The sequence below is a fragment of the Microcaecilia unicolor genome, chromosome 2 (genome assembly GCF_901765095.1).
Source record: "Microcaecilia unicolor chromosome 2, aMicUni1.1, whole genome shotgun sequence".
NCBI classification, from domain to species: Eukaryota; Metazoa; Chordata; class Amphibia; order Gymnophiona; family Siphonopidae; genus Microcaecilia; species Microcaecilia unicolor.
The window spans coordinates 250,800,935-250,929,118 of NC_044032.1; the positions used below are offsets into that span (position 1 = coordinate 250,800,935).

The window sequence follows — 128,184 nt, forward strand, 5'->3', positions numbered from 1 at the left end:
CTTTCACAAAGAGCGAGTTTGAAGTGAGGCGCTATGATTTGAATTCAGGGGGGCCCGCCCGGTGGTTGGCGGAGGGGGGTGGGTAGAGGGGGGGCCCGAGGGCGGCCTTGCCTCGGGCCCGGCCCAGTCTCTCAGTGGCCTTGGTTTTTAGTAGGTAATACCCCCAAGGTGTGGAGCTTGTACTCCAAATACAGTGCATTGATGAGTTCTGGGAGTATTTGTGGGAAGGAAGCATACATACTTGTCAGACCATGTAAGTCTCGCAGCTGCCTCTTGTCCTCCGCAGCGAGTTAGTTCACAAAAATCTATTTCTACTGTACTGGTCTGACCCACATAAAAGGTAATGTTCTTAGGGGGTTCAGGAAGCCCCGTATGTGCCCATTCTGTGGGTTCAGTTCTTTTGAGTAGTGCTTGAGCCGCACCAACTTGGCGTCTTCCTTGAATGAATTCCCCCTGCATCTGATTGAAGTGGTCTTGGGAATTATTCCTTTCCTGGTCTCCAGGATTTGGTGTCCTTTTGACTGTGTGCATAACTTGGAACAGGAGGATGATAAGAGCTATACCACAGATGGTTCCTAGGATCAACCTGATTGTTATCTGTCTGTCGGTCAAGGTTCTGATTGCTCTCCTCTTTTCCAGTTGTCCGAAGGGACTCCACACTGTTGTCTCAGTCAATTGTTCACGTGGGTCGTCTGGATCAGATGTTAAGGCCTCCATTTCGACAATAAATTCTAGCTTGGTTTGTTGTTTTCTTCACTGGGTTTGAGATGAGGGTTCCTATTGAAGCACCTCCCCTTTGCAGCCGGGCTTACCCTTGCGAGAAGTTGGTCTACTGTGGTTGCCTAATCTCAGTTCCTGGTTCTGCTACCTTCTTGCAGTGCGATAGGTGTACCAGATACTTCGTTCAGCTTTTTTTACAGTTGTGGGGGTACTCAGGAGTACTTGGTATGGACCTTCCCAGCGGGGTGAAGCTCAGTTTTTTCTCTCGATAACATTAATTAGGACCCAGTCTCCTGCTTGAACCTTTCCAAGCCCAGTATGTTCAGGATCTTCAAACTGATCTGGAATGACATTAGACAGAAAAACTTCTTTCTTAGTTAACATTTTCTTCATATATGTTGCCAGTGATTCCTCAGCTTCCTCATGACTCTTTTCCAATGAGGGAAATTGAGGGATCATATACTGCCTTCCAAACAAAATTTCAAAGGGAGTCAATCCTGTCATTCCTGCTGGTGTTATTTGCATAGGCAGTATATCCAATTCTTTCCGGTTTCTGCCATTATCTTTCTCAATCTGCTTTTGAAGATTCCATTGTGTCTTTCCACCAGTCCTGCTGACTGGGGGTGGTAGGCACAATGGTTCCTCAGGTCAATGGCCAATTGTTTCCCTAATAGAGAACTGATGGAGTTTACAAAATGGGGGCCATTGTCACTATAAATTATCTCTGGAATGCCATACCTTTGTATGACTTCTTTTACCAAGGCCTTAGCCACTGTTAGGGTGACAGCTGTTTTACTTGGGAACGTTTCTATCCATTTGGGAAACATATCAATGATTATTAAGCAATATTCCTTGTTTTCACATTTAATTTAATAAAATCCATACATAAGTACTGAAATTGGTACTTTGGGTGAGGGAAGGTGCCCACTCGGGTTCTGAGTCTTCCCTGAAAATTGTGCTTAGCACAGAGCATAGGCGTTCGATGGCCCAATTGTTTGGGGAGGCTAAAGGGAACGGGGTTAGGGGTGGGGCTATGGGTGGAGCTTAAATCCATAATTGTCTGATAACACACAGAAAAAATAAATAAATAAAAATAAAAGTCACAATTAATACCTTTTATTAAATTTAGATATTAGATATTATCATATGTCAAAGAATAAAGTGGTTGCTCAAAGCATATACTAACCACAATCACTCAACTGCAAAACACTATGCACAACTTTATGCAAAACCACACTCAGAACCTTACTGTGCCATAAATATTACACTGGGCAGAACCTAATACACCAATATACTACCCACTTGGAAAATGCAGACCGTCAACAATATGAAACAGGCTCCGCCCTTTCTGCCTCGCTTCACCCCATGCTTGGAATAAACTCCCTGAGCCCATACGCCAGGCCCCCTCCCTGCCCATCTTCAAATCTTGCTCAAAGCCCACCTCTTCAATGTTGCCTTCGGCACCTAACCACTACACCTCTATTCAGGAAATTTTGACTGCCCCAACTTGACATTTCGTCCTTTAGATTGTAAGCTCCTTCGAGCAGGGACTGTCCTTCTTTATTAAACTGTACAGCGCTGCATAACCCTAGTAGCGCTCTAGAAATGTTAAGTAGTAGTAGTAGTAGAATCATAATATCACAATTCTCATGTAGAGCCACAAAACACCCTAATTCATGTTTAATGTGGGATAAAATGCCATAAATAAGTAAATAAATATAAACTTTTAATTTTGAGCACCTGATTCTCAAAGTGGACATATTCCAAACACTATAATGAAAATAAAATGATCTTTTCTACCTTTGTTGTCTGGTGACTTTGTTTTTCTGATCATGCTGGCCCAGTATCTGATTCTGCTGCTATCTGTCCTCTTAACTCCGCTTCCAGGGCTTCCTTTCCATTTATTTCTTTACTTTCCGCCTTTCTTTTTCATTTCTTGTCCTACATCCGTAAGTAAAAGCTGGGCCTTCCGCAGACTTGACTGTCCAGTGGATCCAGCTTCTGCCTATTTTCTTCATCCATGTGCAGTTTTTCTACTCTCTTCCAATTCCCTCATCTCATCTGCTTCCTCACTCCTCCCTCACCGCCATCCATGTCCAGCATTTCTTCTCTCTACCTTCCCTCTCCTACATCCAACCCTCCTCTCCATCCACCCACCCACGTACAGCAACCCTCCCCTCCCCTCCATCCACCCACCCATGTCCAGCAACCCTCCTCTCCCCCTGCCCTCCCCCTCCATCCACCCATGTCCAGCAACTCTCCTCTCCCCTCCCTCCTTCCATCCATCCATACTGTGATTCTCTCCCCTGCTCCCCTCCATCCACCCATGTCCAGCAACCCCTGCCCTCCCCTCCATCCACCCATGTCCAACAACCCTCCTCTCCCCTCCATCCACCCATGTCCAGCAGCCCTCCCCTCCCCTCCCCTCCATCCACCCATGTCCAGCAACCCTCCTCTCCCCTCCATCCACCCATGTCCAGCAGCCCTCCTCTCCCCCTGCCCTCCCTGCCCACCAGCGACTCTCCTCTCCCCTCCCCCAGCCATCCATCCATCTGTAGCTTTTGCTCCCCCCCCCCCGGGGGTCCTGTCTCTTCCGTTCCGCCCGCTCTCACCCATCCACTCATTTTAAAAGCCTGAGGCTTCTCCCACCGATGCCGATTCACATAGGCAGCCTTAATCTGCCTGCGTCGGAGCCTCTCCCTCAGACGCGCCCCGCCTCCTCTAATGCAACTTCCTGTGTTACGCAGAGGTGGGACGCGTCTGAGGGAGAGGCTCCAATGCAGGCAGAAATAGGCTGCCTATGTGAATGCATGGCGCAGCGTCAGAGGGAGAACGCGGATGGGTGAGAGCGGGGGGGGGGGGGAGGTGTAAGACTCGTGCGGGAGGGGGGAGGAGGCAAAGACCGCCAGTCAGCATTTGGCGCTTAGGCACCATGATACCATCTCTTTTAAAGATCTTTGAGGGAGCGACTACTCCCCCTGCGCTCCACCTGGCTGGGGAGGCTTAGCCTCCCCAAGCCTCTTATATAGGGCGCCTATGGCACAGAGCATACATTGTGAACAGAAAATTTTAGAGTATTGTGAAAACCCGTATGCTGTGAATATTCTGTATGCTGTGAATATTCTTGTTACCATCCCTCTTGTTGAGATATGGCTTAGCCCATGGCTCACTATTGCAGCATTATATATATATATATATATATATATATATTTTTTTTTTTTTTTTTCAGTAGATAGGTAGATGTCATGTACAAGGGTGGCTCCTTTACCTATCCAAGATTGTTTTTTCTTTTTCTGGGGATGCCTGCTGTATCTAGCATAACATTGCCAGATCCAGGAAGGTTGCTTCTCTATCTATCTGGAAAAGAATGTCATGTAAAGGAGCAGATAGTGCAGCTTCTCTTGCTGTTTTGTCTGCAAAGGCATTTCCTAAAGAAATGGGATCTGTACATCTAGTGTGATAACTATATAAAATTCTAAAATAGTACTAAAATAATAGTAAAATGCAAACTAGTTATACAAATGAAAAAATGCAAGCATTGCAGTAAATACATTTAACTAGCACAAAACAATCAAAACAGTCTAAACTCCCTGTTACCCAGAGAAAGCGTTACCAAACAACAAAGTCTTCAACTACTTCCTAAACAAAGGCAAGGAAGAAATTTGATTCAAAAATAACAGAAGAGCATTCCACACAGGGGCATAGCTACAGGTAGGCCTAGGCCCACCCAATCTCAGCTCAGGCCCACCCGGTTTAAGTGCCGAAAAGTACATGCAGCCATAGCCTTTCTGGGTGCCGTCATGGCGGCAACCCGCTCAGCCACCTCCCACCTGCTTTTTGGCAGTCTTGGGTGGCACTGGCAGCTCTTCTGACTTCTGGTCCTGAATCAGCCAGTGCTGCCCTGCCATCCCGCGCCACTCTCGCTTCTCGTGCTAAAGTCTCAGCTGCTGCGCATGTGCCGCTTTGTTGGTATGTAAGAAGTAAGCAAGCTCAGTTGCACGTGCCACGCTGTGTGGTTTGCTCCCCGCAGTGCACTTGAACAATGGCGTCGCACGCAGTGCCACATGAGAAAGGCTGCTCGGCTGGCCCGGCTGTGTCACGGGCATGGCTTCTCCATAGTACAGTCAACACTATGCCTGCCTGCCGGCTGGGTCTTAGTCTTGGTGTTGGTTCTCAAATCGATCACAATCATCATCACAGCAGCAGTAGAACTCCTCCGTGGCCCCACACAAAACAGGTATAGGAGCCAGGGTGCTCTGCACCACGTGCAACTGCAAGCAGCTGCCCAGCTGGTAACACATATTTAAAAAAATTTTTTTAACTTGTCATGTAATTTTGTACTTCAAATGCTGGCTGGTGATGGTGGGCTTCTGGGTGGAGTAAGTGCTTCACTACCTAAGGCAAAAAAGGTACATTTAAATTTTAATGATTAAATATACCTTTTTTTGCCCTAGGCAGTGAAGAGCCCAAGCCGGGTCAAGTTTGATATGGCATAATGTAGCTATATTTTAAAACATTGTTTTTTTTCCCCATTAAGTATGTGTGTGGTTTATGTTGATGCAGGGCAGCTGTTGGGCAGACTGCTTAGAAATCCATCATCAAGTGCATTGTAAGGCATTATTTTGTAGTATCCCAAGAAACACTACTCATACGTAGTGCCCACCCATATTAGCTCTGGGCCCACCCAAAATGTCAGGTCTGGCTACCCTACTGATTCCACAATGTGGGGCCAACAACCCAGGCTTCTAATTCCCTCCACTCCCCAGCAAGCTTCAATGCACCTTGTTCTAGCTAATTCCCCTCCCATACAGACTTGCAAGCCCACCATTCGATGCTTCCTTTTTCTCGCTTTCTTCTGCAGGTGAGATTTCTTTTCATTGGCAGTCTTAACTCATCTGTCAATTTATGACTCCCTGTTTCCCACAGGCTTGGATCATTTTCCTTTTCTGTTCTCCCTAGCCCATCCCTGTTTTCTTTTTAAAAATTATTTATTTATATTATTTCAAAATATATTGCAAGTTAACCACTTGTTACAGCAAATTGGAGAACTATAAATCAATTAGGTAATACATCAAGAAAACTAAACTATGCTTCTTAGACCACAAAGGGGGGTAGTCTGTACAAGACCAGGAGGTCTATAAAATAGGAACATAATAATGAAAGGGCCATTAACGTAAAATAACCCCCATCTACGTAATTCTTTTCTCTGAAATCTAACTAGGCGGCACAGTCACAATGTTCTTTAAATCTAAAAAGGCCCTCAACAGCTCTGGTTGAAAATAGACATACTTAACACCTAAATATTTTGTCAAGCATTTGCAAGGGTAGGCTAATAAGAAGGAAGCTCCCAAAGCTAACACCTCTTGTCTTAATGCCAAAAAGACTTTCCTACATTTTTGCGTCTGCTTTGTAACATCCAGATAAACTCAGACTGTTTTGCCACAGAAAAGGGCTAGAGAATTATGAAAATACAATTTCATAATAGCACTGTAATCTTGTTCAAAACCAAATGATGCTATTAGTATTGCTCTCCCAGAGTTTTCATTTAAAGATGTTTCCAAAATAGCAGATATATTTAATTCTCCTTGTTCTATTCCTTGAACCCAAGTTTCCGGGCTCCCCCTGATAATTTCACTGAAGGTATATAATACATTCCCACTGCAAAATTGCTTTCCTTATTATCTTTAATGGACCTAAATAATCCGAATGAACTGAATAATTCAGAGCTGGAAGACACACTAAATTGTTCAGGGTGAATGGCCTGAAGAACTGAGCTTTTTAAGTATAATACAGGAGTTAGCCTTTTATGTATAATGTGAAACTGTACCTTTTCTGCTATCATCTGTTCATATACAGTAGGATATTAATCTGCTGTGAAGAAATCATCCTGGTTATTGGTTAACCATTGATATTCTCTAAGATGATGGAAAGTGAGTGTGTTAAAGTCAAAGCACAGACAGCAACATCTGTCTTCTAGTGTTATGGGTGTTTTTAACTGAAGCCTAGAGGTTTTGACCATTGCACTCCTAAGATGTTATTAATTTATTTAATCTAAAAACAAACACACAGAGACATAATTTTAAAAATGTGGTCTGACTGCAGAGGAATTGTCAGGAAAGTGTCACTGCCTTCCTATTATCCAAGGAGCGGAAAGAGGAGAAATATGGCAAGAGAGACAAAAGTGGAGGGGGGTGGAGAAAGACAGGAGCAGGGCTTAGGATGGGAGCGAGGAGGCACCAATTCATGTGTCTGTCCTTAGTGCTAAAATCCCTAGTTGTCTTCATGAAATAGAAGTCCTTAGGTTTCATGTGCTGTTTCTGGAAGCTGCAATCAGCTCCTTCCCTCCAGGTGTGGGGCCCTTTCCCAACATGATACAGAAATGATATCACAGACAGTGTACATACTAATCAGAGCCCCATTGTGTCTGAGAGGATTCTGTGATATCATTCTCCCTGAAGTCTCGGGGTAAATATATCAAGATGAAGAAGAAACGTTGTCAAGGTTAATATTGTTATTTTACACAAGACATTGGCATGTGAACTTTTCCTACCTCCCAAAGTGCATTGTGGGTGCAGGCCTCTGCTCGGTGACTGGCCAATTAGACTTCTGGGGCTGGGTGCAGGGGCCAATCAGGCTGTGACAGATCAGAGCTAAAGGGCAGATGGGAAAGTGTCTTGATTCTGCCATATACCTTGACTTGAGAAGAACAGCCACAAAGGTTAACAAGATCTATGTATGGTAATTCCTGGTGTAGCATTTGTCAGAGTGGTACTTCATTCAGGCTACTTTGAAGCAGCTTAGTTCTCTTATTGGATCTAGGCCTTGTGGGTGGAGATTCAGGTGTATTTGTGTGCCTGTCAAAGAGGGTTATAAAGAAGGCTTCAGAGTGCATAGTTCTCCCCCTTGATCTGGTTATGCAGAGAACTATAACCAGGGACACAAAAGACAAGAGTGAAGGCTTTGCAGTTACTTATTTACCTGGTCAGGTGAGCTTTGCTCTCAGGGGAAGGGCTGTAAGGGAGCAGGGAACAATGAGGAAATCAGGCAAGAAAATTTTGATCTGGATATGAAAAGAAGTGCAAGTGAAATTGGGGAAAAGAGTAACAGATTTCTCAATTGTATGTATTTTTCCCTGCTCTCCTCCTTTTCTGTTTCTCACTTTGTCTCTTCCCTCCTTTCTCACTCTTTCTGCAGTACCTAGATGGGTAGAGACTATGGTATTAGATATTGATAGCTGCATATTGTAAATATACAAGAGATAGATACTTTAAAGAAAAATGGCCTAATCCCATAGACACAGATGTATATATTGCAGATAACTCAAAGCTCTATGGAAAAGTACTGTTGATAAATAGATGAATTGATAGACGATAGATGTATACATTTTAATTTATTTCAGAATTTATAGAGTAATTTTCATCAAAGTGCTTTACAACAAATTATTCCAATTATAAGTCCTTGATACAAAGCAGGTACCAGAAGCAATGGAGTTAAAGCAGATAATTTTATACCAGGGAGCCTGTGTGGCAGAAACATATACAATAACTTATTTGTATTTTATCAAGGATATTTGTGTATATATCTGCCTTTCTAAATCATCCCTGTGAGGCGTGCATGCACAGTTATATCTGTTTTGTGGCTCATGCAAATGTGCTGTACATTTTTACATACTTCTGTACATAGTTTATAACACATGTGCATGAGTCACAGCTCCACTAAGAGGCTTTGCTGGCACATGCTTTTAGATGTGCATAGCCCAGGCAATTATATAAACACCTATTTCTGCTTATAAAATGCTATTTTAACACTCAGAAATGTGTCTTAGGCAGGTTCATAAGCAATGACAGAGGGAGAAGCAGGATCTGAATCCATGCTTTTCAGTTCTCAACCCATTTCTCTAATCACTCTCTCTTCATATGGGCGCTCCCAGGTTTTGAACTGAAAACCTTTGGACCTCTAGGCAGTACCTCTTCCACAGATTAATTGGTACATGACGGATATAGGGAAGGGTAAATTCAGATGATGAATGTACGGAAGGATGATTGATGAATGGATTGTTAGATGATGGATTTATAAATGGTAGCAGAATAAGTGGGATTGCTGGATGTATAAATGATGCACTAATATATTTATGGATGGATGGATGAATGAATGATAAATTGTTTGGTAGACTGATTAAGGGTAAGCCAGCTCTAAGGGTAAGCCAGCTCAGATTTGTAGAAGATTATTAGTTAATGGACAAAATAATAAATGATGGATGGATGGATAAATTACTGTTTTGATTTTGTTTTGAGTGCAGGAGTAGCTTAATGGTTAGTGCAGTGGGCTGAGAATCTGGTGGAACTGGGTTTGATTCCCACTGTGACTCCTTGTGGTCCTGGGTAAGCCACTTAACCCTACATTGCCCCAGGTACAAAACTTAGATTGTGAGGTTACTAGGAACAGAGAAAGTACCTGCATATAATAATAATTAAAAAAGGAAACTGCTTTGATCATACCATTAAAAGGCAGTATATAAAATCCATTATCCTTTAAACACTACAGTATTCAATCTGGTTAGTTTTCAGTGGTGGCAGTGATTGATTTATTTTTAATATCTTTATTTTTTATTTTCATATATAACCCAACACCATAACACACAATTCCATATTTCCATAATTGTCTGGGTACTGCATAGACAATGCTAAAATAAAGGACTATCTATAGATCATAGGATCAGCAAATACTCCTTTTCAGTACAGGGCTATCTATAGGTCATAGGGTCAGCAAATACTTCTTTTCTATATCAGTACTAGTACCTGGTGGTCTCCCTTACTCAGCTCTGGCAACCCCAAGGCTAGTCTCAGAGTGTTGGACGACCTCAGGAGGGACTGTTGCTTTTTTGTTCAACACATCTTGTATAATAAAAGATTTGGCTTGGGAAGAGATAGGGAAAGATTTCAGTGGATGAGAGAAAATGGGCTGCTTAAGATTAGGGACTTTATAAAGAATGGCAGAATACTAACCAGGAATGAAATAGATAATCAGTGCCACCCACCTTCAAGAGTCTTTTCAGTACTTCAGGTGATCTATTACATATCATCTAGGAAAGGACAATATGCCAGAGAGCTAGCTACAGTAGAAGACTATATATACACTTGGCAGGGGGGAAGGGGGGTGATAGCGGGGTTATACAAGATACTTATAGAAACACAAATCAAACAAGGGGGTGAACAAAGTGGAAAACAGAGTCAGGCTTAGTAGTGTCACAGCAGGGGTGACAAGAGATTTAGTCTACCCAATCCATGAGCTCACACTGAGGCTTATTTTCAAAGCACTTAGCCTCCCAAAGTTCCATAGAAACATATGGAACTTAGCCTCCCAAAGTGCTTTGAAAATATGCCTCACTGTCTACTACATTTAGATACACAATATGTTACCCTGACTGTTATACATGCATGCAATAACAATATGAATGATTTTTTTTTTTAAACACTGGCCACAGCTTTTAAAAAAGTATGTATAAACAGTGTGTCTATATATATGGATAGGTGATGGTGTGCTCTCTCTCTCTCTCTCTTTATATATATATATATATATATATATATATATATATGTGTGTGTGTGTGTGTGTGTGTTTGTATGTGTATATATATATATAGATAGATAGATATAAATTGAGCCACAGGACGGGCAGCCAAGCAGGACTAGTCAAGAGCAAAGAAGGGAAATGCCTGAGAGATTTTTAGGAGTGACCAAAAATGGGGATAAGATTGCTTGGAATGGAATTCGGGTGGGAGGGTATTCCAGAGAGAAGAAGCCACTGCAAAGAAAACCGAGTGATGGGTCAATTGTAAATGAGAGCAGAGGACGGGGGTATGGGTAGTTGATAGGCTAAGGTGGTATGGTAATTCAATAAGGAGCCAGTGAGCATTAGAGGGCAAGAAGATGAATAAATAGCAGCATTCTAGTCATTTTCTTGGGTACATGTGTAAATGACCTCTCCTAGAATTCCAACTAGTGGAAAAGTGTGCACAGTGCTCTGCCGCGGGCATGCACATGGGCAGAGTGTAAATGCACATGCGTGCTTTATATAATACTATCATTTACACATGTTCATGTGTACATCTAGGTGCATTTACACTGGCTATAGAGCTGGTAAAGTGGTCGCACTTAGATGCCTATGCGTTCTCTGCTTCTTTCACTAGAATTTTATAAAGAAAAGTAGGTGCCTACTTGTCATTATAGAATAGGCTTAAAATAGGCCCCATAACCAGCACCTATAGTGATTGCCTGTAATAGAATTACAACTTTTATGCAGGCCTGAATTAAACAGGGCTTTTTTTGAGGGGGTACTTGGAGGTACTGAGTACCGGCACCTTTTCTGTTGTCTACTAAAATTGACCCATGGTCCTCAAGTTTTATTGAAAAAGCTCAGGCTCTACACACCAATTTTGCCTTGTCATAGATTCTGTGACTGGTTGCAGGGGCCTTAGCTATTGTGGGGTGGGTCCCTCAGTGATCACCGCACCCCTGAAGGGTGGCCTAGCATTTGAGTACTGGCACCTTTTTTGCTAGAAAAAACACACTGGAATTAAACCACTTAGCTGTATGGATGTGATTGAACATGATCACTATGCATTTCGGTAGTCATTCAGCCCTTGCTTCAACCTAATTCCACCCTGGCACAATCCATTAGGGCCAAGGTGATTAGAGGGATTGTTGCCAGCATTGTGTGGATAGTTCTGTTGAAAATCCATAGATAGTGACTGCTAAACATACACGTCCTTTTGAATATTGGGCCCAATGTGTTTTGGATTTCCCAAAACGTCTCACACAAAAGGAGATGCAGATGCTCTTAACACCAGCAGCAAAAACAAAAGGGAACAGCACCAAGAATCTGGAGAACTAGAGGTAACTTGAACAAAGTTTATTCACTTTAGTAATTGTGCCTGACATAGCTACGACAGGTGCAATTTTTTAGTTCAACAAACATTGTTTAAGTTACTTCTAATTCTCCATATTCTTCATGCTGTTCCCCTTTGTTGTTGTTTTTTTCTCTCTAAAGTTGCCTCTGTCTTGGTACAGCTTGGATAATATGTAAACTCATCTTACCAAAATCTCTCATCTCTGTTGAATCTCTGATTACTGTTTCTTCCTCCTGTCCATCAGTCTAGAATATGTACCAGCCCACTAGCTGTTCACGCTGTTTGACTGATGCCCAAAGGTATAATGCAAGCAGTTTTCCAGTGTTGGATTAAAAAAAATCTGATGATGAAGCACATGCAACTTTGTGAACAGAAAAGATTTCAAAGTCCTTTTAGATTTTGCTTTAAATTTTGTGCTTTTCCTCATAATTGCTATTGTTTGATCTTTCCTATGTTAGTCAATGGAAACATATGGCTTGATGATTGTTGTGGTTGTCTGGGTCTTGCCGCGTCTGAGTGAGTGGAACCGATGTTTCACCCATCGTGCTGTGACTTTCTTCAGGGTATGCTGTGGGATCTGCAGTTTGTTTATAATAGTACTACTACTACTTATCATTTCTATAGCGCTACTAGACGAACACAGTGCTGTACAGTGGACATAAAGAGACAGTCCCTGCTCGACAGAGCTTACAATCTAATTAGGACAGACAAACAGGACAAATAAGAGATAAGGGAATTACTAAGGTGGGAAAGATAAAAATGGGTACTGAACAAGTGAGAAAGGGTTAGGAGTTAAAAGCAGGTTCTCAAACCTGATTAGTTGGCGTTTGAGGTGCGGTTTCCTGCCAAAATTCAAATTTGTGACAAATGGACTTCCACTCACCTAAAACCCCAATCAAGTTTGAGAATCCGCTATGTAAAGACAAACTGTAGACCTCAGAATACCCTGTAGAAAGCCACAGCAGGATGGCTGAAATGTCAGCTCCACTTACTCGGTCATGGCAAGCCCCAGACAATTGCAACAATCATGATGCCGCTATGGAAGCCTAAGAGAACATGAAACTTATTGTATCTGTATTGCTTGTGATGTTGTGTCATGTCCTTAGCCACCATCATGAGAAAACCTGGCATGCCTTTGATCTTGCTTCTTGTGGGAGTCTCCTGTATCCTTGCTAGTGACTCTGTCCAAACAAATTCTTCAGAAAAAGAAGACAAGTTCCCCCTCACCCTTTCCAGAGGTAAGACAAACGTTTGTTTGGAAACCCAACACTAAAATGTGCATGGATAACTCTGGCTCCTGATGACAGCTAAATAGGAGGAATAGGTCTGTGCATAATAGCATCTTTATAAAAATGGGAGGGGAAGGGGTAGGGAGAGGGGCTATGCATGGTGGATCCTTGAGATAGCTAGATAGGGAAAGCATAAGAAGAGGCTGTGTAGGAGAAAGGTTGGATTTCAAATAGAAGATGCTTACACTCGATGCACTGCTGGTCTTTAGTCAACACAACCAATTCTAAGCTATAGAGCTGAATATAGCACTTTTATTGTATTATTTCCTATTATGCTAACTAATTTTTCACTTTTCCCTTTAGGATGGGGAGATGACCTATACTGGATCCAAACATATGAAGAAGCCTTATATAGGTCAAAAACCACGTAAGCATCCATTCCTGTTACCTCTGATCTAAGGTGCAAATGATGACCTTCTGAAAAATGTTGAGGAGGATAGTGCCAGGGCCCAAGTAGCACCATCTATAGCAAATTTTAGGGTCATTCAAAGGGGATACATGGATTACTGTTCTAAAGTAAGAAATACTTATCCCAGAATAAATTTCTCTTAAATCTGTACATGCAGCTGTATATATGTATAATTAGCACCTTTTTGAAAAAACTATTTCTCTGTTTAGCCAATGTACACAGGTAAATCCATGTGCAAATGGCACTCAAACCTTGTAAAACTGCCTCCTAGGTACTTTCAGTAAATGTAACTCTCATAGACTTTCAGCAACCCACTACCGGCTTTCACATCATGACTGGTTTCAGGAATCTCTGGTGCTTTAGAAGGAAACGATTCACATGCGTGTCTCTCATCTCTTTTCCTAGTAACAAGCCACTGATGATTATTCACCACCTGGAAGACTGCCCGCACAGCCAGGGTAAGAGGGTGTCCCTTGTAGAACCTACAAAATAGGTATTTTAAATGTGAGGAGCACAGACTTTGATGAAGGAACCAAGGTGCATTAAACCTGAGACACAGGAGTTAATGTACTAAAGATTTAGATGGTCAGTTTTTAGCTGAGTAAATCTAACCAATTAAATACCTGGCCTTTCTGTCTACTTTTGTGCAGTTAAAATTGCAAACTACACAAATTTAGCTGTGCAAAAAGAGGCTGTCCAGAGGTGTTCACAGGTCAGGATTTTCATATTTATAGTTACGTGATATTAAGTGCTAATCCTATATAATAATTCTCACCTCCAACGTTCTGACCTGCCTGGGACCGTGGCTCCCTCGGAGTTGGTCAGGAAGGCTCCGTAGATCAGACTGACGTCACTGGCCGCATTATGACGTGACTCTAGCAGACCAACTCCAAGGGAGCCACGGTCCCAGGCAAGAAAGCACGTTGGAGGTGAGAATTACTGGTAGTGCTGCTGAAGGAGCTCCGTCGACGATAATGGTGCCGCAAACACCCGCCCCTCCCCCTTTCTGTCGTTTCAGGACCCCCCTCCCACTCCACCCATCTCTGGCCCTCCCCTTCTTAAGAGCTGGCTGCTTAAAAGTTTTTACCTCCTGCACGCAGGGACGCCGCTTCCGTCAGCCTTTTCTTTCGCTTCTGTTTCAGCTGTTCCTGTGGTCCCGGACCACAGGAACAGCTGAAACACAAGCGAAAGAAAAAGCTGTCAGAAGCGGCATCCCTGCGTGCAGGAGGTAAAAACTTTTAAGCAGACAGCTCTTACAAAGAGGAGGGCCAGACAGGTGGAGAGTGGGAGGGGGGTCCTGAAACAAAAGGGGGGGGTCAAGAATGACATGGGGGGGGTCCTGAAACAACAGAGGGGGGAAGGGGGTCCTGAAACAACATGGGGGGAGGGGATTACTGGAAATCCACTGGAAGGGGAGGGGCGGGTCCTGGAACTGGAAGGGGGGGGGTCCTGGATCAGTGGGTAGCGGGGGGAAGGGGGGTCCTGGAACTCGGAGGGGGGGGGGAGAGGCAGAGCGGGAAGGGAAGAGGGGGGATGGGAAGAAGTGGAAGGGGGGTCCTGGAACTCGGATGGGAAGAAGTGGGAGGGGGTTCTGGAACTCGGACAGGGGGGGAAGGGGGGAAGGGGAGGGGAAGAAGAGGGGGAGGGGGTTCTGCAAACTCTCGGTCTCATACACTCTCGGTCTCACAAAGAGTCTGTGTATCGCACACATACTCTCACACTCGCTCTCTCTCACACACATTCTCTCTCTCACACACACTGTATCTGTGTGAAACACACTCTCTCTCTCTCACACTCACTGTCTCACATACGCACTTTCACACACTGTCATTCTCACACACACACACTCTCTCTCACAGACATACTCACACCCAGTCTCACTCTATCTCTGTCACACACACACACACTCTCTCTCACAGACATACTCACACCTAGTCTCTCTCTGTGTCACACACACACACACTCACACAGTCGCTCTCTCTCACACAGCCACTGTCAAACACACACTCTCTAAAACATACACACTCCGAGGAAAACCTTGCTAGCGCCCGTTTCATTTGTGTCAGAAACGGGCCTTTTTTACTAGTTAGTTATAGTTACCCATATAAGCTCAGCTATAAAATGGCTGCTTTTCCTAGAGGAGCAATGGGAGTTCAACCTGTCCTATATGACCTGGAACGCTGGTAAATTTGATAATACGCTTCATACTGATGTAATCCCAGTCACTTGAATAATAGCTTCTCCGATTAACTGGATAGGTTGCTGTCATTACTGGCTTGCTCAGATTTGGTGAGATTGTGATCCAACAGGGTAATTTTGGAACCGAGTTTGATGTCCTGCAGGCATTTTTCATTTTCCTGTATCTTACCACAAATAATTAACTCAATATGCGTGATGTGAAGAAAAGTTGAACTTCTTGAATCATAGACCAGGGCTTCCTGCACCTGTCCTGGGACCACAGATCCAATCAGGTTTTTAGACTATCCACAGTGACTATGCAGGAGATAAATCTGCATGCACTGGGGACTCAGCACTTCCAAATTTACCTCATGCATAGTCGTTGTGGATATCCTGAAAAACCAGTTGGCCATGGAATCTCCAGCACAAGTTTGGGAAGTCCTGACCAACTATGCCAGTAGATTAAGACCTCCAGACCATAGGTCCCTGTCCTTTTTCTCTACTGCAGTACTCCAGACCTTTTAGATCTCTTGCTTTGGCCCTTACTTTGCCATCATTCAGGTTCTTCTGTACCTGTTCCATGCTATACTCCTCACTCCCCCTATTACTGAGGATTCTCCACACCTAACTCATGACTAACCCCTCCCTCCTCTACCATTAAGGGTCCTCACTGGCTGTTCCGTGATTTAAAACAAATCAGAGAAAATATTTCTTCACTCAGTGTGCAATTAAACTCTGGAATTCGTTGCCAGATAATGTGGTAAAAGCGGTTAACTTAGCGGGGTTTAAAAAAAGGTTTGGATAGCTTCCTAAAAGAAAAGACCATAAGCCATTATTAAAATGGACAGGAAAATTCACTGCTTATTTCTAGGATAAGCAGCATAAAATGTATTGTACTGTTTTGGGATCTTGCCAGGTATTTGTGACCTGGATTGGCCACTGTTGGAAACAGGATTCTGGGCTTGATGGCCCTTTGATCTGTCCCAGTATGGCAATACTTATGTACTTTGTATTCTGCTACTGCTGAGAATCCTCATCCCTTGCTTCTCCACCACAGAGCAATATGGTATCTGTATCTGCCAAGGCTTTACTCCTTGCTGTTTCACTGCTGAGGATCCTTATGCAATTCTATAGTGTTCTTGAATTCTGATACCACCTTTCCTTCAGCATCTGCACTGATATCTGTTCCATTACCAATTTAGTGAACGTAGGAAGCATTTAATCCATATACACAGCATGAGAGACACCCATTCATCACATTTTACCCTGTGTGATTTTGGCGTTAATATATTAAACTACATTTGAAAATGATATATCTCCTGATATTTTTTATTTCAGCTTTGAAGAAGGTATTTTCTGAAAACAATGAAATCCAGAAACTGGCAGAACAGTTTGTAATGATCAATTTTATAGTAAGTAGATCAGTATTAAATGCTTCCAACAGCTGAAATGTTGCTTCCAAAGACTCTGAATATAACTTCTTTCTCTTTTTGATTGTTGTGTGTTCCCCTCTACTGTAGGTAGATCTTTTGAATTAATGTTAAATTGTATGGGTTGCTCTATGAATTCTAATTTGTATTCGTTGTTACTTTGCTTTGAGCAGATGGGAAATAGAATGATTGATTTGTATATGGATAGATGGAGAGCTAGATGGACTGGGTAGAGATTTAGATATTTGGATATAATTATTCACCTTACTAATTCCAAGTTCAAAGTGAGTTACAAATTCAGGTATAATTGTTAGATCCATGTCCTGGGAGAAGTGGCTTACAATTTGCTAAGTTGCATTATAACAGTAGAACACGTTATTTGCTAATAAGACAGCTTAACATACAAATTTAGACCTTAATGTATGTTAAATAATAATGACCAGTGGAGAATGCAACTCATTTATTTATTTTCTACACTTTTAACCCACCTACAATTAAGTGGGAAACAATAAAAATCCTAATAAAAATATAGAAAATATACATCACTTACACACTACTGCACAGTATCATCAATAACGCTACCTTTGTATAAGGTATCATCAACCACCAGCAAAAGCCTGTACAAAAAAATGTCTTCAGAATCATTTATTTGCTCAGCAGAGTGAATTTTTTCACCTCCTGTGCCATGCTTCCTCTAAGGAGTGTCCTGGTGTGTGCAATTGTTTTTTCATGTGAGCAACAAGTTTTAAAAAAACAACAATTTTAGAGCACCAGTATTAGCAATGCATGTCTGTGTATAGCACAAAGAAAAGTTTTTGTGAGCAACCATGTAAAATCTGTGAACAACACTCCTAAAATGTATGAGCAATTGCTAATGTTCTCCGTTTAGAGGGAACATTACTCCTGTGGGGTTTATCCAGCTATTTGCTAGCTAGATCCTGCTGAAAACTGGCTGGATGGATGCTAGAAAATGGATGGAAAACTGGAAGCAAATTTATGGATAGATGAGTAGAGGGATAAATAGATAAATAATGGAAGGATGGATGGATAGGTGGAGAAATAGATGAATTGATGTATAGATGGACAGATTGATGCTGAATACATGAATGGATTGAAAGATGAATTGAAATTCAAGGACTAGTAGATGCCTGGATTGGTAGATAGTGGTTTCCTGAATGGATGGATCCTGTAAAATGTATTTATTATTCTGTAATTTACATTATTCAAGATTTGCATTGCCTGTCTTTGACTTATTGTTTTAAACTTGCATTTCTAGAGAAAACTCAGGAGCTCCTTCTCATGTAAAACCCAGGAAGTCAATAAATTGAGCAACCTGGTTAGCACACGTACTCTGACTGCTTCTTCAGTGCACACTATGGCTTACTGAGGATTGAATTATTGTGTAGTTACTGTTGGTGTGAAACACTGGTCACGTTGACATATTCTGCATGGTTTGCTGCTTTTGGTTCTCACATCAGATGAACTCATTGTTTTCCAGACAATGGTGGGTTCAGGCTTTGAAAGGCACTTAAGCTTGCTGTCAGTCAGCTCCCCTCACCTGCCTTCCCCAGATCCCTGATTCTGAAGAACATGAAACTGTAATGGAAAGCTTTCTTTCCTTTCTGCAAAGCCAGGTTGAGACATTTTAGTTAACAGAGTTAATGTCTTGCTTGTGCATGATCCCCAGGACACTCAGGGGGAGATGCATCAACCAAACGTAAAAGAATCTAAAACGTAAAAGTCCTTAACGAATTTGAAAAAACGAAGAATGCACTAAAAAAACAAGTCACACATGTTCGGTGCGGAATTGTAAAGTAGAGTGCATTAAAGAATCATTAAACTGGTATAATCCCCGTCGATAATCAGCCCCTAAAGCATGCGCAGAGCACAAGCATTATGCTGTCTGCTGTGCGCATGCCACAAACGTCAAAACAACAACAAAAAAAAACCAACACAAACACATTGCATTAAAATAAAAGGATTAAAAAAAAGGATCGGGAGGGGGCAAAGGCGCTCATCAGGAGCGTCCTGTATGGACGGCCTTGCCCCCCCCCCCCGCCCGAGGTCCCCGCTGCTCCCCGCTTCCCCCTGCATGAAAAATCAAAATTTAAACAGCCCTGGCCCCCCTCCCTTCCTCTCTTCCTTTCTCTCTACTCTTTCTCCCACAGCCCCGCCCCCCCGAGGTCGTCGCCGCCGCTCACCCCCTCCACCGGGGCCCCCTCCGTCTTACCGGGCCCACGCAGCGCCTCTCACCTCTGTGTGAAGGCGCTGCACGGACAAGAAGAACAGCTGATGCCTCTTCGCCGAGTCTTCGCGTCTCTCCTTTCCTCCTGGGCCCGTCCCCGTCTGACGCGTTAGTTGATTTGTATTTTAGTACTTTGCAGCTTGGGTATTGCAGATTTAGGTACGTTCGTGTTGATTCGGATGTGTTTCTAGTTGGTAGGTCATGTATCCTGGAGCTTCACCGTAGATAATTTTGTGAACCAGAGTGCAGATTTTGAAAGCAATGCGTTCTTTGATTAGGAGCCAGTGTAGTTTTTCGCGAAGGGGTTTTACACTTTCAAATTGAGTTTTTCCGAAGATAAGCCTAGCTGCCGTGTTTTGAGCAGTCTGAAGTTTCTTTAAGGTTTGTTCTTTGCATCCCACATAAATTCCATTGCAGTAGTCTACATGGCTTAGTACCATTGATTGTATCAGGTTGCGAAATGTTCACCTTGGGAAGAATTGTTTCACGTGTTTGAGTTTTCACATTGAGTGGAACATTTTCTTTGTTGTGGATGTCACTTGGCTCTCTAGTGTTAAGTTGCGGTCCATTGTAACGCCGAGGATTTTCAGGCTGTCTGAAATAGGGAGGGTGTAATCTGGGGTGTTGATAATTGTGGGGTTATTAACTATTAGTTATTAACTGTAGTTAACAACTATAATTAACTATAACTATAGTTGTTAACTATAGTTATTAGTTATTAACTATAGTTATTAATCGTTATTAACTATTCCTGTGTCTATTTGAACCCTTTGAATGTCTGTACTCTTTGCTGAAATAGCTTACTAATATAGACACTTTTGTTCTAGTATGAAACACCAGACAAGCACCTTTATCCTGATGGGCAGTATGTGCCAAGGATCCTGTTTGTGGGTGAGTGATTGGCCACTTTCAAGATTTACAGTAGGGAATCACCTCTGGGTCACTGATTTCAACAATTGAATTAGCTCATTGGATCAACACAGGGATACAGCACTTCTCACCACTGGGCTACTGGTTTCATGAGGCTGGAGACTGCACAAGGACACCCAGCCTTTCACCCTGAGGTAACTAGTTTTAGGGGGATGGATGGTTCAGGGGACTGACAGAGGGATGCCAGTCTTGACGGGGTTGATTATTCAAAGTGATTTAAATAGCCAGGAGAGGCTCCCAGCCATTTAAATCATTTGTTTGGGGCTAACCAGTATATTCAGTGACACTTAACCAGATAGTTCTGCTAACCACGGGTAGCGCCTAAGATGAAACTGGCTATTTTGTGGGCGATACAGAAGCAGAGTTGGCACTTATTTAGTTAAATGCCGACATTCAGCAGTTAACCAGATAAATAGGACCGCATGTGACACAGTCCTATCTTTATTCGGGTAATTTCTGAACACCGCACTTAACTGGATGTGTTTATCCAGTTATGTATAACTGCATATTCCATGTCTGTACCCAGACGTGGCTCTGTATTGACTATCCAGGGATACTGCCAGCGGCCAAAAAAACGCTGACCGCCACTCACTGAATGTTGACCCCGACACATCCAAGTAACTGATTTCTGTTGCACCTGAAAGGAAACACAAACTGTGTCTGTCCTGCTAATAGTACTACTACCATGGCTTTTAATTTCTAAAGCACTACTAGAGGGGCACAGCACTGTGCAGAGAGAGAGAGAGAGCCCAGTCATATGGAGCTTACAGTCTAGTTTATAGTTTTATTAAACTTGATATACCGCTCTAACTGATGAGCAGAGCAAAGCGGTGTACAGACTAGATAAAAAACAATAAAAGGAACTATGATACCAATAGGACAGCACACCAAGGGAAAGAAGCAAGGTTAGGATAGGTGGGTCAAACCTTATAAAAGGAGGAGAGCTGGACTGTTATTGAGACCCTAGTCTACCATCATCATAGGCCTGACTAAAGAGCCAGGCCTTTTATTCACTCTTAAACTTTATAAAAGAAGGATTACTACAGAGCGATAGGGGGAGCCCTTTCCAAACAAAAGGTGCAAGAAAAAAGAAAGCCGAGCGGCTGGTAGATTCGAGCTGAGCTGATCTAGGACTGGGGAGGAACCAAGCAATAGTCATTCAGTGTCCACAGAAGCCTAAATGGCAAATAGGGGATGGCGAGGCAAGATAAGTATTCGAGAGTGCCTAGCTGAAATGCTTTAAATGTGAGGGTTGCTAGCTTATGGGTTATTCATTGATTGACCGATAACCAATGATGGACTTTTATTTGTTATATCTGTTGTCCTACAGACCCCTCTTTGACAGTGAGAGCTGATATTACTGGAAGATACTCCAACCGTCTCTACGCCTATGAGCCATCTGATATCAATCTGTGTAAGTATGATAGAGCCTCCACTTCTTCTCTTTCACTGCACACACAGCCCCTGGATATCTGTTCCCAGAGCAAACACTGGAAGGGGGGAGGGGGCAATGGAGAACAAGTTATGTATTAAAAGGAAGTAAGCCAAAGTGATGCTTCTATACATCATGCACCCCCTAGAGCCCAGATCTGGGTTCCTTATAAAGTAGGTGCAACATTTCCAAAGGTCAGTATTCAGAAGCACTTTTGGGGTCACCATCAGGTGAAGATTAAATAAGCGTTTGCTTTTTCTTTTTAAATACATGCCTGAAACTGCATACATTTTGGGCAAACAAGTCAATGTCCATCTAAAATTTATCTATTTAGTAAAAACAGGAACAGGACCAAACTTTATCTCAATCAGGTAGTTTTAGAAAGCATTTTCACACATAAAACGGCATTTTCCATTCAGAAATGGCTATTTTAAAAAACAAATTCTCTAGTAACTTGTAAATTAATTTGACTAGGAGGAGGTGTTCCCAGAAGTGAGTTAGGAGTGGGATTTGATCTTACGTGTGCAATTTTATGTGCATAATATAAAAAATAAAATTTGCACATTCCAAAAAAATGTGTTCATGAATTTTCTGTGGGGCAATATTCACAGAGTGTAAGTATACTTTCCCTGTGAAACGTGGTGTAACTTATGCACATACCCGCTGCACTATTAGGTGGCCTGGAATACAATTATCCTATCTACGGTGCTATTCAACTGCTATCCAGACAAGTTTATCTGGCAGGGAAACCAAGTAAATAACCGGTGCGTTTTTTTCTTGTGAAAAAGGTGCCGGTACTCAAATGACAGGCCACCTTTCAGGGGTGGGGTGATCACTGAGAGACCCACCCCACAATTGCTAGGCCTCCTGCAACCAGTCGCAGAATCTATGACGAGGCAGAATTGGTGTGTAGAGCCTGAGCTCTTTCAGTAAATTTTGGGAACCATGGTCAATTTTAGTAGACAATGGAAAAGGTGCCGGTACTCAGTACCTCCAAATACCTCCTCAAAAAAAGCCCTGCAAACAACAGCTCTAAGTTTAAACAGGTTGAACTTACACTGCATATTAGGGACCAATGTGATCCCTGCATTTTAAGCCATGCACATAGAAATAGATTAGAGCTCATGCTGTAATCAAACATTTGCTCAAAAATGTATGCTAACATGGGAGAGCATTCTTGAAGCATACACACATAGACTTATGCTAGCAGCAATATCAATATACTGCCTAAACCTAAGTGGTTTTCTTATCAAGTACTGGCACTGTGCCTAATGGGCTCACAATCTAGTATTATAATGTACCCAGGGCAATGGAAGGCTAAGTGACTTACAGAGGGAATTGAACCTGGTTCCCCAGGCCCACAACCTGCTGCACTAACATAGTAAATGATGACGGATAAAGACCTGAACGGTCCATCGAGTCCGTCCAACAGTCACACTCATTATCAAGTCATGATTAAACCAACAATGAATGTGATGTAAAATACTTGATCATGGTCTCTCTTTGGCTTTTCTGGGACATAAACCGAAGAAGTCCGCCCAGCACTGTCCTTAGGTTCCAACCACTGAAGCCCACTCCAGCCTATCCAAATCTGTCTTGTCATTTGTGGGACACAGACCATAAAAGTCTGCCTGGCACTGCCCTCACGTTCTAATTTAATGGAGTTGCTGTCAAAGTCCTCTCCAGCCCACCCTAAGCCGGACCCAGACCGTACAAGCTTGCCCAGTACGGCCTTGGTTATTCACAGCCAAAAATTGTATTGGCACACAGAATTGTATGCACATGCATCATGCATACTGTATGTGCTGGAATCCTATTATATGCATGAATATTATTTTATCGGACTATATTATTTGAATGTTGGCAGTCCATCACTTTATTCAGCCTCTTGTCTTGCTATTTTGTTTCCTTTTGATCCATCCCTTTCAACAAATCCAGAAAAAAAGTTGCAGATTCTTCATACTTGCAGTAAAGAGAAGAAACGGGTGTAAAATCCTCACTAACACCAGCCACAGAAGAATGAGCTAACCTTTTATTGTTTATTGTTCATTGTATGTGATAGACCACTTTGTCTGACAGTGTACAATAACAGATTTCATTTAAGGAAAGGAATGCCAGTGTAGAAATAGGAAAAATCACAGGCACACAAGAGCAATTGTGGCTTCAAACAACATCCTCGTCAACTGATCAGACATTTAGGTGATCTTTCTCCGACTTGGCAGGACAGAGGTTGCCAGACTGGAGGAGAGATTCTCTGCTATGTTCAATGCAAATACTCTTCACACCGATAATACTGTAATGTGAAAAATAAACTTATATCAACATATGAACCAATGTTTTAAATAATACTCATCAATTTAACACATGGAAAAACCTTAGAGCCCTGTCCTGTGCATTTTAAAAACATATAGCAATGGACTTCAGGGCAGTTACTTCATAGTCTTAACACCAATGCTTCTAATAATACTCATCAATTTAACAAATGGAAGAAAAAAGCCTCAGAGCCCAGTCCTCAACATTTTAAAAACATATAGCAATGAATATGCCCTGAAGTCCATTGCTATATGTTTTTAAAATGTTGCTGACTGGGCTCTGAGGTTTTTTCCTTCCATTTGTTAAATTGATTATTATTTGAAGTATAGGTTAAGTTTATTTTCCACATTACAGTGTTATTGATGTGAAGATTATTTGGATTGTGCTGTATTTTCCTTTGACCTTTAGCTGTGCTCTACACTGATGCAAAGGAAAACTCTTACAACAATACCTTGAAAAGCTAATCTATGAAACTGTAGCAGAGATTTTAAATGCTAAACTATTCCCTAAACTACCATTGCTAAATCAACAGAGTAACAATATAAATGCACTAAGATTAACTATCAGGTACCGCATACAGTTCAAGCTTCTCCTACTAACCTACAAATGCACTCAATCTGCAGCCCCTCATTACCTCTCTACCCTCATCTCCCCTTACGCTCCTACCCGTAACCTCCACTCACAGGACAAATCCCTCCTCTCAGTACCCTTCTCCACCACCGCCAACTCCAGACTCTGCCCTTTCTGCCTTGCCTCATCCTATGCTTGGAATAAACTCCCTGAGCCCATACGCCAAGCCCCCTCCCTGCCCATCTTCAAATCCTTGCTCAAAGCCCAGCTCTTCAATGTCGCTTTCGGCACCTAACCACTACACCTCTATTCAGGAAATCTTGACTGCCCCCAATTTGATTGACTGCACTGTTTTGTCCTTTAGATTGTAAGCTCCTTTGAGCAGGGACTGTCCTTCTTTGTTAGATTGTACAGCGCTGCGTAACCCTGGTAGCGCTTTAGAAATGTTAAATAGTAGTAGTAGTAGTATTTAACTCTAAGTTGCTCATTTTCAAAGCAGATGGAGACCTCAAAACGTCCCCCCCAAAACACCCAACCATCTGCTAAAAATGTCCAAATCCTGATTTTGGAAAGTCAGTTTGGAAGTTTGGGGCCTGTTTTGGGCAGGACTAGGGAGGACCCAAAAGTAGGACATCCAACAGCAATTTTCGAATGGGAAGAAGTGTCCATGTCTAAAAAGAAGGAATTTTTTTAAAATCTAGACCTGTTTCAGTAACGTCCAAGTTACGAAAAAGGTGCTGTGATTGAGCGGTTGACCACTAGATCGATTAAGGCATGACCCTTCCTTAATCTCCCAGTGGTTGCTGTCCCTCTCCCTCTCTCCTTAGAGCCTGGTTTTCCTTTCTGGTTTCACTTTATGTGGGCTGCAGGTATGATGGCCATTTTGAACAAAACAGCTAGCAGGTCAGAGGAGTAGCCTAAGGGTTAGTGCAGTGGAATGCAGATTCAAATACCACTGTAACTCTGTTAATGTTTTTTTCTGGGGCTCCCTCTAGAAACAGAAAATTACTTACTGTTACTTGAAAATACAAGACACCTGCAAGCCTGAAGGCTATTGAAGTGGTGTACATTCAGTTATTGTAGGTGTTTTTCTGTTCCTGGAGGGATTACATTCACAAAAACAAGGGTTACAGTGGAATTTGAACAGTGTCCCTTGGTTTACAGTCCACTGCACTAACCACTAGGCTATTTCTCAATTCTTCAAGGATGCCAGTGTGGCCATTTTAATAAGAATGCTATCACAGACATCCCTGTGCTTTGTTTTCCCTGTTTATAATTTAAATATTTCAGTTTGTAAAATGGTTGTTCAGGATAAATGTGTCCAGCGTAAGGACGTCCGTCTCAAGTATTTTCAAACAGTTAATTTGAATGTCTTTTCTGTTAGAAAATTGCTGTGAGATAGATGTTTTTATGTTTCAAACGGTATCAAAAACCCCTTGCAGAATACTGGATGTAAATCAAAATATAGAACTGCAAGTAACCTTCCACATGTGTTGAAAGAATACCTTACTTGATAATCTAGTTTCTTTTGTTTAAGGAGGAAAAGGTCTCAAAAAACCCAGATGCCAAGACACATTGATAAGTCATAGGGCACACTGTAGGCTGAGCTCATCATAGACCTAAAAAACCTCCTGTTGTACTCCGATTATGGTAACATTATAGGCATGTTCCAAATGCACTCCAATTATGAATATACAAATTTTTAAATATAACAACGCATAAACATCCACATACATTTTTAAATCACACACATATTTTGCAGGGCTCCCATGTACCCATAGTTCAACCCTTATTACACCAATTCATTAACGATGGCTCACAGTCATTCAGCATGACCTGTTCAGTCGTTAATTATACCCAGCTGGTCTAATAATTGTCCGCAAGTTCAATCCACGGCGGGCCTTAACCCGCTACGTGATGATGTCCCAACTTGCAGAGACACTTGTGCTCAGTTTTTGTTGACTCAGATATTATTTGTCCTTTTACCGTCCAACTCGTATGAGTCGCAGGTCACTTTGGCGGGTACTGGAGTGCCACAAAACCAACAATCCGTGCTAAAGAGCAAGGATTTATTCAGTGCCGTTCCTCAATGCGAGACCACATTTCGGATATTCCTTCATCAGGAGAAACTATTTCTCCGAATCTAAAAATGAATGAAAGCATGTCCATATTCAACTCATTGTTATTACAACTTCAATTTCCATACACTTTACTTGTAATACGGCTTATGGCTGCTTACCTTCGAGAGTAGCGTCTAAGTCGGGTGTCCTTAGCACCGCCCTCTAACGTCACTACCACGTAACGTGCTTACACAGTTTAAATCCCCCACTCAGTTAATGATTCCACCAATCGCATCTTAGATCCATTCTACCTCAAGATTAAGCTCGGAGGAGAGGGGGGCATGGAACTCGGACGGCAGTTGAAGGAGGGAGAGGGGCATGGAACTTGGGGCGGTGGAACTTGGAGGAGAGGGTGGGCCGTGGGACGGGAGTGGAAGGAGGGAGGGAGGTAGGGGGTCATGGAACTCGGGGCCTGATTCTGTAATCACTTCCGGTGGCTGGTTCTGGCTTCCCTCCCCACTCACTTCCCATTGGTCCGCCCTGTGACGTCATCCCCAGGGCGGACCAATGAGAACTGTGTTACGAACCCAGGCATCCAGATGGAGGTGCAAATTATTATATAGGATTGTACACCTCCTTGAAAGGCCTCTCATTAGGCAGTATATTACGATTTTAATAAACTTGGAAATGTATTATACTGATCAGTAGGTGGTATGGCAGGCTGCATATTTATTTATTTATTTGCTACATTTGTACCCCACATTTTCCCACCTATTTGCAGGCTCAATGTGGCTTACATTATATTGCAAAAGATATAGTTATGAACAGAGTAAGAGGTGTGTTCTAAATTAACATATTACTATGTAAGAATTAAGGAAGCTATGTCTGTGGAATAATTTACATAACACATAATAAAAAAGAAAAAATATGATAATATGGCTAATATAATCAGTTTAGAGGGATTAGTAGGTGGTTGGTTTAGATACAGAATAATCAAGTTTTAAGGAGGATTCTTATTATAAGTTTTTTTTTTCAAACAAGTGTGTTTTCAGTAATTTCCTGAAGTTTGTTAAGTTAGTGTTATTTTTATAGTGTTTGGTGTTTGCATATAATATAGCTGTCATGCTGACACATTGACTAAGGTGTCCAGGGCACTGAGGTTGTGACCGTAAGAGTAATCTTTTCTCCACTCTGTCAGTCACTCAAGCCCTTTTAGTACAATGATTTCCTCTTGACTTTCTTACTCAGATTTATTCCTGATGTAGTGAAAAGTATCAGCACAGGAAATCAACATAAAACTACTGTGCTAAAGGGTTGTACAGTGGGCATGGAAAATGTATGCAAATTGCCAATTAAGAAATTGCTCCTGTTGCTTAAAAAAACATGTTAAAATCTAGCATGGTTTTTAAATTCTTTTTCTAATGCTGAATATTTACTTCAAAATTGCCCAAGATTCCTAGTGGCCCAAGTGGGCCCTGGACTTTCCACTCCCTCCTTTCCCCCCACCAATGGAATCTCCGCCAAAATAATCCATGGGATTGTAGTGTAATCCCCCTCCTTGGACATCCTGGACTCCTCCCCCCACACACCTTTAAATGCTGGAAGGGATGGAGTGATACCCACTTAATCCTACCTCCAGTGCTGCTATCTTCCAGTGTGGTGGCACCTGACCTTTACTGGTGCATTGCTTTACTAAATAAGGAAACACTTGTACTAAAACCACTAGGGATTATTTTTAGTAGTGAGGGTTGTCAGGGTGCTTGGTCCTACTAGACCACAAGGAGAATTTTGTGGATTTATGTAGGGATGAGGCAGGGAGTGCAGTCTGGCAGACTGTTTGTTTTTTCTTCTTCTTTATGTCTCCCTTCCTGTAATTACGAGTCAATCCCTGCTTTCATACTGACAAGAAGAGAGACATTTACTGTCACTGCAGCAAAGGGATACATATTACAGATGCAGTGTGTGTTGTTTCTTCTGCGAGTGCACGCTTTTTAATGCCAATGTAGTTTGCTTAATATTAGTTTACTGCATCAGGAGTAATAACAGTGTTCTAATATTACCCTTACTACATGGAGGCCTAAGGCTGTTATAGATCATGTTCTATCTAGGTAACTCCACTCCAGACTTATTAGTCCCCTTCTCAGCTCACAATTTCTCTCTCTCTTTTTTCTTCAGTGATCAGCAATATGAAGAAAGCTCTGAAGATGCTAAAGCCCGAACTGTAACCTCAGATACCCTCTGCTACCCGTTTTCCAAGAAACCCTTTTATCTTTTTTGTCTGGGAAACAGCTATATTTAAGAACTTTTGAAAATACTTAGAATTAGCTCAGTTGGCATTAGGTTGTAAATGTATTACCCAAATTTACTGTGTCTTCACCCGCTCCATCTGTGTGTTGCCGTTGGTGCTGTGGTCAACGATTTTTGCCATTTAGTTCCAGTGAATGTTGTTGTTGCTGCTGCTGCAGTTAGGACTCCTTTCTCTTCAGTCCCACTAAGTATTATTGCAGCTGGAGTTCTTGCCTATTTAGTCTGAGTTTTTAGCCGTTTAGTTCCAGTGGGTATTACTGCACCTGGGGTTGTTTCCTGTTTGATCCCTCTGAGTGTTGCTATAGTTTATTTAGTTCCTCTACAGTCAGTACTGTGCGAAAATTGCTCCCAGCCCATCATCTCTTCTCATTGGCGGTGGTAAATAAGGCTGGGCAAGGTGAGTTACACAGGGTACAACAATACAGTAGCTCAGTGAGGTCCTGTATACAGTGCTATTTTCTTGATTAAATTACATGCTGTGTAGCTAATAAAATGACACTATCTCTGCACAGCTATCATGAAGGAATCATTATTGCAAAGACCTTTGTCATCAGAGGGAGCCAAATACCAGTACCAACACATTACGAGCCTTTTCATCCATTTCTCCTCTACAGTATCTTAGTGAGAAATTGATATATAATCAATAAATTTAGTTAGATTGAGCGTGGAGTTAGAGATTAAACACACACACATACACAGAAGCATCACCTGAAGGGACCATTGTTATTAAGTGGACAACTGAAGCTGCCTCAGCTCTTATCTACCCTCCACTTCCTTCATTATGGATCTTATTAGCTGTTTAATGATTGTTTCTACGGAACAGTTTACTGTGTTTTATTTTGTGAGGTAAGAGCAGGCAAACTCATCAGATAGTGGCTGGTAGAGACCAGAAATGCAAAAAAGACAATGCAATGATATAAATCCATTAGGTAGTGCAAAGGTCCTATCACAATTTCTTATTGGCCCTGGGGAACTTCTCATTTAATATTCTCACACTGCCAAATTCTCGTTTTAGCAGAATGATGTAACACTTGGGCAGGAATATACAGGCTAGGACACCAGTGCTGGACGATAGAATGGCAAATATCTCCACAGCGACCATTTGTTTCCCATGAGTACTCAGGTAGGCTGGGAGGAAGGAGGTCCAGACACTAAGGAATACCATCATGCTGAAGACAATCCACTTGGACTCATTGTAACGATCTGGAAGCTTCCGGGCTTGGAATGCCACCAGGAAACTGATTCCAGCCAGCAGGGTCAGGAATCCCAGCATACAGTAGAAAGCAGTCCGTGAGTTCTCATTACACTCAAGGAGGATTTTGGTTGGTGAGTGTTTCCAGTTGAACTCTGGGAAAGGGGGATACATACTCACCCAGGAAATACAAATAATGGTTTGAACTGACACACAACTCACAATGATGATGGCTGGAGTTCTATGACCCAACCATCTGCGATATATGCTGTCTGGGGATAAGGCTCTGAAGGCCACCAAAACCACAGTGGTCTTGGTGAGAATACAGGCTACACAAAATGAAAAGACTAGGCCAAAGGCCGTTTGGCGCAGGATACAGCGGAGCTCAGTGGGCTTCCCGATGAAAATAAGGGAGCAGAGGTAACAGAGAATGAGGGAAATTAGGAGGATGTAGCTAAGGCCTCGATTGTTGGCCTTTACAATGGGGCTGTGCCTGTAATAGAAAAATATTACAAGGACTACAGAAACAGTCACTGAAAGGAAAATAGCAGCAGCTCCCATCCAGGCCCCCAAAGTGTCATCAAAAGAAAGGAACTCCACAACTCTTCTGATGCATTGATCTCGTCTCTGATTGCTCCAGTGATCCTGTGGACACTTGATACATGAGATGGCATCTGTAACATTATAAACATATTTAGTGTAGTTTCAAACAATGGTTTACTAAAATGCATTCAGGGATAGAAAAGGCCAAAAGCTGGAATAATCTTTTATAATAATTCTATTCCAATAAGTAGAGAGATGTGGTAGCCGTGTTAGTCCACTTCTAAAGGCAATCAATAGAAATAGAATAAAATAAAACATAGAAAAGAAAATAAGATGATACCTATTTTATTGGACTAACTTAATACATTTTTTGATTAGCTTTCGAAGGTAACCCTTCTTCGTCATATCAGAAATATGCTAATTTTGATAAGTAACAGCATATATAAGTGAAATATCAAAGTATTTCAGGGACAGTCTGAAAGGATGAGGGAGGGGTGGACTAGGTGAGAAACAGAGAGGGCTGAGAGGATGAGGGACGGGGAGGTATGCATGGTGATCAGAGGGTGACAAAGCAGTGAAATTTCATGGTTTATAATGGGCTAGAAACCCCAGATTTTTGTTAAGTCCTGTCTGGTGGGTTTTCTAGTCCATTATAAACCATGAAATTTCACTGCTTTGTCACCCTCTGATCACCATGCATATCTCCTGTCCCTCATCCTCTCAGCCCTTTCTGTTTCTCACCTAGCCCACCCCTCCCTCATCCTTTCAGACTGTCACTGAAATACTTTGATGTTTCACTTATATATGCTGTTACTTATCAAAATTAGCTTTTTTTCTGATCTGACGAAGAAGGGCTACCTTCGAAAGCTAATCAAAAAATGTATTGTTAGTCCAATAAAAAAGGTATCATCTTATTTTCTTTTCTATGTTTTATTTTATTCTATTTTTATTGATTCCAATAAGTGAAATCTGGTGGACCAATATTCAAAAAAAAGCTGAACTCCAAAATTTATGCTTCTAAATTTGTGCCCTATTTTAAGCCAAATTTAGGAGTATAAATTGCTGAAATTTCATTGAGTCCGATATTCAAAGTGATTTAAGCAGATAGGAGAGCTTTCTGCCCCATTAAGGGGGTCATTTTACGAAGCTGCAGCAAAAGGGGGACTGCGCTGGCATCGGCGCATGTTTTGACTCGTGCCGAGGCCCCCTTTTACCACAACGAGTAAAAAGGAGGTCTTTGGGTTTTTGTCAAGAAATGGCCGTGCTGCAAGTGAAACACTTGTTGTGCGGCCATTTCAGGGGGAGAACTTACCGCCACCCAATGAGGTGGCGGTAAGGGCTCCCATGCTAACCTGGTGCTACAAAAATTGAAATATTTTTGCAGCTCCAGAAATGGCGCATGCTGGGGGAGGGAACTACCGCCGGGCTGCTGCGGTAGCCTGGCGGTACTTCCCTTTTAGTGAGCAGTAAGCCTACAGGCTTACCGCCGCTTCGTAAAAAGGGCCCCTAAATCACTTGTGACTGCCTATCTACCAATATTTAGTAGCACTTAACCAGTACTGCTGAATATTATTTATTTATGTATTAGGATTTATTTACTGCCTTTTTTTAAAGGAATTTACTCAAGGTGGTGTTAGTACTAATTACCCCATTCTGTCCAGCTAGTGTTGGGGAAATCTGTGGACGGAGCTTGTATGGAGTCAGTGTTTAACCGGTTAGTGGCCATATTCAGACTGCCAACCTATTTAGCAAACAGCTAAAGTTAGAACAGCGAAAAGGCTGTCAGCTTACACAGCAAGCTAGTCTGAATATCGGCTGGTGCCTGAGGGTTTCCTGGTGCTCCCTTTCTCTCCTGTTCCCAATCCTCTCTCCTCTGACCAGGCCCCCCCACCCTCCCACCCATTGTAGGTTCCCCAAAGCCTTTTTTTTTTTTTTTTTTTTTAGCTCTGGTGGTCTGTAGCTTCCTAAGGGTAGGAGTGGTGGCCACTTGATCTTGTTCTTCCAGATAATGGCCACCATAACCTCTAGTGGCTGTCAAGCAGTACTCGTTATTATCATGAGGATGCTGCTAGAGGTCTTGGTAGCTATTTTGAGGTCAGTGCAGGGACTGGCAGGAGTAAGTGGGCCTCACTTCTGCCCTTAGAACACACTAGACCACCAGCACTACCAAAGGGGGTGATGGGTTGGGGGCCTGATTAATGGCTTCTTGTCCGAATGAAGGAGAAAGGGAGATCAGAATTATTTTTTTGGGAGGGGTGCGGGAGGGGGTGGGGGGTGGGGGGGGGGGAGAGTCAGTGGGTCAGAGGGCACCTTCTTCCCCTTATGAAGTATGTACCTACTTTCCTTTACAGAATAGGTGCCACATAGGCTCCCTCTAGGTGCTTAAACATTGGCACATTGTGATAGAATAACTCCCTTAAAGGGCAATTCTATAACTGAGCACCTTACATAAATACATAAGAAATGCCATACTGGGAAAAGACCAAAGGCCCATCGAGCCCAGCATCCTGTCCCTGACAGCAGCCAATCCAGGTCAAGGGCACCTGACAAGCTTCCCAAACGTACAAACATTCTATACATGTTATTCTCGAAATTGTGGATTTTTCCCAAGTCCATTTAGTAGCAGTCTGTGGACTTGTTCTTTAGGAAACCGTCCAACCCCTTTTTAAACTCTGCCAAGCTTACCGCCTTCACCACGTTCTCCGGCAACGAATTCCAGAGTTTAATTATGCGTTGGGTGAAGTAAAAATTTCTCCGATTTGTTTTAAATTTACTACACTGTAGTTTCATCACATGCTCCCTAGTCCTAGTATTTTTGGAAAGCGTGAACAGATGCTTCACATCCACCTGTTCCACTCCACTCATTATTGTATATACCTCTATCTTCTCCGAGGACAAGCAGGCTGCTTGTTCTCACTGATGGGGTGACGTCCACGGCAGCCCCTCCAATCGGAAACTTCACTAGCAAAGTCCTTTGCTAGTCCTCGCGCGCCCGCGCGCACCGCGCATGCGCGGCCGTCTTCCCGCCCGAAACCGGCTTGAGCCGGCCAGTCTTCTTTTGTCCGCACTCGGTACGGTCGTTTTTTCGCCGTGTCGAGCCCCGGAAAGTCGACCTCGCGCGTCCAAAGTTTTTTTTGAGCGTGTTTTTTCTTCGGAAAAGCTTTGTTCTAGTGCGGGAAGTGCTCCGGAAACCCTCCCCGGGTTTCGTGTCAATCCTCCCCGTACTTCCAGCTTTTTGCCCCGCTAAGTTTTCTTTCGTCGTCGGGGTAGGCCTCTTTCGGCCTCGGTCGAGATTTTTTCTCCCTCTAAATTTTGGTGCTTCAATTTTCGCCATTTCGGCTTTTGATTTCGCCGGCGTGATTTTTCCGCCCATGACATCGAAGCCTTCCAGCGGCTTCAAGAAGTGCACCCAGTGCGCCCGGGTTATCTCGCTCACTGATCGACACTCGTCGTGTCTTCAGTGTCTGGGGGCTGAGCACCGCCCTCAGAACTGCAGTCTGTGTTCCCTGCTTCAAAGGCGGACTCAGGTAGCGAGACTAGCCCAGTGGAACGTGTTGTTCTCGGGCTCTTCGTCGGCATCGGCACCGGGATCTTCGAGTGCATCGACGTCGTCAGCGTCCAGACCATCTTCCTCGGCCGCCCTTGCATCGAGTGCATCGAGGCATCGGGCCTCTGCATCGGCGCCGAGACATCGGATAGCTGCATCGACGTCGGTGGTACCGGGACCTCGTCTCCTGATGTCGTCGGACGGTGGTGCATCGAGTGGAGTGCAGGTGAGGGCTGTCCATTCCCCTGCTGGTGGCGGTGAGTCCTCGGGTGGGTCTCCTCCTACCCTGAGGGCTCCTGCGGTACAGCCCCCCCGAGATCGACCCCCTTCGGTCTCGGCCCCGAGGAAGCGACGGATGGATTCTACGTCCTCCTCGTCGGTGCCGGGGAGCTCCGGTGACATGCTTCGGAAGAAATCGAAGAAGCATCGACACCGGTCTCCTCCCCGTGTCGGCACCGAGAGCTCTGGGTCGCCGAGGGATTCGGCACCCAGCAGGCATCGGCACCGAGAGGACCACTCACCCTCTGTTCAAGAGGTGTCGATACGCTCCACTCTGGAAAGCCCGGAACAGCCTCCTCGCCCGGAACAGGTTCTGACGTCGACGCCTGCATCGACCTCTCAGCCTTTTTCTGCAGCCACTCTGAACGAGAGCCTCCGGGCCGTTCTCCCAGAGATTCTGGGAGAGCTGTTGCGCCCTACCCCTCCGGTACCGGCGGTGCTTGCGCCTCCGGTACCGTCGAGCGTGGCGCCGGCTGGCCCATCACCCAGGTTGAGGTCCCCGACGTCGGTACCGCGTGCGGTGCCGACCGCGGCCACCTCCCAGGAGGGCTCCCCGACTACGTCGGCGGAGGGAGCTTCGCCGATGCGGGCGAGGGAGTCTACCTCTCGACGCCCCCATCGTGGACGTGGTTCCACGGAGTCGAGCAGGGCGAGGTTGCAGACACAGGTTCGTGAACTTGTGTCTGACACCGAGGGTGAGGCCTCGTGGGAGGAAGAGGAAGACCCCAGATATTTCTCTGACGAGGAGTCTGAGGGTCTTCCGTCTGATCCCACTCCCTCTCCTGAAAGGCAGCTTTCTCCTCCTGAGAGCCTGTCTTTCGCTTCCTTTGTCCGGGAGATGTCTACGGCCATCCCCTTCCCGGTGGTTGTGGAGGACGAGCCCAGGGCTGAAATGTTTGAGCTCCTGGACTATCCTTCTCCACCTAAGGAAGCGTCCACTGTTCCCTTGCACCATGTCCTAAAAAAGACATTGCTTGCGAACTGGACAAAACCCTTAACTAATCCCCACATTCCCAAGAAGATCGAGTCCCAGTACCGGATCCATGGGGACCCAGAGCTGATGCGCACTCAGTTGCCTCATGACTCTGGAGTTGTGGATTTGGCCCTAAAGAAGGCTAAGAGTTCTAGGGAACATGCTTCGGCGCCCCCGGGCAAGGACGCTAGAACCTTAGACTCCTTTGGGAGGAAGGCCTACCATTCCTCTATGCTCGTGTCCAAGATCCAGTCTTACCAGCTCTACACGAGCAAACACATGCGGAACAATGTGCGGCAGTTGGCGGGCTTGGTTGATGCTCTTCCCCCCGAGCAAGCCAAGCCTTTTCAGGAGGTGGTCAGGCAGCTGAAGGCGTGCAGAAAATTCCTGGCCAGAGGAGTTTATGACACTTTTGATGTTGCGTCCAGGGCCGCTGCTCAGGGTGTGGTGATGCGCAGGCTCTCATGGCTGCGTGCCGCCGACCTGGAGAATAGACTCCAGCAGCGGATTGCGGACTCGCCTTGCCGTGCGGACAACATTTTTGGCGAAAAAGTTGAACAGGTGGTAGAGTCTCTCCACCAGCGGGACACCGCATTCGACAAATTCGCCCGCCGGCAGCCTTCAGCCTCTACCTCTACAGGTAGATGATTTTTCGGGGGAAGGAAGGCTGTTCCCTACTCTTCTGGCAAGCGTAGGTACAATCCTCCTTCCCGACAGCCTGCGGCCCAGGCTAAGCCCCAGCGCGCTCGCTCTCGTCAGCAGCGTGCGACTCAGCAAGGCCCCGCGGCTCCCCAGCAAAAGCAAGGGGCGAGCTTTTGACTGGCTCCAGCAGAGCATAGCCGACATCCAAGTGTCCGTGCCGGGTGACCTGCCAGTCGGAGGGAGGTTGAAAGCTTTTCACCAAAGGTGGCCTCTCATAACCTCCGATCAGTGGGTTCTGCAAATAGTCCGGCAGGGATACACCCTCAATTTGACATCAAAACCTCCAAATTGTCCACCGGGAGCTCAGTCTTACAGCTTCCAACACAAGAAGGTACTTGCAGAGGAACTCTCCGCCCTTCTCAGCGCCAATGCGGTCGAGCCCGTGTCATCCGGGCAAGAAGGGCTGGGATTCTATTCCAGGTACTTCCTTGTGGAAAAGAAAACAGGGGGGATGCGTCCCATCCTAGACCTAAGGGCCCTGAACAAATATCTCAAAAAAGAAAAGTTCAGGATGCTTTCCCTGGGCACCCTTCTCCCCATGATTCAGCAAAACGATTGGCTATGCTCTCTGGACTTGAAGGATGCCTACACACACATCCCGATACTGCCAGCTCACAGACAGTATCTGCGATTTCAGTTGGGCACACGTCACTTCCAGTACTGTGTGCTACCCTTTGGGCTCGCCTCTGCGCCCAGGGTGTTCACAAAGTGCCTAGCTGTGGTAGCAGCGGCACTCCGCAGGCTGGGGGTGCACGTGTTCCCATATCTCGACGATTGGCTGGTAAAGAACACATCAGAGGCAGGAGCCCTGCAGTCCATGCAGATGACTATTCGCCTACTGGAGCTACTGGGGTTTGTGATAAATTATCCAAAGTCCCACCTTCTCCCAGCGCAGAGACTCGAATTCATAGGAGCTCTGCTGGATTCTCGGACGGCTCGCGCCTATCTCCCAGAGACGAGAGCCAACAACTTGTTGTCCCTCGTCTCGCGGGTGCGAGCGTCCCAGCAGATCACAGCTCGGCAGATGTTGAGATTGCTGGGCCACATGGCCTCCACAGTTCATGTGACTCCCATGGCCCGCCTTCACATGAGATCTGCTCAATGGACCCTGGCCTCTCAGTGGTATCAGGTCGCCGGAGGTCTAGAGGACGTGATCCACCTGTCCACGAGTTTTCTCAACTCCCTGTATTGGTGGACGATTTGCTCCAATTTGACTCTGGGACGTCCCTTCCAAATTCCTCAGCCACAAAAAGTGCTGACCACGGATGCGTCCCTCCTGGGATGGGGAGCTCATGTCGATGGGCTCCATACCCAAGGAAGCTGGTCCCTCCAGGAACGCGATCTGCAGATCAATCTTCTGGAGTTACGAGCGATCTGGAACGCTCTGAAGGCTTTCAGAGATCGGCTGTCCCACCAAATTATCCAAATTCAGACAGACAACCAGGTTGCCATGTACTATGTCAACAAGCAGGGGGGCACCGGATCTCGCCCCCTGTGTCAGGAAGCCGTCAGCATGTGGCTCTGGGCTCGCCGTCAAGGCATGGTGCTCCAAGCCACATATCTGGCAGGCGTAAACAACAGTCTGGCCGACAGGTTGAGCAGGATTATGCAACCTCACGAGTGGTCGCTCAACTCCCGAGTGGTGCGCCAGATCTTCCAAGCGTGGGGCACCCCCTTGGTAGATCTCTTCGCATCTCGAGTGAACCACAAAGTCCCTCAGTTCTGTTCCAGGCTTCAGGCCCACGGCAGACTGGCATCGGATGCCTTCCTCCTGGATTGGGGGGAGGGTCTGCTGTATGCTTATCCTCCCATACCTCTGGTGGGGAAGACTTTGTTGAAACTCAAGCAAGACCGAGGCACCATGATTCTGATTGCTCCCTTTTGGCCGCGTCAGATCTGGTTCCCTCTTCTTCTGGAGTTGTCCTCCGAAGAACCGTGGAGATTGGAGTGTTTTCCGACCCTCATCACACAGGACGAAGGGGCGCTTCTGCATCCCAACCTCCAGTCGCTGGCTCTTACGGCCTGGATGTTGAGGGCGTAGACTTTGCCTCTTTGGGTCTGTCAGAGGGTGTCTCCCGCATCTTGCTTGCTTCCAGGAAAGATTCCACTAAGAGGAGTTACTTCTTCCATTGGAGGAGGTTTGCCGTCTGGTGTGACAGCAAGGCCTTAGATCCTCGCTCTTGTCCTACACAGACCCTGCTTGATTACCTTCTGCACTTGTCTGAGTCTGGTCTCAAGACCAACTCCGTAAGGGTTCACCTTAGTGCGATTAGTGCATACCATTACCGTGTGGAAGATAAGCCGATCTCAGGACAGCCTTTAGTTGTTCGCTTCATGAGAGGTTTGCTTTTGTCAAAGCCCCCTGTCAAGCCTCCTACAGTGTCATGGGATCTCAATGTCGTTCTCACCCAGCTGATGAAACCTCCTTTTGAGCCACTGAATTCCTGCCATCTGAAGTACTTGACCTGGAAGGTCATTTTCTTGGTGGCAGTTACTTCAGCTCGTAGAGTCAGTGAGCTTCAGGCCCTGGTAGCCCAGGCCCCTTACACCAAATTTCATCACAACAGAGTAGTCCTCCGCACTCACCCTAAGTTTCTGCCAAAGGTCGTGTCGGAGTTCCATCTGAACCAGTCAATTGTCTTGCCAACATTCTTTCCCCGTCCTCATTCCTGCCCTGCTGAACGTCAGCTGCACACATTGGACTGCAAGAGAGCATTGGCCTTCTATCTGGAGCGGACACAGCCCCACAGACAGTCCGCCCAATTGTTTGTTTCTTTTGATCCCAATAAGAGGGGAGTGGCTGTAGGAAAACGCACCATATCCAATTGGCTAGCAGATTGCATTTCCTTCACTTATGCCCAGGCGGGGCTGACTCTTGAGGGTCATGTCACGGCTCATAATGTTAGAGCCATGGCTGCGTCGGTAGCCCACTTGAAGTCAGCCTCTATTGAAGAAATTTGCAAAGCTGTGACGTGGTCATCTGTCCACACATTCACATCTCATTACTGCCTGCAGCAGGATACCCGACGCGACAGTCGGTTCGGGCAGTCAGTTCTTCAGAACCTGTTTGGGCTTTAGGATCCAACTCCACCCCCCGAGGGCCCTGTTTGTTCTGTTCCAGGCTACACTCTCAGTTAGTTGGTAAATTTTTTAGGTCAATCTCAGTTATGTCCTCGCCGTTGCGAGGCCCAATTGACCATGGTTGTTGTTTTGAGTGAGCCTGGGGGCTAGGGATACCCCATCAGTGAGAACAAGCAGCCTGCTTGTCCTCGGAGAAAGCGAATGCTACATACCTGTAGAAGGTATTCTCCGAGGACAGCAGGCTGATTGTTCTCACAAACCCGCCCGCCTCCCCTTTGGAGTTGTGTCTTCCCTTGAAGTGTATTGTCTTGCTACATACTGGACTGGCCGGCTCGAGCCGGTTTCGGGCGGGAAGACGGCCGCGCATGCGCGGTGCGCACGGGCGCGCGAGGACTAGCAAAGGACTTTGCTAGTGAAGTTTCCGATTGGAGGGGCTGCCGTGGACGTCACCCCATCAGTGAGAACAATCAGCCTGCTGTCCTCGGAGAATACCTTCTACAGGTATGTAGCATTCGCTATGTCTCCCCTCGGCCGTCTCTTCTCCAAGCTGAAAAGCCCTAGCCTCCTTAGTCTTTCTTCATAGGGAAGTCGTCTCATCCCCGCTATCATTTTCGTTGCCCTTCGCTGCACCTTTTCCAATTCCACTATATCTTTCTTGAGATGCGGCGACCAGAATTGGACACAATACTCAAGGTGCGGTCGCACCATGGAGCGATACAACGGCATTATAACATCCTCACACCTGTTTTCTATACCTTTCCTAATAATACCCAACATTCTATTCACTTTCCTAGCCGCAGCAGCACACTGAGCAGAAGCTTTCAGAGTATTATCAACGACGACACCCAGATCCCTTTCTTGGTCCGTAACTCCTAACGTGGAACCTTGCATGACGTAGCTATAATTCGGGTTCTTTGTTCCCACATGCATCACCTTGCACTTGCTCACATTAAACGTCATCTGCCATTTAGCCGCCCAGTCTCCCAGTCTCGTAAGTTCCACTTCATTTAGGCACCTCAAAACCACAGGTTATAAGGCTAATCTATAATGGAACTGGCTGGTTTGCCTAACATTTAGGCACCCACAGTTACACCAGCCATAGACGTGCCTCAATATGACAAGAGATGTGCATAATGTAAATTATTCAGTAAGCTGTGCATAAAAGTGGGAGCTCCGCCTATGTCCTGCCCATATGTTTTCTCCGCTTGCAAATATATGATATGATACTTAAGTGGGTATTTGCAGAGCAACACTTAGTCCTGCTAGTACTTATGCAAGTAAGTATACACATACATATGTAAGTGCTAGTTTCCATCCATTTATGCATTATGTGACTGACTGAGGCAGTCAGCTGCCCTGGACAGGGAGGAAAAACGAGAGCATGCCTAAAGGTACCATTTTAAACCTGGTCTTAGAGAAGATAGTAAGACTGGGAACAAAGGAAAGCCTGGAGGCAGGAACCCTACATTTCCCCACTGCAAAGCCTACTAGGATAGGGTTTGTATATGCTGGGGAAAGGATGAAAGGAATCTTCAGTCAACTCAAGGGTCTCAGACCTAAGAGGGGAACCTGGGAGTTCAGAATACAAGAGATGTTAGAAAATGCAAAAGGTTGGACCAGGGTTTAGTAGCTGCTACTGACCAGTTGGATTAGACCAATAATGAAGTAGGTAAACTGATGATGAAGGCCAGGATATCAGCGCAGATAAGGCTTGTCTCTGAAAAGAGCTGGCAAGAAAGGTGTGAAGCTGCAGCTGAAGAGATAAAAAGGGACCAGGATAGGGCTTATTGCCAGAAAGAAGTGAGTGATCAGCTCCTTAAGTCTTTGAGGGCTGAGTTAGTGGAGGAACAAGCCCTTATAAGAAAAAAGGAGGAAGAAGTGACCCTGTTAAACCAAACCATTGAAAAGCTGGAGCACATGCAGGAGGAACAGGTCCAGGAACTGGGACTGGGGCAGATGACCCATGCTGGGGGGGAGGGGGGGGATAACCTTTTTGGAGAAAAGGTTGAGAAGGTCACTGACCAAATCAAGAAACACACTGATACCATCTCTCTCTCACCAGATGACTTCATCAGCCTCCTCATCTAGGAGGTCTTTTTTCAAGTCGAGGAGGGGTGTCTACTACTCCCAGAGATGTAGGTGCACCACCTCATCTCCCCAGCCTGCTCAGGCCCAACCCCAGCACACTTGTTCTCGTCAACAATGTGCGCCTAAGGCCCCTGATGTTCCCCAGTCAAAACAAAGGATGAGCTTTTGACTGGTTCCAGCAGAGCTCAACCCCAGCACACTTGTTCTCGTCAACAACATGCGCCTAAGGCCCCTGATGCTCCCCAGTCAAAGCAAAGGATGAGCTTTTGACTGGCTCCAGCAGAGCATAGCTGTATCAAAGTGTCCATCCTGGACGACTTGCTGGTCAGGGGGAGGCTGAAGTTTTTCCACGAAAGGTGGCCCCTTATAACCTCCGACTGGTGAGTTCTCCAAGTAGTCCATCTTGGATACGCCCTAAATTAGCTTCAGAAACCTCCAAATTGCCCAGCTAAATCTCATTTATACAGCTCTCAGCATGAGCAAGTACTTGCAGAAGAACTCTCTGCTCTTCTAATGAAACATGTGGTCGAGCCTCTTCCACCATGGGAAGAAGGGCAGGGATTCTATTCCAGTACTTCCTCATGCAAAAGAAGAGGGAGGGATGCATCCCATCCTAGACCTAAGAACTCTGAACAAATTCCTGGTCAAAGAAAAGATCAGGATGGTTTCCCTGGACACCCTTCTCTCTATGATTCAGGAAAATGATTGGCTATGGTCTTTGGACTTAAAGGATGCATATAAAAATCACATCCCGATTCTTCCAGCCCACCAGAAGTATCTTCAGTTTCGAATGGGAACACACCACTTCCAGTAATGCGTGCTGCCTTTTGGCCTCGTGTCAGCTCCCAGGGTCTATACCAAATACAGTGGTGGAAATAAGTATTTGATCCCTTGCTGATTTTGTAAGTGTGCCCACTGACAAAGACATGAGCAGCCCATAATTGAAGGGTAGGTTATTGGTAACAGTGAGAGATAGCACATCACAAATTAAATCCGGAAAATCACATTGTGGAAAGTATATGAATTTATTTGCATTCTGCAGAGGGAAATAACTATTTAATCCCTCTGGCAAACAAGACCTAATACTTGGTGGCAAAACCCTTGTTGGCAAGCACAGCGGTCAGACGTCTTCTGTAGTTGATGATGAGGTTTGCACACATGTCAGGAGGAATTTTGGTCCACTCCTCTTTGCAGATCATCTCTAAATCATTAAGAGTTCTGGGCTGTCGCTTGGCAACTCGCAGCTTCAGCTCCCTCCATAAGTTTTCAATGGGATTAAGGTCTGATGACTGGCTAGGCCACTCCATGACCCTAATGTGCTTCTTCCTGAGCCACTCCTTTGTTGCCTTGGCTGTATGTTTTGGGTCATTGTCGTGCTGGAAGACCCAGCCACGACCCATTTTTAAGGCCCTGGCGGAGGGAAGGAGGTTGTCACTCAGAATTGTACGGTACATGGCCCCATCCATTCTCCCATTGATGCGGTGAAGTAGTCCTGTGCCCTTAGCAGAGAAACACCCCCAAAACATAACATTTCCACCTCCATGCTTGACAGTGGGGACGGTGTTCTTTGGGTCATAGGCAGCATTTCTCTTCCTCCAAACACGGCGAGTTGAGTTCATGCCAAAGAGCTCAATTTTTGTCTCATCTGACCACAGCACCTTCTCCCAATCACTCTCGGCATCATCCAGGTGTTCACTGGCAAACTTCAGACGGGCCGTCACATGTGCCTTCCGGAGCAGGGGGACCTTGCGGGCACTGCAGGATTGCAATCCGTTATGTCGTAATGTGTTACCAATGGTTTTCGTGGTGACAGTGGTCCCAGCTGCCTTGAGATCATTGACAAGTTCCCCCCTTGTAGTTGTAGGCTGATTTCTAACCTTCCTCATGATCAAGGATACCCCACGAGGTGAGATTTTGCGTGGAGCCCCAGATCTTTGTCGATTGACAGTCATTTTGTACTTCTTCCATTTTCTTACTATGGCACCAACAGTTGTCTCCTTCTCGCCCAGCGTCTTACTGATGGTTTTGTAGCCCATTCCAGCCTTGTGCAGGTGTATGATCTTGTCCCTGACATCCTTAGACAGCTCCTTGCTCTTGGCCATTCTGTAGAGGTTAGAGTCTGACTGATTCACTGAGTCTGTGGACAGGTGTCTTTCATACAGGTGACCATTGCCGACAGCTGTCTGTCATGCAGGTAACGAGTTGATTTGGAGCATCTACCTGGTCTGTAGGGGCCAGATCTCTTACTGGTTGGTGGGGGATCAAATACTTATTTCCCTCTGCAGAATGCAAATAAATTCATATACTTTCCACAATGTGATTTTCCGGATTTAATTTGTGATGTGCTATCTCTCACTGTTACCAATAACCTACCCTTCAATTATGGGCTGCTCATGTCTTTGTCAGTGGGCACACTTACAAAATCAGCAAGGGATCAAATACTTATTTCCACCACTGTACCTAGTAGTAGTCGCAGCATCGCTATGCAGGCTGGGGGTGCATGTGTTCCCTTACCTCGATGATTGGCTAGTGAAGAGCACGTTGGACGGTTTTCGGAAGGTTCATGCAGAACACTTCAGGTGTTCAAGCTGCTGGGATTCATTTTAAACTACCCCAAATCCCATCTTCACCCTGCAGCAATTGGATTTCATTGGAGCCGAGCTCAATACGCAGGAGGTTCAAGCCTTTCTCCCAGTGCTAAGAGCAGATGTAGTCATGCTGACTTCTCAGGTTCGAGCCTCTCAGCAGATCATGGCCACACAGCCTCCACAGTTTATTTGACTCCCATGACATGCCTTCATATGAGATCAGCCCAATGGACTTTAGTCTCCCAATGGTGTCAAGCCACAGGAGGTCTGGAAGATGTCATCTGAGTGTCCCCAGAGCTTGTTCGCTCCCTGTTCTGGTGGACCATTTGATCCAGTTTGACTCTGGGACTGTCATTTCAAATTCCTCAGCTGCAAAAAGTACTGACGAAGGATACGTCTCTCCTGGGTTGGGGAGCTCATGTGGATGGGCTTCACACACTCAAGGAACTTGGTCCGCTCAGGAAACATATCTCCAGATCAATCTCCTGGAGCTCCAGGTGATCTGGAATGCTCTAAAGGCTTTCATAGATCGGCTGTCTCACCAAATTGTACTCATTCAAATAAACAATCAGGTTGCCATGTATTACACCAACAAGCAAGGGGGCACTGGATCACACCCTCTGTCAGGAGACCATCTGGATGTGGCACTGGGCTCGCTGGCATGGCATGTTCCTTCGAGCCACTTATCTGGCGGGCAAAAACAACAGTCTGGCCAACAGGCTGAGCAGGGTTATGCAACCACATGACTGGTCTCTCCACATGGGCATTACCTGCAAGATTTTCCAAGCATGGAGCACCCCTTGGTGGATGTTTGCCACTCACGTGAATCACAAGGTCCCTCAGTTCTTTTCCAGGCTTCAGGCCCACGACAGACTAGCGTTGGATGTCTTCCTCCTTCATTGGGGGACAGGCCTTCTGTATACATATCCTCTCATTCCTCTTGTGGGGAAGACTGCTGAAACTCAAGCAAGACCATGGGACCATGATCTTGATCACAATGTACTGGCCTTGGCAGATCTGGTTCCCTCTTCTTCTGGAGTTATCATGCAGATTGCTTCTGTATCCCAACCTTCAGTCTCTGGCCCTCACAGCCTGGATGTTGAGAGCCTAGAATTTGATTCCTTGGGTCTTTCAGAGGGTGTCTCCCAGGTCTTGCTGGCTTCCAGGAAAGATTCCACCAAGAGGTGTTACTCTTAAATGGAGGAGGTTTGCCATCTGGTGTGATGACAAGGCCCTAGATCCCCTCTCTTGTCCTACACAGACCCTGTTTGAATACCTTCTACAACTTTCCGAGTCTTGTCTTAAAACCAACTTCGTAAGGGTTCACCTCAGTGCAATTAGTGCTTAGCATCAATGTGTAGAGAGTAAGCCCATCTCTGGACAGCCTTTAGTTGTTCGCTTCATGAGAGGTTTGCTTTTGTCAAAGCCCACTTTCAAACCTACGCCTGTGTCATGGGACCTCAACTTTGTTCTCACCCAGCTGATGCATGCTCCTTTTGAATTCCTGCCATCTGAAGTACTTGATCTTGAAGATCATTTTCTAGGTGGTTGTTACTTCAGCTTATAGGGTCAGTGAGCTTCAGGCTGTAGTAGTGGATGCAGCTTATACTAAGTTATCACAGCAGAGTAATCCGCATGCACCCTAAGTTCCTGCCAAAGGTGGTGTCAGAGTTCCACTGAACCAGTCGATAGTCTTGCCAACATTCTTTCTCCAACCTCATGCCCATCCTGGCGAAAGCGCCTTGCACACCTTGGACTGCAAGCAAGCATTGGCCTACTATATGGAACAGACCAGGCCCCACAGACAGTCTGCCCAACTTTTTGTTTCTTTTGATAACAACAGGATGGGGGTCGCCATCAGGAAATGCACCATCTCTAATTGGCTAGCAAATAGCATTTCCTTCACTTATGCCCAGCCTGGTCTGACTCTGGAGGGTCATATCAAGGCTCACAATGTCAGAGCCATGGATGCATTGGTAGCCTACTTGCAGTCAGCTTCTATTGAAGAAATTTGTAAGGCTGTGGCATGATCTTCAGTCCATATATTCACATCTCATTACTGCCTTGAACAGGATACCCGATGCGACAGTTCAGGCAGATAGTGTTGCAAAATCTATTTGGGGTCTAGAATCCAGCTCCACTTGGCCCATTTTATTCTGTTCCAGGCTGCACTGTTAGTTTGCGAGGCCCAATTGACCAACGTTTGTTGTTTTCATTGAGCCTTGATATCCCAATTGTGAGAATTCTGGCTAGCTTGTCCTTGGAGAAAGTGAAGATTCTTACCTGTAGCTGGTATTCTCTGAGAACAACAGACCTTATATTCTCTCAAACCCACCTGCCTCCCTTTGGAGTTGTCTCCTATTTTTCCTTTTTTTATGCTGTAGTATCTAACTGCAGTAAGTGCGCTCTTGCGGCAGGCGGAAAGGCATTCATGCATGCACGGTGGAGTGGCTCTCATGCTCCACAGAGCTCTGTTTAAGCTTGTTAGAAGCTCTGGACTGGGCAACGTGGGATTGCATTATCCAATTGTGAAAATATAAGGCCTGCTGTCCTCAGGGAATACCTGCCACAGGTAAATATCTTCGCTTCACCTGAGGAGTACCGTGGTCTGGATGCTGAAGAGCCCATCACACTGCACAGGGCATGTAAAAGTGAGTGGCCAGTTTATAGAATCGACCTTTAAGTGTCCTGATACACAATATTAGTCACATATATCAATATGTTATCAAATTGGTGTTCCTTACCCATAGTATCAATATCTTGCACAATGTCTTAGGATCATGCATCTCCAAGACTGTCTAAATGTTCTCTTCTTATGTTTCTCCCAGCTCCATACCATTTAGTTTTATTATTAAATTTGGTGGGAGAGATGTAAATTCCTTGTCCAGCTGTGTTGGTTACAAACTGTCTTCTTATTTACTGTTCAGTGACACATAGTAATACCTGATTTGGAGGTAAAAGATCAGATAGGCATTGGGAACATCGAATGAGGGGAACTGCCTTCCGTTTACATGTAATAGATATCCTATAGTCTTGCATTCATTCTCTCTCCACTTCTGAAAACCTATTCTTCCACGCCCCCCCCCCCCCCCATGGGAAATCTGGGTTTGCACAAATATTAATAAAGGGAGAAACCATATGAGAAGCCTGTATCAATCCTCTCCACCATCTCCGGGCTTTCCTAAAAGAGATCAGCAGGCCCTGTTGCCTCCTTTGTCTAGAGGCCAAAGGTGATTGTATCACAGAAAGGTGATATATCAAGTCCATGCCCTTTACCCTTTTTCATGTGGATCAACTTTGTGAAGAAAAATGAACAATGCAAATAATTGAGAATGCTATCTGGGGTGAACATACTGTACCATATACAATTTGCTGCATTCCTTCTGCAAAGACTTTCTGGAAACTAAGTCCTGGACTTTTTCCTCACCGTATAAACTTCCTAACCATATCCATAAATAACTTGTCTTGATTTCATACCAGAAAAGCATAATCTGCTATTCATAAAGTGCCTGATATTCAAAAGATTTGCACTCCTAACTTTGAGAGTTATATTCCTAAATTGATGATTTACGAGGGCTACATGCCTAAGTCTATACTCCAAATTTCTCTAAATTTCTAAATTAAGGAACATTAAAAGTGGGTAGCAACAGGAGTGGGTTTAGGGTGGGGAAAAAAGTTAAGAGCTTAGTACTAATTTTCAGTACTAGGCTCAAAATCAGGCTTAGAAATATAATGAATGGCTGGTCTAAATTTATGAGCATAGGGGTCAATACTGAGCCCAGGGGAATAGCTGCCATTGAGTGAGCCAAATGCCCAGCACTGCCTACAGTTGTACCTTCCCTCCCTCCTCCCCCTCCCCAGGTTGGCATCACTCCAGCTCCTCCACTACTTGTCTTCCATAAGCAGCAGTAGTTTGTTGCAGAGACAGTGCTGCTAGCAGCCTTTCCTACGCTATGTTCTACTTCTCTGATGCAACTTCCTGTGGGAAAGGTTCCACAGCCAGAGAGGCAGCTTTCAGTGCACTCTAGGCTGTGACCGGCTGCAGCATGGGGAGAATCAGTGGGATGGAGGGGGGGGGGGGGGAGGAAGCTAGAGAGATGCTAAACTCACATGGCTATGGGGAGATGGAGAGAGGAGGGGGACAGGAAGGAAGGGAAAGATGCCATATCTGTGCGGGGGAGGAGGGTTGGAGAGATGCCAAACTGGCCAGTGGAGGGGGAGAAATGCTGGGGATAGAAGCAAAGGGAAAACAGAGAAAGAAAGAGAGAGACCTTAGCAAAGTAAAGGGAAAGAGAGGGGGAGAGATGCTGGACAGGAGCTGGGGGAGTGTAGGAAAGAAAGAGAATGAGAGAGAGAGACCTGGAGCAAAGGGGAGAGGGAAGAGAGGGGGCAGATGCTGGTGGGGACGAGTGGAGAGAAGAGATAGACTAGACCAGGGGAGACAGGAGGAAAGATAAGATGCTGGACCAACAGAGGGAGGGAGAGATGCCAAACCACGTAAGGTGGGGATGCAGGAGGAAGGGAAGACAAAAGAAAGAAGCTGAACATGGGGGGGGGGGGGGCAGGAACACAAAGGAGAGCTGGTCATTGAGGAAACATAGGGACGGGGACATAGCGGGCCAATACTGGATACAAGCATGGGAACCAGCTCTTTGTCTTTATCTGTGTTCAGGAAAGGATAATTCCCATTGAGTTTAGCACCTTCAATCATTTTGAAAAGTTAGCTCCTATGGACAAGTGAAGGCATAGGGACATAGAGGGGGATGCTAGACAAAGGGACAAGAGAAAAGATACTGAATAGATACACAGAAGGGAAACACTAGACAGGATGGATAGGTACATACAGAAAAGAAAAATGCTGGAAATAGAGAGAGAAGACATGTCAAAAGGACAGGTGACTCTGGAGAAAGTTAAGGAAAAACAGAAATGTGCATCCTCTCCTACCTCCAGTCCCTATTACCTTGGGAGCCCATCTTAATTTTTCTGCTCAGGGACCATTCATTCCCAACTGTGCCACTGACTGACTCAGCAGCAATCAGCATTTTTTTTCAGTGCTGACTGTTGCTGACAAAATTAGACCCAGTATTTAATATCTAACTATAACTAGGCATTTGCTGGATGTTGACAGTTAACAGGTTCCAGCTGATATTCAGCCAGGACCCACATAACACAGTTATGGAGATCCTGGCTGAATACTGGTCAGGACTCTCCCGCTTCCTAGTTCAGATCCTCCCTCCATGGTCCAATCCTCCCCTCATACCACCTCCTTGGCCTGATCTCTTCCTTATGGCTTCAAATTGCTCTTAAGTGGAAAGCTGACCCCTAGCGGTAATACCATGAGACTACCTCTGATTCAAGTAATCTCGGAGATCTCTAGGGGGTCGGGGGGGGGGGGAGGATCAGGGGATTGCAGCCACTGGGGAAGGGGCGGATATGACAACAGAGGAGTATCAGACAATGAAGGGTGTATGGAAGAGGACTGCACTTCAGAGGGGGGATCTGTGAGGATCAGACCAGGGAAAGAGATATGGGAGAGGATCACACCAGAGAAGGAGGCTGTGTGTGTGTATGTGGTGGTGGTGGGGAATTGGACCATGGAGGTATAGAATTATACCATAGCAGGTGGATCAGGGGAGGATTGGACAATGGAGGGAGTAGGTGGAGGAATCAGAGCATCAGAAAGGGAAAGGAGATGAGATTGATTTGATATACCGCCTTTCTGTACAGCTTAGAGGAAACACTGATTTTCACCCCCCAAGATATGAGTGCATCTACTATGTTACTATGTAATTGCATGAAGTATGCGTATAGAAATGTAAGTGCACTGAAATCTCCATATACATTCTTTGTGATACGTATGCCTACATGCATGAGTGAGGACATCATCAAAATTACTTCTTATTTATTTATTTATTTATTGCATTTGTATCCCACATTGTCCTACCTATTTGCGGGCTCAGTGTGGCTTACAATACATTGTGAATGATGGAAATACAATTTGTTACAGTACGATTATGGGTTACATTGTGAAGAGTTATGGGAAGACAAAGTCAAGTCAAAACAACATTAGGGGAATAGAAACTATGGAATGTAACAGTGGGGAAATGATAGGGCGATCGAACAATAGCAAGAGATCGTTAGGGTATAACAATTTTATCTGTGGGTAGATTTTTAAGTGTGGAGAAAATATGGGGGAAGAGACAAAGATACCATATTTTGGAGAGGCTGATAATCTCCTCGACTCAGCTGATGGTGAACTGGGAACAAAAACTGTTCCCCAACCAGGAGCACCATGGATACCTTGAGTCCATGAGCCAGGCGCAGATATAGCTATCTGACAGTAATGCACATGCATTTCATAGGGCACAGAGATAAGGACGTGCATTTAGAAGTCACAGGGTGGCCACAGAGAAGAGGAACATGGAGGGTAACTTGAAAAGCAATGCTGTATGGACTAGGATGCTGTGTTACTAAGGATCCAAATGAAATCGCTGCTCTAGATAAGTAGATATCTGTCAGATGAGCACATTCCACCTCTGACATCATTCTAGTGCTGGGGTTCTCAACCCAGTCCTTGGGACATACCAAGCCAGACTGGTTTCCAAGATACCCACAATGCATATGCATCAGATAGATTTGGATGTGATAGAGGTAATACATGCAAATTAATCTTATGCATATTCATTGTGAGTATCTTGAAAACTAGACTGACTTGGTGTGTCTCTAGGGTTGGGTTGCAAACTCCTGTTCCAGTGACTCAGTCACTGGGAATACAATACTACACCAGCCTGAAAGGGCAACAAAGACAATATCAGCATGGCAATATGTATGTTCTTAAATAGATCATATACAGAAAAAGAGATAGAAATCTCTCTCTATATCTAATATTCTGTGGAATTTATGCAGGTAGGAGTGCTTCCTCCCCAGACAAGTCCCACTCACTGGGTCATACCCAGATTTTCAACAGCATTTATCTGGATTGTGCCACTGAAAATCTGGTCAAACTGCCTCATCAGAGTGTGCTGGGGTGGTCCAGGAGCAGAGTCTGGGTGGAACCACGAGCTACCTAGTTAACGGCAACATTCATTCCACTAACTCGGTTAAATTAGCAAAAAGGTTGTCCTAACTTTATCTGGATAGTTATCTGAAGAGAGCTCAGGGAGTTTTAAACTTAAAGTGTGTGTAAGAAAAATACCAAGGTCTCCACCCATAGTAGTTCAGATTATATTTTCAGTGACATCGTTGATTACTGAGGAAAGAGTAGTATTTTAGTGAACTCTCCATTTCAAGTTCCTTGGTGTTATCGGCACCAGAATACTTTCCTTTCTCCAAGTATTAAGTCTTGAAAACGCAGGAATTTTGAGTCCCCGAGCAAGGGAGAGATCACTAAAACTTGTATTAAATTTAATTCTACGTGTTGCTGTCACTTTCTAATTTACCAGGAAAGAGAGATAGAGGACATCATTGTTCTCATCGAGGATGAAAATAAAATAGGAAATGGAAGGTTTTTGTAAATACTGTTACATTTACAAGGTATCTGATAATTTATATGTATACCCGAGTTTGATTTGTCCTTGTCTTTCTCAGGGCACAGACCGTAGAAGTCTAACCAGCGCTGTTCTTGTACTAAGTTCTGAAGCTAACGTTGAATCCCCTTAAAATTTACACTCCAGCCCATCCCTATCTATTCAGTCACAATCAGGGCATAGACCGTAGAAGTCTGCCCAGCTCCCATTTTGTTTTCCAATTACCGGTGTCGCCACCCAATCTCCGCTAAGATTCCGCGGAGCCATTCCTTCTAAACAGAATTCCTTTGTATTTTATCCCACGCATGTTTGAATTCCATTACCGTTTTCATCTCCACCACCTCCCGCGGGACGGCATTCCACATATCCACCACCTCTCCGTGAAAAAATACTTCCTGACATTATTCCTGAGTCTGCCTCCCTTCAACCTCAATTCATGTCCTCTAGTTCTACCGCCTTCCCATCTCCGAAAAAGGTTCATTTGCGGATTAATACCTTTCAAATATTTGAACGTCTGTATCATGTTTCTCCTTTCCTCTAAGGTGTACATGTTCAGGTCAGCAAGTCTCTCCTTGTATGGTTTTCAACGCAAATCCCGTACCATTTTTGTAGCTTTTCTTTGCACCGCTTCCAGTTTTTTACATCTTTAGCAAGGTACGGCCTCCAAAACTGAACACAATACTCCAAGTGGGGCCTCACCAACAACTTGTAGAGGGGCATCAACACCTCCTTTCTTCTTCTGGTTATGCCCCTCTCTATGCAGCCTAGCATCCTTCTGGCTAGGGCCTAGGCTGCGTAGAGAGGGGCATAACCAGCAGAAGAAAGGAGGTGTTGATACCCCTCTACAAGTCATTGGTGAGGCCCCACTTGGACTATTGTTAATAGTAAGCTTTCTCTTAAGAGGCTGCCTCTGCTGAAAGATTGTCCCATTACTTGATTCACCAAAGTTATTCAGAAAAGTGAGTTGATTCAAAGCATAATTATAGGTGTGCTCTGCATTATTGACTGAGAGAGTGAGAGACTAATGGTACGAGTGGTATAGCTAACAGTCTCCTGAAGTTATCCAGTCCTGGGATCCTGGTTCTAAAAATCCATAAATATTGTTATGTGCAGGGTGTTGCCCTGATCTTTGGTAATGACTAGGCAGCTGCCTGGGTGAACTCACAACAAATTATAGTACTCCAACTATCATATCCATTTGGGTACTAGTCTAAATATAAGTGCTGGTAGCTGCATTAAAAATGGAAATTTGGCACCGGTAACTAGATATGACCCAGCACCAAATACTCAGGTATGAAAAGACCATGAATGGCTGGTATCTAATAACATTCTGATCATCGTGGGTTGAATATTGACTCAGTAGATTATTCTTGATTTGCAGAGACTCCAGTTGTTTGCAAAACCAATATAGTTATGGAGAAATAAATGAAAGGGTAGAAATATTCAGTACAATTAATTAATATCATTAGCAATAATTACAGCAATAAGAAATTTTTTAATTTCAATCTCTCTGCCCTTCACCTTCTCTGTCTCTGCTTTTGTCCCACTATCTTTTTCCTTTTCCCACTCTTAGCACCTCTCTATCTCTGAGACTGGGCTAGTTTACTCCATACCAACTCTCCTTATAATATCGTAATTTGATGCTTTTTACATTTTCCTTCTGTTAGACAACTCAAATTTAAGTCCATATTTAATTCTTTACTTTATTATCAGTCTGTTGTATTGTGGAATTCTCTACCTTTGGGAATCCGAATTGACACTAGTTATTTGACATTTTGTAAAAACTTAAAAACTTAGCTATTTGGTAAATATTTTGTCTAATTAGTTCATTATTATTGTTTTGGAATGTGTAATTTCCTGGATTTTGTTTGGCCAGTTCTTTTTTTTACTTGTAATCCGCATAGAACCGTTCGGGTATTTGCGGACTAGAAGTAATGTATAATATAACATAACTGTTGTTCTCTGCCGCAGCTTTTTATTCTCTTTTCCTCCTTCTCTTATCTCATACCCCCTCTCTAATCTTATTCTATATCTCTTTTACTTCACACTATATGCAGCAGAGAACTATTTACTGTATTTGGTTAATACACGGTAACTATAAAGGCAAAAACTCTTTCCACACTAAAGGATCTGGAGGTCCAGAGCAAGAGACTACTAGTCACATCTCTTTGCTTTACATCACTGGTTTGGGAGTATTGCATGGTTTTGTGTCTCCCTCTTTCTCCCCCATTCTCACTTTTCTCAGTTTCATCACTGAAGTAGGTCTCACCAGTTTCATTAGAGATCTCTCCCTCAGGACAGGGGACACAGTGGAAGCAGCAGACAGGTCGTCCTTTCTGTGAAACCTTCCTGTATCCTGGAGGACAGCTGTTACTACACACGGAGCGTGGGACCTGGAGGAGAGGGAACAGATGGGGTCACTGGTGCTGGTTGATAGGAAGAAATTTCAGAACCTGACAATTATCACAGATACGTTTGAAAACATACTAGAGATTTTCCTATAAACAGCAAATTCACTTATTTCTCTGTATTTATTTATTAGGATTTATTTACCGCCTTTTTGATGTATCTATTCTATCATTCAAAAGGGCATAAATACCAGAGGAAAGGAGGATGGCCAATGTAACACTAGTCTTTAGAAAGGGATCCAGAGGTGATTTGGTAAACAATAGACTGATGAGCCTGACTTCAATGTCAAGCACAATGGTTGAAGCTATATTAGGTAATAACATAAGAACTTGAGGATAGCAAAACTGGGTCAGACCAATGGTGCATCTAGCCCAGTATCCTGCTTCCAACAGTGGCCAATCCAGGTCACAAGCAGGGGCGTAGCCAGACCTTGAGGTGGGAGAGGGTCAGAGCCCAAAGTGGGGGGGGGGGGGGCATTTTGGTCTGCTGCCCCACAGCCACCTGCCCCCCACTGCCACCCATTGTCCCCAACCCTCGCCAGCTGAAACCTTCATCCAGTGCTGTTCTCCAGCAATGCTGCATTGTCTGCACAGCTGTCTCTTCCCCTCACATCCAGCATGCTTGGACCATGAAGAGAAGAGAGAGCAGGGCAGGTAATGCGGGGTGCTGGAGACCAGTGCTGGACGAAGGCTTCATCTGGTGGGGGTTGGGAACCCTCACCAGCCAAGCCAGAGGCCCAGAGCAAATTTAGAGGGGCCCAGGCTCCTGTGGCCCCCTGTAGCTACGCCACTGGTCACAAGTACCTGGCAGAAGCACAGACAGTAGCAAGATTCCATGTTGCCAATCTCAGGGACAGCACTGGCTCCCCCCATGTTTATCTAAACAACAGATTATGGACTATCCCTCCAGGAACTTATCCAACCCATTAAACCTAGATATGCTGTTAATCGCTGTAACCATATCCTCTGGCATCAAGTTCCAGAACTTAACTGTTATATTAAAGTCCAAAAACAACAACAAAAACAAAATTACAGATCATATAAATAGACCTGGCTTAATAATAATGAAACATTATGGATTCATCACAGCTTAGTCTTTGCTTACCAGTTTATTAGCTGGTCAATATTTAGCCCACAGTGGTCAGCTGTTATATTTTGAAATGCTGGCTTTTTATTCCCAGATATTCGGCACCGCAGCTTACCTGGAAGACAGTGCTGAATATCCAGGTACACCCGACTGCTGAGATTTATCTGGGTCCTGGCTGATATTCAAACCATACCCAGATAAGAACCTAGATAAAATGAGCCTTATGTTACTATGTTACTATATGTTTTAGTTGGCCTTGTTGGATTATTTGTAGTAAATAATTAGCAGATTTTTATACACACAGCTTCAGCTTTAGAAATGTTAATTTCTTTTCTTCATCTCTCTCACATATACCCCAGAATAATTCACTGCTGAGTCACTTTAAAGTTGAAGTAACAAAACATCTGTTTACTCACAGTTTGTAGTTAGATATATATTCAGCAGGCTTATATATACATAATATAATACATTTGGTTTATCAGCTCTTTCCATGTGCTTAGATGGTAATGGATGCTCACACCATAGATCCTCAGCTTAGGAGAGATCATGAGCTCCATGTGCTGTTCCTAATCCCCACAGGAAGTTGCATGGGTGTGACCTCTCTAGGCAATTCACATCAGAGGTCACAGAGTAATCACAGAGAAAGAAAAAAAAACATTGCTGACAGACAATGCATGTAAAACACAATACATTATTCCAACAAACCCCTTCTCATGCATAACTGTCATGCAATTATTAATTCATACAAAGTCCAAGCTTTATTCGCAGATTCTCAAAACGTTCTCTGGGTAACGGTTTGGTCATGATGGCAGCTGTCATCTCACTGGTGTGACAATAGTGTAGACTGATAACCCCTTCTTTCGCCAGCTCTCGCACGTTGTGATATTTCGTTGCGATGTGCTTGGTGCGTGACTGAACCTTGTCATTCTGTGACAGCCTGATGCAGCTCTGATTATCTTCCATTATCTGGATTGATCTCTGTTCATCTATTCCAAAATCCAGCAAAAGTTTTTCAATCCACATCAGTTCTCTGCATGCTTCTGATACAGCCACATATTCAGCTTCTGTAGAAGACAGATTCACAATACTTTGTTTATGACTGGCCCAAGAAATTTGTACATTTCCATACATAAACACATATCCACTTGTGGATTTATAATCAGAATGATCCCCTGCCCAATCTGAATCACAGTAACATATTAGTTTTGGATTACTATTGGCTGAAATCTTTAATTTACAATCAATGGTACCTTTTAAATACCTTACCATCCTTTTAACTGCAGTCCAATCTGATTTGGTAGGTGAGCTGACCCTTCTGCTCAAAATTCCTACTGCATTTGCTATATCAGCCCTGTATGTGGTAGTCAGATATAAAAGCTTACCTATGGCTGATCTATATTGGATGTTATCTGGTAAAGGTTCTCTTACTGTTTCATCCTTCAGAAAATCAGTGATCATGGGAGTGCTTACAACTTGGGCATCTTGCATACCTAAACTTTCAATAAGCTCATTTATTTTCTGCTTCTGGCTTAGAAGATAAGAGGAACCGACGTTTGGTTAAGGACCACAGCAAATTTTACCATGAGTAACTCATTCCTCCAACGTAGTGCCTGAAGAGTATTGAAAGCAGACTCATTTATTTATTGAGGAAAGCACTGGAGACTTTTTGCAAACCCTCAAAATAGACATTGTAAGAAAGGGAAACTGGAAGATCAAAGACAGCAGAATTACAAAGGATGTTTGCCTTTAATTTTGTGTAACACTGTGATATTTATTTGAGGAATGTAAAATGTGAAATATAATGTGCAGTGCAATAATATTCAAAACAGCAAGTTGTATAAAACTTTAAACGCTTATAGAGTCACTAAGCAGACACGATACAGGAGTGAATGGGTATGAAAGACAGAAGAGAGTTGTGTGTGTATTTACAGATTTTAAAATGCACATGAGCAGGTTTTGAAGCGCATGTGTTCAATAAAGAGTTTTGTATTTCAACAGTCTGGAGCAAATTTGTAATTTATAACACGAAGGCTCCGGTAGTATATTTGAGTCCCTGATTGTACAATATATTAGAAGATAAGAACCATCATTTTGTTTCTCAATTTCTATACCAAGATAGTATGACACATTACCAAGTTCTTTTATCTCAACATTCAGGTTTAAATATTTTACAATGTCCTTGTACTCTTGCTCACTTTCGCTTGCAATGAGCAGATCATCAACAAAAGCTAAAATGTATGCATATTGACCATTTCTGCACCTAGTGTACAAGCATTTATCTGCTTCACCTTGCTTAAATCCTAAATTTGTCAATATTTCATGCAATTTGTCATTCCAACATTTTGCACTTTGCTTTAATCCATAAAGACCTTTGTTTAATTTACACACTAGCTGTCTTTGTTTTGTATTTATGAAACCTGTTGGCTGTTCCATGTACAAGTCTTCAGTTATATCTCCATGAAGAAATGCTGTTTTCACATCAATGTGGTTGACTTGCATGCCTTTTGAGACTGCAATGCTCAGAAGTGTTCTAATTGTCGTGTGTTTCACTACAGGTGCAAACACTTCATCAAAATCTTCTCCATATTTTTGAAGATATCCCTTTGCGACTAATCTGGCTTTATACCTTTCCACTTTTCCTTGTGCATTCCTTTTTAACTTGAATACCCATTTGCATCCTATAGCTTTCTTGCCAGGAGGTAATTTTGTAAGAATCCAAGTTTTATTTTTATGCAATGCATCAATTTCTTCTTGTGCAGCTTTACACCATTCAGCAGCTTCTTCTGCTGGCATTTTCTCAATCTCATCCCATGTTAAGGGCTCTTGAGCTTCTGCTGACTTTGTTAGGTAAGACAGTCTTGGGGGTGGAACACCTTTGTTTTCCCTGGATGAGCGTCTGACAACAGGTTGGTCTGACCTTTCCGCATCCTCTAAATCTGAGAGTCCTTCTCCAATTGATTCCCCTTCTCCAACTGTACTGTCTTCTGCAATGATCCTTTCTGTGTCTGCTTCCTCTGCCTGTTCCTCGTTAGATACAGGTGAGTTGCTTTCAGACATCTGCCTTGGTATGGCATTTATATACACTGGCATGTCTATTATGGTTCTAGTTTCATATTCTGGATGATAAGGCTCATCTGGGATAATCCAGCCTTTATCAACCCTTTTGTTTTCATCAAAATATGTAACATGTCTTATGCCAACAATGCCAGTTTTCAGATTCAAAATTCTATATCCTTTGTGTCCTGGAGCATAGCCAACTAAAATGCCCCTTTCTGTTGTGGAATCCAGCTTATGCCTTCTTTGCTTTGGTACATGAGCATATGCTGTACTTCCAAATGTTCTTATGTGTGACAGGTTTGGCTTCCTACCATGCCATGTCTCATGTGGTGTGCGCTCAGCGCCTTTAGTTGGCATTCTGTTTTGTAGGTACACTGCTGTGAGAATGGCTTCCCCCCATAGTCTTTTAGGGAGATTGCTATCTGACAGCATACATCTGGTCATTTCCACAAGTGACCTAAATTTTCTCTCTGCAACAGAATTTTGCTCTGGTGTATAAGCTACTGTTGTGATATGCTGAATGCCTTCTTGTTCTAGAAATGTGCGCATGCTTTGTGAAGTGAACTCACCACCATTGTCGGTCTGAAGAACCTTTGGTTTTCTTTCAAATTTATTGCTCACCATGGCTACGTATTTCTTCAGCATGTCTGTGACTTGACTTTTTTCTTTCAGCAAATAGGCCACACAGTATCTAGAGAAATCATCCAAGAATATTAGCACAAATCTGTTATTTCCCAATGATGGGATATTAAACGGTCCACATAAGTCACTGTGTATTAAGTCCAGTACTTTATTACTCCTACTTCCTGTGTATGCAGGAAATGAGGGTCTCACACCTTTTTGAGTAACACAGTCTATGCATTTCTCCATTTTACCAGTATCTGCACTTATTTCAATGCCTGTAGCAAGTTGCTTACTGTAAAGATCCTGGATCACCTTAAAATCACGATGTCCCAGGCGGCGGTGCCAGATTTCCAGGCTACATTTACCATCATTCTTCCTTACTTGCGCCATATGTGAGTCTTCACCTGAAATGCTCAGTTTATAAATATCATTATGCATAAAAGCTTCAGCATACACTTCATCATTTTTAGAGATTGTGCACTTACTGTTTTCAAAATGAATCACAAATCCCTTCTTATCTAATGTAGATACACTAAGCATATTGCAAACTGCTTGGGGAATATACAAGACATCACTTACAGGAATTTCTTTAACTTCATTAGACACTTTGCATTTTAAGAATCCAATGCCTTTTGCTTGGATCTTAGCAGTCCCTGCGTTTGCAGTATTAAGAATACCTTCTTCTGGACACATTTCCTGAAAGAAATCCTTACAATTGGTTAAATGGCATGTGCTCCCCGAATCCAAAATCCAAGTACTTTCATTTGAATTATTATTTACCATAGTCAAAGATTTTTCTGCCATTAGAAAGCTCTTATGTTTATCATTGTCCTTTGTACACTTCCTGCTTGGAAAATTCTTTTGTTCCATTGGCTTAGGTGAGCTAGAGGGGGTGTTTTGTGTTTCCTTACACCATTTAGATACATGTCCCTCCTTTCCACATGAGTAGCAAATCAGCTTGCCCTTGGGTGGAGTTTTCCCATAGCTCCGCCTTCCTCTATTCTTTGCCAAGAAATTTGTTTCATTTCTCTCTGACTGTCTTTGAGAACACATCTCCTCAGAATCATTAATTATGCATTCCTGCCTCAGTTTTGATGCTGCCTGTTCAAACGATTGCCCTTCAATGGCTTCATTCACAGACCTAAAAACATCAAATTTCTTTGATAGTGAGGTAAAAAGAAATGCTCTTTTCAATGCATCACACATGGGAATTCCAGAAAGTTCTAGCTTTTGAAATGAAGACATAAGATGCATAATGTGATCATTACACTTACTTTTATCCCTTAATTTGGTTTCATTCAACTCTGCCAACCAAATTGGTTGCTGTTTTGCATATGTAGTTGCATACAGTGGTGGAAATAAGTATTTGATCCCTTGCTGATTTTGTAAGTGTGCCCACTGACAAAGACATGAGCAGCCCATAATTGAAGGGTAGGTTATTGGTAACAGTGAGAGATAGCACATCACAAATTAAATCCGGAAAATCACATTGTGGAAAGTATATGAATTTATTTGCATTCTGCAGAGGGAAATAAGTATTTGATCCCCCACCAACCAGTAAGAGATCTGGCCCCTACAGACCAGGTAGATGCTCCAAATCAACTCGTTACCTGCATGACAGACAGCTGTCGGCAATGGTCACCTGTATGAAAGACACCTGTCCACAGACTCAGTGAATCAGTCAGACTCTAACCTCTACAAAATGGCCAAGAGCAAGGAGCTGTCTAAGGATGTCAGGGACAAGATCATACACCTGCACAAGGCTGGAATGGGCTACAAAACCATCAGTAAGACGCTGGGCGAGAAGGAGACAACTGTTGGTGCCATAGTAAGAAAATGGAAGAAGTACAAAATGACTGTCAATCGACAAAGATCTGGGGCTCCACGCAAAATCTCACCTCGTGGGGTATCCTTGATCATGAGGAAGGTTAGAAATCAGCCTACAACTACAAGGGGGGAACTTGTCAATGATCTCAAGGCAGCTGGGACCACTGTCACCACGAAAACCATTGGTAACACATTACGACATAACGGATTGCAATCCTGCAGTGCCCGCAAGGTCCCCCTGCTCCGGAAGGCACATGTGACGGCCCGTCTGAAGTTTGCCAGTGAACACCTGGATGATGCCGAGAGTGATTGGGAGAAGGTGCTGTGGTCAGATGAGACAAAAATTGAGCTCTTTGGCATGAACTCAACTCGCCGTGTTTGGAGGAAGAGAAATGCTGCCTATGACCCAAAGAACACCGTCCCCACTGTCAAGCATGGAGGTGGAAATGTTATGTTTTGGGGGTGTTTCTCTGCTAAGGGCACAGGACTACTTCACCGCATCAATGGGAGAATGGATGGGGCCATGTACCGTACAATTCTGAGTGACAACCTCCTTCCCTCCGCCAGGGCCTTAAAAATGGGTCGTGGCTGGGTCTTCCAGCACGACAATGACCCAAAACATACAGCCAAGGCAACAAAGGAGTGGCTCAGGAAGAAGCACATTAGGGTCATGGAGTGGCCTAGCCAGTCACCAGACCTTAATCCCATTGAAAACTTATGGAGGGAGCTGAAGCTGCGAGTTGCCAAGCGACAGCCCAGAACTCTTAATGATTTAGAGATGATCTGCAAAGAGGAGTGGACCAAAATTCCTCCTGACATGTGTGCAAACCTCATCATCAACTACAGAAGACGTCTGACCGCTGTGCTTGCCAACAAGGGTTTTGCCACCAAGTATTAGGTCTTGTTTGCCAGAGGGATTAAATACTTATTTCCCTCTGCAGAATGCAAATAAATTCATATACTTTCCACAATGTGATTTTCCGGATTTAATTTGTGATGTGCTATCTCTCACTGTTACCAATAACCTACCCTTCAATTATGGGCTGCTCATGTCTTTGTCAGTGGGCAAACTTACAAAATCAGCAAGGGATCAAATACTTATTTCCACCACTGTTCATAGTTCTCAGTTTATCTAAAATTTCCTTTGCTGTATCTTTTGCCTCCACCAATATGGCTTGTTTCTCTGAGAGTGCTTCAAAAAACATGCACTTCACATAATAGTTTGCATTGTCCCATTCAGCCATATTTTCAGCTGTTCTGTTTTGGTCTAAACATATGCTTAATTTCTTTGCTTGAAGGAGACATCCGAATCTTAGCTCCCATTGCTTATAATTATGTTCAGTTAACTTAGGCATCTTGAGAGAGTGGAAAAATGGTGAATTTCCTCCCTCAGCCACGGCTTTCTGTTTGGTGTGGGGGGGGGGGGGAGAGAGAGACAGACTGAATCTTTCTTTTAAAACTTAAGAGAAAAAATTTGGCTTTTTCACTGCCTGGTAATATTTCTCTTCTTCCTTTTTCAATTCCTGGGCTGGGCCCATAACCCTTTTGTTGGATTATTTGTAGTAAATAATTAGCAGATTTTTATACACACAGCTTCAGCTTTTGAAATGTTAATTTCTTTTCTTCATCTCTCTCACATACACCCCAGAATAATTCACTGCTGAGTCACTTTAAAGTTGAAGTAACAAAACATCTGTTTACTCACAGTTTGTAGTTAGATATATATTCAGCAGGTTTATATATACATAATATAATACATTTGGTTTATCAGCTCTTTCCATGTGCTTAGATGGTAATGGATGCTCACACCATAGATCCTCAGCTTAGGAGAGATCATGAGCTCCATGTGCTGTTCCTAATCCCCACAGGAAGTTGCATGGGTGTGACCTCTCTAGGCAATTCACATCAGAGGTCACAGAGTAATCACAGAGAAAGAAAAAAAAACATTGCTGACAGACAATGCATGTAAAACACAATACATTATTCCAACAGGCCTAAGTTAGCGGAATAAATATTGGCAATGAGTACATTGCAGCGTTGCCCCGACTCTACCCATGGACTGTTTCAGCACTACCTGGTGCAGAGACAGTCTGCCTGGATACTCGTGTTGAGCAGCTTTCTGGGAAAGTGCCATTGAATATCCGGGTTTGCCATGATCAGCAAGATGTAACCTGGTAAAAGTCTTCCTACCTGGTTAAATCCCATTTGAATATTCCACTCTAGATTGTTTGACAGTAGAAACAAACAAGTGGCTAATGGTATATTTGGATTGTTTGATTTTCACAAGGTATTTGACACATGTCTCTTATAAAGGTCTCCTTAGGAAACTAAAGAATCATGGGATAGGAGTCAGTGCACTGTTGTGGATCGCAAACTAGCTAAAATACAGAATACAAGGGATAGAACTAAATGTTCAATTATTTACTGGAAAAGAATCGATAATGGAGAACCCCAAGGGTCTCTTCTAGAATCTGTGCTGCTTAAAATATTCATAAAAGATGAGGTAACAAGTGAGGTGATCAAATCTGTGAATGACAGAAATTATTCAAGGTCATTAAATGTCAAAGGATTGGGAGATCTTGTGAGACTTTGCATGTAAATTGCCAATGGAATTTAATGTGATCAAGCGGAAAGTGATCACAGGTACAAAATGCTGGGTCCTGAGCTAGGAGTCACCATAGAAGAAAAAATCCTGTGGATGGTATATTGATATTTTTGGCACAGTGAGCTGCATCCCACCTCCCTTATAAAAAGAATCAAAACAGGTTAAGGTTCTTCAACTTGGAGATAAGATGACTGAGAGATGATATGATAGAAGTATACAAAATCATGAGGAGTAAACAAACATGTGGACAAAGGGGAGCCGGTTGATATTGTGTATCTGGATTTTCAAAAGGCGTTTGACAAGGTACCTCATGAAAGGCTACAGAGGAAATTGGAGGGTCATGGGAAAGGAGGAAATGTCCTATTGTGGATTAAAAACTGGTTGAAGGATAGGAAACATAGAGTGGGGTTAAATGGGCAGTATTCACAATGGAGAAGGGTAGTTAGTGGGGTTCCTCAGGGGTCTGTGCTAGGACCGCTGCTTTTTAATATATTTATACATGATTTAAAGATGGGAGTAACTAGCGAGGTAATTAAATTTGCTGATGAAATAAATTATTCAAAGTCGTTAACTCACGACAGGATTGTGAAAAATTACAGAAGGACCTTACGAGAGACTGGGAGACTGAGCGGCTAAATGGCAGATGACGTTTAATGTGAGCAAGTGCAAGGTGATGCATGTGGGAAAAAAGAACCCGAATTATAGCTATGTCATGCAAGGTTCCACGTTAGGAGTTACGGATCAAGAAAGGGATCTGGGTGTCGTCGTCGATAATACACTGAAACCTTCTGCTCAGTGTGCTGCTGCGGCTAGGAAAGCACATAGAATGTTGGGTATTATTAGGAAAGGTATAGAAAACAGGTGTGAGGATGTTATAATGCCATTGTATCGCTCCATGGTGCGACCGCACCTTGAGTATTGTGTTCAATTCTGGTCGCCGCATCTCAAGAAAGATATAGTGGAATTGGAAAAGGTGCAGCGAAGGGCGACTAAAATGATAGCGGGGATGGGACGACTTCCCTATGAAGAAAGACTAAGGAGGCTAGGGCTTTTCAGCTTGGAGAAGAGATGGCTGAGGGGAGACATGATAGAGGTATATAAAATAATGAGTGGAGTGGAACAGGTGGATATGAAGCGTCTGTTCATGGTTTCCAAAAATACTAGGACTAGGAGGCATGCGATGAAACTACAGTGTAGTAAATTTAAAACAAATCTGAAAAAATGTTTCTTCACCCAACGCATAATTAAACTCTGGAATTTGTTGCCGGAGAACGTGGTGAAGGCGGTTAGCTTGGCAGAGTTTCAAAAAGGGGTTAGACGGTTTCCTAAAGGACAAGTCCATAAACCGCTACTAAATGGACTTGAGAAAAATCCACAATTCCTGGAATAACATGTATAGAATGTTTGTATGTTTGGGAAGCTTGCCAGGTGCCCTTGGCCTGGATTGGCCGCTGTCGTGGACAGGATGCTGGGTTCGATGGACCCTTGGTCTTTTCCCAGTGTGGCATTACTTATGTACTTATGTTTAAACTGAAAAACTTCACAAGAGGATACACCATGAACTAATAACCAGCAGAATACTTTTGTTCTATGCAGCGCATAATTAAGCTGTGAAATCTGTTGCTGGAGGATGTGGTGATCAACATAATAAGATTGAAAAGAGGTTTGGACAAATTCCTGGATAAAAAGTCCACAAAATATTATAGTCTGGGTTGACTTTGGAGAGTAATTTTTACCTGGAAATGAGTTACATTTTGGAATCTGCTGGGAATTTGAAGTCAGGATGCTTTATCATGATTTTTAGGTTTCATCCCTTTATTAATTCTGTGTTTGTATCTATTTTAAGTTTGCACCTCCATAAATATAATTTGATCTTGAAGAGGATGTGTAGAAGGTTACCTCATGGTATCCCCCTCCCCACTGAATTAAGCTGTTGTTTATTTTCAGCCTGGAAAAAGTTGGGGTCAGGTGTTCATAGATGCCCACTGTCACATATCTGTTTGCACCGCTGGGGGAGAGTTGCCAGTTCACAATTTCAGTGACAGAAGGGGTGCTCCCTCGTTCATCGAAGTATACCTCCTCCCCAACAGGGTTATGGAATTTAACTTGCTTCAACTGATGGAGAACCTGGATTTGAGTGAGATGGACAAAAACGAACAACTGAATACAATCAAGAACTGTCTAGTCCATCACTGACTCCTGCATGACCCTTACTGGCCTTGTCAAGAAATGTTTCACAATGAAATCATCACCCATTCAGATGTCCCCATTTCTTTTGGTGGGTATACTCTTCCTTTTTTTTTTTTTTTTTTAAATAAGTTCATCTCATATACATGGTATTGATCTCAGTCACTATCTGCAATGCTGAATACAAAAGTGGATTGTTCTATCATAGTACCAAATATAGAACATAGAAATAATGGCACACAAAATCCATCAGACCAATTTACTCTCATTCTTGCTTCTCTATCACATAGACCTTATCCTCCTATCCACTCTTCAGAGGATCCTCTGTGCTTAACCTATACTTTCTTGATTTTGTTTTGCTATTTTTCTTTCTGCCATATTCACTGGCTGCCATTCTATGCATTTACTACCCTTTCCGGGCCCCATATTATAAGGTGCAGCATCCTTAGCACACATATAGCTAGATTCTATATATGGCGCCTGAAAAATCCACACAGAAAATAATTACGCCTAGGCGTATTCTCTTAAGTATGCCAAAACTTTATAAAATAGACTTAAATTTCTGTACAGTATATAGAATATGTTGAGCGGCTCATCATGTGACTAAATTTGGTTGCATCCATTTAGGCCATGCTTTACTTGGTGTAAATCTGTACGCCTAAATTAGGCGCAGATCGTGTGTATTCTATAATAATGCGAATTGATTGTAGAAACCCCCCATGTCCCACCCATGGTCAAGCCCCCCTTTTCAACTATGTGACTTAGAATTTAGGCAGGCTACATTAGCGAGATTTGTGCGTAAATCTCAATTAATGCCAATTAGTGCTGATAATTGTTTAACATCCAATTAACAGCGTTGATTAGCTGGTTAACCAGTTAAGTTATGCACATTATTATAGAATACACCTTGGTTTCCTCACGGATTTTCAGGTGTCATATATAGAATCCAGCGGATAATGCCCACTGTAGTGTTCATTTTTTTTCTATGCTAAAATTACTACCAAATGTAGTAAGGCAGTTAGCAGAAAATATGAATGTTAAAACAGCACAATAATTTAAAATAATTTCCATGTAAATGTATGAAAAAAAGTATATATAAAATTATTTCTCAAACATGAAAATGCACTAAAATGATTGAACTTTATTACTTCATCTTTAGAGCTGATTTTCAATTGCTACCCTAGAGATAAAAGAGCCAATAATTAGTGAGACTTATTTGGATAATTATATAGTAGTTAGGCCCCACCCAGTGTATCATAGGATGCACTGTGCAGGGTGAGGTACTGATATTTTCAGGATGGTGGCCCAGAGAAGCAGGAGCGAGTGGGCTTTGCTCTGCTTCCAAATAAAGGTACCGGGGATGCTAGACCACCAGGGTGACTTGGAGAAGAGGGTTCGGGCCAGGCCTGGCCTGGCCTAGACAGGGGGAGGACCCTGGACCAACAAGGCATATAAATGGAGGGAGGGAAGGTGGGGGCTCGGGTGGCCACTGGATCACTGGGTCATATTTTTTTTATATAAGAGGAAAGGGGAAGGATCAAGTCAGGAGGACAATATTTTTGGTGAGCCAGTTAGTTGGAAGGACAGAAGGGGTGCTGCTAGACACCTCTTCTAACTACCAACCCTTCCAACGCTGCCCCAGACCTGGCAAAACGTTTACCATGCTAAATGTGCTTGGAAATATTTTACAGGAAGGGGGCATTGGTTCGGGGTGTATAATGTCTGCATTTAATTGCATTTAAATGCAGTCTGCACTAATGGTTTCAGCACTTGCACAGAAACCATTAGAGCATTCGGTGCACAATAACATGCATGCTAATCCAGCGCTAGACCCTTTTTAGTACCAGTGTTAATTTTGAGCATCAGCCTCTGAGAGAACTGTCTGTTTAAATTTGATCACACAGAAGACAATGGAGACAGGAAATAGCTGAGCTTCCGAGCACTGGCGTAGCTAGGGGGCGCAGGGGGAGCGGCTCCCCCAAACGGATTCTTTAAAAAAATGGTGCCTATTGAGTTTTGAGCCGGGGTTCGGCGGGGCTGGCACATTAAAAAAAAATTGTACCTTTCTCCCACCCCACTGTACCATTCCACAGCACGCTTTTCTCTCCCCAAGTCCAACACCACTCTCTGTTCTCCCTCTTCCTCCCCCACCCCCCACCCCCGCCCAAATTGTCAAGTGTAACAGCTCCTGCAGCAACAACAAACTGCTTGATTGAGTCGGGCCGGTGTCAGATGTCAGATCCTTCGCTCTTCTTGCGTCACGAGTCCCACCCTCACGCAGACAGGAAGTGTCTGAGCTACAGCAAGATGTGGTAGAGGGAAGGATCTGACACTGGCTCTGGTAATGTGCTATCGTTGCAGGGGCTGTTAAATGAAGCAGGTTTGACGGTCCGGGGGGGACACCAAAAGCAGTGCTGCACTCAGGGGGACGGGGGGGGGGGGGGAAACAAAGTGGTGCCAGACTTGGGGGGGGTAGAGAGGGGACAACAAAGTGGTGCTGGACTCAAGGGGGGGAGAGAGAGAGAGGGGGTCAACAAAGTGGTGCTGGACTCAGAGGAGAGAGAGGGGGAAACAAAGTAGTGCTGGACTCAGGGGGGTGGAGATAGAGAGGGGGAAACAGCAGTGCTGGACTCGGGGAGGAGAGAGAGGGGAAACGGAAAGTGGTGCTGGACTGAGGGAGGGGGGTTGAATGCAAGGAGGTTAGATAAAGCAGGAGACGGGGGAGGCAGGGTTAAAGGCAAGGAGATTAGATAAAGTGGGAGACAGGGGAGGCTATTTAGACCTTTGACCCAAAACAATAGTAAACGCTATTGAAAACAATAGCCAAAAGATCATTAGAAATAAGGGACTGCCTATGTGTGGTCCACCTGTAAAAAGTCTAAAGCTGTTCTAGTTGGATAGGCAATGCCTTAAAAGGTGGAGGATAATATAGCTTTTCAATTTATTTGAAAGCTTCCCATACGTAGATGTAAATAAAATGAAATAACAATTAAATATCACTAAAACAGCTTTAAAATTATTGTAGCTGGTAGAAACAGCACTAATAAACACTGTATTTTGTACTCATTTTTCTACACTGTTCTATATAATACAGATGGCCAAATTTCAGTGGGGATATCCTGTTTCTTGATGGGTTCAAGTTAACTGTTGTAATCTGCCTTGGGAAGCCTGGTGTTATAAAGATGGAAAGTAGGAAGAGAGGAGGAAGATGGTGGACCATAGGATGAGGAGGAAAAGTGAGTAAGAGAAGGGGAGACATGCTGGACCCACAGATGCAGCTACAAAAACCCTGATGGCTTGCTCCTTCCTGGATCGTATACGCAGAAAACCACACTTAGCAGGCTTTCACTTCTGATGTGCAGTTTGCTGCCTATACCAACTGGAAGGCTCACGGCATTAGGGATTTGTGTAGCCATGTCTCCTGGCACAATAAGGAGGAAAGGGGGAGAAAGGCAACAGGGAATTGCTGAACCATAGGGGTGGAGAGGACAGGGAGAGGGGATAGGGAAATGCTGGACCATAGGAGAGAGAGGGGTTTGGGGAACATTGAGATGCTAGGCTACAAGGGTGTAAGGGAGAGGGAGGGGAGATATTGGCATGGTGGAACAATGTGGGGAAAGACAATGGTAGTTCTCAAGGAGACATGAGTGAGAGGAGGATGGTAAATAAAGAATTGTATAATGGGGAGTGGGTGAAAGAGAAGGGAATATGAGGCCAGGGAAGGAGTGAGACAAGAGAGGTAGGGGTGAGAGGAGAAGATGGAAAGTTGATAGGTACTGGTAAGTGAAATATAGGTGGAGGACTGAAGAGTGAGAAGACAAAATCTGAGGGGGAGAGAGAAAACAAAGATAGAGGAAATGTGTCAGAGACTGATATATTGAGGGAATAGAAGAGGAAAGTGGAGAAAGGACAAATGGACCACACCCACTGGAGAGCAGAAGACAGGAAAACAAAAGAAGAAACTGGGACCAACACGCTTGAAAAAAATAAAATACCCAGATAACAAAGGTAGAAAAAAGTGTTTATTTTGAATTTATTTGTTGGAATATATTAGCTTTGGGAAATGTGCAACACAGATGTCTTTGTAATTTTTTTTCAGTATAAGAGGAAATACATTTGTGTTTTCATTTCTCGATGTTGTGGAACATGCCTAGTTTGAATTCTTGGGGTTCTCAATTCAATTTTTATCTTTATATTTTTAATTTGTGATCCCTTGTTCTGTATTTGGTGTGTGACCAAGGTGTGGTACTCTGTGGGCAAGTAGTTTCTGCGTACAACTCTGTAGCAGTCCCACTTATTCAGTTTTACCAGTAGTAGATGTATTGGTGTTCTAAGGCCCCATAAAATATTTGTAGTGTTGCTTGTTAAGTAGGATTCTTGTTTAAATCAGTGCTACCGTTCTATAGCAGATTTGCTACATGTATGTCGAGTTAAGATTTTTTCAGGTTTTGTGTTATTTCACAATGTGCCTGATAGTGAAGGGATTTATTTCACTATTATTGAGATGATGTGATACCATATTTTTAAAAAACGTTTTTGTATGGTAATTTGCATGGAGGAAATGTGCTAGTTATAATCTGCACCTGTTGTTGTGGGGGAGATAAGGTTTTTGTGGACACAGAACATGTTTACATTTAATATATAAGAACTGATGTACTGTATCAGACCAAGTTCCATGAGGATTGTGTGCGCAGTGTGTAATGGATGCAAGCATCATCCATCATGTGTGTCCTGACTGAAAAAAAGTTGAGAACCACTGGCCTAGGCATCACTACAGGGTCACACAGGGAGTTGCACAACATGCAATCCAGCATTTCTCCCTCTTTCCCCTGTCCTGCATAGCCCTATCTCTCTCTTGGGCTTTCCTCCTTGGCAGACCTTCAGTGTTTCTATGCCTGCCAGCAACATAACCAAGTAAAGCAAACTGCCTCTGGCTAGCCATGCAAGCATTCCCTCTGCTGTGTCCCACCTACGCTGACACAGGAAGTTGTGTCAGAGGAAGTGAGACCAGTGTTGCCAGGTGGGCGGTTTTCCCGCCCAATTGGGCGGTTTTCCGCGACCCGCTGCGGGAAATTTTTGCCCGCGGCGGGTCGCGGTTTTTTGGGCTTCTTTTTCTTCTTTTCCGCGGTTTTTCGGGCGGTTTTTTTTTCGGCCGCGGGGGCGGGGTTAGTGACGTTTTGGGCGGGGTTAGTGACGTTTTGGGCGGGGCCGATGACGGGGGAGGCGGGGCCGATGACAGCGGGGGCGGGGTGATGACGCGGGGTGGGGGTGTCAGGGGCGGGGTTTGAGTTTGGGCGGGTTTTGGGCTGGATTGGGTGGGAAAAAAATTTTCCACCTGGCAACCTTGAGTGAGACACAGCAGAAGAAACGCTTGAGGGGCCAGCCAGAGGCAGTTTGCTTTACTTGCTGATGCTGCTGTTAGCCATAGAAATACTGGAGGACTAGCGAGAAGGAGGAAGAAGAAAGGATGATAAATACCAGACCCGGGGGAAAGGAAGAGTAAAAGATGCCAGACTGTGAGTAAGGGAAGGGAGGATGAGAAATACCAGAATGAAGGGAAGGGAGAGACAGAGGAACAGAGGGGAGATGCTTTATAGGAAAGATAGGGACATAGAGGCAGTGCCGTAGCGAGGGCAGCTGACACCCGGGGCAGGTCGCCGCTGCGCACCCCCCCCCCCCCCCGGGTGCAGCACGGCACACCCTCCCCCTCCAGAGCGTACCCTCCTCTCTCTGGAGCGCACCCCCCCCGGAGCGTGTACTTATGAGGGAAGGCGTCAGGTGACGAGGGAAAGCGGCGAGGGATGGGTGGGAGGGCCAAACCGCCCCGAGTGCATGTCGCTGGGAGCTGCGTCGGCTCCACTGGTTCCCTGCTCTCTCTGCCCCGGAAGAGGAAGTAACCTGCTCCGGGGCAGAGAGAGCAGGGAACCAGCGGAGCTGACACCCCCCCAGCGGCGTGCACCCAGGGTGGACCGCCCCACCGTCCCCTCCCCTTCCTACGCCACTGCATAGAGGGAATGATGGTGGACATGGAGTGAGAGAAAATGCCAACTGGAGAGGAGATCTAGAAACAGCAGAAGTTGAATGGCACTTAGGGGGGGAGGAGGTATAGAGTAGCAGATGGATGGCACTTGGGGATGGGGAGAAGAGGAACAGAGCTGAAGATGGGGCGGGGGGGGGGCAGAATAGAGAAGATGATGAATGGAACTAGGGGGTGGGAAGAAAGGGAACAGAGCAGAAGATGGCTGGGACTTGGCAATCGAATGAGGGCTGAGGAACAGAACAGGAAATTATAGACAGAAAAGATGAAGTGAGACTTTTGAGGGGATAGTGAGTAGTTGGCAATTGGTAGTTATGAACAGGTATTTGTTAATGGGTTGGGAGAATAAGTGAGAGTGTGAAATGAGAGATAAGAGAAGAGGGGCAAAGAAAAGGGATGACGTTTGGGGAAAGGTTGAGACAAAATATGAATGACCTGGAAGACTGGAGAGGATGAGAGGCAATGAAAAGGGATGGGAATACGGGGGAGGGGTATGAGTCTCTGACATGGTTGAGTGAGGGTGGAAATGGGGATAAAAGATGGTGAAAGACAGGCAATAGGACATGGGGAATAGGGTAAGAGATAGAAGAATGGTCTGGTCTGGAGGCAAGGGAAGGAAAGAGAGATAGGGATGGTGCTGGTGAGGGGATAGGAGGCAGTGGAGGGCAGGGGTGTAGCCAGACACCCAATTTTGGGTGGGCCTGGCCCAAGATGGGTGGGCAGAAGAACTCTGCCCTGTCCCACAAGTAATTTAGTCTCACCTGCATGCCATATAGTCTCTCAAACATCCCCCCTCCCCCGCATACCTTTTAAATAGCAGATTTTCACCGGCAGCAAGCAGCAACTAATACACACTGCTCATGTTGGCTCCACAGCCTTCCCTCTGATGCAACTTCCTGTCTCCTCAAAGGCGGGAATACATCAGAGGGAAGGCAGCGGGGCTGGTGCTTACAGTATGTATCAGTCACTGCTCGCTGCAGGTGTGCAGGAGGGACAGTTGTTGGGGGATTTCGGCTGGTGGAGCTTGGGGATCCCTGCCAGCCACATCATAGGTGTACTGTTACTGGGTGGGCCTAAGCCCAAAGTGGGTGGGCCTGGGCCCACCTGGGCCCACCCTTGGCTACGCCACTGGTGGAGGGTAGTGAAAATTTAGAGGGTGCATACAGAGGATGGGGGGTGGGCAATGGGAATGTTGGAAAGAGAATGAGAAGAAGTTAGGAAAATCCAATAGGTAGATGAGAAGTGAAAAAGAGACTAGAGGGTGACAGAAAGGGAGCCTAATTAGAAAAATAAAATTCCTAGACAACAAAGGTAGAAGATACATTTAATGTAATACTTTAAGGACTGAGATGTGCCTGCTTTGTAAAATGTACAATTTTTTCTATTTTTATTTTGCAAAGTACAGGGGACAATACGTTTCTGTTTCTCTTTTACCAATATTGCCCTGCTTATAGTCTGGATTTCTTGAGGGGAGGAGGGGTCTCCATTTCAGTTTTTGTCTACATGTTTCTTGCGGTCCCCTATCAGGTGAGGGTTTGTCCATGTTCTACATGTGCAGCTGAGGTGAAGGATACTACTAGTGTGTGGTGTCTGTGTAAGAATCTGTAACAGTCCAGCTTGTTCCAGTTTCCCAGTAGCCGGTGCTTTAGGGCCCAGTGTAATATTTGTAGTACTAGCTTTTCATAAATGGATTAGGACTGCTATGCTGTGGTACACTGCTATGGTGTATACATTTTAGTGTCTTTTTGCAGGGTTTTGTGTTATTTCATAAACTGTCTGGCCCTATTTGAAAGTAGGCTCTGGGGCAAGGGCTACCTTTGGTGGCTCTTGTCACCAAAAATAAAAATGCTCAGGACTAATGGGCTCCACATCCTGTAGAGTCACCACACAAACAAAAGCCCATCTGATTTAAGCAAAGTTTCTACTGGTGAAAGGAGTATTCCTGAGGTGATGGTCACAATTTGAATAATTTTACTTGCAGTTAAGACAGGCTGCAAGGACCTCTGCTACCTCCTGCCTTCTGATGTAACTTCCAGTTTCCTTGTATGTGGGATGCAGCAGAGGCATCCTGTATTAATCATTGCCGGCCACAGTCACTGCACCTGAGCAACAATACCGGCACTGCCGCCTGTCGGACACTGACCAGCGCCTAATTTACAAAAGTCTGCTCCCCCTGACAGCAAAACCTGGCTATGCCTCTGCTTCAAAGTTGAGAACCTGTATAAGAAAGGTTCTAAGATTAAGGAAGACCTGAAATCTGAAAAGTTTGACAAAATTGAATTGTTTGTGTGAGCCACTGTACTGACCTGGTTTTATAGCCTGCCTCACTGACAAGGACTACCAATAATTACTGTGGATTCTTTTGGATTCGTACTAGGTAAATGAGACTTTTATTAGAAGTTCACTTCAAATGGAGAGTGTATACTACTACTACTACTACTATTTAGCATTTCTATAGCGCTACAAAGCGTACGCAGCGCTGCACAAACATAGAAGAAACACAGTCCCTGCTCAAAGAGCTTACAATCTAGTAGACAAAAAAAATAAAGCAAACAAATCCTGGAGGAAAAAGCCATAGAATGTTATTGAATGGACGAGGGAATAATACAGTATTTCTAGGATGGGCGGGACAAATTGCTTGTTCTTTTGGCCGCTGTCGGTGACAGGGTGCTGGGCTTGATGGACCCCTGGCCTGTCTCAGCATGGCGATGCTTATGTACTTTGTATAAGACATTATTGTCTAAGATACACAATGATTAAGATATATACACAATGATTAAGCTATATAACTTAAGAGAAACAATAATACCTACAGGTATCTATAGTAGAAAAGAAACAATAATTACATCACTGGTCATGCATTACTACATTCAAGCAAAGCCAGGAGTCTCTTGACCAGGAGAAGAAGCAATAATAAACTATACATCATAATATACATGCATCACTGGTCACACATCACCCAGGCTTTTTACATCAGCTGAGAGAAGCCCCTTTTCAGTGAAGCCAGAGTCTCGTATATAAGTACATAAGCACATAAGTATTGCCATACTGGGACAGACCAAAGGTCCATCAAGCCCAGTATCCTGTTTCCAACAGTGGCCAATCCAGGTCACAAATACCTGGCAAGAGCCCAATCCAGGTCACAAATACCTGGCAAGAGCCCAAAAAAGTACAAAATATTTTATACTGCTTATCCCAGTAGTAGTGGATGTTCCTCAAGTCCATTTAATAATGGTCTATGGACTTTTCCTTTAGGAAGCCGTCCAAACCTTTTTTAAACTCCACTAAGCTAACCGCTTTTACCACACTCTCTGGCAACGAATTTCAGAGTTTAATTACACGAGTGAATAAAATTTTCTCCGATTTGTCTTAAATTTACTACATTGTAGCTTCATCGCATGCCCCCTAGTCCTAGTATTTTTGGAAAGCGTAAACAGACGCTTCACGTCTACCCGTTCCACTCCACTCATTCTTTTATAGACCTCTTTCATATCTCCCCTCAGCCGCCTTTTCTCCAAGCTGAAGAGCCCTAGCCACTTAGTCTTTCCTCATAGGGAAGTCATCCCATCCCCTTTATCATTTTTGTTGCCCTTCTCTGTACGTTTTTAAATTCCACTATATCCTTTTTTAGATGCGGCGACCAGAATTGAACACAATATTCGAGGTGTGGTCGCACCATGGAGGGATACAAAGGCATTATAACATCCTCATTTTTGTTTTCCATTCCTTTCCTAATAATACCTAACATTCTATTTGCTCTCTTAGCCGCAGCAGCACACTAAGCAGAAGGTTTCAACGTATCATCGACGACAGCTAGATCCCTTTCTTGGTCTGTGACTGCTAAAGTGGAACCTTGCCTGATGTAGCTATAATTCGGGTTCCTCTTTCCCACATGCATCACTTTGCACTTGCTCACATTAATGTCATCTTCCATTTAGACGCCCAGTCTCCCAGTCTTGTAAGGTCCTCTTGTAATTTTTCACAATCCTCCTGCGATTTAATGACTTTGAATAACTTTGTGTCATCAGCAAATTTAATTACCTCACTAGTTACTCTCATCTCTAGGTCATTTATAAATATGTTAAAAAGCAGTGGTCCCAGCACAGACCCTGGGGACCCCCACTAACTACCCTTCTCCATTGAGAATATTGACCATTTAATCCTACTCTCTGTTTTCTATCCTTTAACCAGTTTTTAATCCACAATAGAACACTACCTCCTATCCCTTGACTCTCCAATGCTTTTGAATATGCTCTGTAATTTTGTTCCTTATAAAAGTCTCTACCATTTTGTCCTGCATTTTGTCAGGCTCATTGGTCTATAATTTCCCAGATCACCTTTGGAACCTTTTAAAAAAATCGTTTTTACAATGGTCACTCTCCAATCTTCCTGTACCATACTTGATTTAAAGATAAATTACATATTACTAACAATAGTTCTGCAAGTTCATTTTTCAATTCTATCAATACTCTGGGATGTATACTATCCAGTCCAGGCGATTTGCTACTCTTCAGTTTGTTAAATTGCTCCATTACATCTTCCATGTTTATAGAGATTTGTTTCAGTTTCTCCAACTCGTCAGCATTGAATACCTTTTCTGGCACCAGTATTTGTCCAACATCTTCCTCGGTGAAGATAGAAGCAAAGAATTCATTTAATCTCTACGCTATGGCCTTGATTTCCTTGATTGCCCCTTTTATTCCTTGCCCATCTAGCAGTCCAACTGATTCTTTTTCCAGCTTCTTGCTTCTAACATACCTAAAACAGTTATTATTCTATGTTTTTGCCTCCAACACAATCTTCTTTTCAAAGTCTCTCTGTGCCTTCCTTATCAATGCTTTGCATTTGACTTGCCATTCCTTATGCTGTTTCCCATTACTTTCAGTTGGAGCCTTCTTCCATTTCCTGAAGCATTTTCTTTTAGCTCTAATAGCTTCCTTCAACTCACTTTTTAGCCATGCCAGCTATTGTTTGTTCTTCTTTCCTCCTTTTGTAATACATGGAATATGTCTTGTCTGGGCTTCCAGGATGGTATTTTGAACAGCATCCATATCTGATGTAAATGTTTGACCTTTGCAGCTGCTCCTCAAATTTTTTTTGCCTTTCTTTTCATTTTATCATAGTCTCCTTTCTGAAAGTTAAATGCTAATGTATTGGATTTCTTGTGTGTACTTACTCCAGAGCCAATATCAAACCTGATCTTATTATGATCACTGTTATCAAGCAGCCCCAGCAATATTACCTCCTGCACCAGATCATGCACTTCACTAAGAACTAGGTCTAAAATCCCACCCCCCCCTTGTTGATTCCTGAACCAGCTGCTCCATAAAGTAGTTATTGATTTCACCAAGGGATTTTACCTCCCTAGCATACTCTGATGTTACATTTACCCAGTTAATAACAGGGTAATTGAAATCACCTATTACTATTATGTTGCCCAGTTTGTTAGCCTCCCTAATTTCTGATAACATTTCTACATCAGTCTGTTCATCCTGGCCAGGTGGAAGGTAGTTCATTCCTATCACTATCCTTATCCCCTTTACACATGGAATTTCTATCCATATGGATTCTAAGATGCGTTTTGTATCCTGCACAATTTTTAGTCTATTTGATTCAAGGCCCTCTTTAATAAGGGGTTACTGAGAAGACGGCCTCAAGGAAAGCGAGAGCAGCCCCGGAGAGAGATTAAGAGACATTTGCAAATCCCTTATAGACGAGGAACGCGCCCTCTGGTGGTCAAGAGACAGATTAGAATAAGGGATTAGCCTAGGAACCACGATTCCCACAATGCACCTGACCCAATACAGGACTTAAAGGAAGTGGAGGGGGAGGAGCAGGATTGGGAGATGGACTCTAATCTGGGTGATGAAGAGCAGCTGAGGGAGCCCTGTGGGGAGGTAGAAGAGATGGAATGGGATAAAAGGGAGGAGAATGAGGAGGAGAGGATGGAGGTGGCTGCATTTGCACAGACTGCTGGTGCTAAGGTGAGGAGTTTCTTGGCTAAGGTATTTCCTCAACTGTCTGGAAGGGGGAAGACAGAATTGATGCAGCTGGGAAGAAACCTGTGGCAGCAAGTAATTAAGAAGGTTAAGGGTACGAGAAGTTAAATACTGTGTGTTGTAAGGTACTGATGTTTAACCTGATAATTAGTGACTAACTGAGAAGAAGAAGAAGATGGTATTAGAGGTCATTGGACTAAGCTCAGCACATTAACATGAAATCTCTGTCTGGCATTGTGAACGTGAAACTTGTCAAAGACTTTAAAGTGAGATCGTTGTACTGTGTTGCTGAAGTCACTACAACTGAACTGATGTAAATAAAAGTGAACCCCTTTATTATAAGACTGCTGGAGTTTCTGTCCGTTTGTTGGGGTTATCATTAAATGGCAAGCTAAAGGAGCAGTCACTCGAGGAAGCTGTGGCTGAAGGGGCAGAGAACTGGAATTAACTGGTGTTGTGAGGGAGAAAGATCAGCATTGAAGCATATCTGCTAAGCAGGGTCAACCTGGGCCAAAGTACGGAAGGGGGACCTGCTGACACCCTCTACCAATTGGATACACCCTATCACTGCAATATAATTGTACCATGGTCCCACTGATTATCTTCCTTCCACCAGGTCTCAGAGATGCCTATTATATCTATTTTTTTAATTTAATGCAATATATTCTAACTCTCCATCTTATTTCTTAGGCTTCTGGCATTAACATTTCGAACAATGTTTGTTGTTCCTATTCACAACTTGCTCAGCAGTTGACAGTGTTAATTTGCAATCTTGAAAATCTGTCTGCTCTTTATTTAAGAGAAAGGGAATTGGACTTGACATACCGCCTTTCTGTGGTTTTTTGCAACCCCTAAACCAACCTCTTCTCTTCCCCCATTCTCTTTTTCTGTGGATAATACTCTCATCCTTCCTGTCTCATCAGCTCATAACCTTGGGGTCATCTTCAACTCCTCCCTCTCCTTCTCTGCACATATTCAGCAGACTGCTAAAACCTGTCATTTCTTTCTCTATAATATCACCAAAATTCGCCCTTTCCTTTCTGAGCACACTACCAGAACCCTCATCCACACTCTTATCACCTCTCGCTTAGACTATTGCAATTTGCTTCTCACAGGTTTCCCACTTAGCCATCTCTCTCCTCTTCCATCTGTTCAAAATTCTGCTGCACGACTAATATTCCGCCAGTGTCACTATGCTCATATTAGCCCTCTCCTCAAATCACTTCACTGGCTCCCTATCCGTTCCCGCATACAGTTCAAACTCCTCTTATTGACTTATAAGTGCATTCACTCTGCAGCTCCTCAGTACCTCTCCACTCTCATCTCTCCCTACACTCCTCCCTGGGAACTCCGTTCACTGGGTAAATCTCTCTTATCTGCACCCTTCTCCTCCACCGCAAACTCCAGACTCCGTTCTTTTTATTTTGCTGCACCATATGCCTGGAATAGACTTCCTGAGCTGGTATGTCAAGCTCCATCTCTGGCCGTCTTCAAATCTAAGCTAAAAGCCCACCTTTTTGATGCTGCTTTTAACTCCTAACCCTTATTCACTTGTTCAGAACCCTTATTTTATCATCCTCACTTTTAATATTCTCTTATCTCTTAATTTGTCCTGTTTGTCTGTCCTAATTAGATTGTAAGCTCTGTCGAGCAGGGACTGTCTTTTCATGTTCAAGTGTACAGCGCTGCGTACATCTAGTAGCACTATAGAAATGATAAGTAGTAGTAGTAGTAACTACATTCAAAATGGTTTACATAGTATATACAGGTACCTTTTGTACCTGAGGCAATGGAGGGTTAAGTGGGAATTGAACCCAATTTCAAAGGATCAAAGTCCACTGCACTAACCACTAGGCTACTCCAAAAAGACAAATTTGCTGTTCCCTAGTCAGCAGGGTTTGAACCTTTGCAGGGAGAACCCAATGGATTTTAAGTCTATTGCCTTAACCACTTGGCCATGACTAAAGGCACCTGATCTACTATGGCTTCAATTGCAACCTCAATATCGGGATGCCCTATGTTCCCTGTTATGGTGATATCTTCTAAAAATGCCTTGTTCCAAACCATGCACTTTTGAGTGACTTTCGGCCTTCCCCCAATTTCTAGTTTAAAAGCTGCTCTGTCTCTTTTTAAATGTTGATGGCAGCAGCCTGGTTCCATCCTGGTTAAGGTGGAGCCTATCCTACCCCAGAATGTTTCCCAGTTTCTAAGAAATCTAAATCCCTCATCCCTGCACCATCATCTCAACTGTGCATTGAGACTTCGGAGCTCTGCGTGCCTCTTGGGTCCTGAGCATAGAACGGGGAGCATTTCTGAAAATGCTACCCTGGAGAATCTGAATTTCAGCTTTCTACCTAGGAGCCTAAATTTGGCTTCCAGAACCTCCCTACCACATTTTCCTATGGTACCCACATGTACCAAGTCAGCTGGCTCCTTCCCAGCACTTTCTAAAATCCTATCTAGGTGAGGCATGAGGTCCACCACCTTTGCACCAGGCAGGCAAGTGACCAGGTGATCATCATGTTCCCCAGCCACCCAGCTGTTTACATGCCTAATAATTGAATCACCAACTACAGCTTGAATCACCAACTGCAGCAGCTGTCCTAACCCTTTCCTCCTGGACAGAAGCTCCTGGAGACACATCCTCGGTGTGAGTGGATATTGCACCCCCTGGTAGGCTGGTCCTGGCTACATGATTACTTCCATCTTCTCCTGGGGGATGCTCTCCTTAAAGGAAACCTCCTTCTTCCAAGGCAGCACAGGGGCTGACAGACTGGAGGTGGAACTTCTCTACAATGTCCCTGTAGGCCTCCTCTGTGTACCTCTCTGTCTCAATCAGCTCCTCCAAGACTGCTACTCTAGCCTCAAGAGAACGGACTCATTCTCTGAGAGCTGGGAGCTCCTTGCATGGAGCACACACATATAAGCTCTCACCAACTGGGAGATAATCATACATGTGACACTCAAAGCAAAAGACTGAATAGCACCCCTCTCTCTGCTGGACTGCAGTCTGCATCTTAGTGTTATAGAGTTGTTTAAAATAAAACTTCTTAAGGTACTGGGGTATTAAATGAGTATTAAGAGCTTTAAGATTATATGACATAATATGTAATTTATTTAGTGCTTGCTTCTCAGAAACTAATTAAATGTAATTAGAACTCTAATGAAAACGCTCCTCTTTTTATCCTAATTAGAACAATTGACTATAAATGAAAAGGATTGGGGAGGGGGGTGGGAATGAAGATTGAGCTAGGCCCTGCTGTTCCTTCTAGAGGCTATCTGTTAATGCTATGTGACAGAAAGTTCAAGTTCTAAATCTATGAGGAAAAGGGTATGGAGACTAGATAATAAAGTTTGTTTTTTTTCTGTCTTTTTCAATAACCTACAATTCCTGTTTTAAGTCCCAATATTTAAGTTACCAAAGCACAGAGCAATATGATGTTCACTTACCAGAGAAATGTCCTCTTCTCTCAGAACTTCTCAGAAAGAGAGGCAGAGGTAGGTTACTGTTACAGTACTCACCTGCCAAGGTTGAACATCAGCAAAGCTGGAGCAGTTTCCTCTGTCAGAGTCACAGGACAACAGGTCATGCAATGCATGGGCAAGGGCATAGACAGCATTGTAGGTGCAGTAACTGACCCGCATGTTCTGAAAGTCATAGGTGGAGATTGGCAGGGACTCCAATCTCTCTGAGCCCAAGCAGGGCTTTCTGCCCCCACTTTGAAACTCATCAGTTTTATGAGGACCCTCTTTCCACTCACAGTCAAACACATGTTCCCAGAAAGGCCTGAGGAAAATGTCAGGAGAAGAGTCTGTGGGATGGTTCTTATACTGAAATTCCCTGAAGGAAGGAATGTCCAAGTTGGGGATTGTGAACCCGATGGTGCCATTCAGCATCTCCCATAATCTTCTGTTGAAAAACAGTGATGATCCAGTGATAGCAGGGCCAAAGATCCAGACTTTTCTTGCTTTTGCCTGTACCATTTCTTCTAAGACTGGACCAATCTCCATTGGGTAGCCATGCACAATGATAACCACAGCACTTGATGTCCTTATGATATTAACTAGATACTGGATCCTTATTGGGCTATCATTTTGGCTAAGAGTTTCAAAGAAGGCTACACAAAACTTCAAGCTGGCTAGTTCAGTCTTCAGAGCCTGGGCTGCATCTACGCCGTAGTCAGTGGAGGAGAAAAGGATGCCCACCCATGTCCAACCAAAATGAGACAATAGATCAGCCAGTTTGGAGGGTACGGACTCAATGCTGCCCACTGTCCTCAGGAAGGAGGGGAACTGGAGTTTGTCCCCCAGGACTAGAAGCGATGAGGCATAGCTGATCTGTACAACAATGAGAACAAAAGCTGAAATGTTGTCTTCCATTGATTTCAAAGAGGAAACCAGAAGAAAACAAAGTGTGTAGATAGTTGTGAAAATGTCTAAAAGCAAGAAGTGGACCAAAGAGTGTATGGAGCACATTAACCCAGACCTGAAGTCAAATACAGTGAGACACATTTAAAACTTCTGGGTTTATGGAACAAAATGAGTACTTTTATGTCATTACACACCCTTGTGCATGTGTTTTTCTTTCTCCACTGTCTGACTTTGTTTACAAAATGAGCATTCACAGGTTAAGCATAGTAGTACAAAGATCCTCTTATTCATAATGGGCCTGATATTCAAAAGACTCTGGGCAAGTCACTTAACCTTCCATTGCTCCGGGTACAAAATAAGTACCTGTATATATGTAAACTGAAAGGCGGTATATCAAACCCCATTCCCTTTTCGTTTCCTAACGTTGAGAGTTATGCTCATAAATTGGCCTCTTTGAAAATTTACTAGGGCTGAGTGCATACATCAGAACGCTTATTGTTTGAAACGAGGTATCAATCCAAAATCCATTGCCAATATCTCTGAAACTTGTTGCATAAGAATCTTAAAAATCAAACAAACAACTTTGAAATGGACCCTATACTCAGGTAACCAATGAAAGATTTTCAAAATTGGTGTAATATCCACAAACCTAGCAGTTCCTGTCAAGACCCTGGCCACAGAAGTTTGTGCTGTTTGTAAAGCTTTAATTTGAGTCCTCTGATGCCCCAATCATTTGCTTAATCAACACATGAAGTAATTAAACTCTGCACAACCACTCTAAAACTTTGAGGATTCAACAGATTCTTCCACCTTCGCACTGCTTTCTGGAAGGAGTCAAAATTTAGGGGTCCTTATAATAAGGTGCACTGAAAAATGGCCTGCGGTGGTGTGAACACGTGTATTGGATGCGCACAGGTCCATTTTTCAGCGGACCTGCAAAAAAGGCCTTTTTTTTTTGCTGAAAATGAATGTGTGGCAAAATAAAATCAGTGCATCCATTTTGGGCCTGAGACCTTACCGTCATCCATTGACTTAGCAGTAAGGTCTCATGCATTAACTGGACAGTAATCGTCAGCACGTATACACTGCCAATTACTGGCCAGTTAGTGCCACGCAGTGGAAAATAAAAAATATTTCCTGCCGCGCATATTGGACACATGTAAAAAATGGAATTACCGCTTCGGGGTGCGGTAGCCTGGCAGTAGTTCCAAATTGACGTGCATTGGACACGTGTAGGCACCTATCTGCCTTATTTTCGAAAGAGAAAGACGCCTATATTTTGACCTAAATCGGGAGATGGGCGTCTTTCTCCCATGGGCGCCCAAATCAGTATAATCGAAAGCCGATTTTGTGCGTCTTCAACTGCAATCTGTCTTGGAAACGGCCAAAGTTGACAGGGGCGTATCGGAGGTGTGGTGAAGGCGGGACTTGGGCGTGTTTATTGGCCGAGGAGAGATGGGCGCCTTTGGCCGATGATCGAAAAAAGAAAGGTGTTTTTAGCGCGAATTTGGGTCATTTTTTGGACCCTTTTTTGTCACAAACAAGTCCCCAAAAAGTCCCCTAAATGACCAGATGACCACCGGAGGGAATCGGGGATGACCACCCCTGACTCCCCCAGTAGTCACTAACCCCCTCCCACCAAACAAAAAAGAACTTTAAAAACTTTTTTGGCAGCCTGTATGCCAGCCTCAAATATCATACCCAGCTCCATCACAGCAGTATGCAGGTCCCTGGAGCAGTTGTTAGTGGGTGCAGTGGACTTCAGGCAGGTGGACCCAGGCCCATCCCCCCCCCCTACCTGTTACACTTGTGGTGGTAAATGGGAGCCCTCCAAACCGCCCCCAAAACCCACTGTACCCACATGTAGGTGCCCCCCTTCAGCCATAAGGGCTATGGTAATGGTGTAGACTTGTGGGCAGTGGGTTTTGGGGGGATTTGAGGGGCTCAGCAACCAAGGGATGGGAGCTATGGACTTGGGAGGTACGTAACTTTTTTTTAAATTGTTACAAGTGCCCCCTAGGGTGCCCAGTTGGTGTCCTGGCATGTGAGGGGGACCAGTGCACTATGAATCCTGGCCCCTCCCACGACCCAATGCCTTGGATTTGTTCATTTTTGAGCTGGGCGCCTTCGGTTTCCATTATCGCTGAAAAACGAAACCGCCCAGCTCAAATCTGCACAAATCCGATGCATTTGGCTGGCACAAACCGTATTATCGGAAAAAAGATGGACGCCCATTTTTTTCGAAAATACGGTTTGTCCCGCCCCTTCACGTACCCATTCTCGGAGATAGACGCCCATGGAGATGGGCATTCGCGTTCGATTATGCCCCTCCACGCGTCTTAGTAAAAGGGCCCCTTAGGTTGTTATTTAGATTGAGAGGGCATTTGGGATTTATGTCCCCGCTTGCCTTGGATGCAAGTGTTAGGGTGTAGTCCGTTGGTGTGGAGGAGCATAGGGGTGTAACAGCACTTAGATATATAGTAGTTGGAACATCAACATTTTCCTTGAAATCTTCTAGTAGAGGAAGAAGCAGTAGTAGTTTGAGGCCTAGATATTTATAATATCTGTATGTTTTTTTAAATTAGGTCGGACACCTCCTCAACTTTGTCCCTAAACAAGTTTTCTCTATGACAAGGGACATCTGCCCCTTGAGATTTGGACACACTGCAGATGAACAGCATAGAAAAATGTCTGAAAAATAGGTTTTGAAAATACTGATTTGGACATTTTTGTGAGAAAAACATACAAATGCTGCTTTATGCCACTTTTTAGACACTTTTGTGTGGAAATGTTGGGGGGGGGGGGGGGGCAGAGCAGGGCATTATGGATGGGAGAGATGATAGGAATTTTGAGGGAATAGTGAGGACTTGACAATTGGTAGATATGAATAGGGGTGTTTTGATGGTTTGGGAGAATGAGTGAAGGTGTGAAATAGGGGGTAAGAGAAGGGGGGTAAAGTAGGGAGACAGGATACGATAAGGAGAGTACTGGAGCAAGAGAGTAGCATGTTCAACAAGACTCTTCCAAAAACCCAAGGAGACGAGATGGAAATGTTTACACTTTATCCTTTATCCTTCGTCTAAGCATTGTTGATGCCTAGAAACAAGCTATCCCATAATTGTATTAAGAGTTTTGCAGTAGTTTGCTTGATTCTGTCCATTATACCACATGTTACTGAATTTGTCAGAATTTTTCTGTCAGGGGGCATGGCATGAATAGAGAGTGGGCATAGAAATTTTAGACTTACTGCCCAATAACTGGCTAACACAGGTAAAAGGGAGCACTTAGCACCTGCTAGATAGGAGGCGATAGGTGATTCCGCTTTAAGGGGTCCTTTTACTAAGGTGCACTGAAAAATGGCCTGCACTAGTGTAAACGTGTGTTTTGGACACTTGCAGATCCATTTTTCAGCGCACCTGTAAAAAAACGCCTTTTTGTTTTGGACGAAAATGGACGTGCGGCAAAATGAAAATTGGCATGCTTCCATTTTGGGTCTGGGACCTTACTACCACCCGTTGACTTAGCGGTAATGTCTCGTATGTCAACTAAGCGGTAATGGTCTATGCACGTAAAATGCCTTTTACTGACTGGTTAGCGCAGTGTCGGAAAATAATTATTTTCTGGCGCGCGTAGTGGACGCGCATAAAAAATGAAATTACTGCACAGGCCATGCGGTAGCCGGGCGGTAATTCGAAATTGATACACGTTGGGCGCACATAGTTGCCTATACGGCTTAGTAAAAGGGCTCTTAAGGGCCCTGTTTACTAAGGTGTGTTAGCGTTTTTAACATGCCTACAATTAGCAGCACGCATGTTAACCTGTAGGCGCCTATAGGGATATTGTAGACACGTATATGGTTAACGCTCATTAAAGATGCTAACGCACCTATAACGCTGCTTAGGAAACAGGGTCCTAACTGTGGTCAGGAACTGTGCACCAACTGCAATTTTATTCGGGAACTAGTGTTAGAAAATTCTTGTTGCACCCCCGCTGGATGCTGTGTAACATTTTCAGGTACAATCCAGTATATTCCCATATTAAACCACCGTTACTACAAATTTTACCACAGTTTTGTAAAAGTCATTTTAGGGTTCTATATATATGGGACTAAAACAGCTATTTAAAAAGTAGGGTCTCCTAAATTTTGGCTTCTGTTCAGTCATCTATTTTGAGGCTCCTAAATTCCGAGTTCCTAAATTCCCCACTCACCTTTTAGGTGCCTACATTTACGAACCTCATATAAACGGGTTCCAAAATTTAGGTACCCAGGAAGAGGAAGTTTTTGCTTAGGTTTAGGTGCCCAGCTCCTTAGTTAGGCATCTAAAATAAGTACAGAAGTACATAAGTATTGCTATACTGTGACAGACCAAAGGTCCATCAAGCCCAGCATCCTGTTTCCAACAGTGGCCAATCCAGGTCACAAACACCTGGCAAGGTCCCCAAAAAGTACAAAACATTTTATGCTGCTTATCCCAGAAATAGCTGATTTTTCCCAAGTCCAATAATTGTCTATGGGCTTTTCCTTTAGGAAGCCGTCCAGACAGTTTTTAAACCCCGCTAAGCTATCCGCCTTTACTACGTTCTCTGACAACGAATTCTACAATTTAATTACACGTTGAGTGAAGAAAACTTTTCTCCAATTCGTATTAAATTTACTACTTTGTAGTTTCATCACATGCCCTCTAGTGCTAGTATTTTTGGAAAGAGTAAACAAACGATTCACGTCTACTCGTTCCACTCCACTCATTATTTTATAGACCTCTATCATATCTCCCGTCAGCCGTCTCTTCTCCAAGCTGAAGAGCCCTAGACACTTCAGCCTTTCCTGATAGGGAAGTCGTCCCATCCCCTTTATCATTTTCGTCGCCCTTTTCTGTACCTTGTCTAATTCCACTATATCTTTTTTTTAGATGCAGCGACCAGAATTGAACACAATATTCAAGGTGCGGTCACACCATGGACCGATACAAAGGCATTATAACGTCCTCACTTTTGTTTTCCATTCCTTTCCTAATAATAGCTTACATTCTATTTGCTTTCTTAGCCGCCGCAGCACACTGAGCTAGGAACCTAGCTTTGGCAGAAAAATTACCTAAATCTAGGAGCGCAAAATGCAGCTTAGCATTTGTACCTGACCCTATCCTCTCCCTCAAAGATGAGGTGCCCTCCTTTCCTCCCTCCCTCCTTCATTTCCTTCCTCCTGCTTGATCCTTGATGCTTAAAATCCTCCCCCACCCTCTGATCTATGATTCTCTCTCCCCCAAAGCCTGTGATCTCTCACCTACATTAGTCAATATACTAAATGGCATAGTTGCATTTTCTGTCTCGAAACCTGCACCATGAAGATCACGCCCTGCTACCCCCACTGGATTGTGAGCCCCCTGGTGGTGAAGCAAGGTATTACACTATAAATAGAACAAAGTTAATTTTTGTTATGGTGTTTCCCCAGATAAACTTCTCACCAACCAGGGAGTTTAACAATAAAAATATATTTTATTTGAAAACATTTAAGCAAATTATTAGCAGTTTTCATCAGTCTTTACCTTTACAGAGCTCTCAGAATATACCAACAACATATCATTCGAGGACATTCAAACAATTTCAACATTTCAGGAACCAGATAAGTATTTTATTTTTTCCCTCTATAAAACTAGACAAACTAGACTAAACTTCTAGACTATTTTTCCTACTTGGAACTGATACTTTGTGCTAAAATTATATTTTTTTCAGGTTCATTGAATTCCACAGGAGGATAACCCTGGAACCAGGTAAGTACAAGTTTTAAACTACCTATCTCTCTATCCCAGCAGCTCTTTTCTATATTATCCCTCTGTTTCAATCTTTATGTTGTTGTCACTTAGTTTACTTCCAGCTCTCTTATTAATCTTCTCTTGTCTTCTTTCATTGTGTTGAGTACCAGCGCTTTTCATTGGCACATCCCAGAGTTCTTGAGTACCTACTGACTGACTTTACATAAATAGAAGAGAGAAACTTACATCACTACCTATGGTGTTTGGGGACCAGGGATTTGGGAATGACCTTAGGTAGTTCCCTGACTAGCTTCCCAAAATAAAGGTTACTTTAATGACCCTAAGCTAACCCTCCCACATCAGCTCAGGAAAGAACTTTTTTCAGTCACACAACACTCAGTTGTCAAGCATAAACACAATCATTGCAGCCCATCAGAGAGACAGCTTTAATCATCCCTCTAAGTGAAAAACTGCAGTGTAAAAGAGACCAAGTTTGCAATTTTTTTTAATGATTAAGAGTTGTCAACCTTTGTAGAAAGAATCCCTTTTCACTATCGGTCCTTATTTTCTGGTAGCTCTCTGAGGTAAGAAGTAAAATGCCTCAGACTTGGATCGGAGAACCAAAAGCAGTTCAGTCATGCTCTGACTACACCTACAGGCACCAATGGCGTTCCTTGGTCAGCTGCCACCCGGGGCAAATCGCTGCTGCACCCCACCCCCCCGGGTGCAGAGTGGTCCGTCCCCACTGGGTGCAGCATGACACCCTCTCCCCCCCCCCCGAGTTCAACGACACCCCCCCCCGGGTGCAGCATCCCCCTCAGCACATCACCATCCCCCCCACCCCGGGTGCATTCTTCTTACCTGCTGGGTTGCTGGGAGCAGCCATGCAGCTGTCGGCTCCATTGGTTCTCTGCTCCCTCTGCCCCGGAACAGGAAGTAACAGCAGAGGGAGCAGGGAACCAGCGGAGCCGACAGCCATGAGGCTGCTCCCTGCACCCCTCCTGCAGCTTGCACCCGGGGTGGACTGCCCCCACCACCCCGCCCTCGGTACGCCACTTGCAGATATTAGGAGAAACTCAAATTAATAAATTTTCAGCAATAGAATGTGTATTTTATTTCCCCTTCTCACTCACACACACATTCAGCCTTGAGCCAAAAAACCCGCAGAGATCCATACTTTAACTAGTTCATTTACCTATACATACGCACACCATTCCAGTGCCAATTTACTAAAAACAATTATTTTACAGCAAAGACATTGAAATAAAAAACAAGACCAGCCAGAACACTCTAATACATCCACCCTGCTTCAAATTTCCCTCCCAACTCACACTGATTAGCAATGGCAGCAATTAGAATGTTTACCCTAGTAACCAGGGCAGGGGCGTAGACAGACTTTGGCGGGAGGGGGGTCCAGAGCCCGAGGTGAGGGGGCACATTTTAGCCCCACCCCGGCACCGCCAACCCCCCGCCATTGCTGAACCCCCCACCACCACCAACCCACCCAACCTCCCCTCCCGCCGCCAACCTGCCATCGCCTACCTTTGCTGGTGGGGGACCCCAACCCTTGCCAGCCGAGCGGAGGTCCTCTTCTTCCCAATCCCGCGCAAGGCTTCGTTCTAGTCTGACGTCCTGCACGTTGTACGTGCAGGACGTTAGACTCATAGAAACAGAATGAAGCCTTGCAAGATGGCTTCGTTCTGTTTCTGTGAGTCTGACGTCCTCCACGTACAACGTGCAGGACGTCAGACTAGAACGAAGCCTTGCGCGGGATTGGGAAGAAGAGGACCTCGGCTTGGCTGGCGGGGATTGGGGTCCCCCGCCAGCAAAGGTAGGTGACGGCGGGCTGGCGGCGGGAGGGGAGGTTGGGCGGGTCGGCGGCAGGGGGGTCCAGGGGCAAATCCAGCCCCATACTGGCTACGCCACTGAACCAGGGCAACCAGCAGGCACATGCATGCTTGTCCCAGCACAGTGCTACTGCACAATCAAAACTATTCCAAAGTTAAGTAAAATTAAAGCATTTTTTCTCAGCTTTTCTAAAACTGTAAATTCTTTTAAATATTTTTAACCCAAGGGGTTACAGGAGTATACACATACAATTTAATGGGATCTTTGATTTTCAAGACCCTCCTATTTGTGTCACTAATACTGGATGATGCCACCTAATAAAGAGTGATACAGTGCAATGTCAGTGAAGTCAGGAGACTGCATCCCTCCTGCTTCTGAAGAGTGAGACCGCAGAACTGTAAGTGCAGATTTCAGAGGTATTAGGGAGGGCCTGGAACATCACAGTGGAAATGGGGTTGGGGTGCAAGAGGTTCCACAACTATTTAGCACAGTGATGTCAAACTCACTTTCATGGGCCCACCTCTGATGGTATTAGTTGATTGTGCAGAAGCCCCACCAATGATGGGGGCATCAATTTACTGTTACATAAGAACATAAGAATAGCCATACTGGGTCAGACCAATGGTCCATCTAGCCCAGTATCCTGTTTCCAGCAGTGGCCAATCCAGGTTACAAGTACCTGGCAAAAACAAAAATAGTGGCAACATTCCATGCTACTGATCCCAGAGAAAGCAGTGATTTTACCATGTCTGTCTCATTAGCAGACTATGGACTTTTCCTCCAGGAACTTGTCCAAACCTTTTTAAACCCAGATATGCTAACTGCTATTACTATATCTTCTGGCAAAGAGTTCCAGAGCTTAACTATTTGTTGCATGAAAAAACATTTCCTCCTGTTTATTTTAAAAGTATTTTCATGTAACTTCATTGAGTGTCCCATAGTCTTTGTAATTTTTGAGAAAGTAAAAAAATCATAAGTACATAAGTAATGCCACACTGGGAAAAGACCAAGGGTCCATCGAGCCCAGCATCCTGTCCACGACAGCGGCCAATCCAGGCCAAGGGCACCTGGCAAGCTTCCCAAACGTACAAACATTCTATACATGTTATTCCTGGAATTTTGGATTTTTCCAAGTCCGTTTAGTAGCGGTTTATGGACTTGTCCTTTAGGAAACCGTCCAACCCCTTTTTAAACTCTGCTAAGCTAACCGCCTTCACCACTTTCTCCGGCAACGAATTCCAGAGTTTAATTACACGTTGGGTGAAGAAAAATTTTCTCCGATTTGTTTTAAATTTACTACACTGTAGTTTCATTGCATGCCCCCTAGTCCTAGTATTTTTGGACAGCGTGAACAGACGCTTCACATCCACCTGTTCCACTCCACTCATTATTTTATATACCTCTATCATGTCTCCCCTCAGCCGTCTCTTCTCCAAGCTGTATAGCCCTAGCCTCCTTAGTCTTTCTTCATAGGGAAGTCGTCCCATCTCCGCTATCATTTTAGTCGCCCTTCGCTGCACCTTTTCCAATTCTACTATATCTTTCTTGAGATGCGGCGACCAGAATTGAACACAATACTCAAGGTGCGGTCGCACCATGGAGCGATACAACGGCATTATAACATCCTCACACCTGTTTTCCATACCTTTCCTAATAATACCCAACATTCTATTTGCTTTCTTAGCCGCAGCAGCACACTGAGCAGAAGGTTTCAGTGTGTTATCGACGACGACACCCAGATCCCTTTCTTGGTCTGTAACTCCTAACGTGGAACCTTGCATGACGTAGCTATAATTCGGGTTCTTTTTTCCCACATGCATCACCTTGCACTTGCTCACATTAAACATCATCTGCCATTTAGCCGCCCAGTCTCCCAGTCTCGTAAGGTCCTCTTGTAATTTTTCACAATCCTGTCGCGATTTAACGACTTTGAATAACTTTGTGTCATCAGCAAATTTAATTACCTCGCTAGTTACTCCCATCTCTAAATCATTTATAAATATATTAAAAAGCAGCGGTCCTAGCACAGACCCCTGAGAAACCCCACTAACTACCCTTCTCCATTGTGAATACTGCCCATTTAACCCCACTCTCTGTTTCCTATCCTTCAACCAGTTTTTAATCCACAATAGGACATTTCCTCCTATCCCATGACCCTCCAATTTCCTCTGTAGCCTTTCATGAGGTACCTTGTCAAACGCCTTTTGAAAATCCAGATACACAATATCAACCGACTCCCCTTTGTCCACATGTTTGTTCACTCCTTCAAAGAATTGAAGTAAATTGGTCAGGCAAGATTTCCCCACACAAAAGCCATGCTGACTTGGTCTCAGTAATTCATGTCCTCGGATGTGCTCTGTAATTTTGTTTTTAATAATAGCCTCTACCATTTTCCCAGGCACCGACGTCAGACTCACCGGTCTATAATTTCCCGGATCTCCCCTGGAGCCTTTTTTAAAAATGGGCGTTACATTGGCCACCCTCCAATCTTCCGGAACCACGCTTGATTTTAAGGATAAGTTGCCTATCACTAGCAGTAGCTCCGCAAGCTCGTTTTTCAGTTCTATCAGTACTCTAGGATGAATACCATCCGGTCCAGGAGATTTGCTACTCTTCAGTTTGCCGAACTGCCCCATTACGTCCTCCAGGTTTACCGTGAAGTCAGTAAGTTTCTCCGACTCGTCCGCTTGAAATACCATTTCCGACACCGGTATCCCACCCAAATCTTCCTCGGTGAAGACCGAAGCAAAGAATTCATTCAGTCTCTCCGCTACGTCTTTGTCTTCCTTGATCGCCCCTTTTACCCCTCGGTCATCCAGCGGCCCAACCAATTCTTTTGCCGGCTTCCTGCTTTTAATATAGTGAAAAAAATTTTTACTATGTTTTTTTGCCTCTAATGCTATCTTTTTTTCATACTCCCTCTTGGCCTTCTTAATCTGCGCCTTGCATTTGCTTTGACACACCTTATGCTGTTTCTTGTTATTTTCAGACGGTTCCTTCTTCCATTTTCTGAAGGCGTTTCTTTTAGCCCTAATAGCTTCCTTCACCTCACTTTTCAACCAGGCCGGGAGTCTTTTGGACTTCCGTCTTTCTTTTCTAATTTGCGGAATATGTATGGCCTGGGCCTCCAGGATGGTATTTTTGAACAGCGTCCACGCCTGTTGTACAGTTTTTACTCTCTCAGTTGCCCCCCTAAGTTTTTTTTTTACCGTTCTTCTCATTTTATCATAACCTCCTTTTTTAAAGTTAAACGCTAACGTATTTGACTTTCTGTGTACAGTTACTTCAAGGTCGATGTCAAAACTGATCATATTATGGTCACTGTTATCAAGCGGCCCCAGTACCATAACGTCCCTCACCAGATCATGCGCTCCACTAAGGACCAAGTCTAGAATTTTTCCTTCTCTCGTCGGCTCCTGCACCAGTTGCTCCATAAAGCTGTCCTTGATTTCATCAAGGAATTGTATCTCTGTAGCGTGTCCCGATGTTACATTTACCCAGTCTATATTTGGATAATTGAAGTCACCCATTATTATCACATTGCCCATTTTGTTCGCGTCTCTGATTTCTTTTATCATTTCTGTGTCTACCTGCTCATCCTGGCGAGGTGGACGGTAGTACACTCCTATCACCATTTTTTTCCCTTTTATACATGGAATTTCAACCCACAGTGATTCAAAGATGTGATTTGTGTCCTCCTGAATTTGTAATCTATCTGAGTCAAGGCTCTCGTTAATATACAATGCTACCCCTCCACCAGTCCGGTCCACCCTATCATTACGATATACTTTGTACCCCGGTATGACAGTGTCCCACTGGTTATCCTCCTTCCACCAGGTCTCAGTAATGCCTATTATATCCAATTTTTCATTTAGTGCAATATATTCCAACTCTCCCATCTTATTTCTTAGACTCCTAGCATTTGCATATAGACATTTTGTAGACCTCAATTATATATCCCCTCAGCCATCTGTTTTCCAAGCTGAAGAGCCATAACCTCTTTAGCCTTTTCTCATATGAGAGGAGTTAATTCCCTTTATCATTTTGGTCGCTCTTCTTTGAACCTTTTCTAATTCTGCTATACCTTTTGTTAAATATGGTGCCAGAACTGAACACAATGCTCTAGGTGAGGCTACACCATGGAGCGATACAGAGGCATTATGGTATTTTCAGTCTTATTTACCATCACTTTCATAATAATTCCTAGCATCTTTGTTAGCTTTTTTGGCCGCCACCACACATTAGGCTGACTTCCAAGGTACATCCTAGCATCAGGTAATTATGATTTGGATTGTTCTTCTCAATGTGCATCACTTTGCATTGGTGCACATTAAATTTCATCTGCCATTTTGATGCCCAGCCTTCCAATTTGCTAAGGTCTTCCTTTTCACAGTCCGCATGTGTTTTAACAACCTTGAATAGTTTTGTGTCATCTGCAAATTTAATCACCTCACTCATCATTCCGATTCCTAGATCATTTATAAATATATTAAATAGCACTGGTCCCAGTACAAATCTCTGTGGCACTCCACTATTCACCCTCCCCCATTGAGAGAAATGAACATTTAACCCTACCCTCTGTTTTCTGTCCAATAACCAATTCCTAATCCACAACAGAACATTACCTCCTATCCCATAACTTTTTAATTTTCTCAGGAGTCTCTCATGAGGAACTTTGTCAAAAGCTTTCTGAAAGTCTAGTTATACTATATCAACCGGTACACCTTTATCAACATGTTTATTCACGTCTTCAAGAAATGAAACAAATTGGTGAGGCAAGACTTTCCATGGCTAAAACCATGCTGACTCTGTCCCTTTAAACCTTGTATCTATGTGTTATGTAATTTTGTTCTTTATAATAATTTCCACTATTTTACCAGACACTGACATCAGGCTTACCGGTCTGTAATTTCCTGGATCACCCCTGGAACCATTTTAAAAATTGACATTACATGGGCCACCCTACAATCTTCATGATAGGAGGGTGACCAATGAATTTAATGACAGGTTACAGATTATTTTAATGACAGGTCACAGATTATTAACAGCAGATCAGCAATTTCATGTTTGAGTTCTTTCAGTACCCTTGGATGCATGCCATCCAGTCCAGGTGATTTACAACTCTTTGATTTGTCAATTTTGCTCAGTAAGTTTTTCAGGTTCACCGAGATTTCTTTCAGTTCCAGTTCCTCCACATCATCACCCTTGAAAACCATCTCTGGTACAGGTAGATCTCTTACATTTTCTTCTGTAAAGACCGAAGCAAAGAATTCATTCAATCTCTCTGTTATGGCCTTGTCCTCTCTGAGTACCCATTTTGCTCCTTCATGATCTAACGGTCCCATGCATTCTCTTGCAGACTTTCTGCTTCTGATGTACCTGAAAAAATTGCTGCTGTGAATTTTTGTCTTGCGGCAAGTTTCTCTTCATATTCTCTTTTAGTCTTCTTTATCAATGCTTTGCATCTAACTTCCCAGTGCTTATGTTGCTTCTTATTTTCTTTGAGTCCTTTTTCCATTCTTTGAAGGTCATTCTTATGGCTCTAATTGCCTCTTTTATTTCACCTTTTAACCATGCTGACTGTTGTTTTCTCTTTGGAGTAGAGGAGTACCCTAGTAGTTAGTGCAGCAGACCGGGAAACTGGATTCAATTCCTACTGCAGCTCCTTGTGATTCTGGGCAAGTCACTTAACCCTCCATTGCCCCAGGTACAAATAAGTACCTATATATACTATCAGGCTTATTTTCGAAAGAGAAGGGCGCCCATCTTTCGACACAAATCGCAAGATGGGTGTCCTTTTCACAGGGTCGCCCAAATCGGCATAATCGAAAGTAGATTTTGGGCGTCATCAACTGCTTTCCGTCGCTGGGATGACTAAAGTTCACAGGGGCGTGTCGGAGGCATAGCCAAGGCAGGACTGGGGCGTGCCTAACACATGGGTGTCCTCGACTGATAATGGAAAAAAGAAGGGTATCCCTGACGAACACTTGGACGACTTTACCTGGTCCTTGTTTTCTTACGACCAAGCCACTAAAATCTGCCCTAAATGACCAGATGACCACCGGAGGGAATCGGGGATGACCTCCCCTTACTTCCCCAGTGGTCACTAACCCCCTCCCACCCTCAAAAAAAATTAAAAAATATTTTTTACAGCCTCTATGCCAGCCTCAGATATCAAACCCAGCTCCATGACAGCAGTATGCAGGTCCCTGGAGCAGTTTTAGTGGGTGCAGTGAACTTCAGGCAGGCGGACCCAGGCCCATCCCCCCTACCTGTTACACTTGTGGTGGTAAATGTGAGCCCTTCAAAACCTACCACAAACCCACTGTACCCACATGTAGGTGCCCCCCTTCACCCTTAAGGGCTATGGTAGTGGTGTGCAGTTGTGGGTAGTGGGTTTTGGGGGGGGGGGGTGGGGGGCTCAGCACACAATGTAAGGGAGCTATGCACCTGGGAGCAATTTCTGAAGTCCACTGTAGTGCCCCCTAGGGTGCCCGGTTGGTGTCTTGGCATGTGAGGGGGACCAGTGCACTACAAATGCTGGCTCCTCCCATGACCAAAGGGCTTGGAGTTGGTCATTTCTGAGATGGGCGTCCTCGGTCTCCATTATCGCCGAAAATCGGGGAAGACCATCTCTAAGGATGGCCATCTCTAAGGTCGACCTAAATTTCGTGATTTGGTTTCCCCAACCGTATTATCGAAATGAAAGATGGACGACCATCTTGTTTCAATAATACAGGTTTTCCCACCCCTTTGCTGGGACATCCTGTGAGGATGTCCTCAGGAAAACTTGGGCACCCCTTTTGATTATGCCCCTCCACGTAAACCACTTTGAATGTAGTTGCAAAAAAACACAGAAAGGCGGTATATTAAGTCCCATTCCCTTTCTTTCCACTTTTGTAAATACATGGAATGCATCTGGTCTGGGCTTCCAAGATGGTATTTTTAAACAACGTCCATGCCTGGTTTAATGTCCTAACCTTTGCAGCTGATTCTTTTAGCTTCTTTAAAACCCTTTTCCTCATTTTATCACAGTCACCCTTTCAAAACTTAAATGCTGCTACTATAGATTTCCTTTGTGGCTTCACTCCAGATAGTAGCTCAAACTTGATTATGTTATGATCACTGTTTCCCAGCAGATCCAACACTGTTACCTCTCATATTATGCCCTATATTCCACTAAGGACTAGATCTAAAATGGCTCCCTCTCTTGTTGGTTCCTGTACCAGATGGTCCAAGAAGCAGTCATTTATTACATCTAGGAATTTTATCTCCCTGGTGCTCCCTGATGTAACATTTATTCAATCTGAAATCACCTATTAATATACTGTTGTCCAATTTGTCAGCTTTCCTAATTTCTGTAAACATTTCTTCATCTGTCTGTTCATTCTGTCCTGATTGATGGTAGTACAGCCATACAAGAATACTCCTTCCCTTCACACATGAAATTTCTATCCATAAGGATTCCACACTGCTATCTGTTTCATGTAGAATGTTTACTGTCGTGTTTAATATATTTATTTATTTCTGCATTTGTACTCCACATTTTCCAATTAGGTAGTTGGTTCAATGTGACTTACAAGTTACTTCAGTTATACATGTTACAAAATAGTTATAATTACTTTGTCTTTTTCAGTTTCTGTGCATGATCTGACATCATCGTGCGTCGTGAGTCAGTTTGATTATGTGACTTCATCGAAGGATTGTTTAAAGAAGTGGGCTTTCATATATTTTTGGAACATTAAGTAGTTGTTCATGTATTTGAGGGCTTTTGGTAATGTGTTCCATATCTTGGGACAAATGAATGTGAAGTTGGTTGAGTACAAAGATTTGTATATTATGCCTTGACATTTGGGGAAGTGAAGGGCGAGATAGGTTCTAGTGCCTCTGATTGCGTTGCATATAGGTACTTCTATTAGATTTGTCATTTATTCTGGTGCAAATCCAAAGATTATTCTGTAGACAAGAGAGCATATCTTGAAGGATATCCATGCTTTGACTGGTAGCCAATGTAGGTTTTGGAGTAATGGTCTTGCGCTTTCAAATCAATTTTTTTTTCCAAAGATTAGTCTTGGTGCTGTGTTTTGTGCTGTTTGTAATTTTTTTAGTGATTGTTCCCTGCATCTGGCATAAATTCTGTTGCAATAGTCAGCATGGGTGAGAACCATGAATTGCACTAGTGTGCAGAATACATCTCTTGGGAAGTAGTTTTTAATGTGTTTCAGTTTCCACATGGTATGGAACATTTTCTTTGTAGTGTTTAAGATTTGTGTGTCGAGGGTCAGGCTGTGGTCTATGGCGACTCCTAGGATTTTTAGATTGTCAGATATTGGGAAGGATGTGCCTATGTCAGAGAAATTTGGGAAGTGGACGGTGTTGTGTGGCGATGTGATTATCAGGCATTGTGTTTTGTCCTTGTTCATTATAAGCTTAAATGTTGATGCCCAGGATTCCATTAAGTTTATGCCATCTGCCATCTGTGATTTCTTGCAGATTCTTTTTATTTTTTTATTAATAACTTTTTACAATTATAATCAAGCAAAGCTTGTTTTGAAAAGCAATACATTTCACATATTAATTTAACAAGAATATAATAGTCATAAAGCAACAATTTGAAATTTCTCGCTCAAGTCCACATACAGTGATTGAAGCAAGATGTTAAGAAATGGAATATATTTTTAAGCAAAAAGTTGTCAAAGAAATAAAGCAAACAAAAATTTAACAGGATAACATTACTCAGTGTTGAGTTACACAATTAAGGGAGGAATAACATTTTAAGCCCCCATATTTTGCCTTGATGCTAGAAACGCTGTTAATTGAACCGGGTCAAAGAAAACATATTTAATCGATTGATATCTCACTACACATTTACATGGATAGCTCAAATAAAATGTAGCACCCAGCTGTGTGACCCCTGGTTTCATTAAAAGAAATTGCTTTCGACGCTTTTGCATTTCTCTAGAGATATCAGGAAATAATTGTATTGTTTGACCAAGAAACAGTTTGTCTTTATTTTTAAAGTACGTGGAGGGACATAATTGAACGAAAACGTCTATCTCCATGGGCATTTATCTCCGAGAACGGGTCCGTGAAGGGGCGGACCGAACTGTATTTTCGAAAAAAAATAGACGTCCATGTTTTATTCGACAATTTGTGAGCTGGGCGTTTTTGTTTTTCAGTGATAATGGAAAATGAAAGCGCCCAGCTCAAAAATGAATAAATCCAAGGCATTTGTTCGTGGGAGGGGCCAGGAGTCGTAGTGCACTGGTCCCCCTCACATGCCAGGACACCAACCGGGCACCCTAGGGGGCACTTTTACAAAAACAAAAAAATAAAGATAAAAGAGCTCCCAGGTGCATAGCACCCTTCCCTTGTGTGTTGAGCCCCCCAAATCCCCTTCAAAACCCACTGCCCACAAGTCTACACCATTTCTATAGCCCTAAGGGGTGAAGGGGGGACCTACATGTGGGTACAGTGGGTTTGGGGGGGGGGGGGTTGGATGACTAAGCATTAAGCAGCACAATTGTAAGGTAGGGGGGGATGGGCCTGGGTCCACCTGCCTGAAGTCCACTGCACCCCCTAACAACTGCTCCAGGGACCTGCATACTGCTGCCAGGGAGGTGGGTATGACATTTGAGGGTGAAAATAAAAAGTTGTGAAACATCATTTTTTGTGGTGGGAGGGGGTTAGTGACCACTGGGGGAGTCAGGGGAGGTCATCCCCGATTCCCTCTGGTGGTAATCTGGTCATTTAGGGCACTTTTTGGGGCCTTATTCGTGAAAAAACAGGGTCCAGGAAAAGTGCCCTAAATTCTAGCTACAAACGCATACTTTTTTTCCATTATCGGCGAAAGGCGCCCATCTCTCCTCGGCCGATAACCACGCCCAAGTTCCACCTTCACCACGCCCCCGTCAACTTTGTACGCTTCCGCGATGGAGTGCAGTTGAAAACGTCCAAAATCGGCTTTCCATTATACCGATTTATTCGTTTTTGTGAGATAAACGTCTATCTCCCGATTTGGGTCGAAATCTAGGCGTTTTTCTCTTTTAATTATAAGGTGGATAGTCATTAACCAGGACTTATCCGGCGCTAGTGCAACTGTTGCAATTAGAGTAGTTGGAGTAACAGGTTCAAGATCTGTAGATTCAAGTATATCTGTAACATTCAAAACTTGATCTTGTTCTTGTTTCTTCTGATCCACCTGTTCTCTGGAAGGTAGGTAATAAACCTGGGTGAAAGGAGGAATAATTTCTTCCTTAACACCAAAAATCTCAATTAAGTATTTTTTTAACATTTCCCTAGGAGATTTAGTAATTTGCTTGGGAAAATTTAAAAAACGAAGGTTGTTACTTCTAAGAGAATTCTCAAGAGATTCAGTCTTTCTTCTTAATGAGGTCAAATCTTTAACCATAATCTCCTGTTGGGTTTGCATTTTTTTTCATTTCCAAATCCTTTTTAAGGTCTAATTGCTCCAGTTTTTCAACTTTTAAATCCAAAGATTTTATATTTTGTTCTTGTGTTATCATTTCTTGATTCAATTTCTGAATCAGAGGTGACAAGGATTTCCCTAGATCCACTATTAAAGTCCATAAGGAATCTAGGGTAACTTCAGTTGGTTTTTTAATTTCAAAAGAAAAATGTGAAGGGAGTACCTCTTTCTCCGTCGCCATCGCCAGGTTCGCAGTAGCGTCTCCCACCTTCATTGGTGTTGTCGTTCCCATCAAGGATTCCAGACTTCCAGCAGGTTGATTTTCTTCCTCACGACACTGCTCGTTCTCACCACTTCCAGGGGGAATGCTCAGAGTTGCCTCTGCTGGTGTACTGCTGCCAACAGGCTGAGGGGGCGGTTCCCTTGTGTCGGGGCTGAGCGTCAGCTCTAGCCCTGGAGACGCTTCCGTGCCTCCATTCGCACTGGAGCGTGTCAATGGGCCGCCTTCCGACATTGCCAACACCGGCGTTGCTGGAATTACCACAGTTTGGAACAAAGTCCGAATATCCTGCAAAGGAAGAGCCTGTCAAGGAGGGGCATTGGAGGCTGATTTGCCCCGTCTCTTCGGCATCTCTATGTGTCAGAAATTTTTGAGAGCAGTAAGAGAATATGCTACCTGCTAACAGTTTCGCTCGGCAGCCATCTTGCAGATTTTTTTTAAAAGGAGCGTATACGAGTGGGTTAAATCCTTGTTTGGATAGTGTTCGAGCAAAGGGGCCATAATTAAGTTGAATACCATTGGTGAGATCGTACAGCCCTGTGGGACTCCATATACAGCTTTCCATGTATGGGAGAGGGAGGAATTCATCTTTACTTGGTAGCCTGGTGGTTAGGAATCCTAGGAGTCATTTGAGCACCTTCCCTCCTATGCCAATTTTGTTGAGGATTCTTATGAGGATTTGATGGTCAACCATGTGAAATGCACTTGACATGTCGAACTGTAATAGGGCAATGTTTCTTTCATATGCTATTTGTTTTTTGAAGTTAGCTAATTGTGTGATCAGCACTGTTTCGATGCAGTGGTGAGATCTAAAGCTTGATTGAGATTCACATAGTATGGAGGCAGGGGCAATATACTGAAGTTCACACAAGATTGAGGGAAAGAGATCATCTGAAAACTAAAACTGGGACTGAATACCCAAGTTAAGTGGAAAAAAACAACCATTCCTTTTTGAAACAGTGTTTTATGGCGTAGCACAGCATACCGTTCACTCTCACTCCAGGGCTGCAAGCTGTTTAGCTGCATTGAAATGAGGTGTTCCCAGATGACATGCTTATATTAGCAAAGAAAAAGTATTTGCATAGATTGTATTTTAAAATTTTGTTGGGGTAATTTCATTTATTTGCAAAGTGCAAAAAGTTCCCATATGCCTTTATAAAATAGACTCTAAAGTCAGCCCCAATAGTGCACAATTGTTGACCAGTACACAAATTTTCACCTGTTCTGAAGCTGTAAATTTGTTCATGGACTTAATGCATGTACATGTGTATTTTATAATTTACATTCATGCATCACAACTCTACTTCTGCTTCATCCCCGGGAATATCTAAATGCAGTGTTTTTTGTAGGAAAAAAGTTGCTAGTACTCATACAGGCCTAACCATAGGGGGCAGAGTGACTATCCATGGCTCCACCTCCATAGTAGCCACACCCACTGTTACCTGCCACAGAGGATATAAAAAAGCGCATTGCAAATATTACACCAGTCCCTGGAACACCAACACCCCTCTTATTGGGAAAATAGAGAATACAGTATTCTCTGCACAGAAACTATATATCAGCAGAATACCTCACCTTGGTAACATACAGGCAGAATATGGATGCAGCCTCATCATGGACAAAATAAGTGACTTCTAACTACAAATCAAAATGCATGGTGAAAAACTGAACTGGAAACACCAAGAAATCAGACTTTAGAGCAAGTAACACTAGCAAAATGTCATACCTCAGACACAAAAGCAAAACACAGACAACCCCTCATCAAATACAGAATGAGGCACCATAAATTTAAACTAGAAATATATAGATGTAACCCTCCTGCTGTATGAGGTTCCTGAGAGGATAGATCCCTGGTAGAAAGCAGAGCCGTAGCGAGGGGAGCTGACACCTGGAGCGGGTCGCCGCTGTGCACCCCCCCTCCGGGTGCAGCACGGCGCCCCTCCCTCCGGGTGCAGCACAGCGCACCCTCCTCCCGCTGGAGCGCACCCCACCCCCTGGAGCGCATACCTCCCCCCCCCCGGAGCGCATACCTTTGGCGAGGGACGGGCGGGAGGGCCGATCCGCCCTGACTGCACGTTGCTGGGGTGTGTCGGCTCTGTGCTGGTTCACTGCTCTCTTTGTCCCGGAACAGGAAGTAACCTGTGTTCTAAATGTGTTCTAAATGTGGGATACAAATGCAATAAATAAATAATTGCCAACTTGCATCCCACAGAGAGCTTGAGCCCAAGACTGAGCTCCTGGGAGGAGAAGAGGGTCTTTGAACCCACTAACTCCACTTCTTTTTCCCAAGTAGATGAACCATGCGTCAACCCATGAAGTGCAAGGGTCCGAAGGAGTCTGTCCATTGAGGAGGCTCCCTGCCTGCTCAGACTCTGGACCTGAGGAAGTGACAGGAAGGGGGCATTTCACAGACAAAAATTTTACTGAAACCCCCAATAAGTCACTGCAGGCAGTGCAACACTGGAGAAGCAAAATACAACATCAGAGATGCACATTTCCCAAAGCTGACATATTCCAATTAATAAATTAAAAATAAAATACGTTCTGCCTTTGTTGTCTTGGAATTTATTTTTTCCAATCATGTCAGTCACGGTCTCTTTTCTGATTTTATGTTCTCTCCTTATTCCAGGGTCTGCTGTCCATTTGTCATTGCTCCTCTCTCTTCCATTCTTTGTCTATGCCTCCCTTACGTCTGTCTTTGATCTCAATCTTTCTGTTTCATCTCTTTCCACCAATTTTCTTTTCTGCCTATCCACTCCTTGCCAGGTCTCCCCCCACCCTTCCACATGGTTCCACCATGCTCACCATCACCTTTTTATTTCTCGCTCCCTTCCACTCCTGCAGTCCAGCATCTCATTTCTAACAGTCTAATATCGCCTCTCCTTCCCCCCAATAGTCCAACACCTCCCCATTCTCCTCTCTCCCTACCTCCCATCCCCTCAGTAGTCAAGCATCTCCACTCTCCCCACCTCAGCAATGGTCCAGCATCTCTCCATTCTCTCCTATCCCCACTGTTCTGTCCTCCGACAGCCTTACACTAGTAGAAGGGGTGGCAAAAATTTCTTCAGGTATATTAGTGAAAGAAGAATGACCAAAAAAGGAATTGTGAGACTAAAAGATACTGCGAACCGCTATGTGGATAATGATGAAGAAAAAGCAAATTTGCTAAATAGATACTTCTGTTCTATTTTCACAGAAGAAAATCCTGGAGAAGGACAGCGATGGACTGGAAAAAGTACAAATCAGATTGAAGTGGATAGAGCACCGTTCACGGAAGAGAGTATGTATGAACAACTTGAAAAGCTAAAAGTGGACAAAGCCATGGGACCAGATGGGATCCACCCCAGGATATTGAGGGAGCTCAGAGAGGTTCTGGCGGGTCCTCTTAAAGATTTGTTTAATATATCCTTGCAGACGGGAGAGGTTCCGAGGGGTTGGAGAACGGCGGATGTGGTCCCTCTTCACAAAAGTGGTGATAGGGAAGAAGCTGGAAACTACAGGCCAGTAAGCCTCACTTCGGTTATTGGAAAAGTAATGGAAGCAATGCTGAAGGATAGGATAGTAAATTTCCTGGAAGCCAATAAGTTGCAAGATCCGAGACAACATGGTTTTACCAAAGGGAAATCGTGCCAAATGAATCTTATTGAATTCTTTGATTGGGTGACAGGAGAATTGAATCAGGGACGAGCTATGGACATAATCTACTTAAGATTTCAGCAAAACTTTTGACACGGTTCCCCACAGGAGGCTCTTAAATAAACTGGATGGGCTGAAGATAGGACCTGAAGTGGTGAACTGGATTAGGAACTGGTTGACGGACAGACGCCAGAGGGTGGTGGTGAATGGAATTCGCTCGGAGGAGGGAAAGGTGAGTAGTGGAGTGCCTCAAGGATCGGTGCTGGGACCGATTCTGTTCAATATATTTGTGAGTGACATTGCCGAAGGGTTAGAAGGTAAAGTTTGCCTATTTGCGGATGATACTAAGATCTGTAACAGAGTGGACACCCGGGAGGGAGTGGAAAACATGAAAAAGGACCTACGGAAGCTAGAAGAATGGTCTAAGGTTTGGCAATTAAAATTCAATGCCAAGAAATGCAAAGTGATGCACTTAGGGAATGGAAATCCACAGGAGACGTATATGTTAGGCGGGGAGTCTGATAAGTACAGACGGGGAGAGGGATCTTGGGGTGATAGTATCTGAGGATTTGAAGGCAACGAAACAGTGTGACAAGGCGGTGGCCGTAGCTAGAAGGTTGTTAGGCTGTATAGAGAGAGGTGTGACCAGCAGAAGAAAGGGGGTGTTGATGCCCCTGTATAAATCGTTGGTGAGGCCCCACCTAGAGTATTGTGTTCAGTTTTGGAGGCCGTATCTTGCTAAGAATGTAAAAAGAATTGAAGCAGTGCAAAGAAAAGCGACGAGAATGGTATGGGATTTGCATTACAAGACGTATAAGGAGAGACTTGCTGACCTGAACATGTATACTCTGGAGGAAAGCAGAAACAGGGGTGATATGATACAGACGTTCAAATATTTGAAAGGTATTAATCCGCAAACGAACCTTTTCTGGAGATGCAAAGGTGGTAGAACGAGAGGACATGAAATGAGATTGAAGGGGGGCAGACTCAAGAAAAATGTCAGAAAGTATTTTTTTCACGGAGAGAGTAGTGGATGCTTGGAATGCCCTCCCGCGGGAGGTGGTGGAAATGAAAACGGTAAAGGAATTCAAACATGCGTGGGATAAACATAAAGGAATCCTGTTCAGAAGGCATGGATCCTAAGGAGCTTAGCCGAGATTGGGTGGCGGATCCTGTGGCGGGAGGCGGGGATGGTGCTGGGCAGACTTATACGGTCTGTGCCAGAGCCGGTGGTGGGAGGCGGGACTGGTGGTTGGGAGGCAGGGATAGTGCTGGGCAGACTTATATGGTCTGTGCCAAAACCGGTGGTGGGGTTGGTGGTTGGGAGGCAGGGATAGTGCTGGGCAGACTTATACGGTCTGTGCCCTGAAAAGGACAGGTACAAATCAAGGTAAGGTATACACAAAAAGTAGCACATATGAGTTTATCTTGTTGGGCAGACTGGTGGACCATGCAGGTCTTTTTCTGCCGTCATCTACTATGTTACTATCCAGCTTATAATCGAAAGTGATCGCCGGCTATCTTCCAACACAAATCGGGAGATGGCCAGCGATTTCTTAAAAGCGGCGAAATTGGTATAATCGAAAACGGCATTTTAGACAGCATCACTGCTTTCCCGTTGCTTCGCCGGCGAAAATTCAAGGGGGCGTGTCGGTAGATTAGCGAAGGCGGGACATGGGCGGGCATGGGCGTGGCTACCAGATGGCTGGCTTTCGCCGATAATGGAAAAAAAAAAGCAGCGTTAAGCAGTATTCCACCGGGTTTACTTGGTCCTTTTATTTTCACGACCAAGCCTCAAAAAGGTGCCCCAAATGACCAGATGACCACTGGAGGGAATGGGGGATGACCTCCCCATACTCCCCCAGTGGTCACCAACCCCCTTCCATACTAAAAAAATAAAACTAAAAACCTTTTTTTCCAGCCTGTTAGGTGCCCTGCCAAGTCACATTAGCAATGCATTGTGGTGGGTGTAGGGTACTGGGCTCTACTCCCATGGTGCTTTCCCCCCCTGCTAACTGGGTCAGAGTGTGCCCTGTTTTGTTTCCTGTTGTAGTCCATGCGGTAGTGGCCATTTTTGTAAGCCAGTTTTAGTTCCCTTTCCTGTGTTACCCACGTTAGAGAACATAGTTCTTACCTTGAATGGTGCTGAAAGAGGGCATTGTACACCATTGTGCCAGCTCTGACCTACTGCTAATCTTAGTACCAGGGGACTCTTTGCCAGTGGGGCACAACCTTTGATCTGCAGTTAACTGTGAGTAAACGTGCTTATTTCAAGAAAGGACTTTTTCAGAGAGATTAGTCTTCAGGTGTGAACTGGTGTGCCAAAGTTATACAGCAGCAATAAGTCTGTATGCAGGTCCCTGGAGCAGTTTTAGTGGGTGCAGTACATTTGCGGGTAGGGGGTTTTGGTGGGGGGTTGGGGGGCTCAGCTCCCAAAGTAAGGGAGCTATGCACGTGGGAGCTTTTCTGAAGTCCACTGCAGTGACCCCTAGGGTGGCTGGTTGGTGTCCTGGCATGTCAGGGGGTCAGTGCACTAAAAATGCTGGCTCCTCCCACGGCCAAATGCCTTGAATTTGGCCGGGGTTTGAGATGGCCGACATAACTTTCCATTATCGCTGAAAAACAATGGTGAAAAGTCCACAAATAAGACTAAATTCTGTAAATCCCACTTAAAAAATCAGCGCTGAAAAAAATAGTGCTTAGTGCTATTCAGTAAATTTCACTTAAAGTTAGGTTCTGTTTATAGAATGACACTTAGTGCCGGGAACCACGACTACATTTAGGCAAGACCATTTACACCAATGAAACCTTGGTGTGAATTCCTGTGCCTAAATTAGGTGCAGATCGCTGTTATTCTAGAACAATGTGCATAAATTATGTCCCCTTTTTGGACTCACGTGTAAAATTTACGCATGTACATTTTAATTAAATCCAATTAGTACCAATAATTGCTTGTTAGGAATCCAATAATTAGTGTTAATTGGCTTATTATACAATTAAATTGCATGCAGAAATTTGGCGATCATACAATTTTTAGTGACTTTTATAGAATTTGGAGGATAAAGTGTAATCTGTCCATAGACCATCTATGGGAGCATTTTGAAAATTTTCATAAGAAATGCAGTATCTCATTTCACCTCCATTTCAGCCTGAACAGACAGCAACAAATCACAAAAGAAATCTATCTATCTAACTATAATAAATAAGCCATATACTGAATATGTGAAACTTTCTGTCCTTGAAGCATCCAGCTGTCTATCTAATTTACCTATTTCTATGGATCTCCATAATATCTGTACCCCTATATTTCTAAGGTAACAGTCTTTAAACTATCAATCTGTACCTTATATTATTTAACATTATAATATTTCTCCTTTGACCATGTTCATTTTCAACTTTTTTTTCAAATAATATCTATGTATACCAATCCCTACAGTAAGTATCTCTTTCTGTATCTGTCATTCTATCTCTCTCAATCTCTGTTTTTATATTCATTACCTGAGGAATCCTCTGTAGCCCCAGAATCCTCGCCACTTGAATGGAAACAGAAGAAGGTTGATCTCCCACAATAGCTGCCATCTTGGTTGCAGGTTGACATCTATAATTGGGGATGATGGCTTTGTCTCCTGACAGCATCCATATGACCCCTTGAGTAGCCATAGCTTCTGTGTGACAGGAATCAAAGATCCTGAAGCCCAAGGTCACATTAGGTAATATCTTTGGATTTTGGTTGATCTCTTCCGTGGCAAAGACCATAGCAAGGGCACACTGATACCCATTTGTTTGGAATCTGGGAAAAGAATTGATTAGTTGTGAAAGAGTTGATAAATCAACCCATAGAAGTCACTGAAAGAATTGTCTAATACAATAAGACATTTTTCTTGCAGTACAGGTCTATTTGTGTAATCAGCAAATGGTTCTGTCACAGTGACCTCTATATAAAAACTGTAATAAGAAATTGTTGCATTTTTTCAAAAATAAAATTTAACACCTCCCCATTTACCTGGTTTTCTGTGTGACATGTAATATATGTGAAATCACTAATGATTTACATGTTTCTCAGTGCATAGCGATGCCAAGAAGTGCATAGTGATGCACTTGGGGTGCAGAAACCCGAAAGAGAGATACAGAATAGGAGGGGAGAGATTAGTAAGCTCGACTCAGAAGAGAGACCTTGGGGTGTTGGTGTCAGAGGACATGAAGGTGAAGAAACAATGTGACAAGGCGATGGCTGTGGCCAGAAGGATGCTAGGCTCCACAGAGAGGGATATAACCAGCAGAAGAAAGGAGGTGTTGATGCCCCTTTACAAGTCGTTGGTGAGGCCCCACTTGGAGTATTGTGTTCTGTTTTGGATGCCTTATCTTGCTAAAGATGTAAAAAGACTGGAAGTAGTGCAAAGAAAAGCTACAAAAATGGTATGGGATTTGCGTTGCAAAACGTACGAGGAGAGACTTGCCGACCTGAACAAGTATACCTTGGAGGAAAGGCAAAGCAGGGGTGACATGATACAGACGTTCAAATACTTGAAAGGTATTAATCTGCAAACAAACCTTTTTCAGAGACAGGAAGGTGGAAGAACTAGAGGACATGAATTGAGGTTGAAGGGGGGCAGACTGAGGAGTAATGTTAGGAAGCATTTTTTCACAGAAAGGGTGGTAGATATGTGGAATGTCCTCCCCCAGGAGGTGGTGGAAGTGAAAACAGTAATGGAATTCAAACATGTATGGGATAAACACAAAGGAATCCTGTTTAGAAGGAATGGATGTATGGAATCTTAGCGGAGATTGGGTGGCAATGCCGGTAATTGGGTAGCGAAACCAGTGCTGTGCAGACTTCTATGGTCTATGTCTTGATCGTAACTGGATAGGGATGGGCTGGAGTGTAAATTTTAAGGGGCTTTCATTTTAGCTTCAGAACTTTTAGTACAAGAACAGTGCTGGGCAGACTTCTATGGTCTGTACCCTGAGAATAGAAAGCACAAATCAAACAAATCAACACGAATGTACCTAAATCTGCACTACCCAAGCTGCAAAGGACTCAAATACAAATCAACTTACGCATCCAGTCTCTCCTACATAAGCACACAACTGTGGAACGCACTACCAAAAGCCTTGAAAACTACATACGACCACCTAAACTTCTGGAAAAAACTAAAAACTAACCTGTTTAAAAAGGCATACCCTACCAAGCCAACATAAATGCCTGATCTCTGCAACACAACAAAACTAAAGTAAGTAATGGACATAGCACAACTCTTCCGTTGTACAATTCCCTAATGTGGCTGTGCCACATGAACTTTATCTTACCACATCACTTTGTATTTGTTTACACCGGAGTCTCCAAACGCCTCTCCAGTACTATGTAAGCCACATTGAGCCTACAATTAGGTGGGAAAATGTGGGATACAAATGTAACAAATAAATAATAAACTCGGGTATACATATAAAGTATCACATACCATGTAAAATTAGTTTATCTTGTTGGGCAGACTGGATGGACCGTTCAGGTCTTTAACTGTTGTCATTTACTATTGTCACCCGCCTGTCCTGCAAACAACACACAGTTCAATTATCCCTCTGATATGTAGTCGCGTGAGCCAAGGTTTACTGTGTGCAGCTCACAAAAAGGCAAAGTGAACATAAACAAACATCATCCTGAGAAAGATGTTACCGGATGAATGCATTAAAAATAAGTATTAATTTCTATGAATAGAATCAATTTGATTTACATCAAATTCAAAACCACACACTTTAGTAAAGAAAAAATATATTATTTATTTTAGTGCAAATTAAGGAGTATATTGCACTTGTTAATTTATAACCATTAGTAAATGTTAAATAGTATAAATGTTATCAATGTTTCAGTATCCTATTGGATCCAGTTATCACACTCTAAACTATTTTTCTTTTCAGTAAGAATAAACAGAATTATTTCTAATCACAAATAAGTATTACCCAACTACTGACACATTTTGCATAAATTTTCCTAATATAACTATTTTAGACTTTTTCCTTCCTCAGATTCTCAGTCCCTTAAGATAAGTATGTAAATGCAGTGCCAATGCAAAGTGTCTCTCTCTCTGTCCAGAGTAGAGAGTTGCACGGGGACAGAAATCCTACCCATCCCCGCCCGTCCCTGCTGGAATCTTACCCGTCCCCACCCATCCCCGCTGGAATCTTACCCGTCCCCACCCATCCCCGCAAAAATTTAAACCATCCCAACCCGTCCCCACCCGTCCCCGCAAGAATTTAACCCATCCCCACCCATCCCCGTAAGAATTTAATAGTACATAAAAGAAAGTTCCAGTCAGCTCCCTTTCTGGATTTGAGCCACAGCACTGTAGGCAAGGACGGACCGGAAGTTGGAACTTGGAACACTCTGGTGCGCACATGTAAGATTTGTCTCTGATTCACTGGCAGTGTGTGCTGAGAGGCCACCACATGCACGCGCCAGTAGGTCAGATGACATCTGATTCTCGTGCCTGTGTCAGAGCTGAGGTCTGTGCACCAGCCTGGGAGCAAAGAGGATTAATAGTAACATAGTAAGTGACAGCAAATAGACCTGAATGGTCCATCCACTCTGTCCAATAGTCACACTCATGATCAATTCATCATTAAATCAACGAGTGTAATATTATATACTTGATTATGGTCTTTCTTTCGTGTTTCTAGAACAAAGACCACAGGAGTCTATCTGGCCCCATCCTTATGTTCCAACTGCTGGAGTTGCCATCGAAGCCCACTCCAGCCTATTCATGTTCTCATTTGTGGGACACAGACCGTAAAAGTCTGTCCAGCACTGTCCTCATGTTCCAGCCACTGAAGTTGCTGTCTAAGCCCTTTCCAGCCCATCCTACACCAGATTGCCATGTATGAGACACAGAACATACAAGTCTGCCAGGTATCAGCTCTAGTTCATCACAGCCAGAGTCGCCATCTAAGCGTCACTTGACACATCCACACACATGCAGCCATTTAAGGTTAGCTTTTATATAACTTCCATTTTCTAATTAGAGATCCTCTGTGTTCATCCCACGCCTTTTTGAATTCCGTCATCATTTGTGACTCTACCACCTCCTTAATGGAAGACTTTCCACATTTGTGCTGTTAAATCAAGGAAGAAGAGGAGGAGACAGCACTCAAATAAATTGGTATTCGGTGGATGAGAGGCTGGTGCAGGTGCAGCTTACACTTCCACGGGAAGCCCACAGAACTGGTTCCATCCCCGCGGGAACCCCGCAGGAACTGCCTCCGTCCCCGCGGGAACCCCGCAGAACTGCTTCCATCCCCGCGGGAACCCCGCAGGAACTGCCTCCGTCCCCGCGGGAATCCCGCGGGTTCCGCGGGATTCCCGCGGGGACGGAAGCCGTGCAGCTCTCTAGTCCAGAGTCCAGTTATCCTTTATTTTTCCTGTAGTACTTAGCTGGATTCCTGCTTTCTTGACCTTGGGATCAATTCTTCTTTCTTGGTTGACTTTACTTTGGTCTTCTTCCTAAACCTAAACCTTAAGAAATAAAAGGAGAGATTCTGCCTCCCTGCAGTGTATGTAATATTAGCCTGCCTGCAACAGGAACCTAAACTGTATTCTAATATAAGCAAAATAAATTAAAATAAAATCTCTGAATCTGATCTCCTAACTTAACCTAATACACATTTATTTCTTTTCCCTGACTAGGAAAGAGCAGTTGCTGAAATTGCAGTTCATCACTGACCATGTCATTCACACACACACAGTCAAACTGAATTCACTCAGCTCTAAGAGGTTCTATTTCAGTTAAGCCTTTACTTTTACCCTTCTACATCCAATGTTTTTCTACTTGGGAGAATAAAATATCTTTAAATAGGATTCCAACTATCTTTCAGCTTAAATAATACCAATATCCTAATTAAAGCCTATGAAGCAGCAGCTTTCCTTTTTTAAAGAACTAAATCAAAACTGCTTAACTCACAGTACAAACCTCTTATACATTTAGTACATTCCCAGTCAGTCTTTTATTAATTACTCTTAATGTTTGTCAGCTATTCCTTCCTCACAGACCTCTCACACACAGACACACTTAAGCAGGTCTTCTCTCATGGAAATCTTCTGTTGCTCTCCTTAACTGTCACCAAGCACAAACCCTAACAGGAGTAGTGCAGCCAATCAGGAATCTCTATTTGAGACCATATTTCCATACAGAAATTCCATTTTACATTTCTCATCAAAAATACCATATTATAAACCTTTGGTTTTAAACCATACAACTCAGGTCAGAGCCATACCCTAACATTTACCCTGTAAAAATTTCTATAAAATTTTACTTCCAAATACCCAAACTGGAATCTTCCAAAACAGACTAATTTGCATAGCATCTAAGCAAATATAGCATTATGGCCAGCCAAAACAAGCTCTCACTTCCTGAATTCTATCATTTAATTACATGCAATTCCTTTTAAAACTTAGTTTTAATACTTTTTAACTTCTCAGGTGTCAATGCAGGTCTCCATTGACACTACTGCGCATGCGTCCCAGAGCCTCCCTCAGCTCCCAGATGCCAGGTACTAAATTTAAAAAAAAAATCTTCCACTGGTTACACTATGTTACTGTATATATTAGCATTTTTGCGACTAGACTTGAAAAAGAAAAACTGTGCAGAAAATCTCCAATAGTACACAATATTGTTTCTTTAATATAATAATGGATAAAGGACCTGTGAAAATTTCAATTAATATGTGGACAATGTGTTATCAGTTATATCTACCACCAGGACCCCCCTCCCCAGCCATAGGGTCAGGGTCTCCCACTTTGCCTTGGTAACCCTCCAACACCTTTCGGGACTGCCCATGATGGGACACAGGGAAGACGTATCGGTAAGATGCAAGCTGTTTTAATTAATCCAAATTAAACAGCATATAATATAGGCTTCTTCATAAAGTTATACTCCATCCATCTCTCAGTATACTCCCCCCTCTTAGGTTCTTAAGTGATTTCATGTAGCAATTTACTGATTTATACAGAAGAGGTTTTTTACTAACATAGCTGTTAAAAAAGTATCCTATTCAACACATCAGTCTGAGGAAGGAAAACAATCTTTCTTACCTGTGACAAACTCTGGGAGGGGGTGATTTAATAAAGTCGTGAGATGGAGCTGACAACTCCAAATGCACTGGGAACAACCCTCCAAAAACAATATCCCCTTCCTTGGAATAATCCTGGAGGTGTGAATTGGAGAGAGAGCATCCAGCTTGACTGGAGAGGAGAAGAGGCACCTCAACAAGCAGAAACAAGATGAAAGAGATCATGCGAAGTCTAGTCGCTCTGCTAGAATCTATGGATGATCCAGCCAGGCAGTAGAATTTGATAAATACCAGGGATGTACTGATTTCTGCATTCTTCATAGAAGCTAATAAGGGCATGGTTTCTGGTATTGGTCTCCTGTAGAACAGGCATTTGTAGATCCTAGTCTGTAAATATTGGTTATTCCTCTGGAGGATTTAAAAACTCAGCTGTAGACTTGGGAAGATGAAACACAAACTGTGTAATTATCCATGCCCCATAAAGATATACTGTTGATTAGGTAATCATTAGCTAGAGTAGAGATAACTGTAATAATGATGGCCTATGCAAAATAGAATATTTGGAAAACTGTAATTAGGAAAAGCACTAGTGAGGAACTCAGGAGGGTTCTTAATCCTCAAGGGTTCACCTAGAGTCTACAAGAATTAAATGTCAACTTTCAGGACACTGCTACACACAACCCTGGATAAAAATCATAGGATATACGCTGAAAAAATATTGAATAATATGTAATTTTTACATAAGTACTTAATAATATAAAAACAGCAATATTGAATTAGTCCAAGGTCCATTGAGACCTATATCCTGTCTCCAACAGTAGCCAAGTGTCATCTTCTCACTGTATCTATATCTTATGAAGGGCATTATTCTTTGCTCCTCAATTCTGTCAGCATCAATGGAATCTTACTCTTGTCCCAGGCAACTAAGAGCTAAAACGCCACAGATAACTACCTGGTCAAAACCTATGATGGAGTTTTGACAAGATCTGGGAAATAACCAAAATCTAGTATCAATGCTAGAGAAATTCCAGGTAGGAGGAAGAGTGAGGTTTTACATAAAACCATTGTCCCAGTATAACCTTGGACACATGGGTTCTCAGTATCATTTGACCAGACTAAGATTATTGGGTAGCCCACCAAATTACCCACTGAGAGTTCAAGGCAAAACTCTCAATATCAGGAAATTCTTTCAAAGGAAGTCTCCATTTTAAGGATCAATATAATCAACCCTATTCCACCAGAAGAAAGTGGATGGGGATTTTATTCCAAGCACTTCCTGACCCCAAAGAAAACAGGGGACTCCTTCCAATCCTAGAACTAAGGGCCTACAACAAACTTTCCTAATAGAAAAGTTCAAGATGCTTCCCTGGATACTAAAATTCCCTTTCTGCAAATAGGACATTGTTGGACTTCTTAGATATAAAGGAAGTCTACACTCATATAGAGTATCTCTCATTTGTAATAGTGAAACATGATCTCCAGTGTCACGCCCTGCCCTTTGGACTAGCCTAAGCACCTCAAGTCTTGGATGCCTAGCCATGGTAGCAGCATACCTATGCAAACTGGAGGAGAATGTATTTTTCTTAACTGAACAACTGGTTAATCAAGAGCACATCTCAGAAAGGTGCTATGGAAATCACTACACATAACCATTCAGGTGCTGCAGTGACTAATGTTCATCATCTATTATCAGAAGTCCCATATGAATCAGTTGCCTCAACTGGAATTCATACAATTTCTGCTAGACTCAATTCCAGCAAAAGCATTTCTTTTACAGGAAAAGATCACCAATGTAGTGCCCTATGTGAAAGAAGTATACCAGATTAGCAGATATTTGCATGGCATATGTTGAGATTGCTAGGCCATATGACCTCGTCATTGTATGTAGCTTCATTGGCCTTAATGTACATGAGTCAGCTCCAATGGACCTTGCATTTTCAGTGGAGTCGATCAACTTAAGAGTTTACAGGATGCCATTGAAGTTACCCATTGATTCAGGGGCTTTCTGTTCGGAACCTAAACAATTTAAATTTGGTTAAGGGTTTCCCATTCTAGATTCCTCAAATGCAAATTATCCTGATCAAATATACATCCAAACTGGCCTGAAGAGTTATTTGTGGGATCCACATCCAGAGCCTTTGGTCATTCTGGAAAAGCATCACAAGATAAACTCCCCACAGATAACACTAAGGGTCCCTTTTACTAAACTGCACTAGTGATTCCTGGCATGGCAAATGTGACTCAGAAGGTGAGTCTCTTTCAAATGAAGGAAAACTATGTAATGAGAGGGCATAAAATGAAGTTAAGAAGTTATAGGCTCAGGAGTAATCTAAGGAAGTACTTTTTTCATGGAAAGGGTGGTGGATGCATGGAATCACCTCCCAATGGACATGGTGGAGACGAGGACTGTGTCTGAATTTAAGAGAGCAAGGGACAGGCACATGGGTCAGAGAGAGGAGGAAATAGTGGTTGCTGTGGATGGGCAGACTGGATGGGCCATTTGGCATTTATTTGCCATCATGTTTCTATGTTTCTACAATAGTTCAAACAAGACATAAAGAAGAGTCATTTGTGAGTTTTTATCTAGGTAAGGATGGACAGCATGGAATTGTCTCAAAACGATAAAACAAGACCTGATCAGAGTTGCAATCTGTGGGGCAAACAAAAGTTCCCGATCAAGAATAATACCCAAATATTTAAAGTGTGTGACCAATTTAAAAAGATTGATTAATATTGTTTTTCAGTTTTCCATGTTTCCTTGCCTCTTGTTTATTGTTCTATCTCATGCATATTCAATGTGGAAGAAGGGAGATGCTGGCCTGCTGGGTGGGTGGGGGGACAGAGTGCAAGAGAAGTTGGGCTCGGGGTAAGGAGGCTAGACAAACCAGGAGACAAGTTGAGCCTATCTACCCCATAATCTTTCTACTATTGTTTTCAATAGCATTTGCTATTGTTTTGGGTGAACCAGTGTGGTGGCAATTTCCACATATACTGGATTCAGCCCATATAGTGGTGGGATGATGGAGGAAGATGTGATGGTAAGCTCTTTGAGCAGGGACTGTCTTTCTTCTATGTTTGTGCAGCGCTGCGTACGCCTTGCAGCACTATAGAAATGCTAAATAGTAGTAGTAGTGATGGGCCTGGGAACAGGAGAGGAGGAGAGAGAGAGATAGCAATGGGGTGGAGGGAAGGGAGAGGGAAAGATATTGGACTCAGGAGTGGTGGGGAGGGAAAGGAAATGGGACTTGATATACCGGCTTTCTGAGGTTTTTGCAACTACATTTAAAGCGGTTTACATATATTCAGGTACTTATTTTGTACCAGGGGCAGTGGAGAGTTAAGTGACTTGCCCAGAGTCACAAGGAGCTGCAGTGGGAATCGAACTCAGTTCCCCAGGATCAAAGTCCACTGCACTAACCACTAGGGAGAGATGCTAGATGGGAGGTGTAGGGTAGCTTATATATAAGAGGTACTGAGGTAACAGAACATTACAAACTAGCAATCATTCTGGACTCGTGTCTAGGGGGCGTACCTCTTTATCCCAATGACAAGCTAGCTGTTGGAAAAGAAACAATGCCACAGGTGGAATATATTATATTTATTAGGTAAAGAAAATATATATAAATAGTTCAGCAGCAAAATTCCAAGCAAAGTACAAAATAACTTGCTATAAAAATAGATTCTCACCAAATATAGATAATACAATATGATTATCCTAATGGACTAACTAAATGAATGATTATACAACCAATCACAACTGATATCCTAATGATTAGCATTAGAGGTTACACCACACGTCTTATGCAAAATAAGGTTAGCAGCTGAATACACAGACCAGAAGTCCTGACATAAACCTATCTGCCTCAGACAAAAACTAAGGACTAATTATCCCTGTGACCATAGGTAATATATCCTGTTATCTCACCTTGCCATCTGTCACAGACTCCCAATGGTAGAGAAGCGGATTTCCTTAGAGTCTCAAGCTGGAAACCTCAGCGAGCCTCCCAGTCCAGGAATAGGTCCAAAATTTGTATATCTGAATGTAGATTACACAGTCTTCAGTAGGGCCTTGTGTTAGCTGAGCTAACCTTGAATTTGTTACAAGGCATGCAGTTCACTGGTGTTTAGGAAAAACAGTCTTTTACTCTTTTGAGTGTTCTGTTCACCTGCAAATCCACTGGCATTTCTCTCTTCTGGTGTTCTCTCTCCAACTAAACTTTCTTCAGTACAAACTTTTGGTATCCAAGGGTCAGATGATACCTGTGGACCAATCACAGACGGTGACATAATGTCCGGTCAGCTTCATGGTCAAGAAGTGAGCCTTTGTTCAATGGCATGCAAACTCTGAGGCCATACTCCTGGAGCCGTGTCTCTCTCTCCTCCATTCTTCCCAGGAGATAACTGGGCTAGTTTGCAACAAAGAATATGTCCTTGGATGAAGTAATCTTGCAAGGCTCAGAAGTAATTTTCCTTTGCAAGAAAGCTGGATTCTGATGGTTACAGGTGTATTCAGGTCACAGGCTGTAGAATCCATATTGTTATAAGAATGGTTCAGGCTTGTATAGGCCAAGACCAGCAAAGGTGAGATCTCAGGTAAATACCCCTACAGAGGGCAGTTGGGAAGAAAGAAAAAGATGTTGGACTCAGGGAAGGAGAGGAAGGTGTTGAACAATGGGACGGGAGGAGGTAGGGACAGATGTTGGCTTAAGTGGGATAGGGTGGGAGGGGAACAACAGTAGCAGGAAAGAGAGGGAGCAATGTTGGACCATGGAGGGGAGAGAGAGGAAGAGAGATGATTGACTATGGGGGAGGGGCGGGCAGGAGGGTACAGAGATGGGACAGGAAGATGAAAGGGGTGTGGAGAAAAAGGAACAGGGAGGTGTTAGGCCATGGTGGGGGGGGGGAGGAAGAGGAAATATTAGGCAACAGTGGAGGGAGGGAGAGGGAGAGGAAATAGTGTAACCATGTGGGACAGTCCAAGAATGGATGGCAAGATAATTAGTGAGAGGAGGATAGTGAATACAGAGCTTGAAAAGTAGTAATGGAGGGTAGATAAAAGATGAAGGGAATAGCAGGCTGGGGAAGGACTGATGGGAAATGGGACAGCTAAAGAATGAGAGAAGAATATGGAAAGTTAATAGGTAGCTGAAAAGTTAAAATAAGAAGGGTGAGAAAGAAGATGAAGTTTGAGTGGATAGAGAGGCTGAAAAGAAAACAAAGGAGATAAGACATAAAAAGGAAGGATCAATATGTCAGAGACAGGTGTAGTGAAGGAATAAAACAAGACACGAGAGAGAAGAAAAGACAAATGGACAAAAGTCACGGGAAAGAGAATTAGCAGAAGACAGAGAAACTAGGACCAACATGACGGAAAAATAAAATGTCCAGACAACAAAGGTAGAAAAAAGTGTTTTACTTTCAATTTACTAACTGGAATTTAACTTTGTGATTTGTGTATCACAAATGACTTTGTATTATGTTTATTAGCATAGCTAGATGGTTGATTGGGGGGGGGGGGCAAGGCTGAACTAAAGTGAGTGGGCACCCAATTCTCTCCCTGTCGCCTGCCTCTTGCCCCCTCCCCGCCCCCCCCACCTGAATGCAAAATATAAATACCTGAGCTGGCAGGGATTTCCAGGTGAAGATTTCCTCTTCCTTTGCTGGGCCGACAGCCAAAACGCTTCCAAGCTCTGCAGCCAGTGACTGTGTCCCTGAGGTGCTGCCACCACTGTTGACCCATGCCCGTGAATGCTTGGTTTTTCTGCATACATGAAAACTGAGCATGCATGGGGGGGGGGGGGGGCAGCAATGGCAGCCTTAGCAGCTTGAGGACACAGCCATCAGCTGCAGAGCTCAGAGAGCTCTGACTGTCATACTAGAGACGGTGATCTTCAACTGACACAGCTTGGGGATATCACTTTAGCTCTACTTATTTATTTTAGTCTGTTGGGAATGTTCAATTGTAGAGGGTGCCAAATCTGGAAAGATAATATGAATGATTTATTATGAAAATGTTCCCTTTTAAAATTCATTAGGTAGTGCAAAGATCCTATCATAGTTTCTTACTGGCCCTGAGGAACTTCTCATTTAATGTTCTCACATTGCCAGATTCTCGTGTTAGCAGAACGATGTAACACTTGGGCAGGAAGATACAGGCTAGGACACCAGTGCTGGAAGACAGAATGGCAAATATCTCCACAGCGACCATGTTTTTTCCCACGAGTACTCAGGTAGGCTGGGAGGAAGGAGGTCCAGATGCTAAGGAATACCATCATGCTGAAGACAATCCACTTGGACTCATTGTAGCGGTCTGGAAGCTTCCGGGCTTTGAATGCCACCAGGAAACTGATGCAGGCCAGCAGTGTCAGGAATCCCAGCATGCAGTAGAAGGAAGTCTGTGAGTTCTCATTACACTCAAGGAAGATTTTGGTTGGTGAGACTATCCAGTTGAACTCTGGGAAAGGGGGATACATACTCACCTAGGAAATGCAAATAATGGTTTGAACTGACACACAACTCACAATGATGATGGCTGGGGTTCTATGACCCAACCATCTGCGGTACATGCTGTCTGGGGATCTGGCTTTGAAGGCCACCAAAACCACAGCTGTCCTGGCGAGAATACAGGCTAAACAAAATGAAAAGACTAGTCCGAAGGCTGTTTGACGCAGGGCACAGTGGAGCTCAGCAGGCTTCCCAATGAAAATAAGGGAGCAGAGGCAACAGAGAATGAGGGAAATTAGCTGAGGCCTCGATTGTTGGCCTTTACAATATGGTTGTGTCTATAATGGTAAAATATTACCAGGACTATAGCAACAGTCACTGAAAAGAAAATAGCAGTAGCTCCCATCGAGACCCCCAAAGTGTCATCAAAAGAAAAGAACTCCACCACTCTTCTGATGCATTGATCTCGTCTCTGATTGCTCCAATGATCCTCTGGACACTTGATACATGAGATGGCATCTGTAACATTATAAACATAATTGGTGCTGTTTCAAACAATGAATTTCTAAAATGCATCCATGGATAAAAAAGGTCAAAAGCAGAAAGAATCTGACACAATAATATTATTCCAATAAGTGAAATCTTGTGGACCAATATTCAAAAGAAGCTGAGCTCCAAAATTTATGCTCCTAAGTTTGTGCCCTATTTTCAGCGAAACTTAGGCGTATATATTTTCAGCTCAAAATTCATTGAGCCCAGTATTCAAGTGATTTAACCAGACAGGAAAGCTTCCTGCCTCGTTAAATCACTTGTGCCTGCCTATCCATTGATATTTTGTGGTATTTATTTATTTATTAGGATTTATTTACCACTTTTTTTAAGGAATTTACTCAGGGCAGTGTTAGCACTATTTGCCCTGTACTGTCCAATTAAGTGTTGGGGCAGTCTGTGGACAGAGCTTGGATGAAGTTGGTATTTAACTGGTTAATGACCATATTCTGACTGCTAACTTTAGAACAGTGAAAAGGCTGTACTAACCTTAGACAGCAAGATAGTCTGAATATCAACTGGTGCCTGATTAACTTCTGGGTAGCGGCCTGAGAGTTTCCTGGTGTTCCCTTTCTCTCCCATCCCTCTCTCCCCTGACCCCCCTGTGGCAGAGTTTCATCCACTGAATACTTCAAATTCCTCTTTCTTTATCCTGAGACTTCCCCTTCAGTACTTGGGTCTCGGTAGGGGTGAGCAACCAAAGATCACGTTTTCACAAAACCAAAATCTGTTATTAACTCCTGGCCCTGCCCAGTAGGGTTGGCTCCTCCTATGTTCACTCACCAGGCTGGCAATCCCAGCCCTTGATGTCTGAGTGACACCCAGAAGATCCTCCCCCCTCCAGCCTCATGCTAGAGGACTTCTTCTTGGGGTCACACAAATCATTGAGAACGCTATCTGGGTTAAACTTACTGTACCTGTATACAATTTGTTGCATTCCTTCTGCAAAGACTGTTTCTGAAAACTAATTTCTGCACTTTTTCCTCACCAAATAAACTTCCTAACCATTTCCTTAAATAACTTGTCTTGATTTCATACCCAGAAAAGCATCATCTGCAATTCATAGGATGCTTGATATTCAAAAGATTTAGAGGGGCATAATGGAACAGAAACGCCTATCTCCATGGGCGTTTATCTCCGAGAACGGGTCCGTGAAGGGGCGGAGCGGATCGTATTTTTAAAAGAAAAAGACGCCCATGTTTTATTCGTCAAGGTGTGAGCTGGGCGTTTTTGCTTTTCACCGATAATGGAAAATGAAATCGCCCAGCTCAAAAACGAATACATCCAAGGCATTTGTTCGTGGGAGGGGCCAGGATTCATAGTGCACTGGTCCCCCTCACATGCCAGGACACCAACCGGGCACCCTAGGGGGCACTTTTACAAAAACAAACAAAAAGGTAAAAGAGCTCCCAGGTGCATAGCACCCTTCCCTTGGGTGTTGAGCCCCCCAAATCCCCCTCAAAACCCACTGCCCACTAGTCTACACCAGTACTATAGCCCTAAGGGGTGAAGGGGGGCACCTACATGTGGGTACAGGGGGTTTGGGGGGGTTGGACGACTAGTAGCATTAAGCAGCACAATTGTAACAGGTAGGGGGGGGATGGGCCTGGGTCCACCTGCCTGAAGTCCACTGCACCCCCTAACAACTGCTCCAGGGACCTGCATACTGCTGCTTGGGAGGAGGGTATGACATTTGAGGGTGAAAATAAAAAGTTGTGAAACATCATTTTTTTGTGGTGGGAGGGGGTTACTGACCACTGGGGGAGTCAAGGGAGGTCATCCCCGACTCTCTCTGGGGGTAATCTGGTCATTTAGGGCACTTTTGGGGGCCTTATTCGTTAAAAAACAGGGTCCAGGAAAAGTGTCCTAAATTCTAGCTAAAAACTGTTCCATTATCGGCGAAGGGCGCCCATCTCTGTTCGCCCGATAACCACGCCCCAGTTCCGCCTTCGACACGCCTTCGATACGCCCCCGTCAACTTTGTCCGCATCCGCGACGGACTGCAGTTGAAAGCGTCCAAAGTTCGGCTTTCGATTATACCGCTTTATTCTTTTTTGTGAGATTAACGCCCATCTCCCGATTTAGGTCGGAACTTGGGCGTTTTTCTCGTTCGATTATAAGCTGGTTACTCTCCTAATTTCCAGAGTTATCCTCCTAAATTGGTCTCACTGGTGATTTACAAGGGCTAAGTGCCTATGTTTTTAGTCCAAATTTCTCTAAAGTTCTAAATTAAGGAGCATAAAAAGTGGGTAGCAACAGGAGTGGGTTTAGGGCGGGGAAAATAGTTAGGAGCTTGGCATTGATTTTCAGCACTAGGCTCAGAAATCTAAGCAAATGAAAAGTAGGTCTAAATTTATAAGCACAGGGGGTCAGTACTGAGCCCATGGGTATATATACCATTGAGTGAGCAAATTTCCAAGGGCTGCTCAATGATAGGGGTTGTAATCCGTTGGGTTGGTCGTGAGCCCTTGGGCCCTGGCCGAGGCCAGCAGGGCACCGACCCAGGCCAAGGGGAGACCGACCCACCACCACACACCCCAGCTACACAATACCCCCTAAGCTACCCCTCCCCACAGTCCCTCAGGAAGAAGGGAAATAGGCATACAGGCGGGCCTCGCGGCCGAACCGGAACCCACGCAGACAGAGCCACTCGTGCGAGCCTCACGGCTGAACTGGAACCCAATCACACACAGGGAGGGGTGAAAGAACCCAGAGGGCCCCAAGAGGCCAGACACGCGCTGAACACCAGCAATAGGGCAGAGGGGGAAACAAAGGACCAGAGCGGGCCACGCCCATGCAGGGGACTAGCGCAGGACAGGGAAACTAACACAGCAACCCCCCCCACCAGGGTAGGAGCCCCAGGCAGAAGCCAGAGGAACCAAACACAAAAGGAAGGCAGAAAGCCTTTGCCTCAACCCCACTGTAGACAGAGGCACCCAGAACACAAAGGGTTAAGCTTGTAGAGCCAGCAGAGAGAGAGTGCCATAAATCAACAAACAATCAGAGAGAACGCTTCCCCTCCCGAGAGGGAGTGGGGCCCATCCAAACAAACACACTGGCAGAGGCAGGAATACAATACACACAGTACACAAAGGGTTAAACTCACTGAGCCAGCAGGCCGGGACACTGGGAAGAGAAATCCTTAAAACAAACAAACAAAGGAGAACGCTCTCCCAGAGCCCCGGAGGCTGAGCAATGCCCAGCCCCCACTAAACAAACGAGCAGCTGACCCTGATTACAGAGCTACGCGCACACACACACACAGCAGCAGCTAACCCAGAGGGAAGGAAAAGAATACTCTAAATCAACACAGATCCCTGTCAGAACCTAGAGCACCCTATCAGGCTTTCCTGTTACCACCAAATAAGTAACGCAAAAGCAGAGAAACTCTTCAGCTGCAGGCTAAAGTACTATCCCCTGACGTCAGCACAACCCCTGGCAGCCAATCAGAAGAGACGTCCCCCCTCCCCCTCAGCCAAACCGGCAGAATCATAACAGGGGTCACCTAAAGTTGCACCTTCCCTCCCTCATCCTTCCTCCCCCTCCTTGTACCCAGATTGTCAACACTCCAGTTCTTTCCTTTTCCGGTCCTCCATAAGCAGCAGTAGGTTGTGGCAAAGAGAGTGCTGAAAGCAGCTTCTCTGGCTAGTAGAGCCTTTCCTCTGTTATGTCCTGCCTCTCTGATGAAACTTCCTGTGGGCAGGACCCACAGAGGAAAGGGTCCATGGCCAGAAAGGCAGCTTTCAGTGCTCTCTCAGCTGTGACCAACTGCAGCAGTGGAGGATCAGTGTGGAGGTAGGGAGTGGGAGGAAGCTAGAGAGATGTCAGACTCACGTGGCTTGGGGAAATAGGGAGAGGAGGGGGACAGGAAGGGAGAGATGCCATACCTGGGTGGGAGATGGAGAGATGCCAAACTGATCGGTGGGGGGGGGGGGGGGGGGTAACAGAGGGGAAAGATGTTGGGGGAGCAGAGGAAAAACAAAGAGAGAGAGAGAATGAGAGAGAGAGAGAGAGACCTGGAACAAAGTGAAGGGGGAAGAGGGGGGAGATGCTGGGCAGGGGCTGGGGAACAGAGGGGAGAGAGAGAGAGAGAGAAGCAAAGGGGACAGGAAAACAGGAAAGAGAGGGGACAGATGCTAGGCTGTGTGAAGAGTGGAGAAAATAGATGGAGAGAGGGGGAGAGATGTTGGACCAGCAAAGGGAGAGAAAGATGCCAAACCACATAGGGTGGGGGAGGGAAGAGAGAAGAAAGAAGCAAAGAAGCTGAACAGGAACATGGTGGGGCAATACTGGATACAAATGGAGGGATAGGGAAACAGAGGGGATGCTGGACAGAGGGACACAGAGAAAAGATACTGAACATCGGGGAAGGATAGAGACAGAGGCACAGATGAGAGACACTGGACAGGATGGATAGATACAAACAGAAAAGATGAACGCTGGACGTATGGAGAGAAAAAAATGTCAAAAGGAGATCCTGGAGAGAGTTACAAAAAAAAAAAAAACAACAACAGAGAAAAGCAGAAGAGAGACACTAGGACCAGAGCAATGCTCAAACAACAAAGGTAGAACAAGAAGTATTTTTCTTTGAATATATTAATTCTAATATGTCATTCTTGAGAAATGTGCATCCTCCTCCACCTCTGGTCCCTACTACCTTGGGAGCAATGGTGTTTTAGGGGGCCCATCTCAATTTTTCTGCCCATGGACCATTCAGTCCTAGCTGTGCCACTGACTGAGCCATCAGCAATCAGCATTTTTTCCAGTGCTGATTAAATTAGACCCTGTATTGAATATCTGGCTATAACTAGGCATTTGCTGAATAGTGGCCAGGATCCATAAAAGGGGATTTTGTTAGGTTCCCGACCATACTCTACCTCCTCTCGGTTCTGATCCTCTCTCATACCTCCCTAGTGACCAAATTCTCCCTCCATGGTCCATTTCTCCCTTGATCCCCCCGCTCCTTGGCCTGATCTCTGTGGCTTCAAATTGCTCTTATATGGAAAGCTGACCCCTAGCAGTAGTACCATGAGACTATGGGTTATGGTTATTTATTCTTGATATACTCCCATTATTGCAAATGTAAATCATCTCTGATTCAAGTAATCCCAGAGATGCCTAAGAATTTGGAGAGTAGGGGGAAGGATCAGGGGATCGCAGCCACGGGGGGAGGGAGGGTTGCAGCCACGGGGGGAGGGGGGAGGGGGAGGGGCAGATCAGACAACAGAGGAGTTATCCAGTCCTGGAATCCTGGTTCTAAAAATCTATAAATATCGTTATATGCAAGCCTTAGCAATGACTAGGCAGCTGCCCAGGTGAACTCACAACAAATTATAGAACTCCAGCTTCCATATCCATCTGGGTACCAGTCTGACTAACACTAGTACCAGCATAAGTGCTGGCAGCTGCATTAAAAATGGATATTCAGCACCAGTATCTAGATATTACCTAGCACCAAATATTCAGGTATCAAAAGCCCATGAATGGCTGGTATTTAATAACTTTCTGACCATTGTGGATTGAATATTGAATCAATAGATTATTCTTGCATTGCAGAGACTCCAGTTGTTTGCAAAACCAATATGGTTATGGAGAAATAAGTAAAATATTTCTACATATTCAGTACAATTAATTATTATCATTAGCAATAAATAGTAATTACAACAATAATAAATTTGTTACTTTCAGTCTCTCTGTCCCTCACCTTCTCTCTCTCTCTGTTTTTCTCCATCTTTCTCTTTTTTCCACATCTCCCTCAGCTCTTTATTCTCTTTTTCTCCTTCTCTTATCTCATACTTCCTCTCTAATCTTATTCTATACCTCTTTTACTTCACACTATATGCCGCAGAAAACTATTTACTGTATTTTGTTAATACATGGCAACTATAAAGGCATAAAACTCTGTGTTCACTAAAGGATCTGGAGGTTCAGAACAAGAGACTGCTAGTCACATCCCTTTCTTTACATCACTGGTTTGGGAGTATTTCATGGTTTCATGTCCCCCTCCTTCTCCCCCATTCTCACTTTTCTCAGTCCCATCACTGAAGTAGGTCTCACCAGTTTCGTTAGAGATCTCTCCCTCAGGACAGGAGAAACAGTTGAAGCAACAGACAGGTCGTCCTTTCTGTGAAACCTTCCTGTACCCTGGAGGACACATGGAGCGTGGGACCTGGAGGAGAGGTAACAGATGGGGTCACTGGTGCTGCTTGATGGGAACAAATTTCAAAACCTGACAATTGTCACAGGTACTTTTGAAAACATACTAGATATTTTCCTATAAACAGCAAAATTCATTTATTTCTCTGTATTTATTTAATCATTCTATTAATGTATCTATTCTATCTTTCAAATCGGCAAAAGACCAGAGGAAAGGAGGGTGACTAATGTAAGACTAGTTTTTATAAAGGGCTCCAGAGGTGATTTGGAAAACTATAGATTGATGAGCCTGACTTCAGTGCCAGGCAAAATGGTTGAAGCTATATTACATAATTTTTATTGTCAGCCACTTCGATTTTGTGAGAAAGGTGGTATATCAAATTTTGTAAACTATTAAAGTATAATAACATAAGAATAGGGAAAACTCTGTTTTTATTTGCTACATATTATACTGTATTGGGAGTTTATTTGTTACTATTTCAATAATTACTGATTGGCTTCTTTGACAATTTGAATAAACATTTATTATGTCTAATACTTATTTATTAGCCAGAGTTTTCCTTGCCTGGGGTTCTGCCTGAGGGAGTAAAGATTTATTTGAGGAGCCAACCCCCCAGGAGATCTTCAGAAGGCAAATCCTGTCTCTGAGGCAAAGGCAGGAATGCATTTGGCGTCCGAACAGGGACTTGACAGGTGCAATGCCTCAGGTGGGTGATCTCCGTCCTCAAGGTAACTCTGTGGGTGAACATCTCCAGTCAGTCCTTTAACTGACAAGAGGGGTTTAGGGGTTCAGATAAGTAAAAGGTTGAGTACTGTGAAAGTAAAAAGTTGAGTATTTTGAAAAGGTTAATGTCGCCTTCGACACCTTCATGGCCACACCTCTCCTACTCTCCTCCATTCTCTTTTATTCCTTCTCTTACTCTCAGCCGGTGACATCAATCCCAATCCTGGCCCTCCTCACCAACTATTATCCCAACTATGCAGATCTCACTGTGACCTCTCTAACCTCATCACTATTCCTCTACTCCCCTCCTCTTCTTGCCCTTCTCTTGCGCCCTTTGGAATGCCCGCTCTATCTGCAACAAATTCCCATATGTTCATGACCTCTTTATCTCACGTCACCTCCATCTGCTCGCCATAACAGAAACCTGGCTCTGCCCTGATGACTCTGCTTCAGTCACAGCCCTTTGCCATGGCGGTTATCTTTTTTCACATACTCCTCGCCCTGCTGGCCGCGGGGGCAGTGTTGGATTACTTCTCTCTCTATCCTCCAGCAATTCAACCCCTTCTTCCACCTCAATCTCACTGTTTTTCCTCCTTTGAAGTCCACTCTATCCGCCTTTTCTCTCCTCTGCCTCTTCGAATAGCGGTCGTTTATCGTCCCCTTGATAAGTCCCTTTCATCCTTTCTCAGTGATTTTGATGCCTGGCTTGCCTTCTTCCATGATCCTTCCTCCCTCTCTCTCATCCTTGGTGACTTTAATATTCCTGCTAATGATCCTTCTAACTCATATTTCCAAGTTACTCGCTTTAACATCCTCCTTTAATCTCCAACTATGCTCCACCTCCCCCACTCATCAAAATGGCCACTGTCTTGATCTTATCTTCTCCTCCAACTGTTCACCCTCTAGTTTCCTTGCCTCTGATCTTCCCCTCTCTGATCACCATCTTATAACTTTCACACTTAAATCTCCTCCCTCCCAGTCCCGTCCTATCTTATCTAATTTATCTAGGAATCTTCATGGTATTGACCCTTCATCTCTATCCTCCCATGTTTCAAACCTCCTCTCAACTGTGGCACCATCCACGTCTGTCAACGAGGCTGTCTCTTCTTACAACAATATTCTATCCTCTGCCTTAGACACTCTTGCACCTTTGATGACCTGCCCTATAAGGAGTACAAAACCTCAACCTTGGCTGACTTCTAATATCCGCTACCTACGTTCCTGAACCCGCTCCACCGAACGCCTCTGGCGGAAATCTCGGGCCCTTGCTGATTTCTTACACTTTAAGTTCATGCTGACCTCCTTCCAATCTGCTCTTTTACGCGCCAAACAGGATTATTATATCCAACTGACTAACTCTCTTGGCTCTAACCCTCGACTTCTCTTCACCACATTGAACTCTCTCCTCCAGGTGCCCCCTCCCCCAACTCCCCCTTCATTATCTCCTCATACTCTTGCTGAATTCTTTCATGACAAGGTTCAAAAGATAAACCTTGCATTCTCTACCTCGCCACCTCTCCCTCCACTCCGTTCCCCTCTCTCTCCTTCCCCTCATTCCCTTTCCTCCTTTCCTGAAGTTACTATTGAGGAAACTACACTTCTCCTTTCTTCCTCAAAATGTACCACCTGTTCCTCTGATCCCATTCCCACCCACCTTCTTAATGCCATCTCTCCTGCTCTTATTCCTTTTATCTGCCACATTCTCAACCTCTCACTTTCCACTGTGACTGTCCCTGCTGCCTTTAAACATGCTGTGGTCACACCTCTCCTTAAGAAGCCTTCACTCAACCCTACTTATCC

The 128,184-nt window shown here is 43.9% G+C and overlaps 2 protein-coding genes across 3 annotated transcripts; one reads left to right on the top strand and one right to left on the bottom strand.

The window, feature by feature from the left end:
* The first annotated feature begins 7,621 nt into the window (after positions 1 to 7,621).
* On the top strand, positions 7,622 to 29,299 carry LOC115463427 (anterior gradient protein 2 homolog). Of its 2 annotated transcripts, none has more exons than XM_030193903.1 (8): positions 7,622 to 7,706; positions 12,734 to 12,865; positions 13,220 to 13,283; positions 13,731 to 13,783; positions 16,842 to 16,915; positions 20,006 to 20,069; positions 21,439 to 21,522; positions 28,659 to 29,299. In XM_030193903.1, the coding sequence occupies exons 2-8, from the start codon at positions 12,742 to 12,744 to the stop codon at positions 28,706 to 28,708; spliced, it is 513 nt and encodes a 170-aa protein (XP_030049763.1). In that variant the 5' UTR covers positions 7,622 to 7,706; positions 12,734 to 12,741; the 3' UTR covers positions 28,709 to 29,299. The 2 variants fall into 2 exon arrangements, with proteins under 2 accessions (XP_030049763.1, XP_030049762.1); XM_030193902.1 differs by lacking the exon at positions 7,622 to 7,706 and adding an exon at positions 7,738 to 7,838.
* Positions 29,300 to 29,736: 437 nt separating this feature from the next.
* On the bottom strand, positions 29,737 to 107,210 carry LOC115461979 (extracellular calcium-sensing receptor-like). The gene is made up of 5 exons (XM_030192029.1): positions 106,953 to 107,210; positions 80,663 to 81,478; positions 64,817 to 65,044; positions 53,579 to 53,702; positions 29,737 to 30,656 (listed from the first exon to the last, which is right to left on the bottom strand). Exons 1-5 carry the CDS (start codon positions 107,208 to 107,210, stop codon positions 29,737 to 29,739), a joined length of 2,346 nt encoding a protein of 781 aa, XP_030047889.1.
* Between the last annotated feature and the right edge of the window lie 20,974 nt (positions 107,211 to 128,184).

Coding starts and splice junctions, on each gene's coding strand:
- LOC115463427 (XM_030193902.1), top strand. CDS start 7,787: ATGAAAAGAAGTGCAAGTGAAATTGGGGAAAAGAGTAACAGATTTCTC. Junction 16,916..20,005: donor TTGTAATGATCAATTTTATA/GTAAGTAGATCA, acceptor CTTTTGTTCTAG/TATGAAACACCAGACAAGCA. Junction 20,070..21,438: donor GCCAAGGATCCTGTTTGTGG/GTGAGTGATTGG, acceptor GTTGTCCTACAG/ACCCCTCTTTGACAGTGAGA.
- LOC115461979 (XM_030192029.1), bottom strand. CDS start 107,210: ATGGTCTTTGCCACGGAAGAGATCAACCAAAATCCAAAGATATTACCT. Junction 65,045..80,662: donor CTGATGTTCAACCTTGGCAG/GTGAGTACTGTA, acceptor ACTCAAATCCAG/GTTCTCCATCAGTTGAAGCA. Junction 53,703..64,816: donor GGGGAGGGGGATACCATGAG/GTAACCTTCTAC, acceptor CCTCTCCTCCAG/GTCCCACGCTCCGTGTGTAG.